At 37.0% G+C, this 140,685-nt stretch overlaps 17 protein-coding genes and 1 long non-coding RNA gene across 25 annotated transcripts; 8 read left to right on the plus strand and 10 right to left on the minus strand.

The window, feature by feature from the left end:
* On the plus strand, window positions 4,698-11,250 carry LOC109723616 (E3 ubiquitin-protein ligase CHFR). 4 transcript variants are annotated; one of them, XM_020252058.1, is made up of 15 exons: window positions 4,699-4,952; window positions 5,127-5,277; window positions 5,748-5,842; window positions 5,950-6,011; window positions 6,103-6,194; window positions 6,284-6,419; window positions 7,182-7,268; window positions 8,114-8,207; window positions 8,591-8,698; window positions 8,978-9,078; window positions 9,503-9,568; window positions 9,670-9,757; window positions 10,006-10,066; window positions 10,440-10,503; window positions 10,849-11,250. In XM_020252058.1, exons 1-15 carry the CDS (start codon window positions 4,895-4,897, stop codon window positions 10,975-10,977), a joined length of 1,392 nt encoding a protein of 463 aa, XP_020107647.1. In that variant the 5' UTR covers window positions 4,699-4,894; the 3' UTR covers window positions 10,978-11,250. The 4 variants fall into 4 exon arrangements, with proteins under 4 accessions (XP_020107648.1, XP_020107650.1, XP_020107647.1 ...); XM_020252059.1 differs by lacking the exon at window positions 10,440-10,503 and having other exon boundaries at window positions 4,698-4,952; XM_020252061.1 differs by lacking the exon at window positions 8,591-8,698 and having other exon boundaries at window positions 4,698-4,952.
* LOC109723526 (transcription factor PCF3-like) lies at window positions 20,971-23,316 on the minus strand. Its single transcript, XM_020251938.1, is given in 2 exon segments — window positions 20,971-22,143; window positions 22,145-23,316. Coding segments are annotated over 2 exon segments (1,464 nt in total). The 5' UTR covers window positions 22,889-23,316; the 3' UTR covers window positions 20,971-21,423.
* LOC109723335 (gibberellin-regulated protein 9-like) lies at window positions 36,910-38,312 on the plus strand. Of its 2 annotated transcripts, none has more exons than XM_020251670.1 (4): window positions 36,910-37,054; window positions 37,162-37,206; window positions 37,715-37,769; window positions 37,946-38,312. In XM_020251670.1, the coding sequence occupies exons 1-4, from the start codon at window positions 36,992-36,994 to the stop codon at window positions 38,125-38,127; spliced, it is 345 nt and encodes a 114-aa protein (XP_020107259.1). In that variant the 5' UTR covers window positions 36,910-36,991; the 3' UTR covers window positions 38,128-38,312. The 2 variants fall into 2 exon arrangements, with proteins under 2 accessions (XP_020107259.1, XP_020107260.1); XM_020251671.1 differs by having other exon boundaries at window positions 36,950-37,050.
* Window positions 39,400-44,533, plus strand: LOC109723563 (exosome complex component RRP45A-like). The gene is made up of 10 exons (XM_020251987.1): window positions 39,400-39,686; window positions 40,674-40,883; window positions 41,009-41,104; window positions 41,195-41,309; window positions 41,478-41,558; window positions 41,672-41,860; window positions 42,482-42,750; window positions 42,879-42,937; window positions 43,513-43,747; window positions 43,892-44,533. Exons 1-9 carry the CDS (start codon window positions 39,550-39,552, stop codon window positions 43,716-43,718), a joined length of 1,362 nt encoding a protein of 453 aa, XP_020107576.1. The 5' UTR covers window positions 39,400-39,549; the 3' UTR covers window positions 43,719-43,747; window positions 43,892-44,533.
* Window positions 44,824-48,475, minus strand: LOC109723208 (protein NRT1/ PTR FAMILY 5.10-like). The gene is made up of 4 exons (XM_020251491.1): window positions 48,220-48,475; window positions 47,825-48,042; window positions 46,055-46,599; window positions 44,824-45,780 (listed from the first exon to the last, which is right to left on the minus strand). The coding sequence occupies exons 1-4, from the start codon at window positions 48,299-48,301 to the stop codon at window positions 44,970-44,972; spliced, it is 1,656 nt and encodes a 551-aa protein (XP_020107080.1). The 5' UTR covers window positions 48,302-48,475; the 3' UTR covers window positions 44,824-44,969.
* Window positions 49,789-55,582, plus strand: LOC109723207 (protein TPLATE). The gene is made up of 7 exons (XM_020251490.1): window positions 49,789-51,047; window positions 51,451-52,047; window positions 52,482-52,843; window positions 52,994-53,297; window positions 53,538-53,660; window positions 54,039-54,494; window positions 54,907-55,582. The coding sequence occupies exons 1-7, from the start codon at window positions 49,923-49,925 to the stop codon at window positions 55,402-55,404; spliced, it is 3,465 nt and encodes a 1,154-aa protein (XP_020107079.1). The 5' UTR covers window positions 49,789-49,922; the 3' UTR covers window positions 55,405-55,582.
* LOC109723209 (dystrophia myotonica WD repeat-containing protein-like) lies at window positions 55,949-60,700 on the minus strand. Its single transcript, XM_020251493.1, has 11 exons — window positions 60,318-60,700; window positions 59,904-60,209; window positions 59,711-59,819; window positions 59,537-59,630; window positions 58,913-59,000; window positions 58,739-58,822; window positions 57,679-57,775; window positions 57,484-57,571; window positions 57,014-57,119; window positions 56,850-56,942; window positions 55,949-56,758 (listed from the first exon to the last, which is right to left on the minus strand). The coding sequence occupies exons 1-11, from the start codon at window positions 60,465-60,467 to the stop codon at window positions 56,324-56,326; spliced, it is 1,650 nt and encodes a 549-aa protein (XP_020107082.1). The 5' UTR covers window positions 60,468-60,700; the 3' UTR covers window positions 55,949-56,323.
* LOC109723182 (cleavage stimulating factor 64) lies at window positions 61,658-66,836 on the plus strand. 4 transcript variants are annotated; one of them, XM_020251460.1, is made up of 10 exons: window positions 61,658-61,956; window positions 62,125-62,203; window positions 63,007-63,181; window positions 63,822-63,855; window positions 63,990-64,192; window positions 64,287-64,364; window positions 64,854-64,889; window positions 64,984-65,316; window positions 65,565-65,930; window positions 66,223-66,836. In XM_020251460.1, exons 1-10 carry the CDS (start codon window positions 61,917-61,919, stop codon window positions 66,352-66,354), a joined length of 1,476 nt encoding a protein of 491 aa, XP_020107049.1. In that variant the 5' UTR covers window positions 61,658-61,916; the 3' UTR covers window positions 66,355-66,836. The 4 variants fall into 4 exon arrangements, with proteins under 4 accessions (XP_020107049.1, XP_020107047.1, XP_020107050.1 ...); XM_020251458.1 differs by having other exon boundaries at window positions 61,659-61,956; window positions 63,954-64,192; XM_020251461.1 differs by lacking the exon at window positions 66,223-66,836 and adding an exon at window positions 66,004-66,216 and having other exon boundaries at window positions 61,659-61,956; window positions 63,954-64,192; window positions 65,565-65,915.
* On the minus strand, window positions 67,540-70,985 carry LOC109722756 (protein disulfide isomerase-like 5-2). The gene is made up of 5 exons (XM_020250887.1): window positions 70,624-70,985; window positions 70,014-70,117; window positions 69,482-69,852; window positions 68,683-68,990; window positions 67,540-68,107 (listed from the first exon to the last, which is right to left on the minus strand). Exons 1-5 carry the CDS (start codon window positions 70,858-70,860, stop codon window positions 67,778-67,780), a joined length of 1,350 nt encoding a protein of 449 aa, XP_020106476.1. The 5' UTR covers window positions 70,861-70,985; the 3' UTR covers window positions 67,540-67,777.
* Window positions 71,475-73,731, minus strand: LOC109722760. The gene is made up of 2 exons (XM_020250890.1): window positions 73,535-73,731; window positions 71,475-71,995 (listed from the first exon to the last, which is right to left on the minus strand). The coding sequence occupies exons 1-2, from the start codon at window positions 73,605-73,607 to the stop codon at window positions 71,781-71,783; spliced, it is 288 nt and encodes a 95-aa protein (XP_020106479.1). The 5' UTR covers window positions 73,608-73,731; the 3' UTR covers window positions 71,475-71,780.
* LOC109722755 (uncharacterized protein At1g04910) lies at window positions 76,041-80,905 on the plus strand. The gene is made up of 10 exons (XM_020250886.1): window positions 76,041-76,614; window positions 77,412-77,484; window positions 77,636-77,703; window positions 77,993-78,081; window positions 78,211-78,408; window positions 78,502-78,706; window positions 79,175-79,342; window positions 79,510-79,677; window positions 79,950-80,140; window positions 80,482-80,905. Exons 1-10 carry the CDS (start codon window positions 76,270-76,272, stop codon window positions 80,615-80,617), a joined length of 1,641 nt encoding a protein of 546 aa, XP_020106475.1. The 5' UTR covers window positions 76,041-76,269; the 3' UTR covers window positions 80,618-80,905.
* LOC109722759 lies at window positions 82,104-83,035 on the minus strand. Its single transcript, XM_020250889.1, has one exon. It carries the CDS (start codon window positions 82,776-82,778, stop codon window positions 82,356-82,358), a length of 423 nt encoding a protein of 140 aa, XP_020106478.1. The 5' UTR covers window positions 82,779-83,035; the 3' UTR covers window positions 82,104-82,355.
* Window positions 94,020-95,832, plus strand: LOC109722758 (serine/arginine repetitive matrix protein 1-like). Its single transcript, XM_020250888.1, has one exon. It carries the CDS (start codon window positions 94,347-94,349, stop codon window positions 95,100-95,102), a length of 756 nt encoding a protein of 251 aa, XP_020106477.1. The 5' UTR covers window positions 94,020-94,346; the 3' UTR covers window positions 95,103-95,832.
* LOC109723278 lies at window positions 99,433-102,177 on the plus strand. Its single transcript, XR_002219659.1, has 2 exons — window positions 99,433-99,684; window positions 101,919-102,177. It is a non-coding gene; the product is annotated as an uncharacterized LOC109723278 (long non-coding RNA).
* LOC109723277 (ABC transporter G family member 25) lies at window positions 100,353-105,295 on the minus strand. Its single transcript, XM_020251601.1, has 4 exons — window positions 104,935-105,295; window positions 103,912-104,770; window positions 101,907-102,053; window positions 100,353-101,503 (listed from the first exon to the last, which is right to left on the minus strand). The coding sequence occupies exons 1-4, from the start codon at window positions 105,061-105,063 to the stop codon at window positions 100,674-100,676; spliced, it is 1,965 nt and encodes a 654-aa protein (XP_020107190.1). The 5' UTR covers window positions 105,064-105,295; the 3' UTR covers window positions 100,353-100,673.
* LOC109722824 (dirigent protein 22-like) lies at window positions 126,569-127,413 on the minus strand. Its single transcript, XM_020250978.1, has one exon. The coding sequence runs from the start codon at window positions 127,263-127,265 to the stop codon at window positions 126,681-126,683; it is 585 nt and encodes a 194-aa protein (XP_020106567.1). The 5' UTR covers window positions 127,266-127,413; the 3' UTR covers window positions 126,569-126,680.
* Window positions 134,315-135,072, minus strand: LOC109723436 (dirigent protein 22-like). The gene has a single exon (XM_020251791.1). The coding sequence runs from the start codon at window positions 135,036-135,038 to the stop codon at window positions 134,457-134,459; it is 582 nt and encodes a 193-aa protein (XP_020107380.1). The 5' UTR covers window positions 135,039-135,072; the 3' UTR covers window positions 134,315-134,456.
* On the minus strand, window positions 138,118-139,067 carry LOC109723338 (dirigent protein 21-like). The gene has a single exon (XM_020251674.1). The coding sequence runs from the start codon at window positions 138,819-138,821 to the stop codon at window positions 138,243-138,245; it is 579 nt and encodes a 192-aa protein (XP_020107263.1). The 5' UTR covers window positions 138,822-139,067; the 3' UTR covers window positions 138,118-138,242.

A 140,685-nucleotide genomic window follows, 5' to 3' on the forward strand; every position in this document is an offset into this window, starting at 1 on the left:
TACAATATTTTGTTCAAATTCAAAAAAAAATCTCTTATTGATTTTGAAATGGACAACATAAGTTTTACTATTGTCAGAATAGTCCAGTATCCATTTTGTAGAACAGAGTCTTTGTTTTTTTACATCCTTTTAGACGAGAGAAATTTCAAATTGATGATCGGAACTGTTAAAGTTGATTTAAATTATTTATAATGTCTAGAAACTAAATTTTATAAATATAAAATTCGTTACCAAATTTATTAAAGAGTCGAAAAATAAACAGTAAAAAATAAATAAACTTGTAAAAATAAATCTTAGACTTTCTCAATTTATGATTGTAGTTCTCAAACGTTATCTAAATAAAATAAAAAAAAATTATCAAAAATTCAAACTGTTTAGATTGCTCTTCATTATTAAACAAGCAAATGACTCTTTAATAAATTTGGTAACGATTTCAGTCATCGATTTGAAATCGCTATTATCTAGAATGACTTAAAAGAGAATAAAAGTTTCCATCATCCTAAAAGAATAATTGTTGAATTTTATATATATATATATATATATATATATATATATATATTCGAATTATGGTAAGATATTTTTTTTTTGAGAAATAGATAGCAAGCTATCTGTTTAATTCATTAAGCAAAATAAATTAGGCGTATATGATGGAAGCAGCTAGGGCCTCCTAACCGAGCCGGCAAACCTAGGAAAAATAAAAAAAACCAAGAACGACAAGTCCGTAAAAGGGAAAAAGTAAAAGAAAGCAAACGAAGGAAAACTAAATAAACATGGGTAAATAATGAAGGAATTTAACCGAGAATTATGGTAAGATTTAGTACGACAACATCACTTTCCGCAGATTTTCAATTACTTGTTTTCCGTTGAATCCCTAAAAAGCACCTTCCCAAGCTTTAAACGGGGTGGGAACTTATAAATGAGGAATTGAATTATATTTATTTTTATTAATTAAGCAACCAATAAGGCTAAAAGGTGACATCAAAGGAAAGGTTTCAAGTGATTTTTAATTGAAAGAGGAACGTGGGATAATAGTTGCATGCTCAATCAATTATTAAATCGTAAATTTCAGAAAAAATAAGGCCTAATCTTAATCATTCTCCTTTATCATGTGCATTTTATTTTATTCCAAAAAAGTTTCCCCTCATTAACATTCACCTAATATATTTTGTAACGGGGCAATATTAATTCCTCTTTTGTGTACTATCTCATTCTCTATTTCTATTGTTTCTCTTTTTCTACTTTTGTTATTTTCTTCCTGCTACCTATTTATCCTTACCCACTATTGATTATATTTTTTTTTTCCTTTTTGGTTGATGTTAAAAATAGAATTACTTTTATATATACTATTCCATCAAGTAGTTGTACCTTCTTAGGTTACAAATTATTTTATTATTCAACAGGTATCTCTTAAAATAATTTAAAAACTATGCTTAAATAAAATAATTTCCAAGCAGAACTTGTTTTCTAAATAATCTTGGATTATTAATTAATCCTTTGACTTTAAAATTGAGGATTCAGGTACTAAGCCATAAACAACTCCCAACTAAAAGGACTCGAAGCTATTTAGGCTAAGCATCAAATTATTAGCCAACTAATTCTAACCCTCCCGCGAATTATTATATCCCGTCTTAAATGCATATAACTCAGTTGCAAATAACTACAAATTTTCAAATGCACACGAATTTCAAAGCAGCAAATTATCGCGGAAATGCTCAGAACTTTTCCCCGAATTATCCAGTCTCCAAAATCACATAACTTCGTTGGAATAGCGACAATTTCCTTGGATATTCAATCCCCCCGAATAAGCACGAATCTCAACGCCCCCGAAGCCCTTTTCCGCGAAACCGTAGGATCTAATCAAGCGCGTTGCTCCCACCCACCGCCCGTTTCCCAACGACGTGGAGCACGAGAAGCACGTGCGCTCGTCGGCTACGAAACGAGTCCTCGGGCGCCAACTCATTGGGCCCACGTGGCTTCTTCTGATTGGTCCCAGAACCTCACGCCACGTCGGATATGGTGTTATGCCTTATCTAAAAATCAACGGTCCAGTTGTAACGTTGCTGTCGCTTCACCGTTCATATTCACCGTCCGATCACTAGGTTGGTAGCCGTTGGACCCATCGAAGGGCCCCATTTTAGCGGAGTGGGCCCCACCTTGCAAATGCTTCCCAGTTGCCCAAGCTGGGTTTGACCTCTGACCACGCTCGCCGGTCGTATTCTTACCTCCTTCTTCTTCTTCTTTTTTTCCTTAATTTTTTATGTTGTTTATATTATATTTTTAAGTTAAAATTTAAAAATAGCGTAAAGAAGCATAGAGAACTTTATTTATACTTTAAAAAATATGTAGTAATTCTTAAACCCACTGATTAAAAAACTTAAATCTATTTAAATTTTTAATAATAAAAAATTATACAAATAATAAAAAGTATTCATTTTTTATGAATAGAATGTAAGATTTGCATTTATGGCAATGGCATACAGATAATATTGCTTAAAGTTATATATCTATTGTGATTCTAAATTAGTTATATTAATCATGAAATTATGGTGATGGTAAAATAAAATGCCTAATACTGTGAGCTTCAACGAGAAATATATTTGGTTGATCACATGACATTGGCATGCTAATAATAGTAAATATATTTGTCCACAGATGATTCATTAAAACTAGGGCTTTTTTTAATTTAGTCCTCCTACCAAATTTATATTTGTACATGTGGCAATTTTATTGCCACACGGTCTCAAATTTGCATTTTTTGTGCCACAAAGATTCTTATATAAAAAAATTTAAAAAATAAGTTGGATGAAATGAAATCAGCCTCATTAAATATGGTGAATGAATCACAATATTCAATTTTAGTCTATTTTTTAAAACTTACAGACAAAAAAATAAAAAAAGAACACGATGACTTAACTATCGTGTTTAAACATGGCGATTTAAATTACCGTGTTCAATTTAAAATGCTACATAGGTACTCACGTGGCAAGAAAAAGTCTATTTATATAAATATAAATTTATTAAAATTATTTTAAAAAGAATTGAAGGCACTAAATGAAAAAAAAAAGTCCTCAAAGCTAATTAATTATGCATGTAGCAAATTTCAAATTGCTAACCTCTTGGTGATTGCATGTATTTTTTGTTTTTCCTTTGAGGTCTGTTTTATCTCGTCCTTTTAGCTTAGTTAATTATTCTCAATGAATAAAATGGATAGCGTGAAACTTATTTTTCAAAAAAAAAACTCCAAGATTCATACGACATTTATGTCTTTGTCCTGCAATTTTGCTCTGTTATTTATTTATTTTTTTAACAAAATAAACGACCAACAAAAAATAAGAAAAAAAAACGGTGGGGCCCAGTAGGGCTTAGGTGTTTCTTGGGAACAAACACACACTAGAGCAAGCCGTCAACGTTGGCGCGTACCAACCAACTTGGGGTCCTTGGTGGAATTTTTCCCTTGTGGGGCCCAGGAAGTCACGTGCTGGAGATCCGGGGCTCGTAGCCACATGCAGGAAAAATTCTAGAATGCAACGGGTATATTAGTGACGTGGCGTAACAAACCAATCAAATTAATCCTTTTAAGAATATATGTCCCATCATGATTGTAAAAAAGTATTTTTATTGTACTTTTGTTTGAAAAGAAGGAATGTGATTGGCTTGTTATTGATGACGTGGTGCAAGTGTGACAGTGTAGAATTCCTCCACATGCAGAGACCCGCACGTGACTGCACGTCGGAGGCCCGTGAATCAGACGAAGATTCAGTGGCTTATTTTAACTCATTAAAAAAAGGAAAATTAATTCAACTTACTATCGTTTTGTTTTTTCAATAATTTTATAAATTAATTTTGTATTAATTATTATTAAGAACATATAATTGAGACTCGTAATTTGATGCACGTATTAGTTCTTTCACACAAAAAAGAAATTTTTTTTTGGGTCTAAAAGGCTGTTATATCTTTTCAAGTATATTTCTCTAAAACATTTTTGCTGAAATTGATTAGAAATGAGAGTACTTTTAGGTACAAAAGTTTGATCGAAAGATATTATAAATAGATGAGAAAAAAATGACATTTGAAATAATTGAGAGAGACACATTTAATGAGTACGTAAAATAGTCATTTGATATAGAGTAGTCGAATTAAACCAGCTAAAGAAACTATCAGAATTTGCTAAATTTCTGAAAAATTGAGAGGATAGATGTGCTAATATCAAGCTTACATAAATAAAATAGAAATTTTCTTTTGTGTAATAATAAAGGGTCTTCTACTCTAATGCCAAGTTTAATCATGGAAAATCATTTATGAGTTGCGATCAAGAAATATCTTGCAAACAAAAAAGGGAAAAAATAAAAAAAACCTTCTTATCTTAAAGTACACTAGGCCCTGTGAGGTGGGCTCGTGTTGTAAGAGAGAGCGCGAGGCCCATATATCAGCCCAATATTGAAATGATAATCCCGATTCAACTCATCATAAAGCCCACTAAGTGGTAGGCCCAAAATCATATCCCCGGCGTAGCCATTCGGATTTATTCGCGCCAAGAACTTTTGGACCTGATATTTTTTAAAAAAATGGCCCAGCCTAATAACGATCCACTTCGAAGGCAAATGATCTGGTGAACCTAGTTCACCACGTCAGCAAGGGTCCTATGGACCGTTCTCCGTTTTCAGTTCTCCGTCGATGTCGACCTCCCTCTTTTTAAAAAATCTCAGCGAGAGAGAGAGATAGAGAGAGAGAGAGAGAGAGAGGGAGAGATGGACGCACGTCCTTCAACCGTGAAAGCTGCGCCTAAACTATATCTTCTCGTGTAAGCTTCTCTCTGTGCTCCCTCTCCCCTCCTACATAGAGTCCTCATCTCTCTCTCTCTCTCTCTCTCTCTCTCTCTCTCTCTATCTCTCTCATGGAACCTGGCCAATGCTCTGGCTCCAAGGAGGACGACGTCGCCTGGGCCAAACTCGGTACAATCCCCTATCTCCCTCTCTCTATCTTCCCCTGTAGTCCGAGATCTAGGGTTTTGGAATTATAGGGTTTTGATCGCGATTTTGTTAATCTTGGCTACGCTGAATGCAATAATTTGAAGTCGAATTAGTTTGCGTAATCTTACTTGAGGCGTTATTTCTCGGCGGTGGCAGTGCCCGCCGACTCCAGGTACTCGGAAGTGTACATCAGGTGCGGGGACGCGACGGTGTGCTCGGAAGTATCGAGCTCGTCGGCGGAGAAGTTCACATGGTGCGAGATAACGCCCAGCTCCGAGAAGGATTCGGCGACGATCAGAAACTTGAGGTTTGGTCTCCTGATTTTTCGATGTTTTGCGATCTTAATTGGACATTTCGTGAATCCCCTTCTAGTGTTCTCTAATAAATTGTAGAAATAACTGTGTAGTAAAAACTTGTTTTTTATTTACACTAGAACTCAGCACTACATTGAGTGATCTATTGTCATGTTTCAACTTTCGGTTTGTGCACTTCAGAAGGTTCTCTATACGAGAAGTTTAAGCATTAAACTGAGTGTTCGTATGTATGTTTCCACTTGTACTTTATTATTGGTACTCAACCGTAAGTGATTCCATGCTTTTAAACTATTAGGTTCTTCTCTTTGTTTTGCTACCTCGTAGACGTATCTCCTAAGAAAATTCTTTTATACGTTGTTTCTAAATATGCTTGGTATTGAGAGTTCTATTTCTTTAGGATTTTCATGATGCCTCCCATCTGAAAGTTGCTTTAACGTTTTTCTTTCTCACTTCAATGGTGAAGTTCAAATGGCATCATTGTTGATGGGAATATTGTTGAAGAAGAAGCAGTGGATATAAAAAGTGGAACTGAAGTCATTTCAGGGCCTGATAAAGAAGGTAAAACAATATTCTTTTTGTTATTTTTGGGACTATTAACTGAGCTTCTTTGAAGAGGTTATCTCAAAGGTAATTATGTCTGTCTTGACCCTTAGTCTTCTTTTCAGGATATTTATGTTATACATTCAAAGTAATACCTTTCGAGATACGCAACAAAAAGAATGTTCAGGTAACTGCCTTGAACATCTTGGACCATTCAATTCAATTATTTAATTATTTGTGATGTATATTCTAAATTGTTACTCCACATTCATTGCTAGATTGTCTTAGATGTTGAACATGCAAAATGCAGCATATGCTTAAACATATGGCATGATGTTGTTACAGTCGCTCCTTGTCTCCACAACTTCTGGTACTTAATCGTTTTCTTCACTGCTTTCCTTTACTTCATGATACTTCTTTCGCAAAGATGAATTCTAACCATCTTTATCCTTCTTAAAGTAACGGTTGCTTCTCGGAGTGGCTAAGGAGGTCTTCAACCCGCTCACGTGACAATGTGCAAAATGTAGTGTGCCCGCAGTGCAGGGCAAATGTACACTCTGTTGGAAAAAATCACTTTTTACGCAATATTGAAGAGGTACAGTTGCTTTGACTTAATATTTCTATATTCTTCAAATTGTGGAATCCTATTGTTTTATTTTGCTCATATTGTGAGTTCAGATTTTGAAGAAGTTTAATTTGTTTCAACTTTCATCATTTCATGAAGATGACCATAATCAAGAAGAAGAGAATGTTGGTAGCTCGTGGTTTTATGAGGAATTTGTTTCTAAGTTTTAGGAGTTAGGTTGCTTGTGTTGTATAACTTTGGATCATATAATCAATAGGCAATCCCTTTTATGAACAGATGGTGCGAAGGATAGCCTTAATAGTTTTCTTTCCTTCTTTCGCTTTCTAAATTTACTTTTTTTTTTTTTGGTTTACTTGCTTGATTATATCCATCTACACAAGAAGTGTATGAAATGATTAATCATTTAGGTGTTGTGTCTATTCATGTGACCGCTATTCAAATTTATATCATCTAGCCTCATTGCACATGCTGCATTGCAAATACATGGTGTGGCTTTGCTCCTTTGGCTTTTGACTTTGGATGTGTGTGGAACTGTTTTAATTTTAAATTTCTGTATGTCCTGTGTTGTGTATTAAAATAAATGGAGCAGTGAGATCTCCATGGTTGTCACAGTTCATGACTTCGTGTACATCTGAGATGACTAATGTTGTGTGCTGTTGTTGTTCTCATGTCCAGTTAATCTGCATATGTTAGATAGGGAAATCAATTTTCCCTTTTTGCGTGTTTGTTCTCTTGTTTTTGCTATTTCTCATCTTAATCTGTTTTGTGTAGGCAATCCTGCAAACTCATTCTTCACTAAAGCGTTCTGATGAAGAAATTGCTTTATTAGATACGTATGCCTCGATTAAATCAAATCTTGTAAGTTCAAATGTTTATTAAAAAAGGTATTGTTTATTTTTAGATTAAGAAGACTGGTAGTGAATCAATCTCAGAGAGTCTTTTCAAAGATGTTTATATAGCTTCTGTGTATCTAACCGCATGTTGCAGTTTGATTCTTTAGACGATCTCTCTTAAGTTTTTAAAACATCACCTACTTAGATTGGGATTTATGAGTTTAATTAGTGATATCAATCAGTTCGTCTGCTTATTATGCATATTAATAATGTATATCTACAGTATGCTTCTATTCAAAATAGATGTAGATATGTACAGACATAGACGCAGACACAACGGACACATACACCCACATAATAAGACAACAGTACTTTTACAATGTTAAAACTGTAAGATGATCTACCCAAGACATCAATGGTTGAGAGAGAGCATGAAGTGGAATCTTCCTGACCAAATAGTCAGGAATCTTTGAATTGACAATGATGAGTTCACAAATCTTGTTGAGCACTGGAGCTTGAGGAGATTATTAGATATAGAAGTTACTAATCGTAGCAAAGGTCCTTTTGCAGATCAAACCTTGTGATATTTGAATGTCCTCGAGCTTTCTCTTCTTTGACTTTTACTAAAACTATGTTATCTGAAGAAGGCTTGAAATAGTAAAGATTTTCTTCAAGTTGAATTGTGCCAGTTTTTCTAAATATTGACACCTTGATTTGTGTGCAGTCCCACCTTTGGATGTTTGATGCATGCTAACCTCACATCAAATTTATTATTATCATGTGCATTTTCTTGTTGTCTTAGATTAACTAATCTGGAAATTTTCATCAGGTTAACTTTTTTGGAAACTCCCTTTATTTTACTTCTCTTAGGTATTGGGAAGGCAGAAAAACCCATCAAGAAAGCGACCTTTGTCTCTGTCAAGTGATGAAAGCAACATCACAGATCTTCCTTGCCCACAGTGTGGTAATATAGAAGCCTTCAATATTGTAGCTTATAGTTAAAAAAATGTTATTGTGCATTTTATTAATGGCGAACAAGATGATCATCAAGCTTAAACATGCTACTGATCAAAAGAGCTAATGTATGAGAGTTGTGTGCACTTGTTATACATGTCGAAAATATAGTCCGAATTAGGACTAACTTGTTTCAATATAGTTTTAAACAAAAGTTCTTGATTTTGATCATTTTGCTCTTAATGTCTCAACCATTTTTATTTAGAAGTGGCGCCTATATTTTTAGCAGCTTGTTGACTCATATTTTGGGTGTTGAAATAGATTGTTTTTACATGGCTGAAGTCCTTACTGTGTAGCTTGAATCTCTTTTTAACGCTATACAATTTTCACCAGGCACTGAATTTGGTGGATTTAGATGCAGTCCAGGCACAGCACACTTGCAATGTCAAGGATGTGGCGGATTAATGCCATCTAGACCTAATAACGGTGTACCACAACATTGTAATTATCTACTTTTCATGTTTTATTAGTTTGTAAGTTTAGATTTCCAATACAGGCCTTCACCACATATTAACTTCAAATCACTGGTGTTATTTTCTCTTAGATACTGTCAATTTCTGATCTCATCACGTTGAAATAGATCTTTGTTCTAACTTTGAACTTGTTATTTGACTCTTTTCAGTTTGTGTAGCAATATTCTATGTTTATTCACCATAATTTATATCTACCTCTTATGTTCTTCACAAATGGCTATTCAATCAGGGCAATTCTGTAATGCAGGCTTAGGTTGTGATAGGGCATTTTGTGCGGCTTATTGGTGTTCACAAGGTGTGGATTCGAGTGAATTTGATCTAATCTGCCATCGGGACACATTCAAACCAGTATGCTATGTTGCCATTTTTTTTTTTTTTTTTTTTTTGCCCTTGATTTATCATCCTTCAATTTTAAATTTGTTAACCCGTAGGTCCTGTACCATCTATGCTACATTCTTTCAGAAATAGCCTTTGATGGAGATTAAAAAAATTAAACTATTAATCAATTCACTTGTGTTACTGCTTTTGTCTTCATTATAAGCTTATTCTATCTATATATACGGCAACTTTATAGTGCTAAAAGATTGCCACTACTGTAGTCTACAGTTTGTATGATTTGGTAAACGGTTAATTATACTGACTCGGTGAATCTACGTTGCCGCTTGTTGTCAGCACATGGACAATTTAATTTAATAGCTGTATAATATCCTTGTATTATACGTACACAGTTATATACCTCTTGGAAAAATTAGGATATTTCTTCATTCTGCAGATATCGGAGCGCACTATTTCCAGAATTCCTGATCTGGTGCACCAGAACAATCCTTATGAAAGAGATGTACGAGATCATATACTATATGCATTGGAACAAATATATTACTTTTATATATCAAAATGATTGGTCTCTGATCTGACTACGTACATAAATTGTTCTGTTAGATTACAGAAAGGTGCATACAGCAGACAGGGAAGACACCGCAGGCTGTAATCTCAGAGTGGATTACCAAATTTGACAACAAGCAAATAGGTAAACTCTTTATGTTCTCAATTCCTACTAATTCAATGACCTTGAAAAATGTTATGAGCCCATATGCATTTACATATGATGCATAGAGAATATAGTTTGTTGCTTGATATATTGATTACATAATTTTTTATTTTGCTTCAAGTTATTCACCAGCCATTTCAAAGAGGCCTTGTTGTGTGTAATGACAGTTGTCTTCTTGGAACTTACATTTTTGGAATTTTTTGTGTTTTTTTTCCTGGTCCTCGCAGACCGTTCAAGGTTGCAGATAAACCATGGCGAGACAATTACTTCCCAAACACATCTTTGCTAGTAAGTAGCCTTTTTGTGTCTGGCCTTTCTACTGATGCAGTGACGTCCTGCATGCTAGAAAAAGTGTGTAGAAAGTTCTTTATATCAGGGACTTTGTGCAAAATTGTGAGGCATTGAACTATTTGGTTTCTAAAAATGCTAGGCTCTTTTTGTAGTTCCCAGTTAAAAATAGCATGGTAACATTCCACGAGTGAAATGTATTTGATAGGTGTTACGATATCTGGTTGATTGAGCATTATGTACTGATTTATTCTCTCAATCTTTCTGGGGGATAGAAAACCCTTTATTTTTGAAATTTATTATTAGCTTTGAGTTCCTATTGACTTCCAACTTACAAGAATATCCTATCTTCCTATTTTTGAAATGGATGCAGTGATTGCTACAATAAATTGGTTGATTACCTCTTGTACTGGTTTCGAGTGTCGCTGCCTAGTAATGTGCGTACTTCTTATCCTTTTCTCGAGAATTCCTACTATTATTAGTTTGCATTAAAAAGATGCTACTCAAACATTATACAATTGAAGTTTGATTACAGTTGCCTTTTCCATGATCTTTGGTTCTTATGGAGAAGGAAAAAAATGATCATGTTTCGTTTGTTTTTGCAAGTCCATTTATTCATAATCACTCATGAACAAAAATTATTTGCTCTAACATCTGCACTTTACATTTGATAAATCTCATCATTCAGACTTATTATTTGTTATATTATTACATGATAGTTGTGTTTCTTTTGCCAACTGTTTTCTTCTGTTCATTTCCTTTCTCCCCCCCCCTCTTTCCAGCTTCTTCCGCCAGATGCGGTCAACAGGGAGAACTGTTGGTATGGTTACGTCTGTCGTACCCAGCACCACAATGTTGAACATGCTCGGAAAAGGAACCATGTGTGCCGTCCGACAAGAGGCAATACATGAGTGATGGTTCTCTTTCAACAATTCTCTAACACCTAAAGGAGGAAATAGAAAAGCAAAGGAAGAAGACATAAGTTATAATCTACCATTATATATTTCAGCGGCATTTTGTCTGTTGTTCCCCTCGAATCCTGAGATCTCAATTAGCTCTCGTCTTGCAAAGTTTGATGTATGCTAGTGTCTTTTTCGTGTGATCTTTAAAGTTGGCCGAGTATCTCTACTGTGAAAGCAATCCATTAATCTGTTTTTTTATATATATATCTTCAATTAACATCAGTAGCTGAGTCATTTTTTGTCTCTCCCTTCTTTTTATCCCTTTAGCCGTGTCCTAATTCAATATTCGAAAATTGTTCTACTGTTATGATTGTGACGGCCAATTTAAGGAAATAGAACAGTATGTGAACTCTCGTAGGGTTCGTAGAGGAAGTGTTTTTCTCTGTTTTCTTTTTCTTTTTTCTTTTCCGGTCATAAGGAGTAGCTCAAAAGCCCCACGAGACCTATCTATATATTGGGCGGTTTGGGTTTTCAAATTAGATGCTTTTTAAGTGTTATTATTTTTAATTTTTACCCCATCGAGTCACATTCGATATTTTGTTGGTGTCTCCTACGCTCGGTGCCAAAACAGTATTAATGGAGCCGAGTACGTTTGGTACTATTAAAACCAACATACTATACTGTAGGTGTCAGCTCATTTATGTCCTGGTACCTTATTGGAGTGTTGCCCTTGAACCTGCTGAACGTTTGTCCAAAGATTTTGAACTACGCCACCACCGACATTCAAAAAGAGTCTAGTCAACCTTACAAATAGGTCACCGACCGTTTCTAGAGCAAGTGATAAAAAATTTGGTGGTTGATATTCGAGATCCAAGTTTGAATCTTAGTTGATTCATATTTTTAGTTAAGTTTATTTTTAAATGAAATAAACGAAGTAGATAGTGTGCTATCTATCTCTCTTTCTCTCTCAAAAAAAAAAAAAAAAAAAAAAAAAAACAACCTTACAAAGTGGTACACTTCATTTTCCTTAAAATAAAATACTGCATGGACTTATCCCGCAAGCTCAGATCATTTATTAAAATGCAACACATACTTTGGAAAAAGATTGTGTGGCAAATTGCATGGCTTTAGAGTAGCTTTTTTTTAATATTAAAAGTAGTATTTACAGAAAAGCGAGAAATTGAAGTTTATAAATAGTTGAAGGGTAAATAAATTTTGAGTTACAAACAAAAACAGCGTTTAGGTAGAAACCAATGTGTTTTCTGACGCAGGAAGTGGTCGAGAATATCTGAAAGGAAAAAAGTTAGTAGTGTTATTTTAATTAAGAGCTTTAGCCGGGTTAAACATATTTAAAGAACACTTACATGATTTGTATGTTTCAATTGATCCAAACAGGCCTATTCATATACTCACCGATAAATTTGAACCTAATTTTACCCATGCTGCTGAAGATGCATTACTTATGTCCATCTCTTGGGTAAACAAAAAACAGCGTTCGACCTGCTTACCCAAAAAACAGCGTTCGACCTGCTTAAGTGAAGGATTATATTACAAGAGGAGGACACCCTTACGTGAAGGCAGAATGTTTCGACCTGCTTCACAATGATGGAAGAGTGTACTTTCTACTAAAGATACCTTTAAAAGTGACAAATGCTTTGATCTCGGTGATGGGCGGTCTGTTGACTTTTGGTCTGATAGGTGGTATGGTGACGCTCATTTGAAAACACTTTTTTTTCGATATTTATGAGAAAGTAGCTAAGAAGAGACTTTTAATCAAGGAGTGTCGCTTCCTATAAGGTTGGAGATGGAAAAAAATCCTACGAGGAACGGCGGTCCGGTTGTCGAGGGGTGACTGCCGAATCAGAGAATTCAAAGAGTTTCTCTCAAGTTTCCAAGTAGCGGACAGGCCGGATGAAATTCGATGGAGATGGAATGCTGGAAGGAGTTTTACTGTTAAGTCTATGTATGTACTGGTCTGAGATGGGGGAGTACTAGATTTTCTTTCGCTGAAGGTTTGGGAGTTGAAAATATCATCTAAAGTTAGAATTTTTATTTAGTTAGCACTTAAAAAACGTCCACCTACGTTTGACAACTTACTCAAAAGAGGGTAGTCCGAGAATCAACAGTGCGTGATGTGCAGCAACGATGTTAAGACTGTTGATCATCTGCTTGTTGGATGCGTAATCAGCAAATTTTTAATGTTCAACATCCTAGAAGGTAGGTACATTCCGTGGCCTGGGATGGATGTCAGGGATGTCTGGGAACTTCTGGTTAGGGACCGCCCTCCGAGGACAACAGCGAGGGATTTAATCAGGGTCGCAACCTGTTGGTGGATGATCTGGCGGGAAAAAAACGACGTAATTTTTAGAAATCATTCATTTGACCTTTTGTGACAATTAGACGAATCCGAGAAGTGAGCGAAAAATGGATTGAGTTTTGCTGCTTTTAGTTACTTGATCTCGAGTGAGGAGTAGAAGTAGTAATTTTTCTACGACTTTTTCTCTTTGCTTTTATTTGTATTTTCTGTTTTGTTTACCTTTAATATTTTTCGAGGCCATGTTGCCTCAACCCCCTGTAGTCAAATTTATTTGCTAAATGAATAAAGCGGGTAGCGTACTACCTTTTTCTCTCTAAAAAAAAAAAAGATAAAAACGATGGAGCCCAATAATAAACTATTTGTTTTGTTTGCTTTTTTTAAAATAAACTTTAATTTAAAAATACGAAGTAAACTTTGATCTGTATTTGGATCCCTCAATTCAAACCAACAACAGCACCAATGGCGCCTGGAGAGAGAGGGAGAGAGAGAGAGAATCTTATTATTATTATTATTATTAGGGAAAACTTCAAATAGTCCCATTGTGGTTTTACTTTTTCTCATTTTAGTATCCTATTGTTTAAGGAGTATCAAGTTAGTATCATGTGGTTTTACACTTTTTCACTTTAGTACCCTGTGGTTTAAAATGTATCAAGTTAGTATTGTGTGGTTTCGCAGTTTCTCACTTTAGCACCCTATGGTTTCGTACTTTCTCATTTTAATACTCCGTGATTTTTAAACCACAAGGTACTAACTTGATACAAAAATGAAATCACAGAATACTAACTTGATACAAAAATAAAATTATAGAGTACTAACTTGATATATTTTAAACCACACGGTACTAAAATGAGAATTTACAAAACCACAGGTACTAACTTGATACACTTTAAATTGTCGAATACTAAAATAAAAATTACGAAACTATAAGGATTTTTTTTTAAAAAAAGTTTTCCCTTATTATTATGGAGAGGTGGGGGGCCAGAGACAGCATGATGGGGTGTCTGACGCGGGACTGCTCATTTCCACGTGTCTTGGCGTGTACGGCCTCCGATGCATCAAAAATGAAAGAGAGGGTACGGCCCCCTGATCGCCGCAGATCGCAAAAGTTAGGCGGAGCTGCTCCTACTGCTGCTGCCTGCTGCTACGCGCAATCGCCTCTCTCTCTCTCTCTCTCTCTCTCTCTCTCTCTCCATAGTCCATCCTTCTCCCTCTGTGGCTGACTGTGGGGCCCCACAAAAAAAGATTAAAAAATAGATTAAAAAAATAAAAATGAGGAAGGAGCCAGTGACGTCGCCCCACGCGTCCGGCGGATAAGTCGTGCAGCGTTTTACGAGCTGTTACATCCGTGACCCCGACCGCCGGCCCGACTCTTCCCTAATCCTGTGCCAGAGTACTTGTACTGCCGGTCCTTCTCGGAGTTGAGAAGATACCGGTGGAACCCATCCCTCCTCCCATTAACGCCGTCTCGCATTTTGGGACCTCACTTGTTAGAATAATAATATTTCTACACAACTTATTTTTTCCACTACCGTTCATTATTTTTATTTAATAATTCAGATTTTTTTAAAAAAAACAAAAATTATAATCTGCCATAATAGATATTTTAAAAGAGACACTGATTATCAGGTACAGAACAAAAAAGTCATTTTGGTCTTTTTAATATTGTGTGAATAATTTAGTAATCTTATCTTTACTACAAAAAAATCAAATCTCTATTCTCTTTTTATTTTCTTTTTCTCTCTCTATTTTTCCTCTTCATCAACAGTAGGGTAGGATTCGGGACGGATTTCCAAAAATCCGAATCCGAATCCAAATATGAAAAATTTTAAAAAATCATATTCACATCCGTACCTGACTAAAAGTCCAAAACCCGAATCCTAATCCGAACATGAAAATCCAAACCCGAAATATTTATTTTTCCTTACAATATTTTAAAATAATATTAAATTAAATCTAAATTTATAAAATACATATTCAAATATAATATCAAATATTTACATATATTATATATATCAAAAAATAAATTCGGGTTCGGATCAGATACAATCAAAATCCATACCATGAATTTAAATCCGTCGGATTTTTCATTTTTGATATCCATATTTAAAACTATATCCATTTAGTATAGATAAATCCACCGCATTTGCTTTCAGATTTGGATTCAGATTCATATAAAATTATTGAGATCCGTTCCCATTGACATCCATAATCCACAAATATTTTGTTATTTTATATCCGTAATCTACAGATATTTCATTAAAAAAAATTACAATATATTAAATTCGTTGAATTTAAATTTTTTTTCCTACATTCAAAATTTTTTAAAGTTTGTGATAAAAAGTTAATATCTTAACTAGAAGAATTTAAAAGCTTCTTAAACAAACTAAATATGTTGAATTCGTTATTATCAACATTAAATTTGTTAAAATAATAACACAAAATTTTTCTTACTTAAATATCAAATTTAAATATCAAATATTTAAATTCAACATATTTGTTACCACTTTTAAAATTTTTAAAATTAAAATTAATGCCTAAATTAGAAGAATTCTAAAATGCCTAAAATTTGGGACATCAATCAAATTTTAATTTAATATTTAAATTAGTTGCAAAAGAAATGCTAAATTTGGGATATTAATCAAAACTTTTTTAAAATTTTACCTGAACCTTCATTAATCAACGGTTAAGATCTTTTTTATTTTTTACAAAATAAAAGTATCAAATCTTTTCTCCACTTGTTAGCCATTGTATGCCATCTGCAAAAGAATAATATAATAAAATTTTGTTTTTCTTTCCTTCGAAATAGGAGATTCGAATAGATTTTCCTACTTCGGACAAGGGCCCGCCGTGTTTCATGCGGGCCCCTCCCAATCAACGAGCTCTCCGATTTTAGAGAGACGATCACGACTCCTCTGCGAATGGCTGTGAACACATTCTGTCGGTAATGAGCGAAGAAATTGGTTCATACGTATAAAACTTACATTCAAACTTCAAGAACACTACACTACTTGTGGACAAAATCAGAACAAAGTAACTTGAAATATTTTCCACCCAGATTGAATTTGTTCCAAATTTAATCCTACCCTTTATAAAGTGCTTCAACTATGTATATTTTTTTCCCCAATACTACCATGTCGAATTGGATAAAACATGTCCGCGCATCTTTAGATAATCCTAAGCAAGCCCAACGCACAAAAAACAAAAAGAAAGAACAAAAGAAAAAAAAAAAGAAAAAAAGAACTTACCACAAATGAGAGACTAAGTGGGAATACCATTAATTAGGTAGGTGCAAGAGTCAAAGTGTGGACACTCAATCAGGTACTAGGGCAATAATTCATTAGAATTCGTGTTTTAGGGTACGAGTTAGGTGCGAGAGATGTACCATTTTGCACATCCTTTGATTTGTTTAATCGTTGCGGAGATTACACTTTTTGACAAAGCTTAGCCATATGTGTGAAGCAGGTCCAGGAACTTTGTCACTTAAAAAAATAATTAAAAGAAAGCTTTTGCTAATATGTACATATAATAAGCAACTTTGTTAATCATTATGGTTGCTTCTTACTCGACGCGCGGTAGGTAGTGGTACTTTTGTTCCCGAACATTTAAAAGCGAAAGTAACAAATGTACTAAAAACTATCACTACAGTAAATAAATATTGTTTATTAATATTTATTCATCGAGATTTTTTTTTCCTCTGCCAAAAAAAATAATATAAAATATATCAATTATATTACTGATGTGGTGTCACCAATCACCCGTCCTATCATGATTAATAAAAAAATATTTTTATTTTACTCTTTACTCAAAAGTGAGATGTAATTGGCTGTTAATAAATAATATAATGTGACTGATACACAATAGAATCTCTTCTGCCAAAATACTTGTGCGTCTTTGGTTTCACTTGCCTCTGGTTATACTGAAATACTTTTTTTAGAGATAAACAGAGTAGTGTAATTTTGCATCGCTTTCAATAATGAAAATTTTGAATTGATGATGGACATCATCAAGCACGATTTAAGTTATTTGAATATTTTAGAAAATAAATTTTATGATTTTAAGATATCATTTACTTAGTAATCAAATTGTCTCAAATTCATTTTCCATAAATTTCAACAGTGTCAATCATTGATTCGAATAATCTAGCTAAAAAAATATGCAGAAGTAAATAGCCTGATTTAATTCCAGAAATATTTTAGCCGAGAGAGAAAAAGTTAGGCTAAACATTTCTTAGGTGTAATTGAGGGAGTTTTCTTCCGCATCATTTCTGGCAATAAAAAACTGAATTGATAATCGGTACCATAAAATACAAAGTAAGGTATTTAAACTTTTAAACTCCATAATATTAGAATATCATTTAATAACAACTTAAAAAAATTATATGTCTAGTGAGCAAGTAATCTCAAATTTACTGTATATTAGCCGTTGACAATTATTAATTCTGAGGCAATTTGAATACTACGTAAAAATATTGGAAAAATCAAAAATTTGAAACATGAGAAGTTTAGATAGTTTAAATCAAATTTAACAGTCTGAATCTCATTGAAAGCACTGCAGAAGTTACAGCCTCATTTACTTCTAGTCTCTATATATATTCTACTCTTAGTCCCTCTCTCTCTCTCTCTCTCTCTCTCTCTCTCTCTCTCTCTCTCTATATATATATATATATATTTATAAACTCCTATACAAAATATGTCTTACACCACAAGCATCCAAACTCCCATCTTCTCTTTATCCTCTTATCATTTTTTTTTCACACTAAAACTCATTTGAATTTTAGTGAATCCCAAAACACAAAGAGCGTAAGATTTACACCTATCAGACAATATTTTCCATATTTGAAAATCTAGTTATAAAAAGCAAATAAATGAAATAGGACAAAAGAAAAAAGTGGACGCATGGTACGACATGAATATTTATGAATACATAATCAACAAACTTTACGAGAACAATTATTAGAGAATTGATATTTTTCAAAGATATTGTTCTGATTTTACATCTAGCAATGATTTAGACTCTCTTATTTTGACAGCATCAAAATTAGTTGTGTAGATATCAAGTCCCAGATGATGATTAACATATAAAATGGAGCATAACAAATTTGAACAACTGGAATAAGATACACTGGGAGTTGTGAGAGTGCAATTTCAAGGCGACTGCAGCGTGTGTTGACTTTTGCAAACGAAGATCAAATAATGTTCGGGGCCCCAACTGGGCTGTCTCAAAATAAGAGGCAAATAACAGCTCCACGTAGCTCGCACAGTGCAGTCGCTGTACTTAACCACAAAATGAAAAAGATGTCACATTCCTTAAACATTATGCAATTTATTTAACAATCTACAATTATTTCACTCAATCATCCAGTGCTTTACTTTGTTATTAATAACTCTTTTCCTTTCTTTTCCTTTTTTTTGACAATTTTAAATAAGAGGGGTTAACTCAATCAATTGTCTGATTGAAAATTATTAAAAAATTAACAAAACTCAGAGAGTTAAGAATGGATGATTGTTCAAAAATTATATATATAAACTTATTTTTAAATATAAAAATATATAAACACCCTTCTCTAACAACTTAAACTTTTAAATTACGACGGTTATTTCACATGGTATCAAAATAGGAGGCCATGAATTCAAGTTACGTCAGAGTCCTAATATTATTAATTTTATTCTATTTAATTCAAATCCACGTCATGACCCTTGTAAAAAAAAGTCTGGAACCCAGACATGAAAAAGAATGTTAAATATAAAAATTTATAAATACTGTTCTCTAATAACTTAAGCTTTTAGACTACTGAGAATACTATAATACACACACCCGAAAATGTTAGTTTTGTATGCTTGTTACAATGTAGGCTTAATAATAAAAATCTTCTCTGGATTTCATCCTGTAAAAAAATTTGACATTAAAAATTACATTAACTTTTGATGAAAAAAACTAACGGTCCATCCTACACTTTAGTCTTCTGCCAAATGTATCTAAAATTTAAAAATTACATTAACTTTTGATGAAAAAAACTAACGGTGATGATGTGGAAAAATCATTTGACATTAAAAATACATAATTCTCGCTTGTGAATACTTTTTCCTAATTTCTTTTGAATTTCGATATTTGACCATGCGTGCTTGAAAAAATTTAAATGGACTTAAAAAGATGCTATCTCAACATGCAATCGTTAAAGTTAACTAAAACACTTAATAGAACAACCTATTTGATATAGAATTGAATTATTTATGCAAAAAAAATATTTGAGATACATAGTAAAGTGCAAAAAGAATTTACATAATTAAGTCTACAATATAAAAATCTGAATCAAATCGTACATATGATCCTAAATTAAAGCATTGTGCATTTTCCAAATCAAAACATCACTCAATTTACTGGGCAAAAAATTTTGTGGGCATCCGTTGTTTGGGGATGAAGCGGCGCGTGGTTTGCAGGCGCCCATTCCGCCGCCCATTTTTCTCACCTGCTTCCTTTTCTCTCTCTCTCTCTCTCTAAAAATTGGAGCTCACAAATTTTTTCTTTTTCATTTTCGAGGGTCAGGTGCAGGCGCCTGTATATGAATATTTCAATAAATTATTTGAAAACGATGCCTATAAAATTTTTGTGGCAATTCACTCCATGCAAGAGATGATCACACCGTCATAATAAATAAAGGCCTAATAATGCTACTTTGGTGATTTTAAAGGATACATCATGCACACGAATCTCGAGGAGCTAAGGATCACGGGACACAGGTACAAAAGTACTCGCCCCAGATCACACACCACTCACTCACTCCCCAAACTGAAGCCACAACTGTGACAAAAGTTGTAACTGAGGAGCGAGCCTACGAGGAGTCTTCTTCGTAGCCTACCCCCTTTCTAGAATGCAAACAGGTATATTGATGACGTGGTGTAACCAATCAATCAGAAATTTTCTTTTAAAAAATATATATCTCATCATGATTATAAAAAAATATTTTTATTATATTTTTGTTTGAAAAGAAGAAAAGTAATTGACTTGTCATTGATAATGTGATACAAGTGTGATAGTGTAGAATTCCTCCTCCACCTGAGAGATAAACCTGAGAGATAAAGATGTTTGCCTAATTTTAGATACGAAAGTGAAATTCACCACCTTTTTTTTTTTTCCTTTTCTTCTTGTTTTTTCAAAAAATAAAAATAAAATTAAATTAACTAAATCTCTTTATGGTCCCCTTATTGGCGTCCCAGCCCTCTTGCTGAGTCCAACTATATATGAGGTTATATATATATATATATATATAAAACCAAAATGAGTTCCCCTCCCATGACATGAGGAGCCATTAGTTTTGCTCTCTCTCTCTCTCTCTCTCTCTTTAGACAAAGAGCGCGTCACCCTTCTCCTTCGTATCATCAGCTTCTGATAGAGACCTCCTCCAGTCCTCCTCCTCCTCCTCCTCGTGAATACGTGAGAAAGGAAATGTATCTCACAAGGCCCACATTTGTATTCTCCTCCTCAAGTGTGTGTACAAACATAGAAAGATTGATTAGCAGCAGCATGAGAAATAGAGAGAGCTGAGAAAACCATACATAAGAAAGCGAAAGATGAAGGCTTTTCTTTTCTTTCTCTTTCCTTTTTTTATTTTATTTTTTGCTGGGGGGCCGGGGGTGCATGCTAAACCGGTAATAGTATGATGAGAGATTCTCCTTGAAAACGAAAAAGAAGAGAGGGGTAAAAAGGAATTATTACTGCACACAAACTAATTAATTCCTCATACAAATCTTTGTTGCCTCTCTCTCTCTCTCTCTCTCTCTCTCTCTCGCACACTCTCTTGTGGCCCTTGTTAATTAATCTGGACCCACAACAAGCTTCTAAAAAAACTCACCGGCGTAGAAAGATAATAATTTAAAGGAAAAGAAAAGAAAAAAAAAAAAAAAAAAAAGAGAGAAAAGGAAAGGAAAAGAAGCGTGGAAGCTAGCTAGTATTCTCCCACTGATCAAAGATATTCTTAAACCACTCAAAAACTCTGCTTCTAATAACTCAATCGAGAAGGGATCGAGAAAGAGAGAATCGATTTTTTTTCCTTTTTTTTTTTTGGTTTAAAAAAAGGGGGAGATATTAATTAATTTCTACCATGCGATATAAACCTTCTTTCCTTTTTCTCTTGAAGTTTACTACTGTGAACTGGTTTGGTGATCTTCTCGACTATCCGCGCCTTGCTGCTGGCGAGCATGGGATTGCTGCTGCTGCTGCTGCTGCTGATGTTGGTGGTGGTGGTGGTGGTGATCCAACGGTTGATGATGGTGGTCGGAGTTCATTCCCCGATTATAAGCGCCGAGAGCGGCGGCGGGGAGCATCCCGAGGTTGGTGTCGGAGATGCCGAGCCCCAGATGCTGCGTCATCGGCCCCAGGGCGCCGGTGCGGCCTCCGCCGCCCTGGAACTCCAACCCGCCGGAGAAGTTGATCCTCGACATGAACTGCAGCGGCGCCTGCACGCTGCTCCCGCCGCCGCCGCCGCCGCCGCCGCCCGCCGCGGCGGCCGCGCGGTACTGCCCGGCCGCCCCGGCCGGGAACGTCCATATGGAGGCCTCCGACGGCCCGGCGGCGGAGGGCGCGGCGGAGACGGGGAGCATCCAGAAGGCCCCGCCCGGCGCAGCGCTGTTCGGGGCCACCGTCCACATTGCCGCCGCGGAGACGACGCCGCCAGGGGGCCGCACTAGGCCAGCGGCGGCGTCGCCTCCGCCGGATGCGGCGGTTCTCGACGACTTGGAGGCGGAGGACGGGGAAGAGGGGCCGGCGTCCTGGGGAGGGGTGTTCTGGGGCTCCTCCTTGAAGAGGTCCTCTCTGAAGCGTTTCCTCAAATAGGTATCGGACGAGGGCTCTCCTCCTCCCCCTCCCCCTCCCCCTCCCCCTGCGCTTTGCAAACCCTCGGTCATCTGCTGCTCCGGGGAGAGCAGGTGGTGCTGGTGATGGGGATGGGGGTGGTGGTGGTGGTGGTGGGCGTGGAGCTGGTGGAAGCCGAGCATGGCGGCGGCGGCGGCGGAGGGGTCGTGGGCGGCGAGGGCGAGGGCGTGGAAGGAGTGGGGCCGGGGGGGGGGAGGCGGAGGCGGAGGAGGAGGAGGAGGTGGAGAAGGAGGCGGGCGTGGTGCCGGTGCCGGTGGCGGCGATGATGGAGGGCTCGGCCTGGCGGAGCAGCCACTCGATGGTCTCCCCGTCGGACTTGTGCCCCAGCTCCCGCGTCAGCTGGAACACCCGCGCCGCGCACACCGCCGGCATCCGGATCCTCCGCCCCCGCCCCTCCACCTTCGTGTGCCGATCCTTCGACGACCTCTTCGTCGTCGTCGCTACGGCGGCGCCGGAGGACGATGGAGAGGGGTCGGGGGCCTTCGCGTGGGGCGCCGGCGCCGACGAGGTGGAGATGGCGAGGGACGGGTCCACGCGCCCGCCTCCGTGGGCGTGGATGAGGGACCCCATGAAAGAGGCCGCACCGCCGCCGCCGCCGCGGCTCTCGAAGGAGACGAGGTGGTGGTGGTGGTGCTGCTGCTGCTCCGACGTGCTTCTGCTGCTGTTCGTTCCTGTACTATTACTACTATTCGAAGGCCCGCCTCTTCCTCCGCCTCCTTGCTCTCTCTGGTCCATCTCTTCTCTCCCGATAAACCCAATTTTTCTTTCTTTGAAATAATAATAATAGTAATAGTAACAACAACAACAACAACAACAACAACCTTTCTTTCTTTCTTTCTTTCTTTTTAATCTATAGGGGTGCTCTAATTAAATTTCTTCAATAATTCCTCGTTATGATTTTTATCCTACCATGTTCTTCTTCTCTCCCATCTCTCTATTAGTTTACCCTGAAAACTCTTTTAAAAACCACCGAGAAAAAAAAAAAAATAGAGAGAGATAGAGAGAGAGAGAGAATAGAAAGGAAGAGATGGAGCACCTAGTTAGGGTTTTGGACTCGTCCCAGGGCACGTGCAGGGTCCGGGATGCTTACTCCGCTGGGCACTGCGTGGGGCTCCTTTCTCTATTCCCTGCTAATTCATTGACTATTGTCTTCGTGCGCGCCCACCCCCCCCTCCCCTCCCCTCCCCTCTCCCCACCTCTCTCACTCACAAATATAAGAAAGAAACATAGAGGAAGCGAAGAAGAAACGAGTACGAGAAGAAAACAACACAACCGAAGAGAAAGGGATAGAGGAAAAACCAAAAGAGAGAAAGAGAGAGAGAGAGAGGTCGGTTTGGATCCTAAACCCTAATTAAAAAATCCCTTCCTCACCTTTCGCCTCTATCTCTCGCCCTTCTCTCTCTCACACTCTCTTTCATTTTTTTTTTTTTTTCCCTTTTTTTTTTTTTTTTTTTTTTTTTTTTTTTTTTTTTTTTTTTTTTTTTTTTTTTTTTTTTTTTTTTTTTTTCCGGTCACTAGAAAAGCTTCCATTACATGGGCCTTCTCAAAGCTGTTATAAGGCTTTCAATGACCTCATTGAAAGCAGCAGATGCTAAGGAAGTCGCTTCCTCAGTCACAGCTATTGCAAATGAGAAGCTCAAGGCAGAGAAGGAAGCGAATGCAGGAAAGAAGAAACAAGGTAAGGATCCTTTGAGAGCAGGTCCTTGAACTTACATTTATTTGGATGGATGTTTGGATGGATCCCTCAACTATCATACTGGTTGATATNAAAAAAAAAAAAAAAACAAAGAAACACGCAGTTAATAATTTAGAAGGGAGAGGACTGCGACAAGTGGTCCTTATCCGTTCGGTGATGGGGAATTTGAGGGGAGGAGAAACAGACCGTCACGGTAATAGTAAAATATAAAGAACACAACGTCCGGGTATTTAAGGCGCTTTTTGTTGTGTTTTAATCTTCTTTCTTCTTTTTTTTATTTTTATTTAGCTGTGCCCTCCTCCAAGGTTGAGAAGTGCATGGAAAGATTCTTATTTGCCTTCTCAAAAAACTTTATAATTTCTGATAATTATTAATACATCTAGTTGGCTCACATATCTGATCAAAACAGCAATCATAACTTGTGTATTATTATTTATAATAAAGTCTAAGCTTTTGAATAAGTTCGAGCGTTTTGGTATGATATAAAAACTTGATTCTCACTCTTCTTGCTTCTGTGTGATCTGTTGGTTAGGAATTGAGTCCATAAAATTTGTTTAACTGTATTGTATCTGTGTGTCATGTTCTAGAAATTAATTTGTATAATTACATAAATCAATATTTACTAATATATGAGAACACATTTACCGTATGTAGTACAGTTGGCTAAAACTTAATAATTGGTATTCGAAATCTCTAGTTTGAGTCTAGTTAATTTATATTTCTAAATGAATGCATTTTTGAAAAATAAATGAAATAGCAAACTTGCTATCTTTCTTTCTCTCAAAAGAAAAAAAAATTTGTGAGGAAACAGGCACAAATCATTGCTCTCAATGATATGCAAACAAAGGCTCTTATTTCTAAGAGTTTAAGGATAATTATAAAAGTCTTGAAAGGAATATATACACAAATACATATATTTATATATTTGGAGTAGGGATGCAAGCGGAGCGAATTGGGGGGCGAGAAGGTTCCCCCACCTCCTGCTCCATTTTTTGTCGGAGCAGGGTGGATTCGGGACGATTTATTTTTCATTTGATTTTTGGCTCTCACTTATCATTCCATTCAAGGCGAATCGAGAGGGGGGAGCTGATTTTTGATGGATTTTTGATGGATCAAAGTGGATTAAAGAAAGAAAAAAATCTCTTACCTTCCGTCCTATTTACTTGGCGAATCGAAACAGATTATATTTTTCTATATTAATATTTTATTTCAACTTATCGTTCCATTTGAAACTGATCGCGGCGGGAGCTCCTCCAACGCCGATCCATTTGCATCTCTAATTTGGAGTGCTATATATGTGTATGCACAACCCCCTTTTCTAAAATTTTACCGCTTCTTCTCACCGCTACTACTATTGCTCACTGTCCCCAGGTAATTTGGGCAGCAGCAGCAGCAGCCAGACAGCGCAGGTGCGCGTCAGATAAAAGCATCTAATGCTGATGACAGCTCATCCCAACAATATAAACATCTCCCTCTTTCCTTCTCTCCCACCCCCACCCCCACCCCCACCCCCCATTAAATAAAAAAAAAGAAAATTGTTTAAACAAACAAGTTACATTAATAATTTAAAAATAAAAAAGCATTGTTCTTGTTAATTAATGTAGTGTATATATATCTATATAAAACAATGCATAAAACTGGTAGTGTACTGCTCCTGCCAGTCAACTCCAGCCTGGCCCACTCTCTCCAAAAGTTAATAATAAAAAATAAAAAAACCGGCCCACTTTGCCTTCCCTCCGTCACCGAAATCCCACCCAACCCCACAAACTTTATCTTTTTTTCTTTTAGTTTCTTTTTTTCTCAATCTCTCTCTCCATCTTTAATTTCCTTCCAGTAAAAGATATTTTGTGGATTAATAATTCCGCAAGCCTTTACACTTTATTCACGTCCCTTCCCCATCTAATCTTGATCTTTCCAATGAGGTCCCTCTTGTTTGGTACAATTACTCTCGGACAATTGTAGGGGTGACTACTATTAATTGTGGCCCAATTAATCATCCTACTGTTGAAAGGCCCTCTGTCCAATGGGCCCACAGATAATATAGCACTTTTAAAAGCCCCCCCCCCTCTCTCTGCAAATTATTATTATTATTTAAATGGCGCACAGTTATAACCACTGTCTCAATTCCGTTCTGCTTTCGAATATCTCCTAGCTAAAGACGTGTAGGTAATATCAGAAGAATCGCACAAATAACAAAGGAGAGAAATTGGTCCCGTGATCTCTAAAAACAAAAGGATTCAAGATTGATTCCGACATCATTTATTTCAGTTAGAAATTGATTTGATAGAAAAAATAATATAGAAATTGTCTTAACGGAGGATGCGTAAGTCTTTGCACGTGGTCAATCAAATAATTTTTCATATCACTTTCTTAATCCCTTGGAAATTTATAAAGATATCAGAGAGGCTAAGACTATCCTTTTGTTGACTCCATTGGTCACGTTGTCAACCTTATCATGTACCCATCTCTTTTTTTATCTCCCCTTTTTTTTCTTTTTCTTTTTCCTTTTTCCTTTTTTTTTTTTTTTTTCCCCCCTCTTTATTAGCCATTTTCCCACCCTTAGAATTAGTGGGGGCTCCATCTGTACAACCACGCGCGTTGTGGGGTACTGTCGCACGACTCAGTTCGAACCAGCTTCTTATTTAGCCCGAGTCACCTGACTCACGTGCGTTCAGTGTCTTGGGCTTGCCCATCCCTTCTTTGTATTTTAATGTATTTATTTTTATTATTTATATTTTTGTACATACGAGATGCATGCATGTAATAATAGAATATTGCATGCCACAGGTCCACCAGAATGTTAAATGTTATATATTCTGTTAATGTATTAATACTTATAATAAAAACAAATTTAATTGGTTCATATATGCTATCCAAGAGAACAGTATATATAATATATAAAAATAACACTCTGAATGGTAAGTCTTGTGTATTATTAGAAGCACGAAGGTCTTCGTGCTCCTAAGTTGTTTTGGATGATGGAGCTTTCGAACTGATGATCAACTCCGTTAGACTTGTTCTAGCGTATTTGAAGTATTTAGAAAATGAATTTTGCGATTTTTCAATATCATTTATTTAGCGATCAAAAGGGTTTAAAATCAATGGCTGAAAATAAAAATTTCACAAAAAATGATGATATAGCACTAAAATTTTCGATCAGAGATATTATCTTGCTGTAAATAGTATAAAAATTTTTTATCAAAATTTCATCTGATTTGAATATTTCTACACCGTTAAACTTGCAAGCGGTATAAATCAATCATTAAAAATTATTGATTTTTATCCCTTTTGATTCTAGGCAAATAATATCGAAAAATCGCAAAAATTATTTTCTAGATATTTCAAACACGCTAGATCAAGTCTAACGGAGCATATCGTCAATTCAAAAACTCTATCATAAAAAACGGCTTAGGAGCACGAAAACTTCTGTACTCCCTTGCACACAAAATCTACTCTCACTACAAGAATTAGTATTTTTAACGACCAAATTTTAACGACAGTGATTTTAATCTACTCTCTCTCTCTCTATATCTATATATATATACACCAAGACATTAAACATTCTAAATGACCAAATCATTTCCCTAATTATATTCATGTTTGTACATACATTATGTTTGATTTAATATTTATACAAGCTTATATAAATAGATATGAAAGATCAAGTTGGATAACCAATTAAGTTGAATATAAGTAAAGGAAGGTGTGTTAATATTAAAAAAAAGGAGGATCAGGTCACCAAAGACAGAGGTAATACTGTTTCCACATCACCCCACATTTGTTGGCTTTCTCTATACCTGGATTCCTGATGAGTGATAATGACCTCTCCCTTGCCACCCACACCATCCCATCTCACTCATTTTTTAATAATAAATAATCATTTAATAATAATTCACAATCACTCTAAAAGATTTTTTGTGGATTATTAATTATATGTTTGTAGGAAGTAAGATACATCCGTATCCTCCCATTTTTATTTTCCTTATAAAATCTTTCTGCTTGTTAAGGATCTAACTTGGCATCTCCAGTAGTACTAAATATTTGACCTTATTTCTAAAGCATAGTATTTTTAGTTCTAATATAGCACCTATAAAGTGGCTTTTTGTGCTACATAAATTTTGATAAATGTGTCGCATCATAAATTAAGCAAACTCTTCTACATTGGCGTACGTATTAGACGCAAAAAATTTTTACAAATAAGTCTACAGTAGTTCATAAAAAAATTGAGCTGAATATAATCCGACATTAGCATCAAATTTTAACGTACAATATTGTTTAAGAACCTCTATTTTAAAAAATTATTATCATTTTTCATCCGGCTACTCCGACTACATATACGAATCAAACAAATTTTTTATATTTATAAACATCACTACAGCACAATCTTTAACAATAAATTTTAAAAAACAACAGAAATTTTTTTTTTTTGTTCTTGTTCTATAATTTTGTCCGTCTTTTAGGCAAAAGCTATAACTGTTTAGAAAAGAAAGCGGCTGCAGCGCTTTCCCCACAACGCGAGGGAAAGCGGTGGTTAATTTTCTTTTTTAAAGGGAGAAAAAAAAAAAAGGAAAAAGGAAAAAAAAGAAGAAAAAGAAAAAAAAGGCGATAGAGTACTGCTGCTGCTGCTGCTGCTGCATGGAAAAGCGCTTTTCCCTCTGTCGCGGCCCCGTACGTGCCGTCACCAGCCGCGTAGCACGTGCGTGCGAGTGAGTATACGCCATGGATTTGAGAGCACTTTTATTCCTGGATAAAATTTTACTGCGGTAATAATAATTATATAATGATAATAATAATAATTACAAAACTACGTAACGTGGTTTAATTAACCAATTATTATTATTATTATTATTATTATTATTATAATATTATACTCGGCGGTGGGGAACACAAAGCACCCGTATCATTCGTCTTCCGGATGACGTGGAGATTGATTATTGGGGACCAGTATGTGGGACCCACGGGACGCGTCCAATCGATGTGGACCACCTTCTGATTGGTAGGTGGGTTTGGAGGTTTTTTTTTTTATTTTTTAAGGAATTTTTAAGTGGTCCTTAATAAGACAGGGGAGAAGTTAAGGTACGGCCCTATAACGGGATTGGTTAATAATGCCTTTCCCGTTTCAGAAGAAAAACCCGGTTCGCCACGTCAGCTCGTGAACCTCATACTGCCACATTTTCTTTTTTTTTAAAAAAAAAAAATTTGTGGTGTGTTGAGACTCATCGATCTCACTTTAGTTAAGAAAATTTGTATTTTGTGAGATGGAATTGAACTGTAAAATGAAATAAAGAGTGTACCGTAGATGGTGGACAAGTTAACACCCATGGTGCATTAGATGATAGTATTTTTTTTTTTTCGTATTTAAGCGTTAATTTTTTTCTCAAGACTTTAATTTTACTGTAAAAAAAAAATATACACGAATTTTTAAATATAAGATTCATTTAATGTTAAAAACCATACAATACTATGGGTTGAAAATAAAAAAATACTATCATAGCAAATAAAGAGTGTACCTTAGATGGTGGACAAGTTAACACCCTGGTGCATCAACCCATAGTATTTTTTTTTTTTTCGTATTTAAGCGTTAATTTTTTTCTCAAGACTTTAATTTTACTGTAAAACAAAATATACACGAATTTTTAAATATAAGATTCATTTAATATTAAAAACCATACAATACTATGGGTTGAAAATAAAAAAATTGTTTTGTAGCAAAAATACATAAGTTATATTTTAAGCAAAGTGATATTATATGTCCGCATAATATGTTATGACTCACAAAAATAAACAAAATATTTTTCTCAGACACTAACACTAAATTCAACTCTATAAGTGGGAGAATTTAGCCATAACACCATGTGTAACAACAACAATTGATTATAAATAATAATATTGAAAAAGCAAACTAAGATAATGCTAGGAGAAAAGGTGTGGGTCCACACTTGTGTGTTAATAATGATTAGGGGCGGAGAAGCATGTGCATGCGTTCCCTCTTTTTTTTTTAAATTTTTTTTTATTTAACCACACGGTCCTTTTTAATTTATTATTCTCTTATATATATATATATATATTTCCTTTTTATTTACCACACGAGAGCTAAAGCCACGAGGGTTGGGGTTGGGGTTGGGGTCGGGGCCCAGCGTCACCTGGATTCAATGCTCCCGCGCCCGTTTCATCGAATTTGGGTGGCAACGCGTGGTCTGGTTCTCGCCCGACATTTATGGCGCATTTTTGCTATTTTCGAGTCTCCAACTGCATGGGCCGCGTGCATAGATATATAGGCCTAGGGCGGGTCCGGTAAAATCAAACTGCACTCCACCGAATTCGCGAGTTACGCCCGTACAGCTGAGCTCGACTTCACACTTGTCGCGAGTCGCAACCCTACGAGACAGATTCACGTGCGTAGACGACGCAGACCCTGTGAAAGTTCGAGCTCCGCAATTCCGTCCAAATGCAGGTGGACTCACTGCTTGGATAAAATTTCGAGTCTCCAAAATCTGGAGTTAATTTTTTCCTTCTTACAACACTACTCGAATTTAATGCATGTCGATTTCTCATGCATGTTTCCTATGCTACCATTGAGCTAATGGACTAGATCGTACACAATCCTAACTTTTGGTAATTTATAAGATTAATATACTTTATTTCCTTTTTTTTTAATATTTTGAATTGATGCGAATACAGTGAAGGTTCGAATACCCTGTAAATTTACCCTCAAGTGCCGCTGATGAGCTCAAATATGTATTTCATAAGAGTGCAAAATATAAAAAAGTTGAGCTACCATAATTTGCCTTGAGCAATACTCTTTTACTGATAAAGGCCATCTTAGCATTATATTTGGGGAGTTGGGTGGGCCAAAATCTAATCTTAATGAGAAAAAGAAGAATCTAGCACCCAAAGACATAATGAGGGAACTTTAGATGGAATGCATGGATAAATGATGGGCTGTTATGTACCACAAAAGGGTGATAAATATCAGTGCCACTGCAATGGAGCTTATTTTATTATTTCTCTTCTTATTATTCATGGGCTTCATCATTGAACTTGAGGCTCCACTAAATTTTTTTATAGCACTAAAGTGCAGGACCAAACTATACACACACAGAAGATCATGATGCTTTGATATGTTTCTATCAATTACCCTATCATATATATTGCACAAAGCAGAGAGAGAGAGAGGGGTATCACAATCACAAGCCTAGCCAAAATTGATAAAGCCACAAGGGGGCAGGTGATGTTGACCATAGATAAGAATATTCAAGCTGCATGGTGTGGGGATTGGTGTTCTTATTAAGGAGGCTGCACCCCCCCAAAAGGGTGTATTGCACCCATATTGGTGATGATCACTGTTGTGGTGTGTCACATTACATCAAGGAAAAGAAGTAGATATGTATATAGCTGATGACTGTAGGTGGAAACAGATGGTAGGTGTTAGGGCCTGATATTGACCTAGCTAGGGGGTGCTGGTGGAACCCAGAAAATAGTCAGTCCAATTCAAATCCAAATCTAAATCTAGCCTGAAATGTGATTTTCTTTTGTTTTTTTTGTAGGATTCTGACAATTTTTGTTCAGCAGTTTATCAAACCTAGATTTGGGTTAGGATGATAAATATAGAGCATATTTAGTGTCGATGGCTGTCTAATGCTATTAGATTAAAATTAGTGAGGACGAAAACATGTAAAAGATATTTCCCTATTTTTGAAGAGGCCGCAGAAATTATATTTAGTCGAACTTTTGTATATGTTGTGAGATATATGCCTTACCACTTACAGAAATAAATAAAAAATATTTTCCCGACGCTTCCTTAGAATGTGCAGTACGTAAGCTCTCCCTGCCTGCAACCCCAAATGAAATCATATTTAATTAATATAATTCATTTATCTAAAACTTGATCAGGTATATTAATTAGAATTATTATTCAAAGTCGTGCTGATGTAAAAGTCATTAACAAATTAAAAATTAAAGTCTTAACTAACAAATTAAAAAGTTGACTGCGCCAGGCCCCTAATTCCTGAGCTCGAGGAGTCGACTCGCCTGCGATTTCTCAATCGTCGACTTGCAGCAGACTCATGAAGATATGTTGAAGATATAAAATAAAAAGAATATCATCATTTTTAGCTCAAAAAGTTTTACTTTGGTTTTTGAATTTTCAATTTTGATGTTAGTGGTTTCTAATTCTTAAAAATGTTTTACTTCAATGGTTATATATATATATTAACTATTGAGGATAAATTATTGTCTACACCTAGCTAATGCATCCATACATCAATGCACCTTGCATCATCAATAATTTTTAATTGCATATGTTTAAAGTAAGATATTTGGATTGAAAGTACAAGATAGATGAAAAAGAAAGGAATTCATGATCTATGAATAAACAAATAATTAAGTGAAATCAATAATTTTTAATCTAAGTTGAGGCTTAAAATGAAACACTTTTAAAAATCGAGAAACTAAATTAAAATCTTACCAAAAGTCCACGATCTCGAACGCCAGTATCAAAAGTTTGAGAACCAAAACAAAACTTTACTAAAAATATGGAGACTAGTACTGCAATTTATCTACTTTTGAGCACATCGAAAAGTCTCGTGCCCAGACGTGGTTAATTTAGTATTTAGCTATAGATTTTGGAGAAGATGACTCTTTGTTGCTTTTTCTTTTTTCTTTTTTATTTGTGCCTCATTTTTCACTAGGCCTAGGGTCTAAGTAGCCACACATATGTATATTTGTTTTCTGAATAATCTTTTTCCTACAACAAAATGATTATGATATATGTATCTAGGACAACTCAAAATTCTATGTGGATCGATGTCATGTTAATGCGTTCAAATTCCACCCTGTTTTTATCATTCCTTGTCTTCTGAGTTCGTTGGATTTAGCTTTCAACACATTCCTCACTTTGTTTGATTCCACTAACATTAAAATCTCTTGCGGATTTCGAGGGTTCTCTAAATATTCTGTGTGATATCTGTAGAATGTCTGCCCCCAGTTAAGCCACACATAGCATCCAAATTTGTGTTTGCTTGAGTTGTCCTTTTCATAAATATAAGGTGCTATTTTTGGACATAAATTTTATAATTTGTTGTATTATTTCTCTCAAGTTTATAAGGACCCTTTATCATATAAGGAATTTAGAAAACATAAGTTTAGGTAGTGTTTGGTTCGGGAACAAGGGGGGGAATAGGCCCTTGTTCCCCCCTTTGTTCCCAAACGCAATGTTTGGTTCCCGGGAACAGTAGTTCCCGGGAATCTGGAACTATCTGGAACTAGCTAGTATAAGGCTGGAACTGCTGTTCCACCCGTTTCCTGGAACAAGCTTATTCCTGGATGAGAACAAGATTAATTAAAATCTAAATTTAATTTTAATGGCAGTAAATTATTAATTAATCTAATTAATATATTTAAATTATTATTTATTACTTTAATAATTAAATAATTTAAATAATTTATTATTTATAATTAAATATTAATAATTAGATAATTATTATTATTAATTTATTATTTATAATTAATTATAAATAATTAATAATATTCATTATTTTTTTATTAATAATTATTATTTATTCTTAATGACAATCGATATTATTATTAATTTATTATTTATAATTAATTCTTAATAATTAATAATTATTATTATTTATTATTAATTATTAATAATTTTTATTCTTAATAATTAGATAATCGATATTATTATTAATTTATTATTTATAATTAATAATAATTATTATTTATTAATAATTATTAATAATTTTTATTCTTAATAATTAGATAATCGATATTATTATTAATTTATTATTTATAATTAATAATTAATAATTAATAATAATTATTATTTATTAATAATTAATTAATAATTCTTATTCTTAATAATTAGATAATGGATATTATTATTAATTTATTATTTATAATTAAATAATAATAATTATTATTATTTATTAATAAATATTAATATTAATTATTATTAATAATTAGATAATCAATATTATTATTAATTTATTATTTATAATTAATTAATAAGAATAATTAATAATTATTATTATTTATTAAAAATTAATAATAATTATTATTATTATTAATTAGTTCATCCATATTATTAATATATTATTTATAATTAATTATTAATAATAATTATTATTTAAAATTAATTATTAATAATTAAATTCTTATTTATTTTTAAGTAATATTTTTATTACTATTAATTATATAATATAATTTTAATTTCAAATTATAACTCTTATTCCTCTTGTTCCAATCTAACCATCCAAACACTATTTGCCTTATTCCTAGGAACAACCCAATTTTCATCCAAACACAAAATTGGTCTAGTTCTTGCTTATACCTGAACTTGTACCTATCCCTAGAACTAGCAGTTCTTACTTATACCCGAACCAAACGCAGCCTTAGAGTTTTCTCTTTTTTCCTCTCTCTTTGGTAAGAAATTAAAATGAGCTTTTGAAAGTTTTTCTTAGGAGAATTAGTGCAAAATCTAAAGTGCTTCGTCAAACAGCTCTATTCAATGAAGACATTTAGAGAAGCTCAAATCGGGCCGAAAGACCTTTATTCAATGTGTGAAACTATTAAGTCATCATGGGCGAAAAACTCAACGTTACTGAAATTCTTGATTAGTTTCTAACAAGTTTCTGTTAGATGTTTCGAATTCTGGAACCGCGGGCTTTTCTAATTATATAAATCACTTCAGCTTGACCAAGTTCTTTTACCCCACTCTGAAAAAATAGTTTTTATCTGGAGAGCCATAGGACCAGAGTGATTGATACTGTAGAAGCTTCCTCTCTCCATTAAATGGCACATTTATGTGTGGAAACTACCTTATTTAAAGCTATGCTTATTTGGCAATAGCGTATAGTACCTATCATCTGTAAATGTACGTCCTTTGAGCGCTTCAACTTAAAGCAAAAACCTTCTTTTAACTTCTATTACTCTTATCGACCGTCTCTAACGCAAGTGGCAAAGGGCTTGTGGTTGGTACCCGAGGTCCCTGAGTTCAAATCCTAGTTGATTCTAATTTTCAGCTAAGTTTATTTCTAAATAAAATAAACGAAGCTTTCTCAAAAAAAAGAAAAAAAAAAAAGAAAAAAAACTTCTATTACTCCTAAACTAACCAGCGTATGAATATAGGCTTCTAATTAGCTTTCGTATATTCATTTACAATGTAACGCATGCACTTTTGCTTTATGCTTAATCAAGTTTCTTACCTCTTATATTTTGATAATTGGTTTGTTAAGAAACTAAGATATTTCATTGAAACTGATCAAATGAAAATTTTAAGTTTCGGCCCGGTCAATTGTCAAGTTTAATTGATCAGCTAATCATCTCCAGGTGATCACAACATTAATTTTATCCTTTTGCGACAGTGATTTGCACTCTCATTTTAACTAAGAAACAAACGCCATAATGATAATGCATTCTTCCAGTACAAGTGCTACACATTTAGCACTAGTCTTATATCTCAAGTCCTTCGCAACTTCGAATCCGAATAAGCTATTGCGAAATGAATTTAATATGTGTTGGAGTTGAGAATTTTAATACCGGATTCAGGATAGAGCATCATAATCACTCTTGTTTTTTTCTGTTTGAAAACTAACATAGGAGTTCTCATTTTATATGAGCAACATACATGTATGGTTGGTTAAGGAAATGTTATAAGAAGGGTTGGAGATGTGGTAGGTGATACTCAACCTAGTTTGTCCATATATTAATAGGATGTGTAGTGGTCCAAAATCAATTAGTGAAAGGAATTGAAGGACCCAGAAAAATTGTTTGTCCTTGTGTTTCCTGTGTAGTGTTAGGTCTTAGGAGGGATCAGGAGCCAAGTAATATTGTCCCAAAGCAATTCCATGCAAAAAGTATTAATGAGAGAAAAAAATCGAAATTAATGCGGGTCGATCGATCAGTTTGCCCGATTCGTCAACCGCAATGCTAATTTCTGCTCAACATGCGAATCCGATGATTGGGTTTCTTGTAAGAAAAGTGTATGTGTAACAAAAATTAGGATTTGCATGTTGGATTTTCAACTAGTTTAATTTTATTTCTTCAAGAATATATAGCATATTTAATTTGGCTGGCTGTTGAAATAAATATTCATTAAAACAGTAGTATCTGAATGCCAAGTCGAAGTTGCATGTGAAAGAACAAGATGTCGCTAACCCGACATATTATCGGATGATTCTTACGTGCTTATTTATTACATATTTGGTGTTGTTAGAAGTCAGATATGACTAGTAAGATCAAATTCATGTAGTAATAATAGCTAAGCCTAACACAGTAATATATACATCAACTATGAAAGCCAATACATTTACGGAGCAACACATATCCTTCCATTGTACACCAATGTATCATGCTGTGACATGTGCCAACCATTGGTTAAAAATGAATGGACCAAGACTAAAAGAGATGAAAATTATTCCACCTATTCGAAATGTTTCTAACTTGATATTGAGGAATTTAATAAGCTGTGTGTGAATTCCAACTCATCAAAGAAAAGGACATATATAACCTATTTTGGGGGTTCACTGAGCATGTGCTTACCTGAGCCCTCCCTAGCAAAATCTGGGACCATATCATCAAGATCCTTTTTTAACCACACCTAATATCGAAGAAGCACAATAGATAAATTACGCAAGAAAACTGAGAGGAAAAAAGGGGAAAAAAAAAAAATGTATTCATGGAAAACCAGCCACCCTTTTGTTCACACTGAATACATGCCAGGTTGGTAGTGAGCTAATAATGCCACAGTAATCCACCTACCATATCAATTGCTTATCACATCATCAGAATCTGAGGTAAGTGAAAAGGACAACATAAGGAGAAAAGTATGAAGATTGATTCTGTAGAGAGATTTAGCAGTTTCAAGTGATGTGAATGTTACATTTCCTAAGTAACCAGGCATGGAATAGATGTGGTGGCCATGGGAGTAGGTTGACATGTAACATTTCTACTATGGTAGAAACTAGAAAGGGGATTGACTATTTAACCCAAAAATTTGTCCAAAATTCCAAAAAATTAATAAAAGATAAGAAAAAAACAAAAAGAAGAAATTACAGAGGAGCTTGGGTTCACTTCATCTATAAAGGCCCATTACTTCTTCTCCTTCTCTATCACTTACGACTGCGCGAGTGGCAGAGATGGATAGTGGCAGAAACAAGAAGCTGGTCTCATGGTTCATTGTTCTCTTCCTCTTCATGCAAGTAAATTCTCAATGCCATAGAGTTGAATAACCACTTTGTTTAAGGTCAAATTGCTAATTGTTGACTTTAGTTTTTGCTCTTCTCACTACTAATAAATTTGCATGCAGGTAGTTGCAGAGGCTTCCTTGCACAATTTCATTGGCCTCGAAGATGTTAGTGATCAAACGCCATATAAATTTCCTTAAATTTCTAAACTGAATTATTATTATAATTGTTGTTATTTTTTCCTGAGGGAAAAAAAGAAAAGTTACACACTTACAGAATGACACAGGAATAAGAAATTTGCAAGTTTTACTTAAAAAGGAAATTGCAAGTTTTAGATGAGTAGGCCACTAGCATCCTCAAAAATCAATTTGTTTTGTAATTTTTATGTAAATGTAGCTTTAAATTAGTGATTTTTTGTGAGAAAAGGAAGGCGAATAAAGAGGTTTTTTTTTATTATTATTACTGTAAGACTGAGGTTGATTCCCTTTACAGCTTTACTACTGAAAAAAGAAAAAAATTACACTGTATAAGCTCGCATCCTACACAGATCTTAGATCATTAAGGACCTATTATATTTTAAAAACAAAACAAAACAAAACGAAACAAAAAAAAATAGAAGAGAGAGAGATTGAGAACATATTGAGTCATTCTATTAATTTTCTTCTATGTATTCAGGATAAAGAGGGAAATGCAACTCCTGCGGATGGATTTTCCCGGAGACCAATAATCAGTACGTACATCTTGTTATTTTATAAACTTTTCCTTTTCTTTTTTTTTCCCCTTAAAAAGAACAATGTAGATCCTAAATGTCAATAGTCCCATATTATATATGCCACTTGTTTTTTTTTTTTTTTAAAAATAATACACATATAATAATACCTATTATTTCTTGTCATTTGGTACTAGATTGCAACTTTGCATGCGCAAGGAGATGTATGAAGGCATCGAGGAAGAACGTATGCGCGCGTGCGTGTGGCACGTGCTGCATCAAGTGCCAGTGTGTCCCCGCGGGAACCTCCGGAAACAAGACCATGTGCCCCTGCTATGCTAACCTGCGAACTCATGGACTCAAACCCAAGTGCCCATAATAATCTTGATCATAGATCATAGATGTGCTGTTCCTCACATCACTTGAATAATTTTGGAGTTCTTATTATTATTATTGTTATTATTTTGTTGTTTGATTGGTCTGATGTTTTGCTGCTACAAACTATGCAAGTGTAGTGATTCTGGTTCTGAATTTTGATTTCGCTCTCTTGTTTGGGTTCCTCTATATCCATCCTATTTTTCATTTTCATACCATGATAAAAACCTCAAATTTTTTGTTAATTTGTTGAACTGGCTAGTTTCTGAAGTTGTTACAGAAAATAAGCTAAGGAAAAATCATTAACTATCTTATTGAAAGTATAGAGAAAGACTCAATGAGCGTCATAAGCATCCATGCTGGAGAGTCAAATCCTCCTCCCTTATTGAATCATAAGTTTTAGCGCTGACTCTGGTACCATGTTATTCTAAGCTCGTATGGAATGTAAATGGCCTCGAATAATTGCAAGGAATAGATTATTTATCTGGTTTGCATTAAAAGTAGGAATAAATCACTTGGGCAGAGCAAACTCTATTCTTCTATTGGGTAACGGCCCATACGCCTATGGGCCAAGCTTTTGTTTACTGGGCTAAAATCTCATGTAATCTAGCTCGAGGTGGGCTATATTTGGATCCAGTATGCAGCAATTGTCATTTGAGCAAAGTCAGTTGAATCTGACCGGCTTAGAGAGCCAAACAAATGAACAATGGCCGTATTTATCGCGAGTTTGGCTCAGATGAATAACACACTAATAGCATAAAAACTGAAGACACAATCTCAGCCATTGCTTCTAAAAACATTAGTCTGAGGACTTGTGCGCCACCGAAATCCAAACACCTTGCGGCTTAAATGAGCCATTTTGCTTAAAACTATGCATCATTTTTTTTTTTTACATTTGCATCTATATAATATAGTCGTTCTTTTTTTCGGTTTTACTACTTTCCATATGAATAGAAAAATAGATCAAAAAAAAAGAAAAAGAGAAGAAAACAAACACCGGCGACAAGTTGGAAAGATAGAAAAGTAAATTATATTTGAAAATAAAAAAATTATATTATTTCAAAATTTAATTCCTGTTCGCGGCTCACCGAACCAGAACAAAAGGCATGCAAAGAGCCCAACCTGATCGAACCATACACTAGATTGGATCCGATCGCATCGACTTGGGTCTACTCAACACCCGTAGAATCCGAAACCCGATAAACCATTTCGAGCTCTCACTCTCGCGGTCGCGGCTCCCTCGCATCTCCCCCCCCCCCCCCCCCCCCNCCTCTTCTCCAACCCTAAAACCTCCTACGCGAACTCTCAAAACCCCTTCTCCTATCTCTCTCTCTCTCTCTCTCTCTCTCTCTCTCTCTCTCTCTCTCATAAAGCCCCCTTCTTCTCTCCTCTCTCTCTCTCTCTTTCTCTCTCTCGCTCTTGGCGAATGGAGCAGAGATCGGGGAGCACATGGAGGATGACGGTGAACGAGAAGAAGTTCATCGAAGACGCGCTCGTCGCCGACCTCCGAATCGACGGTCGCCGGCCCTTCGACTACCGCCGCATCACCATCAAGTTCGGGAGGCATGTTCTCCTCTCTTTTCATATTCAATCTCTTTTTGGGTTCGAATCAGTGTAGTGGGTGTGCTATAATCTTGTTCGTGTTCCAGTGAGAATGTTAATCTGATTTTAGGAAATTAAAAGTTTAATCCTTATTAGGGTTTTGTAGATGAAGAGATTTGACTTGCTCATCACGAGACTTGCTAGTGTTTTGATTATTACAGGTTAAGGCAGATCTTAGTGTGTAAATTTGAGTGGTTTTATTGGTTTAAGTGGTTCTTCGTTGGAAATGATAGAAGGAATGTTCTAAAAGTACTGATTACTTGCGCTGCTGATAGGTTGGCGGAGATTTTATGAGTTTTTTCAGGTTTAAAACTCGAATAAATGTTACTTAGAAGCCAATCATGGATGTCATTGTCGAAATTTCTATTGGCTGAAATGTTCCTGAAGATAATGTTGCATTTAACATGAACTTGATCACTTAGTTAGCTGACTGCTTAAGTATGGATGGTGTGTATGGAGAAGGCCCTTTTCTGAAGTTCCAAACAGCATCCTATTAAATCACTTCCAGAAATAGTTTTTAATGGTGTCTTATTTACGTCTGTTAACTAACTTGATTCGAACTCCAAGTGCATAGCACATCTCATTTCAAGTTCAGCTTCCTTTTAGACCAACCCACACCTTTTCTTGATGCCTGGTTTTATAAACTAATCAAAATTGAACAGGAGAACGGGAGGGATAGATCTGAGTTTACATTGAGTTATGTTTCTAGTGTCTCATAGACGGGCATAAGACTTTGAGCTAGGCTGCATCATGTCTGTGTGAATCATCTCAATGAATCATCTCAATATCATTGCATTTAATACAAATTCATATCGTCATAATTGTGCTCTTTTCTTTGGATTGAGATAGCATACTCTCAGGATCATACATAAACAGTACACTTGAAGGAATTCAATTAACAGTTTATTGCAAAAGGTGACGACTATTCGAGTTTTGCTACATTTACAGGGAGGATGGGTCATCAGAAGTGCAACTTGGTGAGACTCATGTGATGGGCTATGTGACTGCTCAACTGGTGCAACCATATCGAGACAGGCCTAATGAAGGGACACTTGCTATCTTTACTGAGTTCTCTCCCATGGCTGATCCCTCTTTTGAGGCAGGGCGTCCTGGAGAATATGCAATTGAACTGGGGCGTGTAATAGACCGTGGTCTAAGGTGTGTTTTTTTAGTAATTTTATTTTGCTCAATATTATTGTATTATTGTGATTTTTTCAGATCTTGCAATTGTTTGTTTACGAGTACCCTAGTGTTTCCTAAGAAATTGTAAATATGTATCACAGGGAAAGCAGAGCTGTTGACATGGAATCCCTATGTGTGGTTGCTGGGAAGTCAGTGTGGGCTATTAGGGTGGATCTTCACATTCTTGATAATGGAGGGTATGCAAGAGATTCAACATGATTTATACATTTAAATAATTCTATCTATCTACTAAAAGGCACCCAAATGCACTTTTTCGGATAATTCAGGAATCTCATTGATGCCGCTAATATTGCCGCTTTGGCAGCTCTCTTGACCTTCCGGAGGCCTGAATGTACAGTCGGAGGAGACAATGGTCAAGAAGTTGTTGTACATGATCCTGAGGTGAATCCTCACTTAGCATTTATATGACTTTTTGATTTATTCATGGAGCATGAGATAGTAGTCAATTTGTCAATCTGTCAAATGCAAAATATTCCTCATGCATCAAGTTATTTCTAGTAATGTGCTCATCTGTTTTGTTCTGAATTCTCTATATATGGATCTGTACAGGTTAGAGAACCGCTTCCTCTAACAATGCATCACCTCCCGGTGGCAGTTACTTTTGCATATTTTGGTGAAGGTGGCATCATGGTATGATGAGAAATGATCTTACTAGTTTAATTCTCTCTTCGGAGAATTTTTAATCACTTTTTGCTTTTGTTGTTGGTTTGCTTGCTATTTACATGAAGTACTATGATTTTTAGGTGATTGATCCATCTTACAAGGAAGAAGCTGTTATGGGGGGGAGGATGACTGCTACAATAAACTCAAATGGTGATGTTTGTGCCATTCAAAAGGCTGGAGGAGAGGGAGTCGTGTCAAGTGTTATAATGCAGTGTTTACGGATTGCCTCTGTAAAAGCTGCTGATATAACTAGCAAAATTAAGAATGCAGTGAGTCCCACAAAAGCTCTCCTTGCACTTTCAAATTTCTTTTCAGCTGAGTTATGTATACTACAGGTGTTGAGATGTAGATAGTGCAGGATATCTGCCTACTGAGATTTGCTTTTATAATTAAATTAGGCAAAAGGCAGGGTCACAACGAATTACATGCTTGTGGATCGTCGAAGTATTTTCCTTGTTTATACCTTTCAGCCTATGGTGAGCTCTTGGTATTTTTCTAAACATACGAGTAGTCTGGACTCTGGAGACTCTAGCTGAATGAGAGGGATAAGATAATTATTTTGGCGTTGTGATAGCTGATTAGTCCTTAGTTTCCCAATAGGTTTTGTTTTACACTTTTGCATCCAGAGCACTTTTTCTTTCCTTTTGTCTTTATTTCTTGAATATAACCTTGTTAATGTTTGCCGGGTGACACAAATGCCAAATTTAGCAGTCAAACGGCGACCAGAACAATCACAAACTGGTTACAATTCCATGAGATTCTTTCTACCGACTTGCTACAATGTTTTGTTGAAAAAATGAAGTGTAACATCAACAGTGCTCCTCTCATCTTTTCTTGATCGAATATAATGTCTTCCTTTCCAATACATCTTTCACCTGTTCTTTTCCCAGGTAGATGCTTACAACACTGAAAGGGCACTGCAGAAGGTGAAGCGCCAGTCTTCATCAGTTGCACAAAACATTAATATACCAGATGTGACCATGAAAGAGAGCAACGATGATAATGCATCAGCAAGTAACCAGACAGAGATGTTGGTAGATGAGCCGGAGAGAATCTCCAAAAGTGAGGTTTATCGAAGCGCACAAACTATTACTGCCTCAATTGGTGACAGCACTAAGAGAGACAAAGATACTACTATGATTGGTGGTCCTTCAAATTGGTAGCTTGCTGGATTTTTCTGCATTTTATTTGTTTCACAATGATATCTACCTTTGCTACTATTAGAGCTAGAAGATGAGAATGTCTTCGTGTCTTTCTTAAAGAATCTATTATCTCCTTTAACTGCAGGGATCCATATTCAAAAGGAATCTCTTTGAGTCTTATCAGGAGTCCTAAACCTTTAGCTGGTAATCACGCCAACTTTTGGTTGCATGAAATGCTTTTGGTGCTAGTAGTTAATTCTATATGGCCGTATCCTTTTCTGTCTTCAGGTTGTTTGTTAATATTTTCTAGTGATTATCAAGCTGAATTAGGAAAGATTCATTCCTGCCTTAAGGTCAAGAATTTAACAGAATTCATCTATTTATTGTGCACAAATTTATGCAACCTGGTTGAATATACTCTATTTTTTGCTCTCGGTTGCTTATTTTGGACTCTACAAGATATAGCTTCCTTGTGCGGTTCTAAATGTTGATTTAAGGGGGTGATAAATTTCCCAGAAAATATTCCAGAAAAACAGTTTTTTGGCTGGAAAGTATTTTCCGTCTGTTTCTTTCATAGGAAAACTAGTTTCTTTGAAGAGTTTTTTCCCCTAGATTTTATGGAAAAGTAGTGTTTTGTTTTCCGGATTTTTTATCCTGAAAATGAAAACTGGAAAAGAGTGTTTTCCATGAAACTGGAAAACAGTTTTCACACTTTTCCAAGGAACCAAACAGCTTAGCTAGTGAGATGAATTAATGAATTAACAAGGTGGAATTTGCAGGCCCAGTGGCAGTGGCCAAGGAGCAAAATGAAGAAAGAATGACACAAAACCCTGGTGAACCCAATCCTGAGGAAACAACATTGCCAAATTCTGGTCCTGTTGAAAGCTCAGATGTGAGCCAGCGCCCTAGCTCCCCAAAGAGTTTGAAAGATGCTGTGAAGCCGAAAAATCGGAGGAAAAACAAAGGGGCGAAAAACACTAGCTAGATCAGCCTCTTTATACATAGCCTTATCAGGTACTTAAATCTGCTTATTGATTTGAGCCTGTCTCATTTAGAATCTGACCAGGGATGCCTGGTTGTAAGTTTACTCTGCAAATGCATCTACCTCCTTGCAAGTTTATTATTCAAACTGTTGATTTGTTGTCTGACAATATATAGGCATCCGTCACACACTTGTCAGTAGCTGGCTTTCGTTGATGCTTGACCTCATTCTGGCGGAAGCTTTGAAGCTGATTGTTCTTAATATGCTTCTGATTGATTTGCAATTGCTCTGTATGAGCTCGGCATCATCTGGTTAGAAATTTGTGCCCCTTGCCTAAAGAACGTGGAAAGGTGGGCTTTAGAGAAGTGTTGAGATAGATTTTGGGCGAAATAGTGTGGAAACCTCTGGCCATAATTTGCTGAGATTTTTATGGCTTGATGACCTTTTTCTTTCAGGATTTTTTTTGTTAGCATCTGTTAGGTTTTTCTTTCATTTTTTTTAATATAATTTTTCCCTTTGATAAGACTACCAGAGATTATTTGTATCACAAGAATTAATTTAAAACTCTTGTCGAGATCTTTGCAACAGAGGCCTCACTCGTGCAGTGGTCGTGCTCTGTATGTTTCCAGCAATTTCTCATGAAGTTTTACATTTGTATGCTTCATTATTGTCTTGTTACCAAAGCTGTATGACTGCGCCTTTTTCTCTGTTGTTGTTGTTGTTGTTTTTTTTCTTTTCTTTTCTTTTCTTTTTTTTGACTGTAACGGCCGTGTCTTGTAAGTGCTATAATATCCAATGAAGTGTTTATGTTTATATTATGTTGCTCCATCTTTCTGGTTGGTTTTGCTATAAATGACGGTAATTGCACCGTGCGCTAATTTTGCTTGAGGTATCTGTAAATAGTAGTTTTTTTTCCTTACCAATATTATCTTTCTTTTATCTCCTTCAGTAAGTTGGAAGCATAGTGTTGCTGAAAAATTTGACGGATAATTTGCGAACATGGGATTGACCAACTAACTTTTTGCTTTTTTTGTGTGTTATTCACTGCATGCGAATTATGAGATAATTAATTCTAAGCATATTCCCATTCAATACATCTTGGCCGTCCTAATGTACAACTGATTCGGATCTTGAATAATATCACTGAAAGCAAAGGGAGAGCGAAAATGTAACACATGAAATACCTTTATAATAAGTAATTAACCGACTTCTGTCGCTAATATCACAATTTATAACAATATGTACAACCGTGTATCATCTCAATTTTTTCTTATAGACATAGGTTCTAGCCACTTGCAGGTACGTAACGAACGATGCGAAACCCAACCCTGCAAGGAGCCAAAAGAAGTAATCGAGATGTGCCTGATTCAGATCGTTCGCGAACCAACCACTTTCTTTCCCCCCAGTGAGTCTATCAATAATAGAAATGAGGAAACTACTGAGAAATCTCCCTAACCCAAAAATGCTCAAGTAGAGAGCAAGCCCTAAACTCCTCAGACAATCTGGCACCTGATCGTAGAAAAACTCTTGCAAACCAACCGTCGCAAATGCATCAGATATTCCGAATAGCACATTCTGCGGTGCCAACCACCATACACTCATCGGAACTGTAAAATTTGGCTGATCAACTAAGCCAAAGTCTCTAGCTGTTTTTAGCCTCTTCATCTCGACTAACGCTGCTACAACAGTCGAGACTATAGAGAGAAACATCCCCGTGCCGATTCTCTGAAGCATTGTTATACCGGAGGGTCTGCCGGTGAATCTTCGAGCAAAGGGAACGAGAAGGAAATCATAGATTGGGATGAAAATAGCCGTCGTTATGCCGATACATGATTGCAGCGCTGCTGGTGGTATCTGAAATCCGGAGCCAATATGTCTTTCCATCGTGCTGCCTTGCTTCGTGAATAGAGTCGGCGGTTGAGCGAAAACTACGGTGTATATTAAGCAAGTAGTCCAGATGGGGAATAGTCGAGCTAGCCCCTTCACTTCGGCCTCGGTCATTTTCTTCGATGGAGAAGAATCGTGAGGCTCGATGAAATCAAGTGCCGGTTTATGCTCGAGTGACCTGCATTGCAGAAAAAGAAAAAAGAAGATAAACATCAAAATTGTTCAGATGATAATTGTAAGTGTTTCTCAGAAAGTAAGGCCAAATTGCCTGCTCGGCAAAGCTATTTTTACTCGAGATGTAAAAGCCGAGCATTTGGTAAACAAAAACTTTTAAGAGTTTCTCCCTGTGGTGGCAATTCAAGTAGAGCTTTTATTCACAGAGATGGATTTTCATTCACCAAAATATGAAACATATTAGCAAACAAGCACAAGCCCTACTAATCAACTCTTACTTGAATTGCTTGCCTTTTTCTGGCAACAGCATTTCGCTAGCCTCATCATTCCTGGAAATAAAATTGCTCCATTTCTTCTTTAACGCTTCGCCGCACACCTCAATAATCCTCACAAACGGGCTTTCCTCTGCCACAAGATGGTAGCGATACGTTCTCGTTCCAACGAAAAACGCCAGAAGCGCCAAGCCCATCGCAACGCACGGTAGCCCGAACCCGAGGGCCCATCCCATGTTATCTTGTACATAGTTGAGGATCAGTTGAGCAGTAATAGTTCCTGCACACACTCCAAAGTACCACCAATTGAAGAACGAGCTTCGCGACGCGCTTTCCACAGGATCTCTACTGTCGAATTGATCAGCTCCGAAAGCCTGAGCACATGGCTTGTGCCCGCCGTGTGCGAGGGCAACTAAGTAGAGGGAAAAGAAGAAGAAACCGACTTGGAAAGTCGAAGGTGGAGGGCATGATGAGCTCTCTCCGTCGACAGCAACGCATTCTGGCGGTTTAAGCGAGGGAAGCGTAGCGGAGAGAGTCAGCAATCCTAAACCCTGCATTACATTGAATTCTACTTCCAATCAGTGTACATGAATAACAACACTAGTGAATTCGAATACCATGCATGGTTCGAGCAAAGTACAGTATCAGCAGAAAAAGCATTGGCATTATTTCTTTCTTGAGGGGTTCAACGTGGCCCAAACTATGGGCTATAGCTTGAACTAACTACAATTAGCTGAGTTTAATTGGACCAAGTCCAAATCCAAATAATAATAATATAGATAAAAATTCAGATCAAAGATTTGGAACTCCTGAGAAGCTTCAGATGCCAATATTTATCGGTAATCAGAGAATTGTCAAGAGTTTATGATCCTCACGCTTAATGCGAGAGAAAAGTCACGTCATAAGTGTTCCTGCGTTCTCGCTGCACACATTTATTACAAAGAATATAAGACAAAGACAAAAGGGATAAAAGCCTAATCATAAAAAAGGCTAATTTCATACATATCCTTACAAAAATATCAAATAACGAATATATTAGTACAAAACTTAAATTTTCATGTTTACCCCTTTCAAAAATTTTCTAATTTGCAAATATATTGTTTCAAAACTTCTGTCTCGTTTACATATATGTGCTCACCATTTAATTCACCTTTAGTTTCTTTAATTATAGGTGTGTAAATTGACTATTTTATTTTTACAAATTTGTCCCTGCAAATTTTTTTTTCTCTCTCCTCTTCTTTGTTGTGGTATATGTGATGTATTTTATATTTGCCGCAACTGAGGACCCCACCTTCGACGTCGATGAATAAAGATGAAAAAGATGACATGACTCAATATTGAAATACAAATTATATATATAACAAATAAAAAGGTCATTTTATCTCTTAGTTAACTGTAGTTAGCTATTTTATCTTATAATTATCTAAATTTTGGTAACATAAAAATATATATTTACAAACAAGAGTATTTTTGAAAGGATAAATCTGATAATATAAATTTTATAAGAATATATTTGCTATATGATATACAATTATTTTAAAAACTTATAAAAAAAAATTAAACGATAGAAAATAATTTTTTTAAAAAAACTGGTTCATCATTGATGACTACTGTAATTAATCCTAATTATTTAATCAATAGCCAACAAACACCTCATATAATAATAATAATAATAATAATAGTAATAGTAATAGTTAATTAATTAATTAATTAAAAAAAAAAGGAAACGGGGGTAAAAATAAAAATAGAATTAGTGGGGGTTTGGGGTGAACGCACCAGGAAGGAGAGGAAGGAGGAGTAGAGGACGGTGCGGTATCGGCCGAGCCAGGAGTCGGCGACGACTGCGCCGACGAGCGCGAGCGTGGACGCGGCGCCCGACCACGCGTTCTCGTTGGCCGCGCCCGCCGCCGTCGACTCCCGCAGCGGTCCCGTCAGGTAGCTTATCAGGTTCGACGTTATCCCGTAGTACGCAAACCTCTCCGCCATCTCCACCCCTAATTCCCATTCCCCAATACATTATATATCCATCATTAGCTCTAATTCATTTCATTAATTAATTAAATTTATTAATTGATTAATTAATTTTTCCCACCTTAACAATTGAATTGAATTGAATTGAATTGAATACATACTATGCTAGTAGAGTACAATAGAAAATATATATATATTACCGATGATGAAAAGAGCGGAGGTCCATCCGCCGTTGGTGGCGGGGGAGATCGGACGGCCCCTGTAGTCCACCACGCCGTCCATGATCGCCGATGCGTACCGCGCTCAAGCTACGATTATGATGATGATGAGCGTTGAGGAGTTTGATCCAAAGGTCTCAAATAAAGAGAAAGGGAGATCGATGGAGGAAGCAAAGGGAGAGGAATTGGTGGATGTTGTTGCGGCCAATCACTTCGCTGGCTCAAACCACTATAGACAATGATGGATGGAACCCACTTGTTCGTGCCTTCTTAAAAATATATAAAAAGGCTTTTAACTCTAGTAATTACCATGGACACGGCTGCTTCCTTCTCATATTAAATATAAAAAATATATAATATATATATGTATACTCAGTCGGTCATTATTACTATTACTATTACTATTACTATTTTTAACTAGTAATTGTGACCAAAAGTCTTTCTATGTGATGCTTGAACTCTACGGAATGTGTGTGTGTTTTTTAAGCTTTGAATTATTATTATTATTATTATATTATATTACTGTGTATGTACAAGTACAATCATCACAATTGAAAAACGCATACATGAACAACGTGGCACGTCGGCGTCCCTGGATCCCTACGGGGAGTTTGGAGAAGCAGGTAGGAAGCTACCGACTGCATCACAAGCCGCCAAGAAGAAGCCTTCATTCCATCCGCACTGTCCGGATTTAATTAAAGCATACGGTTTATGAGCAGTCCGAAAGGAAATAATAAGCTTTGGAGACATTTCGGTGGCAGCAGCGGGTGAGAAGAATATAGGATTGAAACAATTCTGCCGCCAAAGAAATTTACTAGGATAGTTCAAAAATTAGAGTCTTATTTTCAGAGTGCTGTGGATTGTTGATTTATTGTCTGTATACATGATATGGAAGCTTTCATTTGATTCGTGCATTTAGTCTAAACAATATCAGTTTCTTCCATTTTTTTTACGTGCTAGATGAGCTTACTGAGGTACTTGCGGATGTCGAAAGAAAAAGACTTTTTCTTAATCCCACCCAAAGCTATTTTTGCCATCGCCTTCAATTCAATTACGGTCCCTTTACTTTTGGTATTAGTACCATAGCCACTCGTACCATTTCCATCATCATTCACCATCCCTAGCATCACCACTTACTTCATCAGACAAAGTTGTTGTTCAGCGTCTAATAAAATTTGTTAAATCTGGTCACTAGTCAGTGATTCTTTTAAACAATTTGAACATTGTCCTTCTCCATTCGTAACCAAAATCTTACAATCTGTTGATTGTGCATTACGGAAACTCAAGCTGCAGTGTTTAATATTTATACTACTATTAAGCAAAGTATGTTGACGGGATTGGGCCTCATTTGCGTCTGAAATCTAAGAACAGGCGGGAAACTGGTCGAGCACAAACCACATCCACACTCCTCTGTTTAAACCAGGCCCTAAAATGTGCAACTCTTTGGGCCTAATTTGGTTCGTTAAGGTCCGTATAGCTACCATGCGCCGAAGCCCAAGCTCGGCCCACTAGGCCGGCCGGTTCGCTTTCCGGTTTAAACGAACTGCAACTGAACCGGACCGCGCGTGAAGGAGTGAAGCTTCTCTACCTTTGTTTCGCCTCCCTTCCGGTGGATCGCCGTCCTGTCTCCCCGCTCGCTGTGAGCTCCTTCGTCTTCCTCGGCTCGAAACCCTAGATCTCCGTTCATGGACATCCTCATCGCGCAGATCCAAACGGATCTGCGCTCGAGCGACGCCCTCCGCCAATCGGGCGCCCTCCTCCAGGCGCTGCAGCAATCGGCGGCGGGGCGCGACGTGTCGGCCGTGGCGAAGGCGACGTGCGAGGAGATCATCGCGTCCCCCTCATCGGCCGTGTGCAAGAAGCTCGCCTTCGACCTCCTCCGCTCGCTGCGACTCACCCCCGACCTCTGGGACACCGCCCTCTCCGGCGTCCGCTCCGACCTCTCCTTCCCCGACCCCGACGTCGCCGCCGCCGCGCTCTCCGTCCTCTCCGCCGTCCCCTCCCACCGCCTCCCCCGCCTCCTCTCCGACGCCCACAAGGACGTCTCCGCCGCCCTCGACTCCCCCGCCGACTCGCTCCGCCTCGCCGCCGTCGACTCCCTCGCCTCCGTCCTCGCCCGCGACGACCTCGTCCTCCTCTGCCACGCCAACCCCTCCCTCCTCGACCGCGTCTCGGCCTGGTGGGCCCGCATCGCCTCCCACGCCCTCGACCGCTCCGACGCCGTCGCCAAGGCCGCGTTCGAGGCCATCTCCCGCCTCTTCCAAGAATTCGAGACCAAGCGCATGAGCCGCCTCGCCGGGGACAAGCTCGTCGACGGGGAGAACTCCCTCGCGATCCGATCCCAGTGGGTCGTCGCCGCCGTGGACCTCGTGTGGGGCAAGCGCAACGCCCTAATGGCGCGATCCCTCATCCTCCCCGTGGAGAGCTTCCGCGTCACCGTATTCCCCCTCGTCTACGCTGCCAAGGCCGTCGCCTCCGGCGCCGTCGAGGTGCTCCGCAAGATCTCCAAGCCGGGGGGCGGTGATTCGAGCGCTGCGACGGCGGATTCGAGTGCGGAGAAGCTCGTGGGAGTGTCGGATGTGGTTTCCCATCTCCTACCATTCCTCAGCTCGCTGGATCCGCCGCTCATCTTCGAGGTCGGGATCAACATGCTCTCTCTGGCCGACGTTCCCGGTGGGAAGCCGGAATGGGCTTCAGCTTCAATTATCGCGATCCTCACACTCTGGGACAGGCAAGAGTTTTCATCTGCCAGGGAAACCATCGTTAGGGCCGTGGTTACTAATCTCCACCTTCTAGATCTCAGCATGCAGGTAATCATACTTAAACCTTTTTCCTTCCCTTTTTGGCTCAATTTATGGTGCTCAGATGAACAATTTATGTAGAGTTATCTGCAGATTCTGTGGCAGATAGGAAACTTTTACCTTTAGATATGAACTTCCAGTGATGAACTTTTGGCGTACAATTGATTCACGTGATTTAAAGTCAGCAAATTCTGTATCACCAGATCGCAAAGCATGTAGTTAGAATTTGTTAAGATGTTACGTGCTTTACTAACTGATAACTATCCTTTCATTTTAAGGGCAAAAACTCCTGCATTTTGCCTATTTTGTTACTATAAAGCTGTAAGAACGTCTTTGCTTCTGCTGCTGCTTCTTGGATGCAGAGGTTATATATATCTGCAAGGAAATTTACTTCCGTTTACTCTGAATACAGGTATCACTGTTCAAAAGGCTCCTTCTTATGGTGAGAAACTTGAGGGCAGAATCGGACCGCATGCACGCTCTGGCGTGCATTTGCCGTACAGCTCTTTGCGTTGATCTTTTTGCAAAGGAAAGCGTGCGACGAGGACAAAAGCCACTCCCTGGAACAGATGTTGCTTCACTTTTTGAGGAATTAAGGATCAAAGATGATCTAAACAGCACAACTAATAAAAGCTTGTTCAGAGAAGAACTAGTTGCTTCGCTGGTTGAAAGTTGCTTTCAGCTATCCCTTCCCCTTCCTGAGCAAAAGAACTCTGGTACAGAGAGCAGAGTCATTGGTGCTTTAGCTTATGGAACTGGTTATGGCGCGTTAAATTGGACTGAACCCGCGTTGGAGGTTGTGGAAGTTTGCCGGCCTTGTGTTTTATGGGATTGTGATGGGCGGACATATGCTATAGATTGCTATTTAAAGTTGCTTGTGAGGCTTTGCCACATATATGATACAAGAGGTGGTGTGAAAAGAATCAAAGACGGTGCATCGCAGGACCAGATTCTGAATGAGACGAGGTTGAGAAACTTGCATTTTCAGCTTATCAAAGATCTTCGTGAGGTTAGTATAATCCCTCTTATCTTTATATTCAACCTTACTGCTATTCCTTCTTCCGAACAAGACTTTCCTGCTAGTCTGCAAATGCACAATAATTTTGCTTATCAGATCTTAAATATTAGGGCTTGATCTGTAAACCGTTAATCAAATCAGTGTTCATCTGTCTTATAGTTATACTAAAGTATAGTCTTAGTTCTACTTGTTTTTCTGCGTGCACGAGTTCTTTTCCTCTTGGAATCTCACACTAACATGATAAGAGTCTTGTTCATTGTTACTTTCTTCATAGACTTGAATTCAATCTGGTTAAAAATTGTCGCTTCAAATTACGTTTATATATTTTTAGACAATTAATTTCTTCTGCCTGAATTGAAACATGCATGTGGTATCGTACAGTCATTCTTTATGCAAGATATGATTAAAACGCTGTTTCTTGTTAGGTGCACACGCCAAGAATATGTGCGCGCATCATCTGGGCCATCGGTGAACACTTTGATTTGGAAGGTTTGGATCCACTTTTGGCTGATGATCCTGAGGATCCATTAAATATAATTATTTCAAACATACACAAGGTCTTGTTTAACACTGAAGCATCTGCAAGTAGTTCAAATAGGCTGCAAGATGTGCAAGCCGTCCTTATAAGTGCACAACGTCTGGGATCAAGAAATGCCAGAGCAGGCCAGCTTCTAAGCAAAGAACTCGAAGATTTCAGAGCTAGTACTTTAGCTGATTCTGTTACCAAGCATCAATCCCGCTATATTTTGCAGACAATAAAGTATGTCACCGGTCATCCAGAGAGAAGGTCAGTGCTTTATAGCATATTTTGGCAGTAGATATGGAAGGAGACAATGATCACTTCCTAGCGTAGTTTTTTTATTTCTTCAATATTAGTTTCTAATTCTGGTATAGTTTAAATTTATTATGTTATATTATTTGCTTGGGGAAAAAATAGATGGGCTGGTGTAGGTGAAGCTACAGGAGACTACCCGTTTAGCCACCACAAGCTCACAGTTCAGTTTTCAGAGGCATCTGCAGCTCAAGATAGAAAATTGGAAGGATTAGTTCACAAGGCCATCCAAGAGCTTTGGAGGCCAAATCCCAGTGAATTATCTCATCTACTGATGAAAGGCATAAGTTCTACTCATCATAAAGTGCCTCCAAAAGTATACACGCTGACTGGAAGTAGCGACCCTTGTTATGTTGAAGCATATCACTTGGCAGATTCAACTGATGGAAGGATTACGCTGCATTTAAAGGTAAGCTTCTAATAAATGTTGATTTCTTTTTTTCGCTTGACATGTTTGGCATTCATTGTAGATTTTATTCAGTTAATGGAAGGATCCTTTCTTAATGCAAAGGTTCTGTTTTTCTTGGTCTGTGGCTGCAAATCAAGCATCCATTGGATATAATCAGCATTTGATATTGCTAATGATATCATTTCAGAGTCTATACTCATTTTGAAGGAACACATATTCTCATTAAGTTTATTATTGCAGATATTAAATTTGACCGAGTTGGAACTCAATAGAGTGGATATCCGTGTTGGACTTTCAGGAGCATTATATTATATGGATGGATTCTCTCAGACCGTGCGTCAGCTGCGAAATCTTGTCTCACAGGTTTCTTCGCACCCTAATGATCATTGGTTATTCTGTTCATCCAAATCTTAATCGTTTTTCCTATTTATCGTTAATGCCATAATTATGACAAAAAAAGGCAATACAGATTTTCGCATCGGACTAAACAAGCAGCTTAGCTTCTGGCAGCAAATGACACAAAACTGTTTAAACATCATCATAAGCAAATGGAATATGATGGTTATTTTCATTGATAGCTGAAAATACCAGATCTTTCATAACCTTAGTTTTCTTTCATCTACCCTATTGGCCATCCGAGGCATGATATTTACAGTAATAATAAACAAGACAGGATTATATTTATGATAATATGAATGTTATATTGCTAATTTAATGCAATGATTTGACTTTTTACTGTAGGATCCAGTCCTTAGCAGTGTGACAGTTGGGGTTTCTCACTTCGAGAGATGTGCCCTCTGGGTTCAAGTACTGTATTACCCATTTTATGGTAGCGGTGGAGCCATAGACTATGAAGGAGATTATGCAGAAGAAGACTCTCAAGTCATGAGGCAAAAGCGCTCTCTGAAACCTGAATTAGGAGAGCCGGTAATACTGAGGTGTCAGCCTTATAAAATCCCACTAACTGACCTTCTTTTGCCCCATAAACTCTCTCCGGTAGAGTATTTCCGCCTGTGGCCGAGTCTACCGGCTATCTTGGAGTACACAGGCACGTATACTTATGAAGGTAGTGGTTTCAAAGCCACCGCTGCACAGCAGTATGATGCTTCCCCATTTCTCAGTGGGTTGAAATCGCTGTCCTCGAAGCCTTTCCATCAAGTGTGCTCACATTTCATCCGAACGGTGGCAGGGTTCCAAGTAAGATCATTTCTTTAATCACTCGGTTGAAAAGATTTTGCTACTTTGGTCCTTGGGTTTTTTTTTTTTCCAACATCTCTTTTGTCGATGAAATACCCCTGGCTTTCCTTGTGCTAAATCTCTGTTTTAGAGTTCCAGCAAGGTTAATCTCCCCCAAAAAATCATTTTAGTCCAATAATGCAAAGAAGGGTTGATTATTCATCCAAATGCTGTGTACACTAATATTAAAGTCTTCTTAACCGCCCCTTTTAACTTGCTCGAGTATTTTGGCTGTACAACCTGTAAAATAAACATCAACCTTGTTTCCTATTACAGCGACCGGGACTAATATTTTTTCTCCTTTCTGCTACATTACCTTTCGAAACAATTTTTGCACATAACCGTTGAATAACTAAATATCTGCATTTTTCAGTTGTGTTATGCTGCAAAAACTTGGTATGGTGGCTTTGTGGGCATGATGATTTTCGGAGCCAGTGAGGTGAGCAGAAATGTGGATCTGGGAGATGAGACCACTACGATGATGTGCAAATTCGTGGTCCGTGCCTCCGATGCATCAATAACAAGAGAAATTGGATCAGATATCCAGAGCTGGTTGGATGATATCACTGATGGAGGCGTTGAGTACATGCCGGAAGATGAAGTGAAGATCGCTGCAGCCGAAAGGCTTAGAGTATCGATGGAGAAAATAGCATTGCTTAAGGCTGCCAAACCGAAACCGCAGCCCCAAAAAACGGAAGAGGAAGAAGAAGAGAAGAAGAAGAAAGAGGAGGAGGTTGATGAGAATGGGAATCCGAAGGGACCTTCGACGCTGTCTACACTCACAGCGGAGGAAGCAGAGCACCGTGCACTGCAGGCAGCGGTGTTGCAAGAGTGGCATATGTTGTGCAAGGAGAAAGCCATCAAAGTCTAACAAAATTTGGCTTCTCAATCAGCTTTTTGTAATGTAAGATTGTTCCTGATTGTTACCTGTACGGCGTGTTTCAGCCACACTTGTTGATTTGTTCAATTCTTTTGCCCACTTTTGTAGATTTATGTAACTTGAGCAAACATATTTGGAGTGAAATTTTTTGAGGTCTTGTTTGTTGTCATTAGCGAGGGCACTGGATTTTCTTCCTTTTTTCTTTTAGGGTTGAGAAAAGGCCTGCAAGAGTTACTATGCGCAGGGCGATACAAGTATTATGTTGAACAGTTAACTCTAGTCAGGATAATCGTTTTTCATCCTGGAAATGGATGCTTTGTTTGAATCCAGTACCGCACGGCTTGACGCACATCTAAAAAGCATAAATGCCAACATTTTATATTGTAAATGCAACACCAAAACACTAATCTACTGAAACCCCCTTAAACATGGAAGGGTCGCCATGATATTAACAATCACGGGCATTAGCTGGATCGAAATACTACAATGCGGCAACATAACCAATCACAGGCATCAGATACCAGAAGGAAAACAGTTGAGGGCGAGTTCAGTACATAAAAAATTCTAAACAGGATTAAACAATGAGAAGTATCTAAAAAAGCGATGATAATATTTTCTCCCTATAGATTGAACCTTCTACCTGTACAGAAGAATACATTCCCATTATTCTCTGTTACCAAGGAATAATTAACATGCTGTGTAATCAGAAACAAATACCAGGACTTCACTGGCCAACTCTCCTCCACAAAATGAAAAGATGCAAATAAAAGCATCTGCCTTCACAAAATCTAAACCATCACTAAGAAAAAACATACTAAATGACCACAGCTGCTTTTTTTTTTCCTCTTTGTATTAGCTGCTGATGAGAAATTAAAGTTGCAAGCCAACAGACAAAAAAAATCTTCATCATTCACGTAAAAAGAACAGATGATTGCTGCTTGAAGCTGGAATTGTTCCCCTTAAAGGATGAGCTAGCAATAGACCTGTCCTTCAAAACCACATTGCTTACAACTGCCACATCGGAGTTTGATGGGCCACTCTCAGCAGTATCCCCCGGTCTTAGCCAGATCTTAATATGACCCTCCCGGCAAATGGTAAGAACTGACTCATTAGTGAAAATCAACCCGGAAAGTGGTTCCACGTGCACCCGATGGGCCACTAGAGGAGCAAGCTTAGGCACATCCCGCATGCTTGGTGCAGGTTGAAGAGTACCCATGGGACAAATATTGTCCCAGTGAGCAGAATGGCTTAAACTGCTGTTAAAAGTAGGTGAACCACCAGAAGGATGGCGCAGTGGCACCGCAATCTCATCCATTGACAAGTCCCACAAAAGCATCTGAGCATCCTGCAAAAACATTTGATAGTAGTTATTTATCGTGAATGAGAGATTAAAATACTAAGCACAGAAAATTAGACCAGAAAAAAAAAAAACCTACCTGGCCAACAGAACCGAAGCGATACACAATATTGTCTCCTGTTCCATCAGAATTTGGTGCAGACCAATAGGAATCAAAAGCAACTCCGCTAACCTGGCAATCAACTTATTAGAAAAGGTCGACCATTTTATCAGTGTAGAACTAGATATTGTCATCAAACTTACCCATGAATTATGTCCTTCACCCCATGCTACTATCTTCCTGTCCTCCATACTCCAAACTTGTACAAGATCATCTTCGCCGCCAGTCAACAGATACTTCCCATCCAAACTGAGATGGTGAACAATAAATGCTGATTAGATTTGTCTCCTCAAAAGAAACAGACAGTAAAAAACAAATGGCAAAACCAAGAATGAGGCCAGCAGAATATACAAATAGCTGTAAGGCAGAAGATGACACCATATAAAACACAACAAATAATTTGACAAAAATGAGAGGCCACTGAAGAATCCATGAACATAGGAAGTGGAATAAGGCATGATATTTTCTATTTAGTGTTAGAAAGTACGTAAACAAATGTCACAACCGAAGAGAAGCCACGAACAGCTAGTGATCACAACATACAGATCGAAAGAAAGAACCAAATGTCAATGATACATATCAGGAAACGAAACATGAATACACTGCATATTACCTCCAAGTGCAACAAAGCAAAGCACCATAATAGCTTTTCCCACCAAATATTAATTGCTCCTTTGAGTAGTCAAATACTCTCAGATAACCTACAAGAGTTACTATGTTTTAATTAACGCAGTGATTACTCTCCACTTACTATTAAAGTAATGATCAACAAAATAAAAGAATCTAAGTATCCTAGTCAAGAAAATACCATCTCGCCCCACAGTGGCCAAGTACGCCCCATCTGCTGAGAACGAAATGCTATTAATTGGACCTTGACAAATATGCCATCTAGCAACTGGATTGCTCTGCAAGAAAACCAACAAATTTTTGGATTGATGATACATGGTGATGGCAGAAATATAACAACACACCTACTCTTATCAGATACAAGCAACGGCATTGTTAATTCTAGCAATTTTCAATGCATACTTCAGTCTTAGACTTGTTCTTGTTCTTCAAGATCTAAATGTTTGCCAATGACCCAAGTATCAATTATCTTTTGAAAATCATAAGCCCATATTAGTTTAGCAGGTTCTCATTGAACTACGTTATGCTGCTAATGCAGGAAATCTGGATGGCAAGTTTGTCAACAGACGCAAATCATGCAATTTAAGACAGGATTAGCAGAGTGATTGTTGGACAAAAACTTCTTTACCGAACACTCTTTAGAATTCCAGATAATACCCACCAAGGTAATAGGACATGACTTTCAGTCATCTCCAACAACAGTCATCATCAACCTAGTCTTAGCTCGTTCCAGAATCTTAGCATCGCTAAGGTCAAAAAATGCAAACTATATGAAAAGCTAACCAAAATGGCTCCCCTAGCAATCAATCCTACATGGCACCTAAAAGGTGAGATGCTTTCAAGAAAATCAGGCTCTTATAGTGTTCAGGGAAAAATTACAAAGTTAATCTTCAAAGTTAACACAATAACACAAGATTCTGCTGAAACCTCCTTGTGGTTAATGGGCAAGGTGAGTTGAATACATCCAAACAGACTGGACAACATAACAAGCAATAAAAGAATTGTAACATTTGTAGACTAGACACTATATCACAGAAGACAACAATTAGCTAGTTAAAATTCTCTGTAAAAGATTCAAAAGCATGCAAAGTTCTTGTATTTTTTTTCATCAGAAGACAAAATTCTTGTACATGAGGTCGTTAACAAGCATTCTTATGAATTTCAAGAGATGACCTATCACTAACTTGGTAAAAACATTTAAGTTAGCTTCAGAGCAACATCAAATGAGTACACTGCATTACCTTACTCGACTTAGCATGTGCAACAGCAAATTGAATTTGATCCTTGACAATGGGAAAGGAACAATCAGCAGTCCCATCCTTGCTCTACATAAGGAGGACACAATAGAAAGTTTCTAACAGGAGATAAAAGGTAGACCAGATTAAACAGTAAGAAAATCTTATGAAATGTCTCACTTTTTCATAGATATATAAGTTTCCATCGGTGTGACCAACAACGAAAGCACCGTTACCTTTTGGCGCCCATGCAAGACAAGTGCATTTACTACATGAAAAAAAATGATATGTTTAGAAAATGAATGGCACATTATGGATAAAAGGTGTAAAAAAGGTATAATCTTCCACGATGAATATAAGAATATCCACTTCCAGAAGTTAATTTCACATAGATAAAGATATGCTCAAAGCCTTACAGCCACTTCCAGAAGTTAATTTCACATTATGGAAAAAAGGTGCAAAAAAGGTATAATCTTCCACGATGAATATAAGAATATCCACTTCCAGAAGTTAATTTCACATAGATAAAGATATGCTCAAAGCCTTACAGCCATACAAGAAAAAAAAGGCCAAGGCCAACAATCTGACCAAGAAACAGTGAAGAAATAAGAATGGAAAATTATAACAACCATGTCGTATATGTATATAGAGTATAAATTTGCATAAAGCTCACTATTTCAGAATAATATGAATTTTGAAAAACTATGATTCCTTTGTAGTTTGCAAAAGCAAACATGGAAAATCATGTCAAAATCGAACATATATTTATATGGTTCACCTACAGTATCAGTGGGCAATACATGCCTATTATTAATGGTGCCGTCCTTGTTATAATGCTGAGCAGCAACAAGTTTTCTTCCAGGATCCTGCAATTGCTGCCTCAGTGACACCAAGTATACTGTAGAAATATGGTGAAAACATTAGCAGGACAGATCTGTTGAAGAAAACAAGCATAAATCAACTATAACTCGGACGAACCATCTCCTGATTGTACTGCAATGAGCAAGTCATGCCCGTCCTTTGCTTCAGGATCAAATGCGTGGCACACCGGAATTGAATTGCTGAAGTGGATTGACTTTATCGGATCCTGATGCAAAATATATTTTCAGTGATCCCTAAATCAGTGCGCACATCAAATAACAAACACAGAACAACCAGGAAGATGAAAAACCTTGTCTTGAGAATTGAGGTCGCTAATGAAGAGAGTGTCGGCGAAATTGAAAATGAGATACGTTCCCTTCCCATCGTAATTGGCCTGAGGACCACTCGAACCTATTGATGATCCTACCGACCCTCCGATCCTACTGCTCTCGGCCCGACTCACCCCATTTCCACCAACGAAGCTAAGCGCCCGGCTCCCGTTCCCGGATCCGAGCAACCTAGCCGCAGCCGATCTCATCCCGCTACTGGATGTAGGGGTCGTAGGCGCCGCCGAGCTCTGATTCGCAGGTTTATCCTTCAAATAGGCTATCGTCAACTGCGATCACGAGAGAGCCCAATGAAACCCCTATTTTTCGCATAGAATCGAATGAAAAAGATCGATAGACTCGCCCAAACCCACAAACCCTTGCTTCGAGAGCGTTACCTGAGAGACGGCTTTGCCATGGGAGTAGTGAACGAGGATGGAGGGGTGCGACTTCTCGTACTGGAGCTTGTACCGGCCCTCGGGGGTCTTGAAGTAGCTCTTGAGGTTCGGGGATTGGGAATTGAGTGCGGAGGAAGAAGACGAGGCCATGGTCGGGGAGCTAGGGTTACCGAGATCGAAGGGATCGTCGCTGCGGGATCATACTCCTCCTCTTTCTCCTCTTCGAGGGCCCTGAGATTCGGGGAAGAGAGGGAGAAGGGTTAGGGTTTTGCCAGAGGGGGATGGCGACGAGATCGAGGGTTTCGAGGAGTCGTGCGTAGCTTCGTCGAGCTCCTCCAACGGTTTCGAAGAGAGAGAAGTGTGGAGAGAGGAACAGCGCGACTCCGCGACGCTTTCGTCGTGTTCGGCCTCCGCTTCTGAGAGAAACTATCCGTGGACCTGGTCTACCACGTCATCCCACAGCCATCATACACCGTGAAAGCACCAGGCCAGGCCGAACTTGTGGCCCGATTTAACTCGGCCCGAGATACTGGTCTGGTCCAACCAAAGTGAAAGGGTTTCACGGGCCTACAAATTTAAGTCGCGGGCCGGCCTAATTTACTGGGCCGGGTTGGGCCAGGTTTTAATTTTTTCGGGTGTGAAGTTGATGTGGTGCATGCAACAATTTCTCCGACCATGAGAACAATTGTGGTGGATTGGGCCCGTGAAGTTTGGAAATAGCAAGGGTAACTCGAGTTAACTAAAAATTGGTTGAGCCAGGTCAGGTCAACTGAAGAACTGGAAGATTCAAGCTCCAGCTTCTTATTATTATTATTATTATTATTATTATTATTATTATTAGGCTTTGATTTTGATTTCTAACCCAGTGCAACGAATAGGTTGGACCAGACCTAATTCACAGAGCTCAGATTCAACAATTGATCAAATACGACAAATTCAACACCATAGAACGTGCATCTTCCTCTAGCTGTGCATGTGTACAAGTACACTACAATGTCTAACTTTTGCCGTAAAAGCTGTATTATATATATGCCTAATATATCGCTTTTGGCTTGATCCCTAAATTTCAATTTACTGTATTAAAAAGTTGAAAAAAGTAGCAAATTATTCTAATTATATAGTATATATATATATAATCATTAAATTCTTTGTCCTTATAAAAAGAAAAAAATGCCAAAGTTTTCTTATTACAAGTAAAAAAAAAAAAAAAAAATCTAAAATATAAGTTTATCCAAATAAATTTATTTTTTAGCTAATATTCGAAGTAACAGAAAAAATAAAATAAAATAAAACAAATCCTACCAAAATCCATCCCCGCAGGGAAACAGTGATTTATATGTAAAACGCTCTCATCCGAAGCTTCTTCGACTTTAACCCTCCACCACCGCTGCTCCACGCGCCTCTCGAAGCCTCTCCGTTTCGAAACCCTCCGCCTCCGCATCTATTTATATTTCGCTCTCCCCCCCTCCCCCTCTCTCTTCGTCACCGATTAGGGTTTCGTGGCGATGCGTCGGCGCCGCCTCTCCGACGACCCCCGTCCCACTCGCTCTCGCCGCGCCGCCGCCGAGCGGAGGAGGCCGCGCCGCCACTCGTTATGACATGGCCGCCTCCGCCGGGTCTCAGCACCGCTGCGTCTTCGGTGAGAGCTCTCTCTCTCTCTCTCTCTCTCTCTCTCTCTCTCTCTCCTTTTTTGTGGCCCTGTTACTCTTCGATTTGTTGGTGCATCGACGAAGATCGAAGTTTTTTAAGTTTACTTGATGCGAAATTGTAATTGGTGGATTGATCGTTCGATTGGGATGCGTGGCAGTTGGGAACATACCGTATGATGCGACGGAGGAGCAATTAATTCAGATTTGCGAGGAGGTTGGGCCCGTTGTGTCGTTCAGGTTAGCTCTCTAGGGAAAATCCTAGAATTTGGTAGTAGTTTGGTAATTTTTTTTTTTTTTGGAATTTGGAGATTTGGTGTATTTAAAGCTAGATCAAGTGTTTGGATTTGGTTGCTTCATAGCTGCAGAGTGTTTAGGTTCTATTTAGAGTGTTACTAAGTGCTTTCTCGTTTTGTTCACTGTAAAATAGGAAATCATGATCTCTATATTGCAAATTTGTCAGTTTCCTATAATTTCCTTTGCTAAAAATTCAATCTTCAATTCGAATTGGCATTAGAATTGTTAGGAGAATGGACTGCAATAAGTTGCTTCACCGCCTAGCATGAGATCCGTCAATCTTTTACGAACTTTTGCTTCTAGGCTGGCGCATACAGTCGCACTGAAATATGAAAGTACTAGTTTTGGGCTTAATTGTACGGAATTCTTTATTTCGCGACAATAAGCTTCCAACCCTTTTGACTTAAATGCTTATTTTTCATCCTTCGAATGTCGGAAATTATTAGTTTCTCCTTTCCTATGACTAACATCATTAGTGCGATTTACTATGCTACTAAAAAGAGAGCTCCAACATAATTGTACTAGGATATTACATATATTCTTGTTTCCTCCCCACTTCATATTTCTAAACCTGCCAATTGTATGTCAGATTAGGACTCACTTTTATTTTTAATTCGGGGATTTCAATTCAGCATTTTATATTGTCTTATATCCTTGATTGTTTCATTATGCTTCTGTGTTTTGTCAAAGTAATTATTGATTTTAATGGTAAAGTCTGTGATTTTGGCGTTTCATTTCCTACACAGATTGGTGGTTGATAGAGAAACAGGAAAGCCAAAAGGTTACGGATTTTGTGAATACAAGGACGAAGAAACTGCTCTAAGTGCACGCCGGAATCTTCAGGGCTATGAGATAAATGGCCGTCAATTACGTGTTGATTTTGCCGAAAATGACAAAAATGCTGATAGGAACAGAGAACAGGTTGAAGTTATTCAACTGCTTTCTGTATAAGAAAGTTCAATTCTTTAGAGTTCCCTGTTAAATTAAGTAACACCTGTACCATTTTTTGTGTATAAAAGAGAATATTTACATCCTCTCTCTCTCTCTCTCTCTCTCTCTCTCTCTCTCTCTCCCTGTATTTGTATTTAGTGTATGTGTATGTGCAAATGTATGCATGCATTTGCCAGTTGTGCTGAATGCGCTTTGATGTAGATTTGTCGTACTACTAAGCTGCTTCACTTAGGAAAATAAACTCTTACATTTTTAAGATAAGATAACAATTTAATAGTTTTTGGACAAGTTGTCAAAATGCATTTAGAAATGTATGTAAGCATTTCATGGTTTTAGAAACGTAATGGTAATTGAGATCCAAATTTGCTTCTTTAGTATAAGATGACTTGATACTAGAACAATGCATTATGTTCTTTTACACAAGTACTATGGATGTTTTTTCAAAGTAATTGCGGTGAAAACACATGATGGTACTCACTCAAACTAGAAGTTGCAATTTGGGCTTAAGCGCAGTTTGGTGGATGCAAAGCAGTGCATTTGGGACAATGCTCATCAAATTGGTCTTCAAATAAGTAGCTAAGAGTATCTCTGAATTCTTGATCTTTTGCAGGGCCGTGGTGGACCAGGGATGGCACCAAACATTGGTCGGTTTCTCTCTTTATTCCGTGTAGTTCATTTGTATCCCATATTTCTCCTTCCTTTGATTTTGTTGCTAATAATTTTCACAATGGGAACCGTCCAGATGCTCAGAAACAATTTGGTGGGCCTTCTATTTTAGGTGACTCGGCTCTGCATCAACCAATAGGTCTTCCTTTAGCTGGAAATGCTGCTTCTCTCATGGCTGGAGCTCTTGGAGGAGCTCAAACTACAAGCTTGCAAAATGGTTTGCCAGTTCAGCCAGGATTAGGCAATGATCCCCTTACTCATTATTTGTCTAGGATGTCTAGGCACCAATTAAATGAAATTATGTCTGAGATGAAGGTTGTTATCTGTTCTTTACGTACTATCATTCCACTACATGAAAACTTCTTAGTAGAAAAGTAATGGTAAATTGTTTATTTGGGTTTGAGGACAGACTTTGGCTACTCAAAATAAGCCACTAGCAAGACAACTGCTGCAAGGGAGCTCTCAATTGCCAAAGGCTCTATTTCAGGTAAGGTTCGGCTAGTTCAACTTATGGAAGTAATTAGTTGCCTCTGTTTTATGTGAGGAGCAATGCATCCTGTGATGGCTTAGTTTGTTATTAAAATATGAACTCATCAAGTGAAATGCCTTGTCCGGGCTGACCTCTTAAGTACATGAATATATGTCCTATGTGATTCTTTTTATTTTGACTGTATTATTTACCTATTTTGTCCTGTGGTTTCATTTGTCCCTAACACTTGAGGAATATTTACTAGAAACCCTTCCCTCATATAATAGATCAGAATTACTTAGTTTTGGTGATGGTAGGCTGCGCTGATAGGTACTAAAGCTTGTATTTGTTAACAAAGCCATATTTATGTGTAAGGCAATATACATTAGGCTTACAAATAAATAGTGGCGCTTCACTTCTTTTGAAACTTTTTCCCCATTGGTTTGCTTCTTAAGGAGCTGGTTGCTGTTTCATTTATTTTGCATAACAATTCTCTCTATGGTACAGGCACAAATTATGCTTGGTATGGTGACTCCACAAATGGTCAGTCTCACTTGCCTTGAGAGTCACAAAATATAACAAATTTGGAAATTTCTGCTAAAGGCGTGTCTTTTGTTTTAAAATTTAAAAATTACAGATGCAGATGGCGAAAGGTCAGAGCTCCTCACACCCTGCATTGCCACTTGGTCAAACACTACCACTTCAACATATTCCTCAGCAACCGCCAATACCGAGCAAATCCGGTCCACCCAATTTCCCACCAGCTCAACCTCAGTCTCTTGCTAGCCTTTCTGTCCAGCCAACACCAACTTTATCATTATCAAGAGACCCTATGCCACAAATTCTCCCCCCTGTGCTTCAGCAAAATCGGGAAACATTGGTATCTGCAAATTTGGTACCTCAACCTCAGTTCAACCTTCCAACTGCAAGTGTCCAGCATTCACATCTGCCCCGCCGTCTTCTATCTCAGGTAACGACTACATTTATCATCTGTGAAATCCGATATTGGTTGGTAAGTCTTAGCTGCAGTTGCTGCTGAAGAAGTATCCGGCAAATCTTAACCCAGATATCCTGGCAGGCTATTGTAGTTGTTTCCCATTTATGCTGATTGGACGCCATAAAAGTTTTGTTTTATTCTGTAGCCTGTACAACAAGATGAATAATAGGAAATAAATTCTTAAATATTTGGAGGCTAATTTATTCTCTCTTTGACGACAGACTGGCCCATTAAATGGCCCGATGCTTTCCGGTAGATTAGAGACACTTCCAAAGGAAATGAGAACACCTGCTCCTATGGGTTCTGATCCTACTTGGGCCTCCAGAATCAATACACAAACTTCAGATGCGAGGTTAGCAGACCAAGCAGGGATTGTGGGCAATATGCGAGAAGCGAGCCATCCCCTGAAGTTAAGAAAATTGGACGATGGAACAGCTGCTTCCAGCATGATTAGTGGCAGCTCTTCTGTAACTTATTCTGTTCCAGCTCAAACAATTGGCTCAGGTGCTGTGTCTGGTAGCCAAGTGGCAAATTCTGATTCAATGCCACAGCCAGAGAGACAGATGCTTCAGGTACTTAATTCGCGAGTAGGTGATGGACAGTTTTTGTTTTTTTGTCACTTCTGCTATCCATATTCTCATAGCTTTTGGTTTTTTACAGGGGGTGATTTTTATCTTAAACCCATCTCTCAACAGATGCTAGTGGCCAATTTTTCTTTTCTGTTCTTGTTTTGCATCATCCGAGTCCTTCCAATCTAATTCTTGCCCTAGTTTATTACTTCACTTATATCTTTTCTAGTATTTGCATATTTCTGTTATTTTTACATAGTTATATTATAATATTCTTTTATCAAAAAACAAAACATTCTTTTTTGTACAGATCGCACCTGAGGTTGAGTCCGCTCTTCTGCAGCAAGTCCTTAATCTAACGCCTGAGCAGTTGAGCTCGTTGCCTCCAGAGCAGCAGCAGCAAGTGCTTCAGCTTCAGAAGATGCTATCAGCAAACAAATAGTGTTAGCTTTAAGTTATTTCCTTATTAAGTTATTCCTTATTCCCTTAGCTGAAGATGTGGGGGATACGCGGACGAATGACTCGGCAAAGTCACAATACAAAAGTTGTCCAACATTAATGATTTTGCCATGCTATTCTTTTATGTAAAATGTCAGGGAAGAAGCATAATGCACCCTCACATAAGGGTGTGTGAAGATTTTCTTGATTCCATGTAACAACAGGTGAAATTTTATAGCGGTAAAGGAGAAAGCGTTAGCATCCATGGATTTTTTGTTCTTTCAATGTCGACGCCTCTCTGGCACTTTATTGCAAGTACTGGCAATTGCTGCTTGGCTTTCATATTCATTTTGTTTATTCCTCAAATTCTGACTGCCAGAGGCCAGGCAAAGATTATCTCTGTATTTCCTGTCATTTGCGAAGCAATGCTGCATGTATAACTTTAGGGGGCATTAATAAAAATTGTGGGTCAATGGTTATTTGCGATGATCTGTTTGGTTGAGAATCCAAAAATACCGTAGCATTTGTTCTGTTTCCAGCCTACATGAGAGCAAAACCTATCTTTTAGTCAGCTAAAATTTCATGCGGGATCACCTTAATGAGTGATTACCTTCTTAGTAAGTGAAGGAGATAGCGTCATTAATTATCTTTTTTCTAAAAAAAAAAATCATGCAGATGGAGGATCGCAGTTACATGTAATGGGGTTGATGCCTCTGCTTTCGCATTGAATCTGCACGTACATCAGTTAGCAGGATCCCTGCATGTAGAAAAATTTTAAAAATGTAGCAGTCACATAGATGACGCAACATCTCTAAACAATCATATTTGTCTTTTAGGATTCATCCATCTCATCTTGCTGTTTAGAAAAAATATTACTGTTGTATTCCAAAAGAGAAATTTGATTGGTTGAAATATAGATGGCCCGATATGATTGCCACATAGTAGACTTTCTTTCTTCCGCACAAAATAGCATATAGGAGTATTCTTACCGGCTCGTTACATGTGTTGTGTTACTTGTGTATCACATCTCGAGTTTTTTTTTATTTTCCATTTTTGGGGTGTGTGGTTTTGAGACTGCTCTCCATGAAATGATGCAAATTCATGAGTAGGATAAGAAAATCACGCAAAAGGAAGTTCTTAATTAGCAAGGGTTGAAACAATAAGATAATCAAAGAATGAACAGATTAGGTAATAAACTGCTTAAATAAACGTGAAACATTGCATTTCTTTAAAAAAACAAAATGTCCAAAGATATACAGAAAAATACTTGTGTTCCAAAAAACAGTGGTGGGCCAACTGATGGATTTTCACAATAGTTAGCAGGAATTTGATGCTAGATCCTCATAACCATGAAAACTAAAGATTGAGAGGCCAAGTATTAATCTACCAAGTCCACCCTCAACAACTAATAATCATTATGCAGTCCCTTAATCTTCCTTATCCCCTGGTTGATAATCTTCTCTTCGGCTTTCGCTCTCGGATGTGGATCTTTCCGTGAGCTCAGGCTCAACTTCACTTTGTCTTACTTGGGGATGATCATTCGCACGTCGATTGCTCAAATGTTGCATAAGCATGAGAAGAGCAGCCACAAAGACAACCAAGTAAACCGTCCTGATGCTGATAAGTGACTTGAAGAAACCAAGAAGTGAAGGGCCACTGACTCTTTTCTTGATTGTTTTCCCTTCTCTGTATCCTTCAAGGAAACGGCTTATCTGCGATGCTTGATCCTCCTCGTCGAGGCTCTCTGAACCTACAACCTTTATTAGAAAAACATTCAATTGACATTTAACTTCCTTGGACTTCATAAAGAAAGATATCTATTACATTGTCCCCTTTAAAAAGAATGCGGAGAAGATGCCGAGTAAGCTGGGTACAGCTTAGATAATTAAATCTAAAATTATTCCTCAAGTAACAGTAGAATCTAGAATGAAAAGAAGAATCTAGAATGAAAAGAAAGTAAACCATCGGTGCATACACATAAATTTTGCAATCTGTATTTCCATAAATGTGTAAACCATAGAACTGCATACATGCACTGTTGAACAATAAAAAACTCCAGTAACAGAATAAAGCTGGAAAGAAGATAATCTTCGATATCTTACTAATCGGCAATGTTCTGATCATCATATATGCATATGTTTATGACAAGCACAGCAAATATTTTCGAATCACAAAGAAAGATAACAGACAGAAAATGAAGACCGTGTACAAGCAACATCATCAAAACCTAAAATGATGCATATTTTCTTTTCTCAACAGAATGGATGTGATGATTTATCATTCAAAACCAAGGATTTTAGCTACATCCAGCTAAAAGATAGTCCCGACTTACCAGGTGATATTCTTCATTTCGATCCCACACAAGCATCTTTGGTAGTTTTGAGCTCTTGGAGGAATCAAATGTATCAACAAACTCTTCCCATTGCTTGATTCCGACATACCCAAATACTAGATCACGATTTGCAGCAGCGGCAGTCCTCAAAGTTTTGGCTAACTTCATTGATTTCTCATCCAACTCATCCTCCACAATTGCAAGTACAATTTTTCTCTCGTCGTCAGTCAGCGACTTAATTGTCTCGGAATTAATGGGCACAGCAAGAGGTAGCTGATTTTGCTGTATAAATTCTTCCAAGAACTTCCCTATATGTCATATAAGATTCTAAGGCCTCGAATAGACGACATACTACAAATGTATTCTGATAAAAAAATATGAAAAAGCAAAATACCTTGCGCATTTTGTCAACTTAGAAAGATAACAATATACAGAGATGAAATGCTTGGCAGCCATTACTAAAGACATGAAACAAGGGCACTGGAGGAGATTGAAATTTGATGACCATTTTCATACAGGAAAATTCTTCAGGAGGTCAATTTTGCTAAGTAAATTAGATCATGTCTAAAGAGCCTTACATATGAACTATGAAAAAAAAAAGGCCCTTCGCGTATTGGAAAAGCCTAACATAGGAACTACAAAAAAAATGCCTTAGTATCTTTAAACATTAAAACTTAACAGTCAATGGTTGATTATGCACCTCCTTGTTTTTGTGGTTATGCATTAACAATTTTAAGATTCACCCAGTTCATGGTATTTGGGATGAACAGAAAAGCAAGAAATACATGTTTACACTTACCTTCAAAAGGGCCATAGAACACGCTTTGATCATTATATTTAGGATGAAAAGATACCAGTGCTGGGACTTTATCAAAATGATGCACAGCCATCATTTCCTCCGAGAAATCTTTTGCTACAGCAAACCATGCCTTTTTCTTGAATTTACTGGCAAACTCAGCAATCACTGATTCGGCCAACCCAAAGCCCAAAAAAATAGGAAAATCTGTACCAGCTGTTTCAACAAAGTTGTATATCGAAGAATCTGATTCGAGCAGAGAAACATCGGGCGCGGCAAGCTTCTTAAGAGAGCGAACGAGCAAATCAGCTTTTCTTGGACCGTAATAATCAACAGGGACTCCATGAATAAAGAGCTTCAATGTAGGAAATCCACTACATTGGAAAAGGAAAATGAGTAAATAATCAAGTACACACATAAGAAAAGCACTTACTGATACATCATGTGACAATGCGAAGTAACCTACTACTAATCATTAAGGAAAACTTCTGCTTCATCTCTACTCATATGCAAAATAAGAGATCAAAGCACATACTCGACTTCATATTTGGAAGCAAGCTTCCTACACTTGTCCGCATTTATCTTGGCTACATAAATAGGATCTTTCAGCGCTGCTAACACAGGAGCAGCAGCATCCAACTGCAAAAACAATATAAACCCAAAATTTTCATATCAAGTCAATCATCTAATTGGATCATCATATAGAGGATTGGAGAAAGCTTTATGAAATTAAGTAGTCCAAATCAAGGGGAATTCCTTTTTCTTTCTTTTTTTTAAATCTAGTCAGCTCCATTTCCAATTACACATTACGCCAAAAATTCCATATATTTCATCTCTCAATAGCATTATAATTTTCCACTCATTCATTCTCTCAGTTTACTTGCCTTTCAAATGCCACCAAGTACAATACAAGGCGCGATCACCAAACATCTTTTTATGAACTATTCACATAAGAAGACGCCCAAAGTACGCACCTTTCGATACGATTCATCAAATTTTAGAACCAATCCAACACAGAACGCAAATTCATACTAGGTTCTAATCTTTCTAAGCACCGCCCTTCGATCAACCAAAAGTTCCAACAAAGAAATCATGAGAGAGAGAGAGAGAGAGAGAGAGAGAGAGAGAGAGAGGGCATGGGCGACCTCGGGAGAGAGGTGCTTGCAATGGCCACACCAGGGAGCATAGAAATCGACGAAGAGGAAATCGAAAGCGGCGATCGCGGCGTCGAAGCTGGACTCGTTTAGCTCGATAACGGTGCCATCTCTGGAGAAATCGATGGAGGCGGAAACGAAGGTCGATGAAACCCTAGCCCAAGCCCACAGAAGCAGAAGCAGCAGCGGAGCGGGGGTCTTCGCACGGCGTAGCGTCGTCGTCTCCATCTCTCTCTCTCTCTCTCTCTCTCTCTCTCTCTCTCTCTCCGTTCGCTACTCTCCACCCCCTACTCAGCGTACGCTCTTCGCGAAGCGTGCGACTCCTGCGCCCGAATCGATATATTAACACCATGTGGCCCCATTTTAAGTTTAACTGAAGTCGCTGAGTTTGGTAGTATCGGCACCGACTTGAGGCGATCTGAAGCCGGCGTTTGAAGAGCCCCGCCACCGACTTTGCTTATATACCTCAACTAAATTATTAGCGTCTCGACTCGCGGTGTTTCATCGCCGAGTTCAAAATCTGGCACCACGAGTGGAGGATGGGTGAATCAGTTTCTTTTTCTTTTTCCAGAAAAGTAGTTTAATAATCCTCTGAATTTCGATGCATTTATAAATCGTCTCCCAAATTTAAAAGAGTCTTAACTTTCGATATGAAAAAGAAAAAAAAAAAAAAACAATCAATTTGCCGCAGATCAACTGCCCAGCTTATTTCCACAGTTCCACCAGATTGAGGGCTTCGTTTGTTTTGAACCTCCTGATGTTGCATGCAGCAATCAATACATGTGCATTCACGCAAGCATTCGACTTTCGAAAGTTTTCTATTTTCTTCGGGGGCAAAAATAAACACAGAGAAACAGCAAGGGACTCTAAAAATAAGAAAAAGGAACAGGATTTATCATCCAAAGGCTAGTTCAACGAGCTAAACTCAAACTGAAATAGAAGAAATTATCTCAAAGCACAGATTCTAACTCACCGCAAAGAACCCAATTTATGTTATCAATTTCTTAATGAAACATTTAATATGTTTTAGGGGAAACCAAGTCCCAAATTTGACCTCCCCAAAAAAACAAAAAGCATCACCAAGTGATTCGAACAGCGGAAGAAACAACTGAAGTTTTGATGTTTTATTGTTTCCAGCATTAGAATTATCACCCTGAGGCGGTTTTCTTCTGTTGGAATATGACAGCATAGACAGGAACAGCCACACCGATGCTGAACGCAGCAAGCACGGATGCAGAAACTTTAAGCTTCTGATGCTTCATGCGGTCCAGGTTGTACATGTGCTTGGCGTGAAGGTAGAATGGTTCATCATGGCCATGCGCACCCATTCTCTTTGCCCCAGTGGCATGTAGCCCTCGAGAAACTGGTATTGAAAATGGCGAGTTAGTTGAATCATCAAATACATTCATCTAATAAAGGTCCTATAACTTCAAGGTACTGAGAAAAGAACACGGATAAAATTGATTCAATTATCATAAAGATTGAACTGGTGGTAGAACAATGCATACGGCTGTTTGTCCCCACTGTAGATAGTGCTACTAGAGTAAAACTGTGAGAAGTATATTAAAATCCCCCCAACAGCACAAGAACAAGGTCCAAGGTGCTAAGAATCTCATTTTAGCTTCTCATGGTAGCAAAATCTCTAGACATTTTGTTCACCAAATGCTCTATTGGCGGCCCTTGCAGCTAGAAAAATAAGTGGAAGCAAGGCCAAACATGCATAGATGTACAAACAGCGAACCAAGTGCTAAGCCGTAATATGTATAAGATATATTAAATCAAGAAGAGTGATAACCTCAAACACAACAAAAAGTTCAAGCACCCTCTGCATCTGCAATGTACTTAACAGATTGACTACCAAGTATTATATGAACTTAACTTTGGTGGCATCACAATTAAACAACAAGATAGTAAATAATGTCAAACTGATGGTATAGCCCTTTATTCTTTTGACCAAAAAAAAATCAAAAAAATCAAAAATCAAAAACTTCTTGGCTCAACAAAATAAAGGACATTTGGTTTTTGGAGGAAAAACGAAAATTTATATTATCATAATTTTAGCTATTGGTGTATAGTGCAAACTGTTGTTTCCTACAATACGTTGGACAGTTATTTTACTCAAGGTTATATAAGAATTGAGGCGCAACTTTAATATTTACAAAATATTGATGGCAATGGTTAAAAATTGGATAATAGTGCAACTAAACAACCAAATGATTAATTGCAGTATAAGAGAGAGAAAAGACATGAAATTTTCCCACATATGATGGATAAACAAGAGTGCTAACATCTGATATGCCTCTATTATGTACACACAAACTGCGACTCACAGTACAAATGCGCATGTAGAACATGAATATAGCGAAAAATAGATAATAACAGTAGCAGAGATTGAATGTCTGATATCTTAAGTTACGTAAACTCAGGAATAATCCATAACTAATTCATGAAAAATTTCCATTGTCGAAAGAAAGGAGACATGCAGTGACAGAGTTGTTGTGCCGAAATACAGATGTAAGTGGAATTAGTAACTTGTTAGTAATTGAGCATCAAATACCACAGTCTTAGATACGATCTTATACGATTTGTGGTATAAAGAAACTAAATACAACAGGCACTAAAAGCACTTTACTGAGCATCAGAGTAATCACAGAAACGATAGTGGAAATTTATCAAGCCTACCAGGAGCACCTCAAGCACATCTCCAACATTTAAAAAACACAAGAGGATCGAATTTAAGCGCAAAGTAACAGCAAATTCAGGTGACAATCGATTAAAATCGCAACAAAATAAAACAAATTGCTCCTCAATAGGGAAGATGAAGGAAGATAAAGGGTAGATTGGATCGGAGGAGAAGAGGAGATCGAGTGGAAACGGGAAGATAAATGGAAGAGAACTTTGCCTGATTTGGAAAGGGCTGATTCGGAGGAGGTCAACAGCTTCATGCCGGATCGGATCCCACGGTTCAACGCCATGGCCGTCGCTCTCTCTCTCTCTCTCTCTCTCTCTCTCTCTCGCTCTCTCTCTCTTTGGGTTTTACGTTTGGAGCCCTAGATGGCGAAGAGTCGAAGGAAAGGTCAACGACGAATTTTCTGTGAGCTGGGATGGGAAAAAGGTTGGGTCGGGTACTCGGGTTCGATCGATTGAGGCGACGTACTAAACCCATGTGAGACATGNGTTACTAGTTCATTCCCTTTAATATTCTTTTTTTTTATTCATTTTATTTCGAAACTTTCCACGAATTTTTTTTTCCCGAGAGATAGATAACATACTATTCATCTCATTTATTTTATTTAAAAATAAATTTAGCTGAAAATATAAATTAATTAGGATTCGAACTTGGGATCTCGGGTATCAATCATCGAGCCCTTCGCCGCTTGCGTTAGGGACAATCCGTGTGAGACTAGATTTGTTTGGACAGAAGTGAGGCAGCCGAATTGGACTTCCGCTCCATGCACACCACCGAAGTCGAGTTCCATCGTAAGTGAGAATGTCCAATTCACTGTTTGGCAGTACGTAAAATCAAGGACAACAATAACTCAGCTTCAAAACTAGCACCTGCGCTTGGAACTCGACTTCAGGTCTGAGAAAGTTGAAGGCAAAAGTATTTTCTTCCTTTGTTTACTGAATCAACGGGTTATGCAAATTACGCGAATTTGTTTGGCGATGTGTTTAGCAAGTGAGAACTCTAATCTAAGTATTTTTTATAATGATGCATGTAAACAAATGGTTCTCATATTATAGCTGAGAGGTTTCCGCGCAAGTAAGCGCCTCTAGGCCAATAAATAGTTGCTAATTAAACAATAATGCATACACACTCTTTACAGTACCTGAGAGAAAGATCCGAGCTAAAGTAAACTTCTTTTTAAACGGTACCATTTCATAACTTGTAAATACGTCGATGACATAATTTATAGTGTTTAAATTTTATTCTCGTCTATTTTAAACAATGGGCTTGTTATTTGTAAGCTTCGTGCATAGATGTATGATACATCCCTTCCAAAAGAACTTTTAAGTGTGAACACACTGCAAATGTATGTTACTTTGGCAGTTAATCTAATGAGCCTTTTCAATCTTAGTACTAAACAGTCATGTCTTTCAGGAAGCTTCAAACGGTCGAGCCACTGCGCGGGGAGTAGAGAAGATCTCATCTACCAAAGCATTCCTAAAAAGTCGGAATTAAAAGAAAAGGAAATGGAGAAAAAGGCAAAACAGAAAAACACAAAAAAAAGGCCAAAAAAAAAAGAAGAGAATATTCTGTATTTTGTTTTTTTTTAATTTTTAAATTTCCAAACATACTGTACTGTAAAAAAAAAAAAAAAAAACTTTTGTTCATAATGTTGAGTAAGTGTTATATAATAGATTTCGAAATGCTTCATAACTACAGCTGCGTAGGCACGTGACTCCTCTGATCACACATTCTCCATTTGACGCTGTAAAAATCGAAAGATGTGCCGAACATAAATTCCAGTACGCATTTTACTAAGAAGGGGTAGGTTCTGCTCGACCCGTGAGGACAAGGCCAAGGTCAAGTAGACTCGAGATTGGGCCCCACCTATATCATTCAATTCCTCTGTTCTCAACCATCTTGTCACCCAGCAACAAAATATATTTATATTAATTTTTATATAATTTATATTATTAGTTTATTATATTTCGCACGAATGTGAACATGGTAAAAGTCAAAGTCACACATTAACCATATACGAACAGGAGTATATGAGCACCAAGTTTTAGTTGTACCCTTCTTTTCTCCATATTTTACACCCTTATTTTATCTTTATATAAAAACATACAAATAAAAACTAATATATATTATATATTTGAAACAAATTTTATTATTGTCAGAATAAATAAATTTAAATTATGATTAGACATAATGTATTTGTTTTGAGAATATTAAAGCTTACTTGGATACATCAGTTTTCTATATAAATAGTTCTTTTTGATTAAATATTTAGAATTCTATATAACTCAATAGTATTGATAAATTAGAAATTTCATATTAAAAATATAATCATAATTTATTAGCAAAAAGATACAAATTTTTAAGAAACTCTCTAATTCATTGGACCAAAGAAATAAAATAATAATTATGAAGTTGTATTATTATAAACTACTGTAAAATTAATTTGTAGCTGACAATCTACTACTCCAAAATTTAAAATATCAAAATATTAAAATAATAGTTTTATAAATTTATATTTAGTACTTTTCATCAATTTACCTACAAGGAATGGCACCACGAGAAGTGGGGTGTGTGAAGATAACAAAATGAGGTGCCTCGTTCCCCAACTACCTTTAACGATTATCCTTTAATTTACTATATATATATATATAATATAATTATTATATATTTCCTTCATATTCTGGTACCCATATATATAAATAAATGTATATTAAGATACTCGCTAACCACAGGATCCTCCGTCCATCCGTATAATCTCTCCTTTCGCTTTCCTTTTTCCCTTCTCTCTCTCTTTCCATTATAGCTCCCTTAAAAAGCTTCCATACACTCCCACGTAGATACCCAAAATCTCAACGACGACGAAACCCTCTTCCTTGCCCTAATTCTCTTCGTGAGATGATCCCAGAGAAGAGGAGGGGAGGGATCGGCTCGCGTGGGAGGTGACGACGATGCACGGAAACACCAGGATCGGGGGCGCCGGAGCGAGGCCGAACGGGGCGGCGGCGGCGGCGGCGCCGTGGCCGGGTAGGAAGGGGAGCGTGGAGCGGCTCGCCTACGCCGCGGCGGCGGCGGTGCTGCGGCGGCGCGCGGTCCTGGTGGTGGTGCCGCTCCTGTACATGGTGGTGATGGTGGTGCTCGTCGGGGTTTGGAATCTGGATTCCGGGCCGGTGCGGGTCGGGGTGGCGATCCTGCGGCGGAGGGCGCCGCCGCCCCCGGGTTCCATGTACCGGAGCACGCAGGTGTTCGAGAAGCTGTGGCCGTACATGCAGGGCGACGTGAACCACAGCAATGCGGTACCAACCGCGCAAACTCTTGCTTTCTTAGATATCGTTTGACTTGTAGGAATCTAGATGTCAATATATCGCAGGTGTTCAGATTTCGAGAAGAGAATCTGATTCTTTTGTTATATGGCACTGTAATCGTAATTTAATCTCTTTGCGTGTTATGATCGCATTAATCTGCTGTTTTCAGAGATTCAGATGATAAATGAAAAGGAGAAAACTTTGACAGTAGTTTCATAATTTGAGCTGCTAATGGAGTTATGTAGAAAATTTGTTGACGCAACCGTCTTCTTATCCATTTAAAATGCTTTCCTTCTCCCATTTACACTTAGTATAAGGAAGAATGTATTTGTCACTATGAACAAATCGATTCAAAACGAATGTTTTGAAGGTTGGAAGGACAAGTTTTACTATATTAAGTTGGCATCGTTGATTCTCAGAACTACAGACGGAAAAAACTATGTTTAAACATACATAAGCCACTTCCAAGAATACAGCTCATTTGCTTCTTACTGGTAAAATTGTTTGCTCATAATTTAACAGGTCATCATTCCACTGTCAGGAAGTGTTCTATCATCTTCCCAAACATTTATCTCTCAGATAAAGTGATATTGCTTCAGTTGATATGATATATCTTCAAGATATAATTTTGATAATATCAAACCACTCTTTTGAATTTCAGCCTTCCATAGTTTATGCATGCCTACTCTCTTTCCATAAAGATGATTGCCATTTTTTTGTTTTTCTTGTTTTCACATTAAATTGTTGCTGAGAACAGTATAATATATTTTTATGTTTGCATTTTGCAGTTAACAACAGCATGGCATCAAAAAGCAGGACACCGTTGGAAGCCTTGTACCCACAAGAGGTTAAAACAGACAGGTTTTAGTTTCAAAGTTTCTGACAGGGTCTCTGCAGATCACGCATTTATCTATACCAGAGTTTTGCAGAAATTTGAATATCACATAAGCCACAAAAAAACTTGTAATCTTGTCTTTTACTATCTGAAGCTGACTTATATTTCCATTTTCAGAGCTGCCGCCATCAAATGGATTTCTTATAATTGAAGCGAATGGTGGTTTAAATCAGCAGCGCCTATCAGTAAGTTCCGAATATAAATCTAGCTATTCATTTCCTTACTGAAGTTAAAACAGTGCAAAGGTAGTATGCTTAGAATTTGTCTCGAGATCTCAGGAGATCTTAACTTCCAGCTAACTTTTTGCCATGATAGGTAGATATTGGAGAAAATCTCTTAGTGCTTCTGATGTTTATTGTTCAACATTTCCCTGCAAACCGTCCTGTCCTTTGTTCACTGTCAAATATCATAATTTTCCCTCATATTAGCCATCTTAAATTCTGATAAATATCTGACATGCATTTTCTGTCACAGATATGTGATGCAGTGGCTGTCGCTGGCTTACTAAATGCAACACTTGTCATCCCAATGTTTCATTTGAACAGCGTGTGGCGTGATTCCAGGTAACTAATTATCTTTTTTGGCACCCTTAATGCAGTTTAATTGTGCCATTGTGCAAATCACAGCTGTCTTTTATATTCTCTGGAAAGTTTGTAGGAGAATAATGGTGGTTGATGTCCAAATTCTTTCAGTAAGTTCGGAGACATCTTTGATGAGGAGTATTTTATCGAGTCACTAAAAGATCATGTACGCGTGGTCAGAGAACTTCCAGGGGATATTCTGCAACAGTACGATCATAATATCAGCAATATACCAAACATGAGAACCAAGGCCTTCTCATCTAAGGCTTATTATTTGCAGAAGGTCCTTCCAAAATTGTTGGAACTGGGGTATGTTTTCTCTTGTTTTTCCTCCCTTGTAGGTTCTTTTTCTCTTCATTTTTGTTAACTATACCTTTTGTGTATTTCTATCTATTGATGCAGGGCTGTACGGATAGCACCATTCTCCAATAGGTTGGCTCATTCAGTTCCACCGAATATTCAGAGATTGAGATGTTTGACCAACTACGAAGCATTGAGATTTTCTGGACCTATAAGAACTCTTGCAGAAAAAATGGTTGATCGAATGGTAAAGAATAGTTCCATAAGCGGTGGGAAGTATGTCTCAGTGCATCTCCGCTTTGAAGAGGTGTCAATTTTACCTTCATCATAATTTTTTTTTTTTCTAGGTGAAAATATACAGAGATCTTCTCAACTACAAGCCATTTTAAACTAGATCCCTCAAACTTCATTTTTATGGATAGACACTCCTTAACTTTCATCATTTTTGTTCAAGCTATTTCCATCGGTTTAATTCAAAATTTCAAAAATTTTAAGTGTGATTCTGTTAAATTTAATACTGACAATGCCCGCTTCTTTTTGGCTGATGTCACTGCCGAATCTGTTCACAGTTAATGGTTGATAACTACCAGTGATGTTAAGCTTGACGGAATCCCCAATTTAACTGGCTGAATTAAGTCAAAACCAAACAATCATGAGTTGAGGGGCTGTGAATCAAAAAAGTTAAACTTGAGAGGCCTGGCCTAGAGGCTACAGTTGAGGGGGTCTAATTTCTCATAATAAGGTCTTTCTGAAGTTGACCTTAAATGTATTTCAGGATATGGTAGCCTTTTCTTGTTGTACATATGATGGAGGCCAAAAGGAGAAACTTGAATTGGAGAAAGCTCGTGAGAGGGGTTGGAGAGGAAAGTTTCATAGACCAGGTCGGATAATAAGTCCAGAGGCAAATAGAAGGGATGGGAAATGCCCTCTAACTCCGATGGAGGTTTCCTTCTTTCTCTGATAGGATTATTTTCTTAATTTTTCTTCAATTAGTAATGCTATATGATTCGAGTGCCTTCTTTCCTATTTAACAGCTATGAATTTTTGGCTCTTTTCTGATATACTTGTTTAGTTATCGTTATTGTTAGCTAAAATACATCGATTATGCAGGTAGGAATGATGCTCCGAGGCATGGGATTTGGTAATACAACCTCACTTTATGTTGCTTCTGGTGAAATATATAATGCGAAAAAGTACATGGCTCCTCTCCGCCAGTTGTTTCCGCTTTTAGAGACGAAGGAGACTCTAGCCTCAGCTGATGAACTCGCACCATTTAAGGTATTTGACTCTAAATAGACCTTGTAATATGCTTCACCTCATATTTAGAGTGTATGCTCTACATATTCATTTTTCAAAAGTTTCTCATATGAGACAAAGCATATTCTGTATACTGTTTACCATCTTCCCTCTTCTCTTATGCATTCTTGACAATTTACATATGGTCTATACAACTTACTGTATTTCATCATTGTTGTTATTAACGGAGCAAAAATTGCAAAGTTAATTTGTTCCTGAACAGAGTAGCAGCTCATAATTTATGCTTCTTGTAGGGGTACTCTTCTCGGCTGGCGGCACTGGATTACACCGTCTGTGCTCGCAGTGAAGTGTTTGTCACCACTCAAGGGGGAAACTTTCCCCACTTCCTGATGGGGCACAGACGCCATCTATATGAAGGGCACTCAAAGACTATCAAACCGGACAAGAGGAAATTAGTTCTCTTTTTGGACAACCCAAGCATCAGGTATGCTTTTTGATCACTATTGCAATATTGATTAACAATGAGGTGCAAATATTCTTGTTTTTATCATGTCATGCGTTCTCCTGTTATGCAAATCGCAGTAGTTAAATGGGTTGAAAAAAGAGAAAACAAAGTTGAAATAATTGAAGTGCGTGCAATCGTGTTTATTGACTTTTGGCCTGCTACATTTTAGCCCTTTTTCATTCAATTCGCAAATTTATAGTCCCTTATCCGTGATTCTATTCATAGTTTAAACTCTAAAACCGTGATACTAAGTACATGCTTCTTTGCATAATCTTTTGAGTGTTTTTTTTTTTTTTTTGTTTCCCTCCCTGTAATGGTAGATGGGATAGGTTCAAGAGACACATGCAGGATATGCTTCACCAGAGTGACATAAAGGGAGTGGGGCTTCGGAAACCAGATGCATCTGTATACACCTTTCCCATGCCTGATTGCATGTGTCAGCAAGGACAGGCGTGATCTCGGAGGTGTCATGCAATGGGAGGACTAATTTTTGTTATTAATTCCCCGGTCGATTTCTCGATACACGTGTAAGTAGATCTTTGAATCAACAACCATGGATTGCGCCCGGGAGATCTAATTCAATTTTGTGTTGGAGCTTTGGAGAGTCGGCACAATATTTCATTTACTTTAGGCCCACGATAAATTGACGCACCGGTTGATTTGTATATGTAGCACGAATAGATGATTACGAGACAAATCTTTTACATGTAGTATAATAAATTTCTTTTTGCCTTGCCTAGTCAATTTTTATGTACAATTCCTTGAGAATTCTTATAATTTCTTTATGTTCACTATTTGGTGATATGTAAACAAGCCGAACACGAGCGAGCTAGGACCGGCTCGTGTTCGGCTCGTTTAATAAACGTGCTGAACACAAGCTGATTCGTTAAAATATCGAGTCGAAAAATTCAGTTCGTGTTCGGCTCGTTAATAAACGAACTAGCTCGCGAGCTGACCAACGAACAATAAGTTAAAAAGAATTAGATTGAATATATATAAAAAATAAATTTATAAAATTTTATTCATTAGATTTTGATAATAGTTGAAATTTTACATATAAATAATTTTTTTTTATAATTAAGCTCGCGTTTATATTTTTATTTGGCTAAAAATTAAATATAAAAATATATATTATATATAATTATTTATTTATATATAAAAATATAAAATAAATAAATTATATAAATATAAAATATATATATATTCGAGTTGTCATCGAGCCGAACACGAGCGAGCTGACCCTAGCTCGTGTTCGACTCATTTATTAAACGAGCCGAAAAATTCAGCTTATTTATTAAACGAGTAATCCGATCTTAAGCTCATTTCGAGCCGAACACAAGCTGGCTCGTGAACAGCGAGCTGGATTGCCACCCTAGTTGGTGGTGGTTTTATGAACACTCTTGATTTTAAGTTTCAATGCTGCTCCTCATTAAAGTTTGTGTGAAATGGATTCTCTGCGCTTCACATATTGAGAAGAAAAAGACTTACTATGGGAGTATTGTCGACGTTGTGTTGTGTTGTGATTATTGTGCTACTTTGTGACCCTTTTGAGAGGGGTGGAAATAGGCTGTGGTGTTAATAAATCAACCCCATACTATTTGACATGACCCGAAATTGGAAAAGGCGTGATGTGGGTTAATAAATCAAACCCGTGCTATTTTGACATGACTCGTAAATTGAAAAAAGTGTAAACTGAAAAAAAAAAAAAAAAATTCAATTAGTAGGATAAAAAATTGGTGCCCTATTTTATAGCTTTGTCAAATTGGGAGAAAGTCAGACATTACTGCATTAAGATAACCATCCGATCTTTGTGAAAGTTTGAAAATTTTATCTGACTAATTTGTCGTCGTATTTAAACACCAACACGTTGGAAACGATCAAAAATGCGTCCCCTCGAACCAACAACCAGACACGGACGCAGGTAAAACACAGAGAGATACACTTCATCAATTGGCTAGGAAGCTTCTTTTCACATGTTTTGTGGGAAATCCGTTTTTAAGTCCAATTAATTTATTCACTTACACCCTCTATTTCTCCTCCCTTGCCCTGCTCTCACCACCATTAACAAACACAAGAAGAGAAAAATGGTAAACTCTCTTACCTGTATCATTCATTCAAACACAATCAAAACTTAAACAGATAAAACGTAATTCACTTCGCGAACTCTTATCTCCGATTCCTCCTCTCTCTCTCTCTAAAAACGATCTCCTCCTCCTACTACTCCCGCGCTCTCGTCGCAATCCCACAGGGCCCCGACGAGCCCTAGCTGGTCCTCCAAGTACCTCTGCAGCAGCCGCCCCTCCTCCTCCTCCCCCTCCCCTTCCTCGCACCGCCCCAAAAAGGCGCCGCCGCCGCCGCCGCCGCTCTCCTCCGCCGCCGCCGCCGGCCGCCCCACGCGGAGGCACGCGGCGGCGACGCAGAGGAAGGGGAGGCAGAGGCAGAGGAGCGGTAGGAGCACCGGGGAGCAGCAGATCACCGCCGCCGACGCCGCCGCCGCCGCCCTCCTCCGCCGCCTCCCTCCGCCGCTCGCCGGAGACATCCTCCGTCGCCGCCACCACCACCACCCCATCCCAAAGCTCCTGCCTTTATTGCTGCTAATGCTCTCCCCTCCTCCCATGCCATAACTCCCCCGCCCCACTCCCCCCTCGTTTCTTTTTCAACCCCCACAACCCCAACATGGACGGACCACTTCACCCCCCTCTCTCCTCATTTATAGCAGAATATTTATATCCGTGTCGTAAAACACCAGGAAAGGAAAATTCTTTGGAATAAGAGATAATAATGGGTTTTGATACAGTAACAGTGGTAAATCTATTCATACATAAAAATACCAACATATTAATAATATATAAAAATAGTCATCTTTATAAGTACATCAATGCCCACTTATGTTCGTTCACTTATCACAAAAATTCTTTGGATCCGCCGTAGAATATTTTTGATGTTATTATCGATGAATCGATAAATTTATATTATGGTTCTAACTGTAAGCATAAATTAATAATAAATCTATACATTATTTATGTTAATACATTAGTAATATATAAATATAATACTCTGGAATCTACAAAAGTGGTATACTTCATTTTTATCTATAAAATTCTTCCATTGCAAAGGAAAATGAACTTTAATTTTACATGTCAAGTCCTTATTTATTATTATTATTATTATTATTTCACTAAAGAATGGCATGTTACAAACACTTTTGCAAATTCAAGCCTATGAATATAATAAAAGTGTTAGGATAACTGGATAAGTTTCTTGTAAGGATGGCATTACTCTTCTAATACATTACGTTTCAATAATTGAAAGATTAATTATGTCATCTTCAGTATTAAAGTACAGAGTATGAATTATTTTTCCATTTTGACTATCAAAATGGCAAATAATATAGCACGATAACATTAGTATACAAAATTTGATCTTTAGATGATATAAATGTAAGATTTATGCTTATTTTTTGGGCTACCAGTTGCCTTGCTATTGGCGATTATACTGCGTGGGTCCCATGCACAATCCAAATTTAGTGGATTCTCATTTCTCTATCTTATCTTAGCGCGTGAGTCAATTAGACCAGAGCCCACCATACCAAAGAGTGGCTAATGAAAACCACGAGGTCACAGTGCCCTGTGGATCCCACATTTCGTGTGGACGTGCCCGATGGTCCTCAATTGAAAACTTCCGGTGTGTTTTTCGCCTGATCTCCGGCGGAGAAGTTCCTTCTCTTGTCAAATTGCGAATGCAGATGTTTAGAATACGGATGTTTAGATGAGACCTAACTCCAAGAACAAACACGGAAAGCAGTTGGAAGCACACGGCTTGTAAGTAGTAGCTCCAATTTTACGTACGGTATGAAAGTACGACTTTACCTTCTACTGCGGTGGTGAAGGCGTGGTCGGACGAATAATCGGAACTCACAACATTTGGTCTCTTCCGACTCCATCTGAATGCAGTGAAATCGACTCAAACCAACCTCGCAATCGAACTAAAAATTTCTGTATCATTTTCACTGTCAAGATCAAGCCGCCAATGATTTAAAAAAAAAAAAACGAATGGACAAAAGAAATCCAAAGAGCTAAATTTTTTTTAAAAAAAGAAACGAGTCAGATCTAGATCAGACTGACCCCACGGGGTTCGAACTTCGAATCGAAATGTGTTAATCTATTCTCATTGATTTTGTTGCGCAGTTTGGTGCCTCCGAACACGGTGGAAGTGATAGGGTCCGAAGAATCATAAAATCTACTTGATGTGCCAAAGAGAGCTAACTCGGAATTTATACGTCGGGGTAATGGCAGAGATTTACATATTCATTATCGTCGACCCAAATATGAATTGAGATTGCGACGGAGAACAATTTGTTGTTTCCTGATTAAGATGTAGAACTCTGTAGAACATCAGAAGCACTTTCCGTGAGAGATGCGACATGTAATCACATTTCTGGTCGACTGCTTTTAGTGAATCAGAATTTAGTCTCCTTATAATTCTATCTTCTTATTCGGAACTCAAATCATTAATTCTTGATATCGGCATTCAGGTGTCTTACCATTAGAATGCCTGCTTTGGCAGGTCTTAAACTATCTCGAAATTTCTGGCACTTTTTTTTTTTCATCTCAGATGCTGCAGTTTATTTTAAGTTTCAAATTATCTCAAATTGACGAGCTATTCTAAATTTTGGTCAGTTTGGTTTATTTTAAGGTTCTTCATGCAAGGTGTTAATGGTCTGGGCCGGGTTGTAACGGGCCGGGTTTAGTGCAATTCAATTGCGAGATTTTCTCAGTGAAAAAAGCCTTCCCCATCTTGAACCTAGCCCACCAGCACGGCCCAAAAGCATCGCACACAATGGGCCGGGTCGGCCCACTACGATCACGGCCTTTTACCTCATCTATTGGTTCCACGCCCAGGCCCATGTATTTAGTCCAAGATATTATTGGACCAGGCCGTTTTTCATATTTTATTGGGCCGTGCTAGCTTCGGTTGAGGAGGGCATTTGTCGAAGGGTCTATTTTGAGACACTTTCGTTTTTTTGCCTAAAATATAATGTCTTCAAATCTCACAGAGTTTATATATTTTTACAGCATCCAATCAAATATTTCCACATTATATAATGAGTAGGGTCACTACACTCTTATGAGTATAGAGTCCTTCGTACTCATAAGTTGTTTTCGATGATGGAGCTTCTGAATCGACAATCCACTTCGTTAAATATGATCTATAGTATTTGAAATTTCTAGAAAAATAAATTTCGTAATTTTTCGAAATCATAATAAAATCTATCAATCGGGTATAAAATAAACAATCAAAATCGAGCGACGTCCTAAAAATCGGAGTTATTGATCTTTATTTAGGCAGTGAATAAAATTTTCTATCAAAAATTTAACTTATGTTGAAAAATTATTAAATTTGATTAATAAAAATTTTAAATGTTTTAGATAATGTTTAACGATATAGATCGTCGATTCGGAATCGCTATCATCGTACGTACTCATAAGAGTATAATAGCCGAACTCTTATATAATAGTATAAATTTTTATTTTAAATCAACATTTTAATGTGTAATTACCGTACCGCCGCTAATTGCACTTTTCTTCATTCACTTGAGTAATTATATTGAATTTTCATCCTCATTTGACAGCTCGTACTTGTGTAAAATATAAATACACTCTTTCTAGAGCTATCTCACCCAAATCTTCTTGAAGATTACAAAGAGGTTAATTAAAACATGTTTGTACTTGTGCTTTTTTTTTTTTTTTGACAGGTCAAGAAATAATACAGTGCTCTTGATTTCTAATACCTCAGTATGATTTTTTGACAGGAAAGTATTCAATGTTTATTCACATCTAACATTTCATTGGAACCAAAAATATATGCAAATCTCTATAAAGTCTTCGTGAAATTGATAGATACAGATATCCCAACTGCAATTCAAGGACCATCTAAGGAGGACCATCTAAGGAAAAGATATTGATCCTGTTTAATTTTGAGTAGATTAAATGGGTCTCTTGTTTGTATTAACTATATAGCTAACTACTCCCTACTTTATGGGCAGTTGTTCTCACCAGAAGACATTTGAATACTATCTTTAGGAAGAGTATTTTGCTGTTAAAAAGTGAATTAAGTTCATGTCATTTTGCAGCTAAAACTCTAAAAGAGCCCAAGACTTAGTAAGATGTCCAATTTTCCCCCTACTATGAATGAAACTGCCAATGCTGAAACATAAAACAATGGTGCCAATGCTGAAACATAAAACAATGGTTGAAAAGGCATAAAATATGCACAGAGCAAGCATAAAAGTTTCAGCAGAGATTGATGGCACTGACCCCCTCATTTGTTTCTCCGAAATGCAATTAGCCAGAAAATTTACTGTTGTGTTTGAATTTAGTTTCTGACAATCTCTGTAAGTAAAATCCAAAACAAAATTCGGGGGGTGGTTTGGTTTATTACAGATTTAACTGGTTAAATCAACTAAAATCAACCATAGGTACCTCCAATTATTTCCTAAGAAAAAGCGAGTTGAAAATGATTGATACCAAATTCATTAAACCATGAGATGCACATTCTCCAGAAAAATTTTACTGGCATTTTTTGGGCTTAATTAAAAGCACACTTTCAGTTGGTAGGGCCTCAACCAAATTAGTCCTTTTTGCCTCACCTGGTTAATAAATGTCCAACCAATGGGAGCTCAGAACGGAGGGCCAACATACAATTTATTTTTTATGATACTTCAATTATTTTGGTCTCACTATCACTTTCAAAATAAATCAATCAATAGAAATACTGCAGCCTAGCTACCAAACTCCTTGATACAATTAATTTTATCATGCACTACAACTACGTTTAGTATTAGAGGCGGTAAAAACGATTGTGGTCATTAATTCAGATTAAAGAACATAACCAGAGATTTGCATGGGATCTTTTAATAACAAATTATTCGTTACCTAATTGGGTTCAACTGAGATTTATGTTTAATCTAATCTAGTGACACATCTTGCTTCGTTGCCAAGTTAATTTCTGTGACAAATGTTTTCTACCTAATTCCGATGGAAACCCAGTTGTTCAGATCTCAGCATCCATGCCAATTAAGCACTCACCTTAGAATCAACTGCTTTCTGTTCTCATATTAGTTAGCACTCTGAAAGGAAGAAAATATGTAATTAATTTTAGTTGATCTCAACATGAACAGATGAAGTTTGCTTATAACAAGAACCCTACGTTACATTTATTGTTTAATAGTTGACTGATGTTTTCAGATTTTCCTTTTTTTTTTTCCCCCTTCATATATGTGGGTAAGTAGAAACAAGCCAGAATTTATGAAAACTATCTAAGAAGTGAAAACTTCAAAGTTGGAGCTTCTAACTTCTGGAGTCTGAAAGTTATATAACCTTAATTCTTGCTCTAGTGAGAAATTTTAAACTTCTTGGTTCTTCGAATCCTATCTTCTGCCTTATCACAGCAACCTTAGCCTTTACAATTTTTAATATTCAGCAACCAGCATCAGTTATAAATTAGGAATTGCTCCAACTGTAATTACATAGAATGATATGTGATCAGATTGAAGAAGTTAGTATGGTGCTAAATAATTATTCCACTTAACTTGTTCAGTGTTCTGTTGTAACAGAAATTTGGACAAAGCTACAAAATTATTTGACAACTAGCTGTTTCATGGTCATATATATATATATAGAATTCTCTATAGAGCTCCTATGCTTTTAAAAGCACCAAGTTATTGGTGCTTGTAGATTTTTAGCCATTGGATTAAGAGATATGCGGTTAGGATGATGTGGACCCCCTAGGGTTGAGTGGGTGGTTGGTTGAATAGTATAATCTAATGGTTGAAAATGATCCGAGAAGTAGATCTAACGGTAAAAAACTTACAAGCACCAAGTGTTTGGTGCTTTTACAAGTACCATAGCTGGACTATATATATATATTCGTGGAAACTTTAATACCACTCGTTAAGACATATACTGGTGCAATGATTTAAAATTTGCTATCACGACACAAATATGAAATTTTCTCACTAACCAAGAGAAAAACTCATTACTTCTATGGAAAATTTCATTCCTAACTTTTTTCTGAAATTTCTAATACAGCAACTGACCTCAGTACTACCCTCTTCCCCTTCACAAGGCTTTTCTCACCAAGTGTTTGTACCCGTTCTCCTCCCTTATAATCAAACTGACTTGTTATAAGTGATTAGTATTTACTAGGTCAAGTTCATATAAGTATGTATATTATTAATACTGTAAACCAGTTTCATGCACCTATAATATTCCTACATAATCCAATGTAGAACCGAATTATTCGAATACGACAAAATTTTCCTACAAGATCAGTACCATTATGTGGATGTTTCAACAGCTGATCAAAAGAAACGTATGCATAATACAAATTCATGCCTTTAACGTTTCATGAAATGATAGATCTGGATAACGGCTCCTATTTACGACATTATGACTACCATTTTCATAATAATCCAGGTCAAATTGCATATTAAATGGGAAAACTGCATGGCAATATACTACATAGACTAGACATTGGAGATGAGAGAGATCTCACACCCACTACAAGTGTGACTGGCTTATTAATCTCTCATGAAATCAATATGATCAGAAGATATCTGAGAAATCGCTAACAAGCTAGTTCAATATAAGTTCTCTAAACACCCTCATCTCCAGTGCTCAAATCCTTTCAGGTAATTAACTTATATTCTTCCCATGTAAATTCAGATCCACGAGTCGACTGTTACTCAAATAAACAGGTTACACACCACAAACCTTTGGGGATCACTACACAGTTGTGCAACTAAGCAAAATGTTAAAACTGAACTGATTTGGTCTCAATGCAAAGGCCAGTAAACAAGAAATGCCAAGGCCTAGTTTTAACCCTTTATTCCTCTTTATGTGAAATTAATTGCAACCAGAGCAAAGGTTTGGAAGCAGAGAGTCCAATTAGCTCCTTTGTTCGTTGAGATTAAACGTCTATCAAATGGATCAAAACTTAGATAAATTCTTCAAACAAAACTGTAAAAAAAATATGATTCATACCTTTTCAAGAGTATATGATTCCTTATCTTCAGTATCAATTGCTCCTTCAGATCTACACTCTGCTCTACAAATTAAATGAAGCAAGGCATAAACAGGTAGAACATATTCACCACAAATGTACTTAATCACAAAAGCTTCAAATAAGCTCCCGCCATAGAGTTTTTTGTGTTCTTTTCTGAGAAAAGATAGCGTGCTACTGCTTCATTCAATAAGTAGATAAACTAAGCTACAAGGCTGAGGCAGCTAGGCCTCGTCAGTTACAAAGTGCAAACAAAAACAAAAACAAAAGCTACATAGGGAACAAAAACATAAGTTCGTTATGTAGTTGCTGTGAATAAAAACATGTCCAATGCGCTGCCAGCCATATTTATCTACAACTAGGTTTTCGAGAAAAAACTGTAAGACTGAAAAACCAGAACTAATCGTTGCTTTGATTCGATTTGGCTCAATTTTTATCTCTAGTGACCCGATTTTAGGCTATAGTTCATAAAATGTTAGTAATTTCGGTTTGAACGAACAGATCATTTCTAATTTAGGTGAGTCGGCAGAATCAGGAATACGGAAACAAAAATTAATTCCAACTGTCTCGTGCTTCCTCTTGTTAGGATATTTGTTGCCATTTATGTCCTCAATGCACCTAATAACATTAATGGAGCAAACCTAGGCAAGTCCTCGAAAATTAAGGAATCATCTCAAATGTTGATAATCATGACACACATTAAAATTATTGTGATTAATGCTGTTGCTCTGAAAAGGAACTATGAACACCACAAATGTCTCTAAAAATCCATTTAAGAGGATGGAATTGAAAGAGCTAAATTTTGCTACTTACTGAAGGAATTTACTGAACAAGGCCAGAGAGAAAGCAACAGTTGTTAAGGCTGCGTTTGGTTCGGGTGTAAGTAAAAACTGTTTATTTTATGGATAGTTACAAGTTTAGGTAAAACTAGGAACTAGACCAATTTTGTATTTAAATGAAAATTGAATTGTTTTTATGAATAAGGTAAATAGTGTTTGGATGGTTAGATTGGAAAAAAAAAAAAAAGAGTTATAATTTTAAATTAAAATTATTTTATCTAATTAATTAACATCAAAATATTACTTAAAAATAATTTAATAAATTAATAAATTTATTAGCTATGAATATTGTATAAGATAATAAAAATATATTAATTAATTAATTATAAAAATACTTTAACTTTTTATTTACTAAGTAAATTATTTTAGCTTGATAACTAGCTAAAAAATTAATTAGACTAATAAAAATATTAATAGTTGATCAATATAAATATTAGTTTATGTATAAATACATTAAATAATTAATAATTAATTATAATTAATTAATTAATTATTTTATTATTTAAATAATAAATAATAATTTAAATATATTAATTAGATTAATTAATGATCTAATACTATAATTAAATTAAATTTAGATTTTAATTAACCTTGTTCCCACCTGAGAGCAAGTTTGTTGTAGGAAAAATGGTGAAACAGCAGTTGCAGCCTTATACCAGCTTATTTCGGAAATCCGAAAACTCCTGTTCTCGATTACCAAACACAATGTTTGGGAACAAAAAGGAGAATAAGGACTTATTCCCCCTTTATTCCCGGACTAAACACTGCCAAAAGAGTACAATACATACAAAATTATAGAGATTAATTTAAGTGTTTAAGTAAACAATGAACCAACAATTATGATTATATAAATTTAATTGTTGGAAGAAAGATATACACTACAATAAGGGCTTGTTTGGTTCAAGGGTGGAATTGAAATGGATAATGGAATGGAAATGAATTGGAATGGTAATTGGAATGGCCAACTCCTCCAAGATGTTTGGTTTATTTGTGGATTGGGAATTGGAATGAGTTATTCACATTTGATTGTTTGGTTCGTATAAACTAAAAAAATTATAGAATACTATAATACTAATTTTACTCTCAAATATAAATTTATATTATTTAAAATTTATGAAAAATATAATACTATTCTCTAATAAGTTTTCCAAAAAAAAAATTAAATTTATTTTTAAAAACTTTTATTGATGTGGGTTAGGGATAGAGTTTTGAGAGATGATAGGTTTTTTTTTTTTTGTTTGATGAGAAAGGGGTGATGAGAAGGAGGGTGAGATGGTGACATGGGCTTCGAGAACCTAGTGGGCTTTCGAAATGAAATCTCAATCCGGACTAGAAGACCGGAATCAAGTTGAAGGCTAATGGGTCATTCCCATTCCAGTCCGGAATAGGAATCCCAAATCGATTCATGCGAACCAAACAAAATTAACCGGATTTGATCAAACCGATTCCCATTCCATACCCAAAATGGATGAACCAAACAATCCCTAAGGCTGCGTTTGGTTGGAGAACTAAATTTTGGAGAACAACTTTTGTTGTTCCCGAGAACAGAGAATATTCCGGTACAAGATAGAACAATTGTAAATTTGTGTTTGGATGCATTCGAGGATATTCTAGAGGATATCCTTAATAGTGTTTGGATAAAAAGTCTAGAACAACGTCTAAATATATTTTTAAAAATAAAATAATTAATTTATATTAGTATATTTTATATAAAATTATTTATAAAATTATTTCATATAGTAATTTATAATATAATATTTTATGTAAGAATCTAATTTAAAATAATATATATTATTTTATTATATATAATAATTTATTTTATGTAATAATTTATTTTCTATAATTTATTCATAATATATTAATGAATAAAGTATAATACTAACAATATCCCTATATTTTTAATTAATAATTAGTATAAATTTTAATACAAATAAAAAATATATATATAATTAAATATTAAAATATAAATGATAAAACTTAATAAAATAAAATATATATCAAATTTAATTAATTTATATTATATAATAAAATTTAAGTATAAATATATTATCATAAAAATAATATTTATATTAATATATTTATTTATTAAATTTGAGTATTCATTTAATTTATTTGAAATTAATTAAAATAAAGTATAAAAAATTAAAAGGCCAGAAAAAAAAAAGAAAAAAAAGAAAAAAAAAAGCCCAAATCTCTTGTCCAGCTTGTTTTAGGGAGAACAAGCTTACCGGATTGTTCCCGGCTTAACGGGTTGTTCCGGGAACAACCCGGTTGTTCCAAAATGCATTGTGTTTGGAGGGATATCCCGTCTTGTTCTAGGATATCCCTCCAATCAAACGCAGCCTTACAGAGTAATTCTAGTTTTACTGTTTGTTCCAGTTCTATCAAACCAAATAGTGAACTTATAACAGCACTTAAACTCTAGTTTTATTATACCAGTTACTAGTACTTACGATCGAAAACAAACATACGCTTAATATGGCCGCTCTTTATTAATGAAACTTGGCCATATTCAATCAATATATCCAATATTTGTATCACCTGGGCACTTAGCTCTTCTTCGGGCATTAGGTCCCAAGTTCAATTCATGCTTTGTGAGTAGAAAGATGTGCGCGTACTGCATAGGACCATCTCAGAAAGAGAAAGGAAAAAAAACGGGTAAATTGCATTGTTACCCCTTAACTTTTGGCGAAGTTTTACTTTACCCCTCGAACTTCTAAAATGGACATCTAACTTCCTAAACTATAATATTTCGTTCATGTTACCCCTTTCGTCAGTTTTCCGTCAAGCTCCGTTAACCGGAAACTGACGGAAGGGGTAAAACGAATGAAATATTAAAGTTTAGGGTGCTAGATGTCTATTTTAGGAGTCTGGGAGGTTAAGTGAAACTCGTCAAAAGTTCAGGGAGTAACAATACAATTTACCCAAATTTTTACTATAAATTATTTTTATATTTTTATATTAAAAATTTTTAATTGGCTGAAATGAAGTACAAAAAATTTATTTAAGTGTATTTTATAGAACAATACTTCTAAAGATAAAAGGGACAAACGAGTACTACAGAAAATTAACTGAGAATTAAAATTTCTATATCCGAGTGAGGACACCTATTGTAAATCAACCATATTAGCGAGTACGTTGGGATAGTAGAGTGTTTGAATATCGTAGGTAGTTAGTATCACTCTTTTTTTATCTTTAAGCCACTCTAATTCATTTCTTTCACTTTTATTTTATTACAATAAAATGTAGAATAAATTATGGTATGATTTATTTTAGGATAAAAAATATATATAAATTCAAAATCAAGCATGATCACTAACTTGAAAATTAGTAGTCAATCCATAAAAAACATATTATAATAAAATAATTTATAGTCAAGAGTTCCTTACGGAGTAAATTGCACTACTACCTCCTGAACTTTTGGCGAGTTTCACTTAACCCCCCAAACTTCTAAAATAGACATCTAACACCCTAAACTTTAATTTCTCATTCGTTTTACCCCTTCCGTCAGTTTCCGGTTAACGGAGCTTGACGGAAAACTGACGGAAGGGGTAACATGAACGAAATATTAGAGTTTAGGGGGTTAGATGTCTATTTTACGAGTTCGAGGGGTAAAATAAAACTTCGCCAAAAGTTCAAGGGATAACAATGCAATTTACCCGAAAAAAAACAAAAGGAAAATGGTTTGCTTATATTGTTACCTTCGTAACCCCCAAACGATGAAAAGAGCCAAATCCTCCACAACTTTGACAAGGGGCCGTCTCGATCGGTGTATCGAATCAACCAAACCCCACGGCTGGATAACGCCGAAACCGAACCATCTTCAGGTATTGCTCTTCTGCAGTCGCTTTCTTTGCTCGATCAACTAACTTAAACAGCACCCCTCACCACACCACAAATCATTTTCCTGCATCCGGCGCATCTCCGCATGATCTCTATTTATACATCAGTATTCTTTAAAGGATGTATGATTACAAAGCTATACGAATAGCATATAAAAGCAAACGATATATTGTGCAATCCATGAAAGAATTAATCAAACTATATAGTATTTAATATGTGGATCTTTGAATTAAACTAAGTTTTGATGAGGTTTTAGGAAGGAGGGTGAACCTGGTGCGTGCAATAAAATAGTTTAGCTTGTGTCTCACAGTCACAGCAGCTTCTTCTCCCAGCTCCCCCCACTGCTAGTGCTTAGATAGGGACCCGACTCCGAAGAAGAATAATGTTCTCGGAGTCAGTACCTCTCATAGTCATCGCATCACTACAAAAGAGTACGAACCATGAATCCCCATCCCTCTACTGATCTGCTCCGCTTCCCCTGCATTTCCCCCTCTTTCCCCGATTCGACCTTGCTCTCGATCGTAGGGGCAACAATGGAACCTAGGGCTCTCGCCGACCGTGACCCAGCTCAGCCTCAGCGGCCGCCGCCGCCGCCGCCGCCGCTGCAGGAGGCGGCGCAACACTGCCGGATCCGCCGCCGCCGCCTCCGCGGAGCCGGATCGTCCTCGAGCTCGGTCTCCTCCCTCTCTACCTCCTCCCCTTCGTCCCTCGCCGTCGCGACGCCCCCATTCGCCTCCCCTTCCCCCTACCACCGCTTCCTCTCCCCCGATCTCCGCTCCTACTCCTCCATCCCCTTCTCATGGGAGCACCGCCCCGGGATCCCCAAAAACCCTAACCGCATCCACCCCCCGACCCTCCCGCTCCCCCTCCCTCCCCCCGTCCTCCGCACGCCGCGCTCCAAGAAGCGCCCCGACGCCGCCGCCGCCGCCCCGGTGGCCGCCGACCCCTTCACCGCGGCGCTCGCGGAGTGCGCCCGGGACCAAAGCGGCGGCGACCTCGACCGGCTCTGGGGGGGCGCGGAGGAGGCGGCGCGGCGGCGGTGGCGGCGCGCGGCGCCGATCGTGGCGGCGATCGCGGACCGGTTCGGGGTGCTGGATCTGTACGGGTCGTGCAAGGCCGCGTGCTCCGTCGCCGACGCCAACGTCTGCGTGCCCCGCCCCGGCCGACGCCGCTCCGGCTCTTACCCTTTGCCGTAGCGCCTCGATGGATCCGACGGGAGCTGAGCGAGCCCGGATCCAAACGAACCCCCCCGGTTCGATCCGAGGTAAGTATATAAATAAAATCACCCAACAACAAAATATTCAAAGTGAACATTGTGAAAATAATTAGTGACTCGTTAATGTGTTCTATGAGCGTCGTTCTAGTTCTTTAAATCTTAATCCTAGTCTATTTGTTTTTTTTTTTTTTTTTGAGAAAAAATTCTAGTCGATCTATTTGTTCGTAACATGAAATCCGCACGCAGTAAGTAGGCTGCGTTGTTTCTCCACTCGGAAAAGTTGTGAGATATTTAGATTTGGTTCGGTAATAAAGTTTCCTCTCTTTCTAAGACTAATTTCTTTTTTTCCCTTGTGGAAAATATACTGTGGTATATTACCGTACCATTTCACCGATAAATATCTAATTACTTTTCAGCGTAAAATAATCGTTTTATCTTTTTTTTCCTTCTGTGGACTTATTTTTGTAGTGGAGTGCACAAAACAGCAACATATCTACTTTTTTGTGTAAAATAAGCATTTGATCGTGTTGTTGTTGTTGTTGTTGTTGTTGTTGTTGTTGTTGTTTGTGTGTGTGTGTGTCTGTAGCGGAGTGCACAAGCAGTGGTGAAAAGATAATTTCAAAAGAGAAAATGCTCATGTTTAGATTTTTGTGGTTTGTGAAAGTGCAAAAATGAGTCATTAGTTCGGGTACCAAGTCCCATTGTTGGTATAAAACTGTCACTATCCATACAATTTAACTTTTGAAATGTTATCCATACATCCTTAAGTGGGATATTATTAAATTATGCAAAATAACTGGTGCTAATTAAAAGCCTAAGTTGTGGGATAAAAGTGTTTCTAATTTATATATTCAATAAATTAAAATAAAATAGAATTGTGATTAAACTAGTATGATAAAATTAATTTCTGGATGAGTGAGGTTCAATATTATATATTCACTTTTTGGTGTATATATATAGTAATGCTCTTAAATTTATCAAATACGCTCAAGTCCGGAAAATAATGGGATAATTGGAGAGAGTAGATCACCTGCTTAGGCTGATCAAAAAGAAATGTTAGGATGTGCTCCAATAAAAAATTTATTGTCGATTAATAATCTGTTAGTAAATTTATATATTATCTTAGACTCTGTGATTATACCAATAAAATTTTTTTTACATTATATATGTCAAGAGGTTACTATTGCCGAGAGTTGTATTCTGAAGAACTTTTTTTTAAGAGATAAATAGCACGCTACCTGCTTCGTTTATTTTATTAGAAATAAACTTAGTTGAAAATATGAATCGACTAGAATTCGAATTTGGGACATCAAATATCAACCATTAAATTTTTTGCAAATAAGGAAGGTCGATTATTCCGAAGAACTCTTATTAGCGACGCTCAAGCTGAAAATAGGAGTTTCAATAACAGATAAGGAGACGGGACCATTGACTCGAAAACAGTATCGAGATTCGAGCTGAGATTTGATTCTTAGTTGAAACAGTTGGTGAATGCAGTGTTTGGTGAGATCGTACGTTTTGAGGCTAAAAATAAATGAAGTGTACTACTAAACTAGAACATAATTGGTGTAGTAATGTGTCGCTCGCTGTCACGTATGCAACACGAGGACATTGGAAAACGGAGAAAAATATGTGTCGCCGTTTGCAGTGGTGCCCCGGCGTTTACTTTTGCAACAAGTGCGACATCGGAATTAAAAAAGTTCTCTACGCCAGAATACTCGTAGTCTCTTTTACGCTTCACTCAATCTTCATTGTTGCGGGGCTCGAGTAGGGGTTGAAACTTGAAAGGGGTTAGGATAAGGATGCCACTATGGATGTCAAAATTTAGCATCCTACATCTATTTTTATTCAAATATGTGTTTGAAGAAAATTTAAAAAAAATGGATGTGATATGATTTCCTAAAAAATCCTACTGTATCCCACATCGTTTTCACCCTTTAGAGATAAGAGATAAGGAAGACCTTTAATATAACTTATAGTAAGATAGAATAATTTTCTATCATGTTTTTTAATTATTTTACTATAAATCTCATATTAAAATTACATTTATATTTATTAAATATTAAATTTTATTGAATAAAATATAGATATATGAAGTTTGAATACAAATGAGAATCTTTAATTATATTGTGTCTTATTTGTATTAATTTTAGCTTATACTTATATGTGCATATATTAGTATTGATTTTCACTCTAAGCTAGGCTCAAACCAACCCGAAAAGCTAATATTCTTAATACGTACGTCCACTTGTGGCGCAAATCTAGTACCGGTATACGAAAATACGATGTAATTGATTATGAAATTTATGGACTAAATCCGGCAAAAAAATCGAATGAAATCAGAATTGAAAAAACTAGATGAATCAATTGCGAAAATCGACGAAAATGGTTTAAACAGGGCTGAATTGAATAATACCAAACCGTAAAAAAGATGAGAACCAAATTCTATATCATGTCAGAAAACTAAAAATCTTTCTATTTTGAGTATTGATAGTTATTACGTAGCTGTACTGAGTTACATAAAGTTATGATCGGAACTCGGCCTCATCCACTTCTATATATGTCACGCACTTGTTACGGAATCTTAAGTAAACAAATAGTAGTAAATATAATAGTGGTTGGGTTGGAAATTTGGAATAATCTCGTTAACTAGGACTAGGGACTAGGGAGAGATCTCATTTTCCAAACTCTTGATTCGATTCACGTCACGTGTTTAAAACTAGTTGATCAACGTGGTTTGGTCCAGTACACGTAAGGGCCCTACGTGGTGCTCACAGTATTTATCGTACCAATTAACTCATTACGCATGAACAAAAAAGCACGGGATAAAGCTTCTTCATGAGCTTTTAAACCTATATTAATAAATTTTATCGACTATAAATGATTCTGTTCCACACTAATTAATTTGCCACTCTGTCTCTACTTTAATTCAACTGGCCAAATATTTATCGTAAAATTAATTAATTGATCAATTAAATACATTAAAGTTAATTTGTCATTTAATTTAAAATATGATTTATATGTGATTACGCAAATAGCAAGCACGAAGAAAACAGAGATTGTACGAGCAAGTGCGAATGAATCACTTATTGCTCGAGTGTCTTCAAGTTCATACAGTTAGTTGCAATTGTAACAAAATTCATATAATTTTGGAATTTTTCTCCCGACAAAAAGAAATTTGTATTACACGGTATTGTCACAATCCATAATTACTAAAAAGCTGTTAAACTAATCTTCATTTGACCTCTATGGTATTTGATTGTTTTTTTAAAAAAATCCATGAACTCCACATGAATTCTATGTTGAATTAAGTTCGCATTCCCCACGTGATGTGTTCGATGATGCCACAAATAATGATGTACTGAGCCGAGTACTACTACTTTCGGTGCTACGCCTTGTCATGTCCCAACTAAGGTCCAAAACATATTAGGTGTAATATTTAAAGATTCTAACCAGTAGGACAAAAAACACTCATTAATAATTAAGTTATTTTTTATTTCTTTGGTAACACTGTCGCATGTCACTCAGTTGTATGCATTGAAAAATCCAAGCCACCAAATAGCAAAGTTCACGACTACCGGTGGTGGTGGTGGTGGTGGGCGTTGGAAGTGGGACTATTCCGACTCATAATTGTTACTTGTTAGTGGGAGTAGTTTCAATTTCATTGTTAGAGCCGTCACTAATGAATCAGTGTCATTAATGTGGAATCGTTGGCGCTAATCATTAATTATAAAAGTTCGAGCTAATAGAAATATGCCACCAACTCACTTAAAGCATACAGATACAGCGCTTACGGATCTCGATTGTGATCCGGCCCAACCAGTCTCACGCCACTTCAAACACGACTCGGCCCAACCCAGCCTCACTCCATTTCGAACGTGACTCGGCCCACTTGGCCTTCCGCCACATGGCAGAATACTGACGCATTAAAGCCAACAATTAACACTTTACATCCGACGCCGATGACACTTACATATAATAAAAAAAAAAATGCATGTAAATATTTATTTCTTTATTTTTTCATTTTAGGGCCATAAAAATTATATTGTAATCAAGTTAATACGATATGGTTGATGTACCATCACTTGTAGAAACCGATAAAATATTTTTTACATTGCACCTTTTTTCCCCTTAATTTTTATTTCGAATAAAGATCAACAATGAGCGAGTTTTTCTTTTCCCCCTGCACCATGCATATGGCCCAATTTTGCTGGAATAAGCCCATTAAGCAGATTGCATTACTGGGCCTATTTTGGCCCATTTACAAACTTAGCCTATGGGCCTCGGCTCTCTCCGTGACACCCCGATCATATAGGTCGTAGAAACCCTAGAAATCGGCGCCGTCGACGGAGCCATTGCCGACTCACTCTACCTCCTATCCCTTCCTCTTCGAGAAGAGTAGCAACAATTAGGGTTTCGAAGCAAAATGGTGGTGGTTTAGGCATTTAATGGAAAATGGGGAGGTTGATTTGGATGTGAAACAAAGGGAGCACTGCGAGTTTGGTTCACGAGATTCATCGTTTGATGTAAAGGATGCAGCTTTGTATTAGCATCTTCTCGAGGTATAATATTTATATGCTCTTGTTCCTCTTATTATGCACTGTACCCTTTGTTTTTGTGTGAGATTCGTTAATGGTGGAATTACTACTACATGCAATTATTTCAATTGCCCAAATAAAGAAAAAAAAAGAGTCAAAGATGATTAACAAATTCATTGTAGCTTGGTTCTAGTTGGATATTGTGTGATGTGTGCTTGCTGAGGCACTGTATTATTGAACCATTTTTTTGTGATCCGGAGAGTTGTTTCATTTGCTGTTGCTCATTTTGGATTTAGTTTTGGATTTAGAGACACCCAAAATTGAACATAATTCAATTTAATTTGTAATCTTTCATGTCACATTTCACAGTTATCAACCGTAGGATTATGCACTTTGTGAAATGAAATAGATTCGGCTTACTTTACATCAGACAACAAAGGATAAAAACATATAGTTTCTCCCCTAAATTCAAATCAGATAAAAAGAAATAGTTTTTCTGCAGTAAAAACCAATTATACTTGAGAAAACAAACCGGGACCGAATTTTCTCGATCATATGTTGTAAAAGTAAATCATGAACTAACAACCCGCATATGTTGCTAATTCTAGGAGGAGACTCACTAATATTCAACAGTAAGCATAAAAAGCCTATCCACAGGACCACATAAAGGTAGAATAAGATTATAATGTTTATACATCAATAACTGTACTTGCAAAATTTCTATTGGCAAAATAAAAACCGATTACAATGAGATATTGCGAGTTGCAAATTTCTGTTTATCTCGAAGATGGAAGCTTATCATTTTCTCTTCCTCGTCGACTGAGAAGTAGTTGACATCTCAGTGTTAGATTCTTAATGCCACATACCATATACACTTCCTCTCAAGAATTATTTATCTTTTATCTTACTCTGTCCTTCACTCCCTTGTTATTATTAAGTGGAGTGAAAACTTAGCCACCTTGCGTACTATGTCAATATAATGGAGCTAAATTGGTGTTATTTTCGCACCAATTTTATGTTTTCATCCTCCTAAGAGCAATATATGCCAAAACTCTGTATCCCACAAACATTGCAACCAACGCGGCGACGCATACGGTTGTACTAACCTGCCCTTCCAACTCTTCTCCTACTATGTCTCTTCGCTTCCCATGATGAGTAAAGCCCAAAGCGGCCAATTCGTGTTTAGTGTATTGAACTTCGACTAGAAGCCTGTAGCAGTAGAAGGTGAAGGAAGTATACTTCACCCAAGTCATGCAACTCGGCACATTTTGCACGTAAAACCCGCCGGTGAGAAGAAATGCCAACATGGTGATCGTGACCACGGTTGACGCTTGCTTTGCATCCATAATAACCGCCCCAACTGCAAGCCCTAACCCTTGTGCGACCAATACATACCCGAGTAGTACAGCCAGTGTAAGCACAAATGCCCCCGGATCAGGCCGGAGCCCGGCCATCCAATACAGAATTAGGGCGAAGACAGCCGGGAGTATGAGCTCCATTGGAAGGTCTCCGGCCATTCGAGCCATAAAGTAAGATGATAAAGTGTACATGCCCGACGACCGCTCTTTAATGAAGATGGCACGTTCTTGCGGGAAAGTGAAGACGGCGTTGAAGGAGGCGAAGACACCCCAGAATATGGAGATGAAGAAGAGGAGGCCGAGACGGTCTTGAACATTGTAGATTTTGGAGTGCCACCACATTAGTCCTGCGAGGACGGCCGCGGCCATGACTTGGAAGACCCGCAGGGAGTTGAATGTTTCGTGCCGACGCTCCTTGAGGCTCCTGCGGAGCAGGATCGTGAACTGGCTGAACCAGCCGACGCTGCCGTAGCTTTTTTCATTACCTAAATACCATTGGAGTATGTTAGACTTGCATTCAGATTCAGTGTGACATTTTTTGAAGGCTAACTCGTATTCAGAGATGTGTAACTGGTGCATTTAAATGATCTACCAAGTGACAATCACTAGTTTAAAACTATATTGGGAATTGTTGATTATTTGTCTACAGCTACGGCAGTTGTTTAGTTTGCTGCAGCAAGAGTTTATTAGTTGTTTGGGTTTAATTGCTTCTTTCAGTAGAAATTTTTCCATTTACCCACATATTACATACAGCTAGACGCGGAAGCTTCAAATTAGAATTTATACTTTCAAATCTAAAATCTCATTTTAGCTCGCCGCAGCTGGTTCTTCTATTTCTGCAATTTCTTCTCTACCTCAGATATTAAATAGCATTGTTCAGACACTAACCAATTTGGGCAGCATCTGCAGCAGCAGCAGCAGCAGCATTTATAGAAGCCTTCACTCTAGGGGCTAATATTCTGCTGTACGAGGCAATTAAGGACTGCTTCACATTGGACTTCTCTGCGTCACCATGGTAATCCATCTGAGCAAACCCTGCAATAACATGTTTACACCTAATCAGCAAACTTTTTTGTTTTTTTTGCCTCAGCACAAATAGATCATTTATAAATCAAGGAAATAATCAACACCGGCGAATTTTTCAGTTACCCATTGCTTATTTCATTGCAGTTATTTCGTATCATCTTTAACTTGCAAGGTTCTCAAATCAATTTAACTTTCAAAAATGGAACAGAAAATGAGCTCGAATTCAAAATTTTTGTATGATATTAATGCATCTTCGCAAAGGCCTCAAATTTTACAAAGACCCGTGCACAGAAAAATTCTATTAGGTAATGTAAATTATCATAACTACCTATTTAGTGGCGGGGAAAGTAGGGGAATTTATTGCCACAAGCCCATCCCAGGTCCGCAAAGCTGTAATATTCACAAACAAACACCTTTATTCCCAGCAAACTATTGCCTAGATCAGGTTCACCACGGCATTTTAGACCACATAAATCTCACCAACCTCTACAAATAGATTAGATGATTAAATACAAATAAAGCTCTTTTAAAAAATATAGGGCGGTCCATGGGTAGTGAGGCGGACCAGGTCCACGGATGGTTTTTCTCGTTATTCTCCCACTAACAAAGCAGGGCCACGCGTCGCAAAAGTTACGGGTGTGGTGAGGCAACAACACAAAATCGACTAAAATGGGCAAAACAAGATATCGAAATGAAATATATCGACCCACTTTTGGATATAAAATTGTACAACCCGCTTCTTTCCGCATTACGAGCCTACAACAAGGACATGGTGCAGTGAGTGGCACTACGGATTTTTTTAAAAAAAAAAAAAAAACTACATGACACCACCCATGTTTATCATTATTATTTTTTGAAAGGTAAGATTTTTATCATCATCATCATCACCACTACAATAAATTGTACCAGTCCAATACATTTGAAAAAAAGTTGTGAATAACTATGCGGGTAAAGCTCTTTTTTTTTTGGATTATTTGAGAGAACCTGACTAAACTTTAGTTTTCTTTTATAATAGAAATATGAATTAATTTTACTCATTTATATATACTCTCTTTTTCCCTGTTTTTTTGGTTTTTTTGATGCCTAGAAGATAGCTATCGTGGTCAATCGGGTTGAGATAAAATTAGAATGGAATCTTACGTAATGTATGATCTCCCCTAAATTATTTGCCTAAAAGCTATGATTGGTACAATACCTCCACACAAAATCCGGGGCCACTGTTACCACGGCTACTTTTTTGCCACGTGTGCTCTTGAGTCCCAGGGAAAGCTCCTGAATAGTTAAAAAGGCACCGCACCATACGATCCCATCTCCCCCCTCCTCTCTCTCTCTCTCTCTCCCTCTCTTTCTTTGATATGCATCGCTTTGTTGGCCAATATCTAGCTGGGTGGGAAATGCTAATTGTACATCCTAAGCAGGGTATAAATTTATTGTCCTATTCATATAAAATTTATTGAGATTTTCAGGATTAAAGAACTAAGAGATAGTAAAAGAAAGAAAAAAAAAAAAAAAAAGAGACCTTTGATTGGATGAATGCATGCAGTGTAAGATTTATATCCAAGTTTAAATGTGCGGGCTTATTACGGTACTAACTCAAAAGGAGGGGGAGGGAATAAGAAGACCGTGTTTTCGAATAGTGAGTGGTGACATTAGTTGTCGTCGCTAGAATAAGTTATTCTCATCACAAATGCACCGGATTTTCCTCCTCCATTATAGACTTATATAGTTTGTTTATTCAATTCAACCTAGATCATCCCTTTCCTTTCCTTAGGCCGTATAGATAATTAATTAATTAATTAATTAATGAGATGATTAAGCAATGAGTATAGAGAGCAGCAGTAGTAGCACGCTAGCTCCACTTACTAACCATTGGCGAGGTCGAGCATGAAATCGGCGGGGTTGACGTGGAACCGGGGAGTGAAGCCGAGGGAGGCGAAATAATCCATGGCGTCCCGGGCGGGGCCGAAGTAGAGGGAGTTGCCGTCGGCGAGCAAGAGGACGGAGTCGAACATTTGGTAGACCCGGCTGGAGGGTTGGTGGATGGACATGACGACGGTCCGACCCTTGCGGGCCAGGCCGGTGAGGGTGCCCACCAGGCGGGCGGCGGCGGTCGAGTCCAGGCCGGAGGTGGGCTCGTCCAGGAGCAGGAGGCTCGGGTTCACCAGCAGCTCGTGGGCGATGCTCACCCGCTTGCGCTCCCCGCCGGAGACGCCGCGCACGAAGGCGTTCCCGACGGGCGAGTCCGCGCACCGCGCCAGGCCCAGCTCGGCGATCACGGCGTCCGCGGCGGCGGCGCGCTCGGCGGCGGGGACGGAGGCGGGGAGGCGGAGCATGGCGCAGAAGAGGAGGGTCTCGCGCACGGTGAGGTGCGGGTAGAGCAGGTCGTCCTGGGCCACGAACCCGGTCCGGCGCAGGACCGCCTTGGTCAGGCGCCGCCCGTTCGCCAGGACCGACCCGGAGTGCTGCCCCGCGTGGGCCCGCCCGGCGAGGATCCCGAGCAGCGTCGACTTGCCGCTGCCCGACGGGCCCAGCACGGCCACCACCTCGCCCGGGCACGCCGACCCCGTCACCCCGTTCAGGATGGTGCGCTCTGCCGCGGGGGCCGACCCGGAGCCGGAGCCGGAGCCGGAGCCGGAGCCGGAGTGGAAGATGCGCGTGATGCGGCTCTTGTTGGACGAGGGCGGCGCGGCCTGGTCGATCTTGATGCGGTAGGTGATGTCGGTGAACTTCAAAACAAAACGTTACCGACATGATCTCAACATGGTATGTATGTAATTAAATATACACGTAAAAGAAAAAGAGAGAAAAAAGAATGCGACGACACATGCGCGCATGCATGCATGCATGCAGGGACGCGGAGTTTCTTGAGTTACTCGGTTCTGATACGTACCTGAAGTGTGAGAGGGTAACAAGTAGAGGAGATGAAGGAGTCCATTTTAGAGGAGTCGGTGCTGCTTCCGGTGGTGGTGGTGGTGGGGATGTAACTATGTGTGGTGTCACTTAAGCCATTGGGAGGCATTTCTTTTAGTTGCTTTGATATATGTGGGACTATTGTTGAAGAGATCGAGAAGTAGCTAGAAAGAGAGAGAGAGAGAGAGAGCGCTTAGGAGATTAGTTGGTGATCGATGGTGGCGAGGGGAGTATATCCGAGGAAGGAGAGAGGAAGAGGGGGGGATTAGGGAAGAGTATATAAAGGGGGAAAAGGAGGGGTCGGGTTGGGGGCTGGGGTTAGTGCATGCCACGTCAAAGTGAAACGCCCACAGAGGAATAGGGTACGAGCCTTTGGAGGGGGTTGGGAAGGGGAGGGTGGGTACATGTTTTCTCAGCTACGCTTTAGTGGATGCTGTTTTGGGAAGGAACGAAAATGAGCTGTAGCTTGTAAGTTATAACTCTTATAACCGCTTTGGTTCCCGATCTCACTCTTTCCTATATAGCTCGCCTTTATGACCCCTCTTTTGTGCCCTCCCTCTCTCTCTCTCTCTCTCTCTCTCTCTCTCTCTCTCTCTCTCTCTCTCTCTCTCTCTCCAATTCTTTTTCTTTGTCCTCATTGCAACAATATCACGAGGGGGGTGGTAGATGAAGTGCATGCACCTGGAGTTGCATGGTGATTGGTTTGGGATGGCCTATATGGCGTAATCAGTTGTTGACTGTGGGACAGAGGGAGTACTGTGCATGAGTTTGTGCCACAAAATAATATGCTTGTACTATGTGTTTGAGGGTTCACAGAACTTGGCGGCAAGAGAGAGAAGAGCATCGTCACTAATATAAAGTCATAACCTTATTTTTGAGTAATGTTCCTGGTACAATTCAAAAGAGAGTGTAAATTTATTTTTTTCGACAAATGAATAGCATTTTCTGCTTATATTATCTTCCGACCGCGTCAAAAATCTTGTAGCCTCTCCTAGCTAGTGTTGCTCTTCTTATCTTGTTTCCTTTTCTTGAGCATAAATTCCATGTGCCAAAGTAAAAGATGAAAGGCATATAATTTTTTTATTATTTTTTTTAACAAACTAGTGTGTTGGATATGCACCCCTCCATCTTTTTTTTTGGCTTCACTGGGTGGTAACTTAACATTCACACACACACACACACAAAAGATTCCAACAATAGAGAAGGCTATGTCCGAAAGCACCATTCCAAAAGAAAGATTTTTATGGCAGGCTGTTGGCCCAGTTTTTTTCTTTTTTTTTTTTTCTGGCAATAAAAAAACATAGTATTTGTTAAATTATATGAAGCTACCGTCATGTTTTAATAGATTAAACTTTCAAAAAATTATATTTTAATATTTATAGTTAGTATTTTTTATACCTGGATTTGAGACTTTTTTGGTAGATTTAGGACAAAATTGAATTAAATAGGAGAAAATATTATATGAAGTAAAGATCCTAGTGTGACTCAGACTTCAGACATTCTTTTCTAATATTATAATAAATTACATAAAGCAATCGCTATTCCTTAATATATTATGCTTTTAAATGATGATATTTCTAATATTTATATTCAACAGTATTAACTTTTTATATATTCACCTTTTGTTTTTTTGAAGAAAACCCTCACTTCATATTTGGCAAGATTTATAGCAAGTAATATTATTCATTCTACAGTGGATGTTTATCATATATCCCATCAGTTCAATGGGTGGGACTGATTCACTATTTCACTTGTCACATTATGTGACAAGTGAAAAAGTTTCACCTATTAAATGGATACGATATATATTATACACTCCAAATTAAGAAAGCGTATGAATATCTTCCATGCATTAGGAAAGGAGAATAAATATTAGGCTAACACTACGTGTCCTTAATATTTGTTTATAAATTCTCTAATTCTGCGTATCGATGAAAAAGAACCAGGTTATTCTCAAAGTTGTGTTGGTTAATAATCTTCGTGAACCTTCGAACCAATTAGGTAACATAGTTGTGAGAGTATAGTATCATATATACATCATCTAAAACATTAGTGGATTGGAGTACGGCTCCTATAATATTCCACTTATTCCATTACTGGGCAATGTAACGTATTAATTACAACTTTGATCTCGAACTTGTTTAGTTTGCTTTGATTGGAATAAGAATAGGAAGCTCGGTATCTTTTTCGTTGTACTACGTGTTTAAACGTTTTGGTTTATTTGTTTCGACTTTGGAGACGCTTGCAAGATACGTTAACTGGAAAGATAAAGTTAACTAAAAGATCCCCGCAGAAGCAATAAATACATTAAAGAATACAATTTTCGAAACGGAAATAGCCAAACTTTTACAAGCTTCTTCGAAGTTCTCCTATATTTATGATAATATAACTAAAAATCATACATATACGTATTAAGTTTGATATGACCAAAAGTGAAACTTTGCGCGTGCGCGCGCACACACATATAGGAATCAAGCAATAGACAAAAGTTTGTAGCACTACGTAAGATATTTCCTAAAGAAGGCTCGTCAAGAAAGAAAGATTCTGGAAATAATTCATATACAATTAAAGACTCATTTGGAGAACCATTCATTGCTAAAGTTGTTTTATTTCTTTTATATTTATGAGCGAATAGTCTTTGAGGAAGTTCTTTTAATTAAGACTTGATTAACTTGGTCGGTTGCTGCTTCCATATATGTAGTTCTTATTAAATATTAGAGCTCTATAATTTCGATAGCTTTTTCATAAAGCTAGAATCAGAAAGCTTAAATAGGGTATACCCCTGTTTAATCGAAAAAGAATCAGAAAGCTTAAATTAGAACTGCTGGTTGAGCCTTTCATTTTTAAGTTGCTTTTCAACACATTGAATTTCCGAATTTATTATAAAAACTTTACTCTTTTTTTATGCGCTCAATTGCAATGTTTCCTTACCAATAATGCAAGATTCAACCACCTGAATATTGCAATTGAGGATACATTTTGCATTCTAAGAGCCGTGTAAATCTTACATCCTACACAACAATAATTTCCATTTTACTAGTCTTACCACAATCGTTTTGTTTTTAATACTAAAAATCCAAAAAATTATTTCAACCCTTGGGCCGGTGTGATAGGGGTGTCAATTCAACTCGCTGTTTGCAAACCAGCTCCTTCTCAACTCGAAATGAGCTCGAGATCGAATTACTTGTTTAATAAACAAGCTAAATTTTTAAGTTAGTTTAACAAACGAGCCGAACACGAGCTGGGGTCAGCTCACTCGTGGTATGCACGATAACATCTCAAGTACATATATTCGAGGGCAAACATCAAATACCACTCCTGTGGTTCCGCACTTTCTCACTTTAGTACTCTTATGGTTTAAAGTGTATCAAGTTAGAGTCTTATGGTTTTATTTTTATCTTTTCGTTAGCTTTTTTGTTAATATTTTCTTAAATTATATACAAAAAAATTTCGGATACCCACCTAGGTTTACCGAGTATTTACTTTAATACCCTTTAGTTTTAACTTTGCCATTGATTTAACCAGAAAAATTAATGGAATTGATAATAAAAAGATAAAAATGAAACCACATGGCACTAAATTAATACACTTTAAACTACAGGATACTAAAGTGTGAAAGTATAAAACCACAGAGCCGTATTTGAAGTTTTTCCTATATTCTATATACCTAAATATAAAGTTCAACTCAATTATTAAAATCTCATTTATATGTAAAGTTTTAATTAATCTTGGATCAAAGTTAAATGGATAAGATCTCATAAATTTAGTTTCTATACGCAACCTTCACAATTCTTTGAACTTGTTGTTCATGGGCCAGCTTGTGTTCAGTTCGTTAATAAACAAGCCAAATATGAGCTGAATTTTTTGACTCGATACTTTAACGAACCAGCTCATGTTTGGCTCGTTAATTGACACCCCTAATTGGTGTCATGTAAGATATATATGTCCAGTTTTAGAGTGTATATGTAGCATTTATCCTTCTTTTAAATCTCTAAACTAAATAATCAAATTGCCTAAAGTTTTTCAGAACAGGATTACACTAGCAAACTTTTTGTAAACGCTCCAATATGATCTGACAAAAGTAAAAGTAAGAAGCTAATCTCTAAAAGTCAATTAGTTGACTTCTAATTAATTCTTTGTTTAATGGCACGAATTGAGCACAAATTATTGTTGATAAAATAACTACACTGAATCTCCCCAAGTTTCACGTGGTAATTAAAAAAAGTCAAATACAATAAATATATAGACACATTACTAGTAACAGTTTATGTTCTATAATAATAATAAACATAAATAAATGTTCATTTGATGGACCTAACAAAAACTAAAGCCCGGAGTAGTTTAATAAGGTGGTGCATGGATGATCCCTGTAGTACATGTGCAACCCCAATTCACGGGTCACCCCCGCGCCCAACACAATCTTGCTCGACTAATCACGTGCGACCCGATGAACCCAATTTAAGCTCAATTTAAGCAAGTAAATCCAATGCTTCCGCGTAGAGGAGTAAGTATCTGGCGAACACACAGTTACACAAAAAATGGTCGCAGCTTTGAGCTTGAATGACGTCCGTGGCCTTTGGACTAAAATAATTGGTTTCACTGATGCCACGAAGCGAATAAAAGGATAAACTCTTTTCTCGGCAATCTAGTTGATCATCTGTACAGAGAGGAACAACTTTATCTTCCGAGCAAAACTCTCCAATCCTTTTCGGGTATTCGAACGTGTCAAACTCCTGCTGGCCAGCTGGAATGAACTTCACTGAGTCCCCTCTCCGTTACTAGCTTTTATCTTCTTTCCTTTTCTTTTATCTTTTCTACTATACTTATTTCCTTCTCCTTTTTCTTCTTCTTCTTCTTACTTTTTTTCCTTTACTTTTTTTTTCTTTTTTTCTATTTTTCTCTAATATATGTTCCTTTTTGTCTCGGAGGTCCTATCTATTTTTATCTTATATGTTTAGTTCATCACGGGCCGTCCCTAGAGTAAGTGGCAAAGGATTTGGTGGTTTGTACCTGAGATCCCAAGTTTGGTGGTTTGTACCTGAGATCCCAAGTTTGAATCCTGATTGATTCACATTTCTAGCTAAATTTATTTCTAAATAAAATAAACGAAACGGATGGCATGCTACCTATCTCTAAAAAAAAATGTTCATCATGATTAATAATAAATAAAGTGCTATCTAGAAAAAAAAAAAAAAAAAAAAAAAAAAAAAAAAAAAAAAAAAAAAAAAAAAAAAAAAAAAAAAAAAAAAAAAAAACTATCTCTTCCTCCAAAAAGAGAAAAAAAAAACTTAAAATAGAAGGCAAAGAAAAGAAAAAAAAAAAAGAAAAAAAGAAAGTGGTGGGTCCCAAATCGCGTGGCAGCTGCTGAGCTCGCCACGTCACCCGCAGAGCACTGGGCTCGCTTTCCCGCCAAAATGTGGGCTCCGCACCCCACTCTCCTCTCCGGCTCGCACCTCCACGTGTCCCCGGCGATGCCACGAGTGGCGTGAGCGGAGAACATGCCCCCCACTTTCTCTTTTTCCTTTTTTTTTTTTTTTTTTTTNTCACTTTTGCGTGAGACTAGAGAGCACCTTTTTCTATACTCTCTCGCTGATCTTCTACTATTGCTTGAGTCTCACTTCATTTTTTTTTGTTTTTCTTCTTTTGCATTTGCTATACGATCGAAAAAGAGCGCAACGTAGAGTCGTAGACCAGCCAAACGAAACGCTATTCCAGGAATTAAGTGCTACTTCGATCCCACATTACCAAAAACAGTGGTAAGTAACAAGAGTTAGGTTGTACGTATATTCCCAATGGCAACAGCGTCACATAAGTCGCACCCTCCTTAAAATAAATAAATAAATAAACACATACATATATACATACATACGTACATACACATATATATATATATATTCCATGCATGCATGTTGAATTGGGAGATATCATTCAAACACACTAATTTCACATGGAGAATAATTCGCCACCGCCACAATACGGAGATAAATGCAGTAGGGACACGTTTCCTACTCCAACCATGGAATAGAAACGGGGTAGGGGTAGAGGGATTGGATGTGACATTGGTTGGTAGCAGAGTGGGGAAGAGCTGCTCCTTAAGTCAATGTTTTTTTTTTTTTTTTAAAAAGGAAAAAATAAATAGAGAAGAGATTGTGTGGTTAGAATGGGAAGGGCCCTTAATTTGTTGGCCAAATCTGATAGAAATCAATAATAACGGCTACGTCTTTGTTTGTCGTGGTGCGCGCATTGCGTACAATTCTGTGCACAAAATTTTTTTACTAAAAATTAATTTTCAAATAATTATTTTGTACGAAAAAAAAATGTCATAATATTGCACCTAATTCAATGTATTTGTCTTCCTACAAAGTCACTAAAGTTAGTAAAGCAAGGAGATAGAAAAATACCTTTGAGGTGTCGTAATTTGGAGGTTTAACAAGTGAGAGGTGTCATAGGTTATCTAGCCTTTATGCACACTTTGATTGGGGAATAAGTCTCAAATAAGGCGTGTGACAAGAGCTTCGTTCTAACCAATTGGAATAGTTCTTTTTTGGGTATAACGAGATAGATTATTTTAATATATATAATAAAGGTTAATATATATATATATTTTTTCAACATAGAGTATATTATATATAATGCTTTTTTTTTTTTTCTTGTGCTCCATTCAAATAAGCCCCCAGTGTCAAGAGAATTCACCACTCCATTTGGACAAACAGTCAAAAGTTGACTTTTGTGACAGGTGGCGTATCATTATTGGGAAGATAAGATCACTGCAATGCGCATCAATGTGGGGGGTACGTGTGCTGCATGAATTCATGTAATTAAGACATGTCTTAACGATTGAAGAAAAGGATCTAAATGCAATCATCCATATGCCTTAGTACAAAGAATATTACTACTTTTCCTTTGTTTTACACGAATTCGTCGATTTCGTCCGTCGAATATTTCTAGTTTTTGATCCGTTAAACAGGACAACGTATATTAACTGAAAACTTAAAATTAAATTATAATTTATAATTTATGTAAAGTTTTTGCTACTGTTCACTTGCAATAGCTTATGCTTAGTAACCTCATACAGCTAGACGTTTGAGCTACGGAAGAAACAAGATATAGCGTGTATTCCAAGCTTTTAATTTAATTGTATGTTATAATGTTATTGATGAAGTGTTACTTAGTAGTACTTTAGAATAATTATTATATGATAATTTCTTCAATATATAGTTTCTGTTTGTAGAAGTACAAAATTGGAGTCTCTATTTTAGGATCATATATAGTATCTTATTTCACAAGTTATAAAAATATAATGCTATCTCCATTATCGAGAAAAGATAGTCGGAAGTAAGATTTTGAAAGATAAAAACTACATATTTGGGAACTTTACGGAGAATTAGGAGATGGTAATTGGTACCATGCACACACCATCAACAAGATTAAATCACCTCAGTTTATATTCTCTCCTATATGTATGGGACATGTAAGTGCGCTTTGCGTTTGTTTCGTATGCGTGTGTTTGTGCGCGCGTGTGTGTGAATGCGCGTATTAATTAAAAGAGGGAATGTTACAGCCAATGGTTGTTCTAAAACGGGGGCTAAATTTACTAATCACACTCATCACCATCATCTCCTAATTTCAAACCCCACTTGAGGATCTTGGGAGTAAAATGTGTAGCAACTGACAAAGGTTTACCATTTCTTATCCTCCACCCATGGAGCAAAGGTGACGACTCATTTCCTCATTGGATGGAGTACTAAAATTAAAAGAGCCATATTGCATATTGCTCTTCACACCGCCCCATTTAGATCCTGTAGGATTTGGAATTGAACGTATGGCCGAATTAAGGGACCATCTTTTACATTCTCGGTCTCTTTTATGGCTTTTCTTTTTTCGCAGAGAAATATAATAAAAGGTTCCGTTCAAACAAATTAAGGACACACTTATGAGATAGGAATTAAACGCTCGTCTATATGTTGAGGCAACGCCCTGCAATATATAACATGAAATGGATCATCGATATGCATCTACTCCTCGGACATTAGACACCCATTTAGGAACAATAAAAACAAATCTAACCTTTCGGGTTATATCTATGTGATAACACCAAAGAAAAGATATTAATTATTTCTTGGACTTTCACCACATAAACAATTAATTCGAAGGTACAGTATACCTGATAGTTGTAGAGAGTTCCCTAACCAGTATATATATATATATATATATATATATATATATATATATATATATATATATATATATATATATATATGGGCAACCTTCTCGATCTCACGAGTCTTATTTATTCTAATCATATTTCTTTTTACCCATAATTCTTTTTTTTTTCTAGAACATTAATTATTATATATAGCTATTAATCAAATCCATTTCCCCACATCTTTGCTATAGCAAAAAGTAATCAATATCATCTCATCGTGATTTTTTAAAGATAAATATAATATGTGTCCTATCATTAATTTGATACACGCGCTATGTGGTTGAACCACTAACATGAAAAATGTAAAAGATGGCGAACATCAGCAGTACTTTCCTGGCGATTCGACAACTTATCCTCATGTGATGGCGAAGCCCTGCAGGTCCATAAGCTAGATTTCTGTGGTCACACTGGCCAGGCAAGCGAAGCTGGTCCAATCTTCTTCGTCCAAATTAGCAAAATGTGGTACAAAACTTATATTTTCTTTTGTGAAATGGACCAGTCTCCCAATAATTATTTTCATCGAGAAAGTAGAGGACACATGTCCACTTTCTGTTAAAAGAAGAAAAATGATTGTACAGCAGCGTGGAAAGTTGCTCAACAAGTGAGATCTTAATTGCTATATATGCTTGTAGTGAGTAGTGCTGGACCTAGCTACGACCTAAATACGGCTTTAATTGATTTCTAAAAATCGTATTATATATCCAAGGACTTATTTTTTTCACTAGTTAATCTCATCACTCTTTCTTAAAAATATTATATCCAAAAAGATTTTTTTAAATCATTGCGGGAAAACAACGTTATAATTCTTGGTAAATATAGAAATATAAAACATCGATCATTCTCTACAAAGTTTAAACTTTTGGAGTAAAACAGTTGTTTGTTCATTTTATTTAATATGATATCAGTGTAGGAGGTCCCCATCGATCAGTTCGGTCGAGTCACGCCATGCAAGCTACTAGCATAATTGATTTTTTCTTATTTAATTCAAATTCACTTCATTAGTCTATCTAAAAGTCTCGAGTCCAGATATAAAAGAAAATTATTAAATATAAATATATAAAGATATTATTCTCTACAAGCTTAAACTTTTGGAGTAAAACCATTGGCTCATATAATTTAACATCCTTGGATTAAAAGTTATAATCTTACATCCCTTATTGGATTGTAAACTTTTAACTTTTTCTAAATTTATATATAAAGCACACCATACACGTACCTAGCTTATATCTGGACTAACCTTCAATTAATCTCCATCAATCTACCTAAATAGCTTCTGCAAAATTTTGCAAAGAGCAATGCGAGCTCTGCAATCAAAAGTTGCCTGTAATCTTTCAATTTTACTACCTAAAGACTAACTTCTCCGCACTAATCTTATCATTTCTTTTATTAATACTAAAAACCTAAAAGCAATTATAATTAGCTAAACCTTAAACTGGTGGGTTGTAAGATTTCAATTCCTTCTAGGTTGTAATGGCTCAAATAATTAAGGCCACCCAAGCCTATATATATAATGGCTGTTGTCAGCGGTCCTATTGTTAATTAGGAAGGAAATCATTTTTCTGGTGATGTAGTGTGCGTACATATGATTGAGACTATTCATTAATTGAATCATAAGATTTGATAAAACATCGCGAACATTCAATTTGGAGAAGTACCCATAATTAATAATTTACATGTCTCGTGATCGTTATCAATTTACTGTACATATGTACGTAGGAATCTACAAGTAACTTTCACATCCATTTGCTGTCAACCGCTCAAAAACTATTAACTGTCAAATTGAACTAATATAAAACATCTAAGAATATGATTAAAAACATCACTTAGGTGCACGAAATCAGAAAAGTTATGTAATATGCACAAAAATAGAAATGTATATATACATCCACATTATAAGTAGAAAAGCACAGCGTTGCACGCTTGGCATAACAATGCTATAATTTCCAAAAATAATTCAGTCTTAAATCTTTAAAATAATTTTATCAGTAAACTTTGATAGAATTTAATTGTGTATGTAACATTAATAAAATTTTATTTAAATTTTAATTATCTAATTTTATGGAACAAAATAGAGAGAATCATATTAGATTTTGTTAAGATCGATTTATTTATCAAAGTAAAATATACTAAAAAATTTAAATCATATTGACTGATAATTTTAAATGGATATTGGAGGATAAAATCAGATAAAAATTTATAAGAATGTTTTAAACATAGTGTATGTAAGATTAATATTGTCGATCATCAAGTCTGATGTGCCGTCACCGGAAACAACACAAAAGTGAACAGGATGATTTATTTCTAGAAATATTCTAGCCTATCTCTTTCTTTACATATAGTCAGAGTGAAGTAAAAATACAATTTTAGAAGTAAATAGAGGCGTTTACTTTTGCTTCCTTTCTACCGATGTCATATTCGAATAAACAATCGACAACCTTAAGCATGATTTTGGTTATTTGAATTTTACAAGACTAGAATTTTATAATTTTTCAATGTTATTTGAATAGTGGTCAAGTGGTCTCAAAATCACCTTTATATATACTAGCCATTACAAATAGTCAATTTTGAAACCATTTGAATACTAGACAAGTAGTGTCAAAAAATTATGAGATTCAGAACTAAAAAAATTCAAATAGGCTAAATCAAGTTTAATGGTGCTAACTATCGATTTGAATGCTTCATTACCGGAAAACGACGTAGAAATAAACATCTCCATCTAATTCTATAAGAATTCTATCTGTACTCTTTGTATATACAGTAATGAGTCAAAAGTTTTAGATATATTTTTTTCCTTCCGTATCCAGATTTATTTTTTATCTTATAAGATTTATACCTATTTTTTAGATATAAAGGTGTCATTGTTTATAAAATATTATGGAATTGAGATGGCTCGGCACCGACTTTAGTACCACCTACCCAACAAATTAATTATCAATTGAATTGGAAATAGTTTATAAACAGTAACCTTAAAAAGTTAGACACAAACAGTACTCATGTATGCCATAGCCAATCGATTTTCAGATTGTGAACCGAAAATTCTAAAGTTTACATTATTTCGATGAAAATTAAAAAAAAACAAAAACAAAAAGTGAACAGAGATAAACTTTCCTAACTGTCATTTTCTATGCCCAACTTTTCCGGACTATTTTAGCGTCTAAGTGCCGTGGAACTTTCCAAGAATATACGTGGATAAAAGATCCTTGTTCGTATATTATATATATTACATTCAACAACAAGTCTCTGTCTCCTTAGGTTAGCATATAATTAAGTTAACATTTGGGGCCCCTCATACATAGTGCGGCATTAGTAGGCTCTCCCTATTAATTGCTACGTTTCACTATTTGTAAATACTTCTTCAGTGGGGCTACAGTACTTAGATACCTTTTTGCTAGTGCACACGCTAAAGTAAAATAGTAAATAATTAATGAAAGAGGATCCTCTCAACTACACCATCACACAACGACGACTTTTTTTTTTTTAAGAATCATCTTCTTTTTTTTTTTGTTTACGGCTAGTGTTAACACTTATTGAAGTTATTAGTAGGATTAATAAAATATCTAGTTAATTCAGCATAAACACTTAAATATAATTAAGAGTTGAAAAAATCACACCCATGGAAAGCTCCTATGTTTCACACAAAGAGAAAACTCCGATAAAACTTTGGTGAAAAACTTTTCAAGCTTCCGATCCTTTGCTATGCGATTAGTTTTCACATCTATCCAAATATTTATTAGATATTTTTAAATACTAAAATTTATATTCTAACAAAAAGGTATAATTTTTAAATAAAAAAAATTAATACATGATAATAGATTAGGAGCGCGTTAATGAGACGTCGAGCTCTCTACAAAGATATGTAAATTTTCCAGAAAACTCTTTTTTAGGGAGAAAGAGTGCTTCTTACCACGCTAGAAAGAGATGACATACTATTTCATGGCGAGGACGTGGTCGAGCTAGCGAAAAAGAAAAAGCCGCCAAAAGAGGAAGAGAAAACAAAGCAAAAAAAAAAAAAAAAAAAAAAAAAATCTCTATCTCGACCGAATAAAGCCAACAAAGAATCCCGGGACGGGATCGAGGAAGGAGAGGAGGACACGTGCCGAGCCGTGCTCTTGTGCCGCCCCCCCATGTCGGAGCAGCACAGTTTTTAATGCACACGTCGCTCTACACGAGCCCCACCCATGGAGAGAGAGAGAGAGAGAGAGAGAGAGAGAGAGAGAGAGAGGGGGGGGAGGTGGAGAGTGGTATGTAATGGATGCTGCATTGGATTAGAGACGAAGAAATATCTAACGAGGATGCATTAAGTCGCTTTAAAGTACAAAAAATGGGCCCCGTGATTGGCTGGTCCAAGAGGGCCATGTGTTTGGTGTACACGTGGGTGGTGTTTCGGTGTAGTTGCTCCATTAAGTCATTCATTCGGTAGAATCCATTAGGCGTTTGTTCAACAAGTGCATTTTAGTCTCGACCCAACTCAAGCAGCATCGGGGGAAAAAAAATATTGGTACTTTCCTCCGTTTACAGATTTGAGTTTGGAGCTTTGAATTTGAACTTATTTCTCTCATTTGGGAGTGTTGATGATAACATTCAAATTTGATAAATTGTATGGCAGAGTAATGTCACAATTTTATACATATTTTACAACATTTTAAACGAATAATCACTACAACAAAAACAGTCTATAGCGACACTTTTAAATGTCGGTACATGTCAAAAAAAATGTTGCTGGCTAAATTACCGACATTTTTAAAAAGTGTTGCTATATGTGGGGTCGCTAGGTATATAGTGACAGCTTAAGAGTGTCGCTATAATCTAAAAAAGTGCTGCTAATTTACCAATATTTATTTAAGCATTTAGCAACCGTCGAAACTCTACCTCGTTGGCTGCAGTGGCAGAGGAGGACGAGAGGGAAGGGCTCTTCGTCTAGAATTTCAATGAATTGAGTGAGGAGAGAAGGATAGACGGTAATCGATTTTTCTTTTTTTTTTCTTTTTTGTTTGTAATCGGGCCGAATGAGTTGGGTGGGGTGGGTTGAGTAGAGTAATCTTTTCTTTTTGGTTGGATTGAACTTTATATTTAGGCATTAGTAGATGTTTTTTTAAATCTGGACATAAATGGGACACTTACACAAAAGTGTCCAAAATATGTGTTCCTATAATCAAATTCTGTTGTAGTGAATTGATGCAATTCATGAAAAGAATGGTGTAAATCAACCGTAGTTAAAATGATAATTACAATAACAAAAAAGGACCGATGAAATATAATTCGTTAATATCAGTAGACGCATCGGATTGTATGATATTTGATCTAGAACCCATGGTAGTTTATTTGCGTGTGTGTATTTATTAGGTCGATCGAGAGTTCAACTTTGAATCAAAACATTTTCAAAAAAAAATCTACAAAATCTATCGTTTTTCTAGTGTCTTGTCGCGTTAACTTTAATTTAGAACTGCTCCTCCACACATACTGCAAAATAAAAGTCAGCTAAAAACTTAATTAAAGAACATTTGGTCAAATAACATTTGAACATGCAATGTTAGCGGGGGTCTATCGGCACCCTTAATGTCGTTGTCTTTTGGAGCTAAAAAAGAGCCGTTGAAGACCACGCCACCATGTCTAAGTTTCAAAGTAAAATTAAAGTGCGGAATGAGAGTGGTGGCACGCCTAAATTTTGTCCATCCACAAAGGTGCTCTTATTGGCCCGCTTTGCGTTGTCGAATCCATGAGTGCCCTTCGCCACCTTTTACGTTATCTTACGGCTTTAATTTGGACAACAAATATCGTGTGCTATACCTAGTTATTCAATCCTAAGCAATAGCTTTTGCCCTCTCGTAAAAGCATTTTGTCCACTGAAAAAAGCTTTAAAACTGTTCCAACATGTACATATTAATGTGAAAATATTTTATTGCGCTTTTCGCTCTATTGCAATCACTATTCAACACATAAACTGTATCGCAATTCTTTGTTAATTAATTCCACCAACCGCCAACTATCTAATTAATACATTTTGCGTCTAAGTAAATGGTTGCAAACGTGCTTAAATGGAGAAAGAAGAGTCCAATGCGTACGCATATGTAGCTTTCGCTATGCGACAAATGCTGGATTATTACACCCTGCAACTCTACGAGCACCCATATATAGATGCTGTTGCAGGGTGAGTTGAATTAACCTTGTCGCGGCACGCTTACGTGCTTAAATTTGCATGTCGGTTTTGCGATAAGATAGATTTGGATCCCCATTTATTGGTACTTTTAAGAGCGCCACTCTTGTGTCTTAGTGCCGAGTACCATTGGTGGCAAAATAAATATTGACCTCTGAATTCAAACATGCATCGTCAAGGAGACATCAATGATCCATTAACTAAACTTATGTAGAAAAAGATGTCTCCATATTTATCATATTTCCAGCGACCAAGAGTCAATTTGCTAGTGTTCATAATGAATACGAAAAACTGAGAAATTGGAAGTGTTAGTCTCCCCTTTTTTCTTCTGACAAATCTATTGGAGCTCATCCAAAATATACATCGAAGTAATCCTTTGCTTTCTTACTTCAAAATCCTTTTAGGACAATTCTTTACAAATATAAACAAATATAAATTTCTCACAACCATTTCCTTTTGTCGTTGTATTCGAATCTTGACTAATAATCCTGGTGCATGCATGCGCAAGTGCGTAGATTAGATGACGGAAAGGTTTATGTAATCATGTAAACATGGTCTGTAACGTGTAAAATCAGTCCTAGTGACATATATGGGATAGAAAGATTCTTACAAAACGTTATTTAACTACGTTTAAGCATTCCTTCGAGAGGCGGCACAAGCCGCAGAGACTCAACATTTTGTAAATATATACTAGAACCTGCACCTTTATGGACAATTAATTGATCGAACTATATTAAACTATTGATATACTAGGCTCTATTATTAAAGAATATTTTAAATCACAAGCATTCTTATATATCATGCTTCCTAGCTAGATTAAAGAAAAAGTTATGAGATAGAGTATTTTATTTTTTTTTTTTTGAAAAGAAGGCATCAGGGTCCATAATCTATAGGGTGTGTTTGGTTCGCATTATGAAAGATTACTAGGAATGAAAAGATGTCCGAGAATCTTATTCCTATTCATCCTATTACTAAGAATGTGGAATTCATGTGTTTGGTTCACACGGTCATATTATTTAGCCATGTTATTTAAGATTACAAAAAATATACAATTAATTTATTTATTTTTTAAATTAATTTTAGATAATCTATCAAAAATTTCAACATTTTTTTAGAAAAAAAGAAGAGAGAGCATAGGTTAGAAAGAGAGAGCATAATTAAAAAAAATAGTAAGAAAAATAGAGTCGAAATTAGAGGGAGTGAGAGAGTTGAGATTTTAGAAAAAGAGGGAGAGAGAAAGCTTAGTTTAGAGAGAGAAAAAGAGTTAAATTTTAGAGAGAAAGATAAGTTTAGAGAGAGATGTGAGGTTATAGTGTAAAGAAAAATAATACCAATTAGCCGACAGGTAGAGAGAAAGAAAGAGATTAGACATATTATGATTACCCCAATTCATATTATAGGATACCCACCCTTACTAAAGGGAATGAGATTAGTACTTTGGATGAATCTTATTTCCAAGTAAATCCAATATTACCAACTAGATTACTTAGTGCGTTTAGTCAAACACCGTCATATTTTTTTATTCCTATTGGATTACTAGAAATCTTTAAAAGATAGCACGAACCAAACGCACCCATATGTTCATGTCAAATAGGGTAATTATTATTATTATATTTTGTAGTCGTTCGACATGCAATAGCTAGATGTACAGATATAAGATTTCGTAGGTAATACCTGCTGCTTCTTTGACCTAACTAATGAAATGGGACTAAAAAAATTTATGAGATTGTAATAAGTAGATAATTGGATTGTTTAAAATTGTGGGTTCGGCAGCTTTGCGAAAGAAGCAATGGACACCTGACATGTAATTTACTTTTTTCAACTTTTTATTTTTCTTTTCTCAGAATCTTTCATTATTTATTTTTATAATTAAATCATAATTATGAAGTTATGATTTGCATTACTTTTTTGGGGAATTTGGTACCATGACAAATGTTAATTATTCGAAAAAATATGGTGGGAATGATTTTCAATTTAAGACCAATTTCATCCACCACTCTCACGCGATATTTTAATTCATGTCATTTACGTAATAAACAGCAGCCGGAATAGTCTTACATTTTGGGGAGCATAATCATTTAGTGAACTAAGGATGATTTTAAGAGATTTAGGTGAAAGCTTAAGCCCTAAAGCAAATTTGGTAAAGTAGTACAGAATATAGATAGCGCATTAAGTAAATTAGGATTTAGAGTTTTTCTTTTTTGAGAAAATTAGGATTTAGAGTATTGTGAGATTAATTTTGATTAGGCAAATCCTAATTAAACTCTACAGGACCGTTTCATGCAAGATTGTATGATTCCGTAAATGTTGAACATTTTATATTGGAAATGACAAGTTTCTTACTAACTTATCAAGCTACTTAAGCTTGCAACGTTGCTAACTAATGTATTATTATTAATAGACTATTAATAATTCCCATCCAACATGACAATAACAATATCTCCTACTCAATAATAATTCAGTACTCCTACTAATAATCTACAATAATAATTTCAATATTTTACTTACACCTTTTATGACTATCCAATTTGAGTTGAATGGTAACAATTTAAACAATTCGATCAAACTAATGAAGAATTTTGAAATCTTACAAACCTTAAACCAAATGGGCCCCTAGATGTAAAATATAATGCATTGGCAGGGGCTCTATTGAGCACGGCTAACTAGGAAATGGCCGACAGAGTGCGTGCAGCTAGTGTGTGGTTGAAGATAGGGATGTCAAACGAGCCGGACTGGAGCACGACAGAGTGCGTGCAGCTAGTGTGTGGTTGAAGATAGGAATGTCGAACGAGCCGGACGGGAGCACAGCATGGATGCTACAGTATCAGTACCGGTCCGACGGTGTCTGGTACATCAAATCATGTTGGGCCAATACACTTAGTCCGTGCCAACTGGGCTAGCACGGTCCCGACCTCCCGACCTCAAGTCTCAAGGCAACTTGTCTTCGACCTTGGGGGATAGAGTTCCTTGGAAAAAGAGCTTGCCCCTTTTTCCGAAGGAGCTCTTCTAGCTCCCTATGTCTCCCAGTGAGGTTCTTGAGAGGAGTGGGTTTTGGTCCAATACCTTCTTCTGATTAATCTTTTCAAAAAAGATTTATAAATTTTTTAAAAAATTATAAAATTATTATTTTTTAACTTTTTATAAATTTTAACTTTGTATCGAACATCAATTTAATTAAATAGGTATAATTTATTTTTTCATATTTTTAAAACTTATATTTGTTTAGAGCTCGGCTCCGAGCATGGCTCGATTCAACCCGGCCCGTGCCTTCTGGGCTGGAAAGCTGTACTGGCCCGAAGGCTTCGAGGATCAAACCCGGCACAATCCTGCTAGGATTTGACGATGAGTTGGGCCGCGGCAGCCCCTATCCCATTTTGGTCTAGATAATGTGGGTCGTGTTGGTCCGACACAACCTACGTTACACCCCCTACATTATATCTCAAATGTATCTTGTGCATAGGTGCATAAGAAGAAAGAAAAGTGTAATTATATATTGCTAGAAGACAAAGATGGATAAAAGATTTCAAAAGAGAGCTCGAATTAAAAGTATTCTGTATAAAAAAAAAAAAATAATTATTTGTGTAATTCTTTTCTTAATTAGTAAATTTTATTTACCTATATGCTTTTGCTGTTGTAACGAACTTATGGTAAAAAATTTATTCAACTAGTTTGTTGCAGCATTTTAATAATTAGTATCAGAGCAAATACCGGATTTATAGCACTTGGTATTAAAATGGTTCATGAAGCAACCATGCGGACTCACAAACCTAAATTATGTACCACTTTAGCCGAGGCCCCAGAGACCAACTGCACCCAACAATTCTGGGCCCTTTTAAGGCCCACAAACCACAGAAATCACAGAGAATATGTCCTCAAAGAATTTATGCCCCAATAACCAAAATTTCATATTCGGTTTATATTTTCTGGCTAATTAAAGTAATATAATAAACTAATTAAGGGAATTTGGCCTTTTGCCTATCCTCCCGTTAAATGACTGTTGGTGAACCCGGTTAGGTCAGGTTGGGCTAGCTCAAGCCTAACTCGGATCTAAGAGGGTGAAGCTTGGGCTCTAGCTTATTATCTGTTCGGATTTGCTATTTATAATTATCATATGGTACGATGTTTAATTTGGCAAATAAAAGTTTAAAATTTTAGCTGTGGCAGAAGACAAAGGTGAGATTTAAAATTCAGAGATAAAAAATTTAATTTCAAATTCTTAAATCTGCTACAGAGCAAAACATTTGATAAAATTTTAAATACAACATTTTTTTCAATAGCAAAATTAGACTAGCACGGAGAGCTGTGGGCTGGCTGTGCCAAACTATTATGGAGTTGAAGAAACATATTCTAAAATGCGCATCGAAATATTACAATTTTATGCACAGAAAATTTCTACATATTAAACAATCTTATTGTCAATAAAGTACTTGATTTATCTCAACTGTCGATTTAAAGCGGAATTGACCAACTGAGATCTATCCCAACTTTTATTGACGATCAGATCATCCTAAGTACAGAAATTTCTTTTATTGTTCTACAATAGTTATGTACATTTTCAAACACAAAACACCAGTTTAATTTGTAATTGATATTGACACGTGAACACGAATGTACCCTGTCAGATGATCAGTCGGTGGTATAAATGAAATTAATTGATGATAATTGCTGTCAAAGTTTGGAGAAGTTTGTAGAAGAACTTTAATTTGTAGAGTGGAAGGAGCAGGAGTGAGTCTGTTCCAACTTTTGTCACACTTAAAAAAAAAATAATTCGAAAAAAAAAAATGCTTAGTTCATCTTGCCTAATGAATGAAGCATGTAGCTTGCTACCTTTTTCTCAAAAAATAATAATAATAATAATAATAAGCTTACAATTCGAAAAAATTTGTAAGATTATAGTCCTGTATCCGCGGGTTTAAATCTTTCCTTCTACCGACTGTCTATAAAGCAAGTGGCAAAAGGCTTGGTGGTTGGCACCCAAGGTTCAAAGTTCGAATCCTAGTTGATTTACATTTTTTGCTAAGTTTATTTCTAAATGAAATAAACGAAGCGGGTAGTGTGCTACCTATCTCTCAAAAAAAAAAAAAAAATCTTTCCTTCTAGAATTTAAATATGTTTTTTTTTGAATTTTAGTATGAACAAAGAAAAACAAGATTAGTGAAAAAAAGATGACTCTTGGATGATACAGTTGTCGGATTATAGTTTTATTTGTTAAACTGTAAGACCTGCACAGCCCTTCGAAACCAACACAAACTCCAGCATTTGGAACTTGTCTGGCTTGTGGTATAGTGTAGTAATTATAATATTTGATAAAAAAAAACTGTTAAAATATTGGTGTTATTCCGAGATGCACTATATTAAACTGTTTTAATTACTAATTTTTACAGCAGCATTATAAGAGCTAAATTAATACTTCTACTTACAGTTTTGCTTTATCTACCAATAGAATATCTATCTCAAGCAGCGGGTCTTGAGTTCGAACTCTGAATGTAAGCGGAAATGAGCGTATGCATGGGTCACGAGAATCTTTTTTTTTTTTTTTTGAAGAACAGAAGCATTAGTGTTAAATATAAAAATATTTAAACATCATATTTTACTAAACTTAAATTTTAGAGTACACCGGTTGTTTCATATATTTCATAATTGGAAGCATTATTTTTTATCATTAAAAATTTAATAAAATATTATTGTTACTAAAATTAGAAGTAAGCGTTGTGTGCCTCAAAGAGTCTATTATTAGAGACACGAAAAGAATAATAAAAAACGAAGGCTAAAGAAAAAGAGATATTTATTTTATTGAAAATGAACAAATAAAATTATGGCCGGCCGTCAAAATTTACCTCTGTTGTCCAACTCTTGTAACTCTATTTTTTTAAAAAAAAACTATAATTGATTTCACTTGCATGGTACAATAGTCAACGACAAGAAAGAGAGAGAAAAACTAATTAAAAATAATGATTGTAGTATTTTTTTACTCTCTTATTTTTAGTAAAATAATTAAAAAATGAATAACTAAAGTCCTAAAACATTAATTTTTAATCAAATAAACATCAGTAAAAATTATTTTTTGAGTTTAATTTTTGTTAAATTGCTAGTCATTTTCAATTTGAACATTTTTTTTTTTTTTTTGAGAAAAAGATAGCAAGCTACCTGCTTCATTCATAAAGTGAGATGAATTAAACGTACAGGATGGAAGCAACTACGGCCTCCGTAGACGAAAAAGGTGAAAACAGGGTTAGATGCAATAAAAAGAAATAAAAGATAAAAGAGGAAAGGTAAGTGAAAAGCGGAGGGAGTTGGTCAATTGAGTATTCCCCAGTCACTTATTAATCTGTTGATGCGTTCAAATGACCGAACTGCATTGGGGGATGCGGCCCGAAAGATTACCAAGTTTCTATTTGTCCAGACAACTCACCAGATTGCAACCAGATGGATTAAACCTTTGGATTTCTTTGCAGCGTCAGTGGTTCCAGATACATTGACCCAAAGCGGTTGAACATTACTTACGAACTAATCTGAACATTACTTACGAGCTAACAAAAAGGGGGTTGAGGTGTCTATTCTTGCGCGTTAATCAATAGGGGTTAGTTCTTTTCTCTGAGGATGGACTTGTACGAAGATGGAGAAAGGTGGCCCGCTTAGACAAAGGAAAAGAATTATTGCTTAGTCCTGATTTATGAATTGGGACCAGTAGTTTTCAAGTCGTTGAAATAGCTATTTATTAAAAATTTGCTTTGCTTAGAAAAAACAAAGATTAATATTCTCTTTGCAATCGAATCGCCTTAATACATTCCGTATGATGCTTTTAATTTCGTCATTCAATTCTTTTATTATTAAAAATAAATATTAAACTAAAATCTACATTAAAAGAAAAAAAAAATCTAAAGATGTGCCAGCATGCGCTGTGGACTAGCTACGTGATGAATCATGTAACAATTTCTCGTGATTACGAAGTTAAATTAATTTTCACATAAACTAGTTAATAGAGGAGTAAATCAGCAAATACAAGGATCTAATAGCTCCTAATTTTGAGGATAATAGTAATTTTTTTAAGGAAACATGCTCACAGACGTTTGACCTTACAAATTTTCTGCTCAGAAAATTAACTAGTATTTATATCTGCAAAAAAAAAAAAAAAAAAAAAAAAAAAAAAAAAAAACACAATAGAAAACGATAATAGAAAACGATACAAAGCAAGAGAGAGAGAGAGAGAGAGAAAATCTAATTTTATTGCTGGAGGAAAGAACAAAAAAGAAATATTTTAAATACTTCAAAATATTATTTTTATAAATTATTATATATTTAATAAAAATATTGTGCAGATCATAACATAACATATTAATAATATATAGAAACACGGTGCAGAGGATTAAGAGTGAGTGACGAAGACATCGTACTGGACGACGGTGTAACCGGTGGTTTGGTCGAAGGTGTGCGTCCGCGCCTGCGCGTAGCCACGGGCGAGCCTGAAGAGGCCGCTGCCGCCGACCACGGCCATCTCGCGCACCTGCGAGAAGACGTCATTGCGGCCCATGATGACGATGGTGCTGTTGGCGTAGTCGCCCTGCGCGAAGACGAAGGTCATGGCCATGAGGAGGCCGACGCTGTCCTTGCCCGCGAAGGAGTAGAGCCCCTGGGCGTGGCCCACCAAGGGGGACGACAGGTTCGGCCCCACCGTGAGCGGGTCGTCGATCATGACGATGGTGCCGAAGCTCGTCGTCGAGTTCTTCTCTGAGGGCGCCTGCGCCACACGCACCGACGTCGGGCTCGGCCCGCTCACGATGTCGTGCCAGAAGAACTGGAAGTGGCTCTGCGTCTCGTAGGCCGCCTTTTCGACGCGCTTCTCGCTCCGCAGGAAGCTGCTCATCTGCTCTTCGGAGTGCGCCCAGCACGAAGAGGAGGAGAAGAAGAAGAAGAGGAGAAAGGTGGTGAGAATGGGGAAGAGCTTGGCCATGGTGGGGGAGAGTGGGAGTAAAGGGTAATGCAAAGAATGGGGTATTGGGGTTAGCTAGGGAGGCGTTTATAATAGTTTTAAGGAAAGAGAAATGATTGAGTAAGCAATCGGACCGCTTTTGCGCGCCATTCAAAAGGTGGTAACCTGTCATTACCTACCGCTTTATTATACGGAAACGCAGAGTTCGATCTAATTTTGTTCCATACTTAACGTAGACTCGACTTAGCACCAAATTTTCACTCCACATAGCACACTACACTATAATTGTGAAAAAAATACTATATACATCAGTTTCCACACATACAGAGCTCACCACAATAATCGGGTTCTTCGCACGATCTACATTGTACGTGTCATATAAAACAACACTCCTATAAAGTATCCCTCCCTCGCATGCACGGATGCACCCACCCACGCACCTAGTGCATCCAAAAACACTCCACTTAAAACAACTCTTCAAACCCTGAGTATGATGGACCACCAGAGCTCACCGTCCTACATCACGGCTGTTAATTTCCTCATTTATTCATTGCGTAGTACATAGGCTACAAGGCATCATAAATTTTAGTATAAATAGATTTCTATTTTTATTCAAATTTAAATTCTTTTCGATTTATTTATTATAAATTTGAACTTTTCATTCTAATTTGAATAGAATTTGCTATGCGTTTAATAAATCAAACCCTAATATTTAGGTTGATAAATAAGAAAAATTATTGCCTAGACACTATGTATAAATTGAAACAAGTGGTTTTCAAACAGTTGAAACAACTACAACTATTTATTGGACCCCCGGGATGTTAGCTAGGATGAAACAATAAGACCGCGCGCGTGCACACGCACGTGCGAGCCTAGAAAGCCAACTTTACCCCACCGAAGGCATCTTCCACCTAAAACTATAAAACTCGCAACATTTCACGTCCCGGGCATGCACCTAACAAAATTAAATTGTGCTTTGATATCAACTGCTCCCAAAAATCTACAAGCTTATGTTCTGGTGCCAATCTCTTTTGAGTATCACTTCGGTGGTTCGACAATCCTGAGCTTTAATTTCAGATGTTGAGAATCCACAAGTCACTCCGACTCCAATTATTATAAATTCGGTATTCATTCTGATACTGATTGTAAAAATTCAGCAACATAAATACTCAATTAGATTTTTACCATAAATCTATCTCTTTAACGAAAGATTGACACAACTGTAAAAAAAATAAATAAATAAATATAGATTATGTAAGATTCACTAATCAATAAAAATATGACATCCGACTTTTTTTTATAGAGTAGTTTCTGCTCGATCCCTCTTTCTGAATCTCTGATCTCCATCTTTTCTCATCTTCTATCATACAAGAAGACTTACTCTTTCTCTTTCTTGCACGCGCTTGCGCACGCGGTGCACCCAAAGAAACTCTACTGGGAACAGCTCTCCGGAGTGTAGTACAGACCATCAGAGCTCAACCCTTGGCGTGCGGACTAAGGATGCCAATGGCCTTGGTACGAGCTTTTGAAATTTTAATAGAATCCGTGTTCGAACCCAGCGGGCTTAGCTAGTTTTTAACAAGTCTGAGTTTGGCCTACGGGTGTAAAAATTAAAAATTCCATGATGTGTTTGGATATGATTTTTATCTGTACCCGAATCCAAATTAATTTTATATTTTAAAATATTTAAAATTTTAATTTGTAATTTTAAAATTCATATTTAACTATGATAGGTTTAAAATTTCGGTAAAGGAAAATAACCGCTTTTGGGTTGGAATTCTTGGGATCAGTTTCCGGTTAATTTTGATTTTTTTTTTAAGATAGGTTTTGATTATGAAATTTCAAATTCGACAAATTTAGATTCAGATAGTCAGATTTTGGTTCGGTTTTTAAAAAACCTGCTCCGAATCGAGCGAGTTGACATCTCTAGTATGGATTCCACAGTAATAAGTTGTGCTCTGTCAATAGTCCATATGTGCATTATATAATGCATGGACTGCAATATATCTCAAATGTCAGTATAATTAGATTTCGATTTTAATTTAAAGTCAAATCTTACTCGATCAATTTATTTATTATAAATTTAAATTTTCATTCTAATCTAATTAGAATTTAAATCTAACCTAATCATAATGCTTACGTTGTTTTTTTTTTTTTTTACTTTTTTTGAGATGAATGGAAGATGCAAAACATTCCAACTTGCTTCATCAATTAGGCCAATGAACAAGCCAAGAAAAAGTGATTCCTTCACATACAGAAATGACAAATAATAAAAAAAGAAAGCAGAGATCTACAAGTGAGAGTTGAGAACTAAATGCCTCTAGTTCTGCAGTAGGCATCTTTCTTATCCAATCTTTTCATATTGTAACTATCACTTTTGCTACATTACGATTGCATCTTGTGTTAGAAAATTGGATTGTTTCTTAATTTCTAGCCATATTCTGTACCATATTGCGCTTCGAAGAAGATCACACCCACTTTATAAATGTTTCACGATTGATGTTGTTCTTCCTCTATTCTGTCCAAGCATCTAACAACTATCTGGCAAGCATCTAGCTAACACTTAGGCTGATCAAAGAAAGAAAATTACTGATTATCGCTGATTTATAACTTGAGACAAGTACATTTCAAATTGTTTTTTTTTTTTTAAGAGCTAGGTAACACACTACCCATTTCGTTTATTTCATTTAGAAATAAGCTTAGCTGAAAATGTGAATCAATTAGGATTCGAACTTGGAATCTCAGTTACCAACCACCAAATCCTTTGCCACTTGCACTAGAGACGGTGTAATCTAGTTAATCCAACACGTTTTTTCAAAGTATCAATTTTTTTTTTCACTTTTTAAAATAATTGAGATTTAAAATGTTAAAGCAAACGACGTGCCAGCACGCGTTGCAAGACTACGTGATGCATCGTGCAATAATTTCTCCCAATCACGAAGTAAACTAATTAATCTTCGGATCACGCGATTCACGTGGTAGACAGAATGCAAGCAATAAGTTTATTGAGGCTTATAATTCGCGCGTGACAATTGGATGCAATATATGGCAAAATTTTTAAAAATAAGTCAACCATCACAAGGCTCTAATAACTCCTACTTTCGAGAAAAATAATGTGCTTTGGACAATTGCCCATAAATTCATTAATCTTAAAAATTTTCTCAAGCGCAATGCTACATCCACAACTACCCTTTGATTGTAATTTTATAATCCATCTATTCATTGACTAATTTTTTTATCACTAATTATATTACTTTTTAATACTAAAATAGAAAAGATTGTATAAATTCTACAAAGAGAATTTTAAGTTTTGAATTAATGATTGTAATCTCACAACCCTTTCTAAATTGCGGGCTTAGAATTTTTCTTTTCTAATGTATATATCACCCGCTAAACTTTGAAAGAAAATGCAAATAGAAAAGTGGAAAGAAAAAAAAATGGCCAATTTGCATAAAAAATCCACTTATTTTGGGCTTTTGCAAAACCGGGCCACTTTTTTTGTTCTTGCAGATTCGGTCCACTTTTTCAGCAAACTGACCAAAATACCCTTTTTACTTTTTCTCTTTACTCTTTCTCTCTCCTCTTCGTTTCTCTCGTTCTTTTTTTTTCTCGCCGGCAGAGCGGAGGCGGAAACGGTCCGTCTCGCCTCTCACCCTCATTCTCTAGCCCTCGCCCTCGCCCTCGCCCTTACCCTCGTCCACGCACCCCCAACCTTCCTCGCCTCCAACCCCGCCAAGGCCGCGCCACGACTTCTTTTTTTTTTTGCTTTTTTCTTTTCTTTTCTTCTCCGACTCTTCTCCACCGTCTCCGACGACGACGCCTCTCTCGTCCTTCTCGTCCTTCCCCGCCTTTCTCATCTCTCCCTCTCCCTCATTCTCTGCCGCCTCCGACGACGATGCATCTTCGCTGGCGCCGACGTCGACACCGTGGAGGTCACTGCGGCGCTACAGGCTCGGAGCGGGGGTCCTTACCGGTGTCGTCGCCGGCACCGTGGCTGTTGGCAGAGAAGGTGACAAAAAAAATTATAGAAAAAACAGAAAAAAAAAATAAAGATAAAAAATTAGATAAAAAGAAAGATGAACATCAAATTGTATCGTTAACTGTAAAAAAAATTATAAATTGCATTATTTAAGATGTAAAACTGCAGCTTTAAGATGAAAACTACACTCTTTAAACGAAAATTACACTCTTTGATAAATATTTACACTGTTTCCCTTCTTGTTACACTTTTTCAGATGTAAACTGCATCAATTAATATGAAAGTTACACTCTTTAAACAAAAGTTGCACTGTTTCTCCTCTTGTTGCACCATTTTTTCTCTTATTATACTATTTTTTATCTTAAACTGCACCATTTTAAGAGATATTTATACTGTTTCTTCTCTTGTTGCACCATTTCTGTGTAAATAAGAGGAGAAATAGTGCAACAAGAGGAGAAACAGTGCAAGAAGAGAAGAAACTGCACTGTTTTAAGAGATATATATACTGTTTCTCCTCTTGTTGCACCATTTCTGTGTAAATAAGAGGGGAAATAGTGCAACAAGAGGAGAAACTGCACTATTTTAAGAGATATATCTACTGTTTTTTCTCTTGTTGCACTGTTTCTCCTCTTGTTGCACCATTTCTGTGTAAACAATAGAAGAAATAGTGCAACAAGAGGAGAAACAATGCAATAAGAGGAGAAACTGCACCCTTTTAAGAGATATTTATACTGTTTCTCCTCTCGTTGCACCATTTTTGTGTAAATAAGAGGAGAAATAGTGAAACAACAGGAGAAACAGTGCAACAAGAGGAGAAACAGTATAAATATCACTTAAAAGGATGCAGTTTAAGATAAAAAATAGTATAATTTTCATTCAAAGAGTATAATTTTTATCTTAAACCAGCAGTTTACATCTTAAATAGTGTAACTTATAATTTTTTTTATAATTAACGATATAATTTCATCTTCATCCTTCTTTTTATATAATTTTTTATCTTTATTTTTTTTTTCTGTTTTTTCTATAAATTTTTTGTCACCTTCTCTGCCAACAGCTACGGCGCCGGTGACGGCACCGGTGACAACGCCGCTAAGGACCCCCCGCTCCGAAGCTGTAGCGCCGCAGTGACCTCTACGGTGTCGACGTCGGCGCCGGCGAAGATAAATCGTCGTCGGAGGCGGCAGAAAATGAGGGAGAGGGAGAGATGAGAAGGGCGGGGAAGGGCGAGAGGCGTCGTCGTCGGAGACGGTGGAGAAGAGTCGGAGAAGAAAAGAAAAGAAAAAAGCAAAAAAAAAAGTCGCGGCGTGGCCTTAACGGGGTTGGAGGCGAGGAAGGTGGGGGGTGCATGGACGAGGGCAAGGGCGAGGGCGAGAGAATGAGGGTGAGAGGCGAGACGGACCGTTTCCGCCTCCGCTCCGCCTCCGCTCTGCCGGCGAGAAAAAAAAAAAAGAACGAGAGAAACGAAGCAGAGAGAGAAAGAGGAAAGAGAAAAAGTAAAAAGGGTATTTTGGTCAGTTTGCTGAAAAAGCGGACCGAATCTGCAAAAATGAAAAAGGTGGCCTGATTTTGCAAAAGTCCAAAATAAGTGGATTTTTTATGCAAATTGGCCTTAAAATTACAATTTAAATTTTAATTTGAATCCATAAATTTAATTTAAGTTTGAAATAAAATTTGAATAAAACTTTATATAAATTAAAATTTAATTTAAATTCAAATTCATAAGTTAGATTCAAAATACTTGATTAAATTTTAAATTTTAATTTTAAGTTCAAATTAAAATTTAAAATAATATATTTAATTTTTAAATTTTAACTCATATTTTAATTAAAAAAGTTTGAAAAAATAAATTTAATCCGAATAAATATCCATGCCGTCCGAATTCAACTTCCAATCCGGCCTCCTAGGCCGGATTGAAAAAAGAGATGATTGGGGAATTCCCATTCCACTCGGAAATCGAAATCGGAATAGGACTTCCGCGTACCAAACACCCACAAACGAATTTACCCATTCCGATTCTTGAGTGAAAATGAAGCGAACTAAACACGCCCTTATTGGAATTTCATAAACTCTTGGATGATCAAGTTGTAAGATTTATATGTCTTATCTTGATGTACAAATAGCATTTGCCATGATCTATATAATAAAATTAAAAAATAAAATGAGATATTTATGAAGTCATACTAAATTTTACTAGTTTAATTAGTAGTTAATCTTTAACCCACTAATATATCCTCGTTTTTAAAATGGCTAAAATATAAAAAAAATTCTTCAAAAATTATATCAACCTTTTGCTTCCTCTCTGGATTTTAAAAATCTATATTTTACACTCTTAAAATTTAGAAATATTTTCAGAAGATTATGGCCTTAAATAATGGAGAAGGCGAAATAATCAAATTATTTTCACTGGTTCTATAAGAAAAAAATAATTTTTAAAATTTTTTTTTGTTAGGTTAAAATATTTTTAATATAAATTATATGAAATGAACGAAATGGTGATGGAATGCGTGAGTTAGATAAATTAAATTAAAATTTTAAATAAATATAATATAAATTTTAAAAAATTAGAATAAGTAGATATTTACGGAGAATATACTATATTTTAGCTTTTTATTAAGTCAATTGCATACAGGTCCCCGCGAACGTAATGAATTATAGATATATCCATGTAAAGTTCAACTTTCATAAATTATCCTGCAAAAGTTCTAATATTTTCAGATATGTCCTTGCCGTTAGAATTTGTTAGAAAAGTTTAGTTAACCATAGGTTAAATACTTTACTCGGGTTAATTTTTGACATTTTTATCCCTTTTATATTATACTGTTATAATTTTTGTAGGAACGTATTTGTATGGCAAAATTGAAAATATAAACAGTTTTCTAACGGTTCTCTAATGGTAACAAATCAGAGGGACATATCTGAAAAATATCAAGACTTTTGCAGGATTAATTTATGAAAGTTGAATTTTATAAAGATGTATCTGTAATTTACTATGTTTGCGGGATTTGGATGCAATNAGCATATCCTGCATGTGTCTCTTGAACCTATCCCATCTACCATTACAGGGAGGGAAACAAAAAAAAAAAAAAAAAACTCAAATAAAAATAATATATTTTATTTGTATAAAATTATTATTGTATTAATGAACATAGAAACGTCCATCGTATACGAATATCAACACATCAATAATATATAAAAACTCCAGCAACAGTAAGATAGGAGATCATGCAAATGGATTAAGAGTGCGTGACAAAGACGTCGTATTGGACGATGGCGTCGCCGGTGTTGTTGTCGAGGGTGTGCGTCCGCGCCTGCGCGTACCCAGTAGCGTGCCTAAAGGGGCCGCTGCCGCCGACCACGGCCATCTCCCTGACCTCGGAGACGACGTCGTTGCGGCCCATGATGACGATGGTGTTGTTGGTGTACTTGCCCTGCGTGAACACGAACGTCATGGCCATGAGGAGACCGAAGCTGTCCTTCCCCGAGAAGGCGTAGAACCCCTGCGCCCGGCCCACCAGCTCGGTGGACAGCTCCGGCCCGACCGTGAGCGGGTCGTCGATCATGACGATGGTCCCGAAGAACGTGGTCGAGTTCTTCTCCGACGGCGCCTGCGCCACCCGCACGGAGGTCGGGCTCGGCCCGCTCACGATGTCGTGCCAGAAGAACCGGAAGTGGCTCTCCGTCTCGTAAACCGGCTTTTTGACGCGCTTCTCGCCCAGCACGAAGCTGCTTTGCTCTTCGGAATAGGCCCAGGAGGAGGACGAGAGGAGGAGGAGGAAGAAGATAATGGTGGTGAGAATGGAGAAGAGCTCGGCCATGGCGGAAGAGAGCGATGGAAATGGAGAAGGGATGGTTCTATAACTTTTCTATGCTGATGTATGATGGGGTGTGCTATATATATAGGGAGAGAAATTGCTTGCCGAGTCGACGAGTCAGTAGAGCCGCTTTGTTTTTGGGAGGCATCGGTTGGTGGGGTGGGTACGGACTCTGCTTTTATTTTTGTCATCGGCAGTTTTTAAGTACATCTCGAGGTCGGCGTGGACTTTGTGAACATCCATAAAAAATAATAAAAAAGAATAATAATAATAAGTAAGAGTGGGAACTGCTCAACATGTAACTAATAATCTCGCCTTGAAATCATCTTCACTAAATTTTTATTTCACACTTTAGCTGATTTAATTGATCTTGGCAATGAAATAGGATAATGCGTTTTAGTTAAAAATATGGCAGTGAATCGTAGTTACTAATTGTAGAGTTAGTAATTAATGGACGTGACTTCATTTAGTTTGGTTTGAAGAGGTCATCAAACTACTATAGCAAAATGATTAAATAAAGTTATATTTAAAGATTTGTTAGTTATCACGCCTACAATTTTTTTCTATTATTAAAAGCTTTTATTAAAATTGAAAATTTCCTCTATAGATAGTAAAATAAACAATTAATTTGCTTGGCTCAACTAATCGTTCTATATGTTTTTTCTTTTCGGTCTCTCTAAATATGGTGATGAGTATATGATTATTTTTTTGGGTTTAACAGAGAAGCGGTAGTTAGTGTATCGCGTATAATAAAAAGTAGACGGGGTCAATACGGCAATTTTCTATAGTGGAGTATGCTGTATGCAGTGGGGTCAAAAGAAGTTAGAAAAAGCAAAAAACGTACAGAGTTCACATGGCTCTGCTGTCCGGAGAAAACAAATTAAAGCAGTTGCAAATATTCATTCTCCTCGTCAGAAATGCGTAGCCTGCACGTCGTATTGGACCATGGCGCCTCCGGTGTTGGAGAAAGTTACGACTGTAACATTTATGCGAGACCATCAATGATCACGCAATCATATACTTTTTTTTAAATATATAAAAAATATATTTTTTTAACAATTACGATGAAATTGATGAATTCAAAGAAAAAAAAAATCTGATTAATTCAGAATGTTATAGAGCAATATAACTAACGTATTCTAAATTTTTTTTTTTTTTTGTGTTTAGGGCTGCTGCACAGTATGGAGCTGTCGCATCCGTGCCGACCCGATCCGGCCCGAACTTTAGGGCTGTACTGGGCCTCTCCCCTTCGCCCGACGACTCAATACGACACGGTTAGCAACGGACACGAACCATGCCGGGCGGAGGAGAGGTCTGTCGCCCAGCACAGCGTGGCTCACTTGGGCCATGCCAATTGGGCCAGCACGATCCGAACCCAAGAGCCCAAGGCAACTTGCTTTGGGTCTTGGGATCCGAGCTACTGCGTCTCCCTAGGAGGCAGCAGCTCTTCTGATTTATAAATTGAGACAAACATCTAGATTACAAATTGCGGAGATAACTATATGTTTATTTAAAAAGTTTACTCACTAAAAATACAAAGAATCTCATTGCTATCGATATTTTCGCCCACATATATATTGTGGACTCATGTTGATGCACCGTCTTGTACTTTGCCACAACGCTTGTCTATAATCTAGTTATCCAATACTTTTTTAAAAAAATATCAACTTTTTTTTTTCACTTTTTTAAAGAATTGAGATTAAAATGTAAAAGCAAACGAGATGCGAGCACGCCTTGCAAGAGTACGTGATGCATCGTCCAATAATTTCTCCCAATTACAAAGTCAAATAATTAATCTTCCCACCACGCGATTCACGTGGCAAATCGAATGCAAGCAATAAGTTTATTGAGGCTATAATTCGCGCGTGAAATGTAGATGCCCTTTATGGGAAAAAAAAAATAAAATAAGTAAACCATCACAAGGCTCTTATAGCTCCTATTTTCGAGAAAAATAATGTTTTTTTAGACAATTTCCCATAAGTTCTTTTATCTTAAAAATTTTTTCAAGCGCAATGCTACATCCATAACTACCCTTTGATTGTAATTTTATAATTTATCATTTTTTTAATACTAAAATTAGAAGAGATTGTATAAATTCTAGAAAGAGAATTATAAGTTTTGAATTGATGATTGTAATCTTACAATCCTTCTTAAACTGTGGACTTAGAATTTTTCTTTTCTAATGTATATATCATCCGAAAAACTTTGAAAGAAAATACTGTAGGAAACTGCATGGATTGTCAGTCATTCGATCGCTACCAATACAAATACGCAAAAATAGAAAAAATCAAACGATAAAATAAATAAAATACAGCAAAAAAGAGCAAAATTTATGTGGTTCGGCAATTGACTATATCTACGAAAAAAGCGAGAGAGATATATTCCACTATATAAAGAAACAAAAATTCAAACTTATTCCTTCTATCTTCTTCAGATAAAAAAATTAAGAACCTTATGATGGATCCTATCTTTCTCTTGTTTCAATGAAAATTTTAAAAATTACTGAAAAAAGTTTTTCGTAAAACTGAGAAAATTAAATTCGAAAATATCAAAAACTCTGATCAAATTCTTTATATCGTTGCTTCGATGAATCACCACCTCTCAGCCAATTGGTCGAGCATGCAACTGTGCTCCGCTGCCAGTTCCGATCCAAACGTCGCATGCGCCTCTCTCTTGCCGTCGTAGGCCATCCGATCGACGTCCTGAACGCTAATTAATTTTCTCACATACGAACGCACACAGTACATTCACAACGGCATGCATATACATATATAGATGCATTAGCTGGTCAACAAGTCAACTACTATTCACCGAATATTAATTAGACTCAACCTCGTATGGATAAACATGTATCTTGCACCAATAAAAATCAACTTCAAGATCTATTGATACATACCATAGATCTAGTCTATACCATCTTTCATGAATCAACTTAATGGATTAATTAATTTGACTCAATCTTAGTTAAAAAAAAAAAAACATATTCTTAGCAAATACATGTAGAAAAAAAAGAAAAAAAAAATCCAAAGCAAAAGAGTGAGGCCGAGGATATAATTTCATTGTTGGAGAGAGAGAAAAAAAATTTCAAATAAAAAATATATATTATGTCAGTGAAGACATACATATGTATCATATATGAAAGACAACACATCGATAATATATAAGTACTGCAACATGCAAGGTTAGTATACCATGCATGCAAATGGATCAAGAGTGCGTGACAAAGACATCGTATTGGACAATGGCGTCGTGAGTGTTGTTGTCATGGGAGTGTGTCCGCGCCTGCGCGTACCCAGTAGCGTGCCGGAAGGGGCCGCTGCCGCCGACCACGGCCATCTCCCTGACCTCGGAGAAGATGTCGTCACGGCCCATGACGACGACGGTGCTGTTGGTGTACTCCCCCTGCGTGAACACGAACGTCATGGCCATGAGGAGGCCGAAGCTGTCCTTCCCCGAGAAGGCGTAGAACCCCTGCGCCCGGCCCACCAGCTCGGTGGACAGCTCCGGCCCGACCGTGAGCGGGTCGTCGATCATGACGATGGTCCCGAAGAACGTGGTCGAGTTCTTCTCCGACGGCGCCTGCGCCACCCGCACGGAGGTCGGGCTCGGCCCGCTCACGATGTCGTGCCAGAAGAACCGGAAGTGGCTCTGCGTCTCGTAAACCGGCTTTTTGACGCGCTTCTCGCCCAACACGAAGCTGCTTTGCTCTTCGGAGTAGGCCCAGGAGGAGGCCGAGAGGAGGGGGAGGAGGAGAAGGGTGGTGAGAATGGAGAAGAGCTTGTCCATGGTGGAAGAGAGATGGAAATGGAGATGGGATTGCTTGCTTTTGTCTTATCTTTTGCAATAAAAAATATCGCAGCATATCGTAGTTACCCGTCATGTAAGGTTAGTAATTAATGGACATAACTTCATTTAGTTTGGTTTGAAGAGACGATCAAACTACTACAGCAAAATGATTAAATAAATCTGCATTTAAGATTTGTTAGTTGTCACGTTTGTAATTTTTTTTCTATTAGTAAAACTTTTTATTAAAATTGAGAATTTACTCTATAGATAGTAAATTGAACAATTTATTTGCTTCGCTCAACTTATCTTTCTATATTTTTTGTTTTCGGTCTCTCTAAATGTTGTGATGAGTATATGATTTTTTTGGGTACAACGTTGAAAGAGTAGACGGGGTCAATAGGGCAATTTTCTATGGTGGAGTATGCAGTAGGCAAGTTGGGGTTGAAAAAAAGTTAGAAAAAACAAAAACGTACGGAGTGCGCATGGCTCTACTGTTCGGAGAAAACAAATTAAAGCGGTTGCAAATATTTCCCTTGTCAATAATGCCTAGCATGCACGTTGTATTGGACCACGACGTCCCGGTGTTGGAGAAAGTTATGATTGTAACATTTGTATCAGGTCATCAATGATCACTGAATTATATTTATTTAAAAAATTAATAATAAAAATATTTTTTTAATAATTATGATAGAATAGTTGAATTTAAAAAAAAAAAAATCTGGTTAATTGAAGATGCTATATTAGCAATATAACCGGCACATTCTTTTCTCCTTTTTTTTTTCATGGCTAAGGCTAGGCTGCAGCTTAGTACGAATCTATAGTACCCAAACCGCCCGGCCTGGTTCAAACTTTAGGGCTGTGCTCGGCCTCTCCCCGTGGGCCCAACGGCTCGGCCTGGCACAACCCTAACCGTGCCGGGCGGAGAAAAGGCTCATTGGCCAGGCACACATCGCTTGCTTGGGTCATACCAGTCGTGCCAGCACGGTCCAAACCCCATGATCCAAGGCAAGTTACTTTGGGATCTGAGCTCCTGGGGCGAAGGACCAAGGAATTCTCCTTCACAGACCTTGGGGGAGCAATTTTGGTCCAATGGACCAAACAATTTTGGTGCATTGGACCAAAAACTCTCTTTATTCTTTTTTTTCAAATTTTTTTTTAATTTAAATATTTATTATTTTATAAATATTTTTATAATTTTTAAAAAATTTTAATCAAAATATTAATTTCGATAGAAATAATTTATTATTTATATTTTAAATTTTACATTTTTAAAAAAATATATATAAATCTTATGGGGTCGGCCGAAGCAGGGCCCATACCTTTCGGGCCTAAGGGCCGTGCTGGGCCAGAAGCTGGTAGCTCCGACCTGCCGAAATTCGGAACCAGATTCTGCAGAGATAATGCGGACCGTGCAGGTCTAGCACGACGCACATTACACTCCTAACCGTGTTAGGGTTGAATGAGTAGGTTCGCGCATGTGCGCGCTCACGTGCAACGCTGAAAAGCCCATTTCCCGGACTGTAGGGTCTGGCAGGGCCCACATTGCAACCCTACCAATATTCGGGGCTGTTTGGTTGTACGCATTTGCAACTGCAGTACAGTTGCAAATGCGTGCAGCCACAATTCCTTTGTTTGGTTTAGTATAGTTGAGTTCAACTGCTGCAGTTCCAACTGCACAAGAAGGCCTAAATGCTGCAGTTGGAACTACATCCAAATTGGTCGTAGTTCCAACTACAGTAATTGGTCAGAGATAGGATCACCCACAAATTAATAATAATAAATAAATAAATAAATAGCTAAATAAATAAATAATATATGTATATAGGTAAATAAAAATACTTATAAATAAACTCATACTAATAAA

Source organism: Ananas comosus, linkage group 17 (genome assembly GCF_001540865.1).
Source record: "Ananas comosus cultivar F153 linkage group 17, ASM154086v1, whole genome shotgun sequence".
Taxonomy (NCBI): Eukaryota; Viridiplantae; Streptophyta; class Magnoliopsida; order Poales; family Bromeliaceae; genus Ananas; species Ananas comosus.

Bases quoted from the DNA above. Each gene is read 5' to 3' on its own strand.
- LOC109723335 (XM_020251670.1), top strand. From the start codon at position 36,992: ATGGATAGTGGCAGAAACAAGAAGCTGGTCTCATGGTTCATTGTTCTC. The intron at 37,055-37,161 runs GTAAATTCTCAA...ATTTGCATGCAG, and splicing joins TTCTCTTCCTCTTCATGCAA to GTAGTTGCAGAGGCTTCCTT. The intron at 37,207-37,714 runs GTTAGTGATCAA...CTATGTATTCAG, and splicing joins ATTTCATTGGCCTCGAAGAT to GATAAAGAGGGAAATGCAAC.
- LOC109722755 (XM_020250886.1), top strand. From the start codon at position 76,270: ATGCACGGAAACACCAGGATCGGGGGCGCCGGAGCGAGGCCGAACGGG. The intron at 76,615-77,411 runs GTACCAACCGCG...TGCATTTTGCAG, and splicing joins ACGTGAACCACAGCAATGCG to TTAACAACAGCATGGCATCA. The intron at 77,485-77,635 runs GTTTTAGTTTCA...TTCCATTTTCAG, and splicing joins CAAGAGGTTAAAACAGACAG to AGCTGCCGCCATCAAATGGA.
- LOC109723207 (XM_020251490.1), top strand. From the start codon at position 49,923: ATGGACATCCTCATCGCGCAGATCCAAACGGATCTGCGCTCGAGCGAC. The intron at 51,048-51,450 runs GTAATCATACTT...CTCTGAATACAG, and splicing joins TTCTAGATCTCAGCATGCAG to GTATCACTGTTCAAAAGGCT. The intron at 54,495-54,906 runs GTAAGATCATTT...TGCATTTTTCAG, and splicing joins GAACGGTGGCAGGGTTCCAA to TTGTGTTATGCTGCAAAAAC.
- LOC109722824 (XM_020250978.1), bottom strand. From the start codon at position 127,265: ATGGCCAAGCTCTTCCCCATTCTCACCACCTTTCTCCTCTTCTTCTTC.
- LOC109723182 (XM_020251458.1), top strand. From the start codon at position 61,917: ATGGCCGCCTCCGCCGGGTCTCAGCACCGCTGCGTCTTCG. The intron at 61,957-62,124 runs GTGAGAGCTCTC...GATGCGTGGCAG, and splicing joins TCAGCACCGCTGCGTCTTCG to TTGGGAACATACCGTATGAT. The intron at 65,317-65,564 runs GTAACGACTACA...CTTTGACGACAG, and splicing joins CCCGCCGTCTTCTATCTCAG to ACTGGCCCATTAAATGGCCC.
- LOC109722759 (XM_020250889.1), bottom strand. From the start codon at position 82,778: ATGGGAGGAGGGGAGAGCATTAGCAGCAATAAAGGCAGGAGCTTTGGG.
- LOC109722756 (XM_020250887.1), bottom strand. From the start codon at position 70,860: ATGGAGACGACGACGCTACGCCGTGCGAAGACCCCCGCTCCGCTGCTG. The intron at 70,118-70,623 runs GTCGCCCATGCC...TTGTTTTTGCAG, and splicing joins GCAAGCACCTCTCTCCCGAG to TTGGATGCTGCTGCTCCTGT. The intron at 69,853-70,013 runs GTATGTGCTTTG...TTTCCAATGTAG, and splicing joins GCTTCCAAATATGAAGTCGA to TGGATTTCCTACATTGAAGC.
- LOC109723436 (XM_020251791.1), bottom strand. From the start codon at position 135,038: ATGGCCGAGCTCTTCTCCATTCTCACCACCATTATCTTCTTCCTCCTC.
- LOC109723338 (XM_020251674.1), bottom strand. From the start codon at position 138,821: ATGGACAAGCTCTTCTCCATTCTCACCACCCTTCTCCTCCTCCCCCTC.
- LOC109723277 (XM_020251601.1), bottom strand. From the start codon at position 105,063: ATGCCTCCCAATGGCTTAAGTGACACCACACATAGTTACATCCCCACC. The intron at 102,054-103,911 runs GTTAGTAAGTGG...ATGTTATTGCAG, and splicing joins CATGCTCGACCTCGCCAATG to GGTTTGCTCAGATGGATTAC. The intron at 101,504-101,906 runs GTTAGTGTCTGA...AATGGTATTTAG, and splicing joins TGCAGATGCTGCCCAAATTG to GTAATGAAAAAAGCTACGGC.
- LOC109723208 (XM_020251491.1), bottom strand. From the start codon at position 48,301: ATGGACGGCGTGGTGGACTACAGGGGCCGTCCGATCTCCCCCGCCACC. The intron at 46,600-47,824 runs GTGCGTTCACCC...AATGTAATGCAG, and splicing joins CCTCCTTCCTCTCCTTCCTG to GGTTTAGGATTGCTGACTCT. The intron at 45,781-46,054 runs GTAAGAGTTGAT...TCTGCAATGCAG, and splicing joins GAAAAAGGCAAGCAATTCAA to GTCACTCGAGCATAAACCGG.
- LOC109723563 (XM_020251987.1), top strand. From the start codon at position 39,550: ATGGAGCAGAGATCGGGGAGCACATGGAGGATGACGGTGAACGAGAAG. The intron at 40,884-41,008 runs GTGTGTTTTTTT...TATGTATCACAG, and splicing joins GTAATAGACCGTGGTCTAAG to GGAAAGCAGAGCTGTTGACA. The intron at 41,559-41,671 runs GTATGATGAGAA...TATGATTTTTAG, and splicing joins TTGGTGAAGGTGGCATCATG to GTGATTGATCCATCTTACAA.
- LOC109722760 (XM_020250890.1), bottom strand. From the start codon at position 73,607: ATGGCGTTGAACCGTGGGATCCGATCCGGCATGAAGCTGTTGACCTCC. The intron at 71,996-73,534 runs GCAAAGTTCTCT...TTTCAATACCAG, and splicing joins ATCAGCCCTTTCCAAATCAG to TTTCTCGAGGGCTACATGCC.
- LOC109723616 (XM_020252058.1), top strand. From the start codon at position 4,895: ATGGAACCTGGCCAATGCTCTGGCTCCAAGGAGGACGACGTCGCCTGG. The intron at 6,420-7,181 runs GTACAGTTGCTT...TGTTTTGTGTAG, and splicing joins TTTTACGCAATATTGAAGAG to GCAATCCTGCAAACTCATTC. The intron at 9,758-10,005 runs GTAAACTCTTTA...TGGTCCTCGCAG, and splicing joins ATTTGACAACAAGCAAATAG to ACCGTTCAAGGTTGCAGATA.
- LOC109723209 (XM_020251493.1), bottom strand. From the start codon at position 60,467: ATGGCCTCGTCTTCTTCCTCCGCACTCAATTCCCAATCCCCGAACCTC. The intron at 58,823-58,912 runs GTGAGACATTTC...CTCCTTATGTAG, and splicing joins ACTTATATATCTATGAAAAA to AGCAAGGATGGGACTGCTGA. The intron at 57,572-57,678 runs GTATTTTCTTGA...TAACTCTTGTAG, and splicing joins GGCCACTGTGGGGCGAGATG to GTTATCTGAGAGTATTTGAC.
- LOC109722758 (XM_020250888.1), top strand. From the start codon at position 94,347: ATGAATCCCCATCCCTCTACTGATCTGCTCCGCTTCCCCTGCATTTCC.